The 143,434-nt window shown below is 34.2% G+C and overlaps 11 protein-coding genes, 2 non-coding genes and 1 pseudogene across 16 annotated transcripts; 5 read left to right on the top strand and 9 right to left on the bottom strand.

Annotated features, from left to right (window-relative positions):
* Nucleotides 1-29,327: 29,327 nt before the first annotated feature.
* Nucleotides 29,328-30,548, top strand: LOC131648496 (F-box protein CPR1-like). Its single transcript, XM_058918249.1, has one exon. The coding sequence runs from the start codon at nt 29,328-29,330 to the stop codon at nt 30,546-30,548; it is 1,221 nt and encodes a 406-aa protein (XP_058774232.1).
* Nucleotides 30,549-32,224: 1,676 nt separating this feature from the next.
* On the bottom strand, nt 32,225-42,027 carry LOC131648895 (phosphoglucan, water dikinase, chloroplastic-like). The gene is made up of 19 exons (XM_058918629.1): nt 41,763-42,027; nt 41,051-41,672; nt 40,514-40,597; nt 40,300-40,431; nt 39,798-39,923; nt 39,521-39,699; nt 38,869-38,953; nt 38,370-38,534; nt 38,215-38,267; nt 37,442-37,650; nt 37,218-37,336; nt 37,014-37,084; nt 36,723-36,840; nt 36,017-36,103; nt 35,848-35,934; nt 35,665-35,741; nt 35,333-35,483; nt 34,072-34,174; nt 32,225-33,379 (listed from the first exon to the last, which is right to left on the bottom strand). Exons 1-19 carry the CDS (start codon nt 41,936-41,938, stop codon nt 32,475-32,477), a joined length of 3,549 nt encoding a protein of 1,182 aa, XP_058774612.1. The 5' UTR covers nt 41,939-42,027; the 3' UTR covers nt 32,225-32,474.
* Nucleotides 42,028-43,422: 1,395 nt separating this feature from the next.
* Nucleotides 43,423-45,647, bottom strand: LOC131645794 (UPF0235 protein At5g63440). Its single transcript, XM_058916000.1, has 5 exons — nt 45,492-45,647; nt 45,050-45,415; nt 44,741-44,829; nt 44,440-44,508; nt 43,423-44,280 (listed from the first exon to the last, which is right to left on the bottom strand). Exons 1-5 carry the CDS (start codon nt 45,604-45,606, stop codon nt 44,221-44,223), a joined length of 699 nt encoding a protein of 232 aa, XP_058771983.1. The 5' UTR covers nt 45,607-45,647; the 3' UTR covers nt 43,423-44,220.
* Nucleotides 45,648-45,950: 303 nt separating this feature from the next.
* On the bottom strand, nt 45,951-47,168 carry LOC131648495 (protein LAZY 1-like). Its single transcript, XM_058918248.1, has 5 exons — nt 47,163-47,168; nt 47,002-47,068; nt 46,289-46,866; nt 46,080-46,197; nt 45,951-45,970 (listed from the first exon to the last, which is right to left on the bottom strand). The coding sequence occupies exons 1-5, from the start codon at nt 47,166-47,168 to the stop codon at nt 45,951-45,953; spliced, it is 789 nt and encodes a 262-aa protein (XP_058774231.1).
* Nucleotides 47,169-54,307: 7,139 nt separating this feature from the next.
* On the bottom strand, nt 54,308-55,630 carry LOC131648894 (photosynthetic NDH subunit of lumenal location 5, chloroplastic-like). Its single transcript, XM_058918628.1, has 3 exons — nt 55,478-55,630; nt 54,821-55,381; nt 54,308-54,729 (listed from the first exon to the last, which is right to left on the bottom strand). The coding sequence occupies exons 1-3, from the start codon at nt 55,526-55,528 to the stop codon at nt 54,577-54,579; spliced, it is 765 nt and encodes a 254-aa protein (XP_058774611.1). The 5' UTR covers nt 55,529-55,630; the 3' UTR covers nt 54,308-54,576.
* Nucleotides 55,631-57,177: 1,547 nt separating this feature from the next.
* On the bottom strand, nt 57,178-61,543 carry LOC131648892 (uncharacterized). Of its 2 annotated transcripts, XM_058918625.1 has the most exons (7): nt 60,428-61,535; nt 60,067-60,210; nt 59,756-59,912; nt 59,335-59,507; nt 58,091-58,146; nt 57,796-57,898; nt 57,178-57,679 (listed from the first exon to the last, which is right to left on the bottom strand). In XM_058918625.1, exons 1-7 carry the CDS (start codon nt 61,109-61,111, stop codon nt 57,590-57,592), a joined length of 1,407 nt encoding a protein of 468 aa, XP_058774608.1. In that variant the 5' UTR covers nt 61,112-61,535; the 3' UTR covers nt 57,178-57,589. The 2 variants fall into 2 exon arrangements, with proteins under 2 accessions (XP_058774608.1, XP_058774609.1); XM_058918626.1 differs by lacking the exons at nt 57,178-57,679; nt 57,796-57,898 and having other exon boundaries at nt 58,091-58,179; nt 60,428-61,543.
* A 970-nt stretch (nt 61,544-62,513) lies between these two features.
* On the bottom strand, nt 62,514-63,710 carry LOC131648893 (delta(3,5)-Delta(2,4)-dienoyl-CoA isomerase, peroxisomal-like). The gene is made up of 2 exons (XM_058918627.1): nt 62,938-63,710; nt 62,514-62,860 (listed from the first exon to the last, which is right to left on the bottom strand). The coding sequence occupies exons 1-2, from the start codon at nt 63,611-63,613 to the stop codon at nt 62,670-62,672; spliced, it is 867 nt and encodes a 288-aa protein (XP_058774610.1). The 5' UTR covers nt 63,614-63,710; the 3' UTR covers nt 62,514-62,669.
* TRNAQ-UUG (transfer RNA glutamine (anticodon UUG)) lies at nt 63,662-63,733 on the bottom strand. The gene has a single exon. It is a non-coding gene; the product is annotated as a tRNA-Gln (tRNA).
* Nucleotides 63,734-67,100: 3,367 nt separating this feature from the next.
* TRNAL-AAG (transfer RNA leucine (anticodon AAG)) lies at nt 67,101-67,181 on the bottom strand. The gene has a single exon. It is a non-coding gene; the product is annotated as a tRNA-Leu (tRNA).
* A 1,550-nt stretch (nt 67,182-68,731) lies between these two features.
* Nucleotides 68,732-75,830, top strand: LOC131648494 (uncharacterized). The gene is made up of 7 exons (XM_058918247.1): nt 68,732-69,025; nt 69,555-70,850; nt 70,972-71,090; nt 71,209-71,367; nt 73,518-73,752; nt 73,951-74,174; nt 75,690-75,830. The coding sequence occupies exons 4-7, from the start codon at nt 71,239-71,241 to the stop codon at nt 75,828-75,830; spliced, it is 729 nt and encodes a 242-aa protein (XP_058774230.1). The 5' UTR covers nt 68,732-69,025; nt 69,555-70,850; nt 70,972-71,090; nt 71,209-71,238.
* A 5,173-nt stretch (nt 75,831-81,003) lies between these two features.
* Nucleotides 81,004-84,822, bottom strand: LOC131648891 (serine/threonine-protein kinase PBS1-like). 3 transcript variants are annotated; one of them, XM_058918623.1, is made up of 5 exons: nt 84,528-84,822; nt 84,220-84,437; nt 83,939-84,128; nt 82,082-82,473; nt 81,004-81,977 (listed from the first exon to the last, which is right to left on the bottom strand). In XM_058918623.1, exons 1-5 carry the CDS (start codon nt 84,634-84,636, stop codon nt 81,510-81,512), a joined length of 1,377 nt encoding a protein of 458 aa, XP_058774606.1. In that variant the 5' UTR covers nt 84,637-84,822; the 3' UTR covers nt 81,004-81,509. The 3 variants fall into 3 exon arrangements, with proteins under 3 accessions (XP_058774606.1, XP_058774607.1, XP_058774605.1); XM_058918624.1 differs by having other exon boundaries at nt 81,006-81,977; nt 84,220-84,434; XM_058918622.1 differs by having other exon boundaries at nt 81,013-81,977; nt 84,220-84,440; nt 84,528-84,821.
* Nucleotides 84,823-89,526: 4,704 nt separating this feature from the next.
* Nucleotides 89,527-91,770, top strand: LOC131645793 (exocyst complex component EXO70C1-like). The gene has a single exon (XM_058915999.1). The coding sequence runs from the start codon at nt 89,624-89,626 to the stop codon at nt 91,643-91,645; it is 2,022 nt and encodes a 673-aa protein (XP_058771982.1). The 5' UTR covers nt 89,527-89,623; the 3' UTR covers nt 91,646-91,770.
* A 1,232-nt stretch (nt 91,771-93,002) lies between these two features.
* LOC131645792 (GDSL esterase/lipase At5g33370-like) lies at nt 93,003-93,558 on the top strand (annotated as a pseudogene).
* A 5,715-nt stretch (nt 93,559-99,273) lies between these two features.
* LOC131648889 (coiled-coil domain-containing protein SCD2-like) lies at nt 99,274-111,469 on the top strand. The gene is made up of 18 exons (XM_058918620.1): nt 99,274-99,292; nt 99,398-99,749; nt 99,840-99,976; nt 100,057-100,114; nt 100,236-100,277; nt 100,352-100,414; nt 104,852-104,901; nt 104,986-105,013; nt 107,299-107,373; nt 107,451-107,561; nt 107,652-107,712; nt 108,988-109,104; nt 109,246-109,367; nt 109,555-109,630; nt 110,067-110,108; nt 110,198-110,238; nt 110,503-110,629; nt 111,089-111,469. Exons 2-18 carry the CDS (start codon nt 99,402-99,404, stop codon nt 111,226-111,228), a joined length of 1,638 nt encoding a protein of 545 aa, XP_058774603.1. The 5' UTR covers nt 99,274-99,292; nt 99,398-99,401; the 3' UTR covers nt 111,229-111,469.
* Nucleotides 111,470-143,434: the final 31,965 nt, after the last annotated feature.

Below are 143,434 nucleotides of genomic sequence, written 5' to 3'. Positions count from 1 at the left end.
GCACAATTGGTAAGAATGAAAGGCTTGCAAACAAAAGTTGTTCATCAAGGAAGGTCCATGGGCCATCTTGACCTAATTTCAGTCTATAAATAGTGGCTCTCCACTCTCTCATTTTCATCAACAATTCTCATCTTCTCATGATCAACAGTAACCAACAATTTTCTAAACTTCCTCAACCATCAAACATTTTCTAATTTTTGACCGAGGATTTACATATGAGGCCGCCCTCTTATTCTTGATTTTAACCTTTTAATTTTCAACCAAATGTCTGATGGTTCCTCTTATTTTATGTTTTTTACTAACAATTTTCTAAACCTTTTTTAAAAACTAACTTTGGCCAATGATTTTTATATGAGGCCCCTTTGCCGCTTATCTTCGATTTTATTTTTACATTGTTCGTTATTTCAACCATATGATGCCAATTCTGATGGTTCTTGCTTTTTTTTTTAAACAATGTTTTTACACCGTTTATAAACTTTCCACCATCACAGATAAAAAAAAAAATTAATATAAAACAACATTTGTTTTAAAAAATTAAAAAAAGTAAATAAGTTTCTTACCATTTCTTTTTTACGTTGCAGGGACTAATATATCATCCTCAGATAATTTACCATCAGCATTAACTTGCAATTTCTTAAGCAAATCAATTCTAATAATCATATACAAAAATTTACAACCGAGTTACTAGTAACACAAATTTCATTAATACTAATGCTTGCACAAAGTTCATACTTTCAGGAAAACAAAGAAGATGAGAAGTGAAGCGTCGTTCACCCTCAGTTCACAGATTGCATCAACTCGTGACTGCCAGCAACTCCCACACCATCGAAGATCCGAACCGCGAGATCCTCGAAACCACTGCGCGAGTCTACAGCCTCACAACCGCCACCACAAGGCCTCATCACCGACGAAACTCCCTCTGATCCACTCATCAGTCAACCACGCCGCAAAATCGATGCTCTGACTCGGATCTCAGCCACAACCACCGCGATGCTCAGCCTCCCCAGCAGAACCGTGAATCTCCCGTCCATCACCGAGGTCCACCGCGAGAATGCCGCACCATCTCCGAACAAAGCCTCACGCGAACTCATCCACCGCGCACCGCACTGCCTTCCGACGAGCTTCAAGTCGCACAAAACCTGCAAACAGATTCAACATCACTTTCGGTAACCTCGGTAACCTTCTTTTATTGATTCACTTTGTTTTGTTATAATAGATCTTCTTCTTTGTTCAATACTTGACATTCTTGATGCTTGAACCGAGAGATTGGAGAACCGAGAGATAGGTTGTTGTTGTTATTACGTGAAACTGAGTGAGAGAGATGAAGAGAGCTTGAATTGGTCTGAAGAAGAAGAAGCAGAAGGACCAAATTGAGGCTAAGGGGCGGACAAACTTTGGATTTTAGGGTTGAGTTTATCTTTTGGGCCTTGTTCATTTCTGCTTGGCCCATCTCGTTTTTCTTCTTCACACCCCAGCCTCCATATAACACCCCCTGAGTGTTTTAACTTGAGTTTTTTTTAGTAGTTTAGTTTTATTTAAAATTCTAATTAGAGTTAATTTTTAAGTTTTGAGTATAATTATTATTAACAAATGAAAATTGGGTGATAATTAGAATTGGTTAACATTAGAATATGACTTCTTTTTCTTTTTATTTTCATCATTAATTTCAATTTTTTTATAATAAAAATACCAAAAATATTAATTCTCTCTTTAAGATTTTTACATGAATTGTTTAGACTTCTTCTATCGTGTCTTTTTTACATTTTCTCATTCATATTTTTTTCATTTTTATGTCACTAACATTTTATTTTGTATGCGAGGTACTACACTTGAGGCCTTCGGATTATTTTCATTAGCGTTTACAAGTTTTTTAACTTTACACACTTAATCGCTTTGTTTTTATCCGAGTTTGTAATAATTTTTCTATCCCCATTTTTTGGTTATGTAAACCCCTCCCCGAAGCCTTGTAATAGCTTAGGTTTACGTTTCCGCACTTTATATTTATGCAAAATTATATCTGTTTAGATGTATGCTTAGGATTGTATGGCAAGATTTAAAAGCAACGTTAGATCACTAACCACAAGATTAACATAATTGTAATTAACACACTCCTGTGCACACACTCACCTCTAAGGTACGCCCCTCTTGGTTGCCTTTCGAAATAAGGTCGTGTCCCTCGAAATGTAGAGGTACTCTTCAGCAAAAGTCCCTCGATTAAAAAATCATCGCAAAGATCATAAGTCCCTCGATGACCCACGATGTTGCCTACGATGATATGATCTAGTCCCTCGAATGGTTGCCTACGTAACGATGATTGTCCCTCCGAATATTGCTAAAGGTACCTCTACTTGTTGCCTTCAACGACCTCCGATGACCCTTTGATTGTCCCGCACGTCCAATATAAACAAGGACTACCTACTTCCATATAGTATGGATAGTCCTAGGAACTTTAAAAGGCATAGAAAAAGACCAACTATTCAGGGTAATTCTCTTAATATGCCTAGCTCTATTAAAAAACATCTTTTTAACACTTTTTCAAAGACTAAGGCTACGCATTTACGCTAAAGTCCTTATGTCCCTTTTCAATTCAAAACAAACAAAACAAACATGAGCTAAGTAAATTAAGAGCCCGTAGACAACTACGGATGAAAAGGGTGCTTACACCTTCCCTTTTCATAACTTAACCCCCGAGCCCGTTTTCTTTTCAAAAGGTCTTTTTCTGTGCTTTTTACCTTTCCTAAAATTGGACAAAATAAAAGTCGGTGGCGACTCATGCTTACCGCAACATTGTTGTGTATTAAAAATAAAAGTCAATTCACCGAGTTACAGAACTGGCGACTCTGCTGACTTGACCCCAAAATTTGCCCTCCAGATTCTTTTTAAGCGTGTGCTTTGCATATCATCTACAAATTAACTTGATTTTGCATTTTTTTTCGAAAATATGTATTACACGTACATCTTTGCGTATTTTGGTCGTTTTTACGATTTAACAATATTTTCGGTTCACTAACCCTTTTTAGGATTACAATTATATTTTTTAATTCAATTTAAATTTAAGTTGAATTTTAATTAAAATTAGTGAATCATTTTATTATATTTACATATCATTCTATTTTCTTTTTGGTTTTTAGGTGCAAATAGAAATAAAGTCCAAGCCCATGACTTTAAGAGAAATCTCTAATTCCACTTTTTTTTATGGATTTATTAATATTTATTTGAGTTTTTTATTCATTTAAAATATTAAATAAATCATAAAAATTATGGAATAATTGGATTAGATTATAAGTCAGATTCTGATTTTTTTTAGAAGCCAAAATTCTGAATTATTGGAATCATGGGAATTAATTTCTGATTTTTTGGAATCATGTAAGATTGGATTGAGTAGAATCTGATTGAAGACTAAAAAGGAAGGATTCAATATCTATTCAAAACCAAATTACAATCATCCAAAATATGAGGGATTTGATTCAAGTTCTTAAACCTAAAATCACTTGTATATATACTGAGAACAGAAATCAAAAAGAGGGGAGGATTTGGCCGTAAGGAGAAATGGCTGCAAGGAGACCTGGACAGAGATTAAAAAAAAACCGTGCACCAGAGCTGAAGCATAGACAAAGTTTCGTTTGGATTCAAGAGATTTCAAGCATCAAAACACGTTCCTCGCATCTTTCTGAATCCAGCCGCGCTCTTTCCATTGACGGAAGCACCGAAATCACGAGGGGCATCATTCACGGTTTGCATTTTTTTTTCCAAAATTCACTGAGAACGATTTATGCATCTTAAACATGATTTGATTGTGTATACGTGTTTATATTGAGGTTTAGAACGTTTCTGATCGGTTTAATTAGATGTTTGATGCGTACATGACATAACACCATTGTTAGGGCGTAGAGCTTTCAAATTAGGTTCTTTTGATTTAGGTAAAATCGAGCGAAACCGATAGCATAATCGTGTTTATAAGGCCAATTACGTTCGATCTCAGGTGTTATAACAAGTTTATAATGCGTTTTGATTGCTATAGAGATCTGCAGGTCTGGTGCCAAACGAACAAGATGATGAACAGTGGAGGCGCGGCTGTTAGTTTGAATTCATGTCTTTCTTTTTTTCTCATATATTATATAATGGTATTGTATCTATAACGAAGCGCGCGCTTGGTTGGAATGGTTAACGTAAGTGGATGTGTTCCCCTAGAGCCTGGGTTCGATCCCCAGGTTTTGCAGTATTTTTTCCAAAATATTTCTTGCTCAGCGGAATCCAACGCATCTGAAAAGGAGGTGTATACCATGGGGCCACGGAGCTACCACACGTGATCAAAAAAGCTAAGATTTTTATTGTTATTTTATTTTTTATTACACCATTCCTTTTTTTAATATATACACATATATTTTATTTAAATCTTTTCGATCCATATATACATAAATCTATTTATAAAAATTTCTTTTTAACATAAAATAAATAAATAGATACCTATTTATTTATCTTATTATTATTATTATTAAATAATTTTAATTATTTCCAATTGATTTTAATTTATATAAATTATTTGTATAAGTAAGTTGCTTTATAATTTGATTAAAATATATTAAGGTGATATATTTAATCGAAATCTTATTTTCACCGATTTAATTAATTAGGTTGAAAACCAATAATTAATTAATTCGATTTTATTTGTTCTATTAACCATGGCTAACTTGTACCCTCATTAGGGTTTACGATGAACATTCCAATACACTGAAATCTTTTCCTTCTCTGCCTTTTCAGGGTTAGCAATATGATTAATTCCGACTACGCGCCTGATTCAAAAACCCAAAGTTAAGTATTTTGTTTAATTTAATTAAAATTCTATTTGGTTTATTTTTAGAATTAGGGTTTGTTCCGCTTTCATCTTTTTCTGCCTTGTTTCATTTCAGGCTTAATCTTAAAAGCGCCCTATCAACCATATCAGATCAAATCAGAGCTAAGTACCCTTACCTATTTAATTATTTTTTTTTTTATATTTATTTATTCTTTATGTTAAGGTCAATCCTGTTCGCCTTTGAATTAGCCATACACTCACTATTTATTTATTGGTTTGCATTTTCAGGGTTGTTGATCGCCAAAGCTACGAGTTTGGTAACCCTAAACCCTAACCTTATATTTTCCTGCTTTATTATTACTTGTGTCAAACCCTGATTAAGGGATCCGCTGGTTTCATTGTCCCCTCCCCCGTATTAATGTTTCTTGCCTTATATTATCTGCGTGGCTAGTAATTTAGGGAGTGATAACCTCGAATTGAACCTAGAATGACTAATTACAAGATAAATAACTGAATCGAATCACGTGATTGGTGCACACACGCACGCTTTTGGGGTAACCTCTCTGTTGCCTTGTTGCCTGTTGCCTGTTGCCTTTGTGTTTTTTGCAGAATAAGCCATGTCCCTCGAATTTGAGGATACCTCAGCCATGCTGCCTCGGTAAATAAAGGTCATGCGACCCTAAATGATGCTGCCTTCGATACACAAATATGACCTCGACCCTCGGAAGTTGCCTACGAAAAAAGGCTGAGGTATCTTCTGGTTGCCTACGAAAAGGTTTATTCTGATCCTTCCCCTTAGACTACCTGCCCCTCTATGGCATGGGTCAGTCTTCGGGCGAACGATAACTCGACGACCCTTCAACCTCCAAACGAAAGGCTTCCTGCCCTCTTATGGCAAGGATAGACCCTTTCATTCTGAAAGGCTAAAAAGAGACCTATCATCTGAGTTTAAGGTAATTGCCCCTAATTGCCTTGCAATGCTCAAACTTTCATTATATTCTTTCTCATGATTTTTCAAAAGGGCTACGCTCATTTACGAGCTAAAGTCCCTATCTCTTTCATCTACATTTTCTAAACAAACGAGCAAGCAAAGCAATTAAGAGCCCATGGAAAACCATGGATGCAAAGGGTGCCTTACACCTTCCCTTTGCATAAATTACCCCCCGAACTTAGATTTTCTTTAAAAGGTTTTTTTCTGTTTCTTTTTGCCTTTCTGAATTTGTTTGGATAAAATAAAAGTCGGTGGCGACTCTTGCTTACCGCGACATTTCGATCGATAAAAATTCAGTTCACCGTATTACAATTATTATTAGGATTTTTTAGTCTTTTTATAACTTTTTAGTTAATTGGGCAATAGGCCCATTAGGTGTAGAAAACCCTAATGTTGACTAATATAAATAAAACATTTTTGGTGCATATGAGGGGAGGCCAATTTCTAACCAACTAACCCTTATTACGCTGCCGTACATGTAGATTACAGGAGCCAACCTAATTTCCTGATCTCTCGACACTCACATACACTACCACTCTAACAACTCTCACGTACAGTAGCCATTCACTAACTTTTGTTGTATAATTCTCCATCTCACATATTAACAGCACAATTTCTAACACCATGGAGACCTCCCATTCAAATACACATATTAACCATTAAAAAGAAATTTTCAATTCTTAGAACCTTTACGTTTCTAAAAAACCCTTCATTAGAACCTTGTTTCAATTCTATTATTCATCATCACCAGAACATGAAAAAACCATAGAACTTACCAACACAACATGATTAGATCCTATTAACATTTTTCTAAAACCTGTAACATATCGGTTATTAAAACCACATCAAGTAACAACAATATTTCACACTTTTATATAACCTCATACATAACATCACTATCACTATAGTTTGAGTGTTTCTTTTGCAGAAAAGTGGAAAGAACAAAAGAGGAAGATAGTAACCCAACTTGCTCCATCGCTGCAAAAGAGATGCGGTCAACTCCAGTCGCAAAATTAAGACTGCCGTAAATCAACCCACGCCGACACCAGCACCTCCAACGCCACCGCATCTCCCTCCATCCGCGACGTTAGCCACACAATCACTGTAGATCCACAAATCGCAACCGACAATGCCGCGGATCCGCCTCGAACAACAACGCCGACGCAACTCTCACGTCCTTCCCTCGCAATCAATTGTTCTGAATCCGCAATCTGCATCCACGCTGGACAAACCACCCAATAACCGCGACGTTCTCACATCCCGCTGCCAATCGCCGACGAGCACAGCCACTTCTCCCGAGCACCGCCATCTTCAGAGTCCACCAGAATCATTGGATCCCGATCGGATCCCCTCCGACATTTTGCTTTCCGATCCGCGGCTGCCACGTGTTAAAGTGTTGATTGGCTCTTGTGAATTAAATTCAGAATGATAGAAAATGTTGGTTGAAACATGGCCAAGGGATCCACCGCCCCAAATGGATTTTTGAAGGTTCTATATTCTATTTTTTTTTCTTATTATTATTCATTTATTAAATTATGTGTATTTCTATTTGGGTTTTAATTAACTAGCCCAATTTAGTTTTGCTATTCACACTACTCTATCCATATTCATACTCCCTTAGGATTTTATTTAGTTTATGTAAATTAGTACATGTAAGTTATTTGTTATAGTTCGTCTTGCTATATAAAATAATAAAAGAGAGCGTGAACATTTTCCTATTAGCTTTTGAAATAGCTATTCAAAAACGATTAAAATAATTAATATTAGGATTTTATTTATTATTCGTTTCGATCGAACTAATCGGTCGTGATGGTTAATAATCAATTACCTAATTAATATAATTCAAATAAGCTTATTTTGCTAAAAGGTTTTAACCATCTTATTGGTTACGATGATTAGCATTTAACCTTAAAAATTCGTTATTATTTTTAATCAAATCTATTGATTATGAGGGATAACGATAAAATTAAATAATTAAAATACATCCATTTGCTAAAAGTGATAATCGAATCAATCGATTAGAATTGCCAGCAATTCTCTATTAATCTATTAATTATGGTGATCAAACCTATTGATCATTGCGATTAATAATGCAAATTAAAACCAGGGTTGTACGCCCAAAACATTCAAAACACACTAAACCACGACACTACAGATTTTCAACACTGCGATGTTCACAACTACGATAAGGTAATTCAAAATACCTTCGAACTTCGCATTTCAAAACAATTTCAAATACATTTATATTCAATTCTAAGGCGTACAACCATGTTCCCGAACTACGTAGACTCTGATCCTCCATAAGGAGGTACGTAGGCACTTGGCAACAAGGCGAGTCCCCCTCCCTAAAATCTCAATATCTCAATTTTCCCCCTATTCAATTCCTTAGCCATAAACCTTTATCTTTGAAATGTTAGCCTTTAGGAAAGGGTTGAGGGTGCCTAACACCTTCCCTCGACCTGAATATAGTATCTTACCCCGATCTCTATACTGCGTAGAGTTTCCTATTCGCCCTTTAGAATAGGTGGCGACTCTAAAAGCTATAATTTTTAGGGCAGGTTGCTACAGCTGGCGACTCTGCTGGGGAGATACACTATAGGTGAATTATTATGCTCCTAAGGCTTTAGAGGGTTTAGGTTTGTGGTCAATGGTTTAGGTTTTTGCGAATTTTAGGGTTTGGCAAATTTTGCCATTTTTAGGGTTTCGAATTAGGGTTTATGGTTTATTGTAAATATTTAAATTTTATTTATTTATTTACTTGCAATTTCAATTATTTACTTGCAATTTCAATTATTTGCCGCAATTACATTTGTTTATAGCAATTTAAATTAAATATTTGATTATTCGAATATTTGTTATTTTTATTGCATTTTGGGTTGTATATAAATTGTTGTTGAAACCTAAGCGTGGGAATTATAATAACGACCAGAGGGGAATTACATCGCCTACGAGTCTTATTATAATTCCACTCAGAGTGGGTTGAATATCCGGAAAGGTCTGATACGAGGCTCGACCTTGTTGAGGGCTGGACTTGGTATTTGGCTGATCTCTCTGGGAACCTACCCCTAAAAATCGAACCTCATGGATAAAATGAGTTGTTCTAAAATCCAAAGAGACAAAAATTCTCGGCGGCTACGAACGACCCCATGAGACCTTCTAGAACATACCAATGGGAAGGGTAGGCACCCTAAGTCGTTACGTCGAACCTATGAACCTAGGGCTTATGTGCTTACGTGCTTATTATATATGCAATTTATATACTGCGAGTGCCTTGCATTCTAATTTTGCAGGTGCTCCTACACAGTCCCTAGCCTGTAGGGACTCTATTTCTAAAATCGCATCCTTCGTACGAAGGACATCCTCATTAACGCACGTCGATTGGCCTCTCGATGGCCATGCGATCTAGTGACTGTCTTGAACGGTCACCTCGTGCCTACATCTATGCATTCCCTAGCCTATAGGGATTCTAACTAAAAAAATGTGTCCTTCCCACAAAGGACATCTTCGTTAGCATACGTCGATTGGCCTCTCGATGGCCATGCGACTTAGTGACTGTCTCGAACGGTCACCCCGTGCTTACTCCTACGTACTCCCTAGCCTATAGGGATTTTCTTTTACATCCATGTGTTCCACAACGACGTGTCCTTCCCTGAAGGACAACTTCATTAGCATGCGTTCGATTGGCCTCTCGATGGCCATGAGATCCAGTGACTGTCCTGAACGGTCTCCTCGTGCTTATTCCCGCGTACCCCTAACTTGTAGGGTTTGGATTTCCGTTTATACATCTTTCATCCCTAGCCTGTAGGGATTTCTCTTCACCCGATATCGTCCTTAGATAGGATGCGTTCCACATAGAGAACCTTCCCACGAGGGACAGTTTCGTAAGTACACGTCGAACGACCTCTCGAAGGTCATGAGACTTGGTGACCGTCTTGAACGGTCATCAGCTGCTACTTCCCACGCACTTCCTAATCTATTCCCATTAACGTGTCATAATATCTAGCTCGCAAATGTTTCATTAGAGTCTAATGTCATCCCTAAATCCGCATAGGTTATCCTTAGGATTATATTTGTTGCACGTCCGCATTGCATTACATATAAGGATTCATAATATACAAAAAATAAAAGAGTCTTTTGCATACGCATGCATTTGCATTTTCATGCATTCATACATACACATTTGCATTTCCATCTTCACCCGCATCCATACTCACCGTGCTAGCCGGTTTCCTGAAACTCATGGAGAAAAATAAAAGGATCATAAACTATGGAGAAAGGAAGATAAGCTATCACTGTGCCAGCCGCATGTCCATGCCTTGTCGTAACAGTATCATAAATACATCAAAGGTTATCATCAAGGAAGGATTAATTCAACAAAGGAGTTCCCTCATAGATACACTTAAGAGGTATCTAGTCATAAAGGGGTTCATCTTAGAACATATCAAAGTTACAAGGACGCTCTACGATAACCTGGGGGCAAGGGTTAGTCCAACTGGGGCAACACCCTGAACGAAGATGCTTAACTACGATGGAGGGAAAGCGACATATGTTAACTCCCCACCAAGGGGAAAAAAGGTCATGTGTTTTCTATATCAATCTACAAACTCTGAAGATTGCAAATGGTGTGATACTATCCTTAGGAAAAAGCAAAAGAGGTTAGGTCAAAGGAAACTCGTGAAGTTCCGATACGACGAAAACCCACCGCTAACAATTCATTCCCGACAGATTCGACGTGCCCAAGGAGAATTCGAGATTACCCTTCACTCCTACAGTTCCAGGAACTAAGGAGTAGGATATGGTCAACAGACTTACAAAGGAGATTGCCCTCAGGATTAATAGGTCTATCCTTCAAGTTGTAACTCCTACGATCACAAAATGCTATTTGATGTAAAACGTTGTATCTTTCGAACAGTAATTCAATAAAATAATCATGCATGTTTGAAATCAATTCATTCGCTTCATTCGCTCACTACTACGATTTTCTACTCGCACCCCTCTATTCCATTTCAATTTCAACTTTCAATTATTAACAAACTTGAGGGAGAATGACGAATACAAATATTTAAGTCTCGCTAAACATATGCTTTCGAAGTAAGACCGAACCGAGGATGTACAGGCATTGTTTCAATTCCCAAACAGTGGAGACATAAGGATGTTAATCCCTCGTTACCCCCTCGAGCCAGGAGTTGGAGTTTGTTTCTACTTTTCAAATAAACCCTGATTTCAACCAGGGGCAGGGTAGATTTTGACTAATTCAATGGTGTATTTTGGTTGTCAAGAGAATCAATCAATCCAAACAAGATTTGAAGCAAAAGGTTCAAGCACATCTTCTTCCTTGCATTCATCCAAGATTGAGGAGGCAATGGAGAATAACAATATCTTCTTCCTCAACACATCAATTAAGATCGAGGACATATCAAAATTGAAGCTTACAAATCAAAGTCAACATAGCAGTCGCAATATTCAATATCCAAGGATCAAATCTCAAAAGGAGATTTCAAAAGAAAAACGCCCGCTAAGTCAAAATGGAGAATTTCAGAAAGAAAAAAAACAAAGATGACTTAGGCAAAAACTAGGGCATCCCGATGGATTAAACTCAAAGGAATTGGTTCATGCAAAAATAAGGGATAAAAACAAAGCAAAAGCAAAATACAAAATATCATCTTGTGACTGCTAAATCATCGAAGCTTCTCATAAATGCTTGGATCTCTACAACATTTTCATCAATACTTGCATCTATACTAAGGCTTCTGCTCAACATCAAAACTGAAACGATTCTCTTACAAACAAAGCACATTCATTGGATTAGTCGAATCTTTAGGACTTGGAGAACATCAAGGAGAAATGGGTGGGTTAAATAAATTTTGAGCCTTATATCCGTTGTTTCTTAAACCTGGAACCAAGCCAAGTTACAAACTTCAAAAGTCCTAATTGAGGCAAGGTTAACTACGAAAGCATATTAAGCAAGATTTTGTTATACTGACTCCTATGTTTGTTAAAACTATTTCTAATCACTACGCTTCTTCAAACATTCGTTTCTAATCATTCAGTCTTAATTCATGCCGGACCTCGATTTCAAAACTTGCATTCGCATTACATTAGAATTACCTTTCGAAGGATACAACGCCATTTACGAATATACACTTAGCACAAAGGCGATCATTTCTGATAAAGACTCTGGAATGGGGAAACCACGTCCAGAGGGTTTTCCTAAACAGGGGCATACAACCAAACATCCTACTAACTAGGGGCATTCTTCCTAAGGTCCAATCGACCTGGGTCACATCTCGAAGCAATTTCAATCAGGGGCATGTCAAACATGGGAAAAATTCAAATTCAAAAGGATAGAACACCATGAGTAACCCTCCATATCTGGGAAGTCAAGGGCATACCCTTCAATCTAAACGTCGAAGCATATGACAAGGTTATTTCCTGGGGCATTTCCCTCATAAGCATCTTCTTCCACTAAAATAATGGGGCAATGGATACTAAATCCATAAAGCGCACAACAAAAGACACTTTCATACTCTGCAGCTTCGAACAAATCTTCCTCCTAACTACGATCATCAAAATTCGAACAAAACAGGTATTGGGAAATCGCGCTAGCATCACACCCTACCTTATCCAACAACCTCACAACATTTCGCATACGCTTTGGTTATCAACAACATATCATTCGAGTACCATGCAAGTACATATAACTCATGCATTACATACAATGGCTGATACATTACACCACACCTTTTTAGGTAGTCTTCTTTAAGACAAATCCTATGATCATTTCCGATAACCTTTTTAGGTAGTCTTCTTTAAGACATTCTTTCCTAAGAACCTCTTCAGGTAGTCTTCTTTAAGACATTCCAAGAACCCTTTTTAGGCAGTCTTCTTTAAGACATTCTCTTTCTAAGAACCTTTTTAGGTAGCCTTCTTTAAGACAAAGCCTACGATCCTTTCTAGGAACCTTTTCAGGTAGTCTTTTCCAAGACATCTATCATCCTTTCAGGAACCTCTTCAGGTAGTCTTCTTTAAGACATTCTAAGAACATTTCTAGGTAGTCTTCTTTAAGACAATCATCGTCATATCCAATAACCTTTTCAGGTAGTCTTCTTCAAGATATTTCTTTTTCTAAGTACCTTTTCAGGTAGTCTTCTTCAAGATATTTCTTTTTCTAAGTACCTTTTCAGGTAGTCTTCTTCAAGACATTCCTTTCCTAAGTGCCTTTTCAGGTAGTCTTCTTCGAGACATTCTTGTTCTAAGTACCTTTTCAGGTAGTCTTTTTCAAACAATTTGGCATCCTTTTCAGGAATCCCTTCAGGTAGTCTTCTTTAAGACATTCTACGAACCTTCCTAAGTAGTCTTTTCTAAGACATCCATTATCCTTTCCAAAAACCTTTTTAGGTAGTCTTTTAAGACATTTCTTCCAGCCTTTTCAGGTAGTCACCCTCAAGACATTCCTCTTTCTCTGTTGAAAACCTTTTTAAGGTAGTCTTCTTTAAGACAAATATTCATGTCCATTCCAGAAACCTTTTCAGGTAGTCTTATAGAAGACATTATTTCGTTCCACTCATTACATCAATCAACATATGCATAAGCACTGTCCCATACATCAAAACATCCAATGCAAAAAACTCTGGTGCTAAGCTATACTATCCATCTGCTTCCCGGTAACCTTACCGATGCCAGTAACCTTACTGTTGGTTCATTTCCAATCACCTGATTGATGTATCCCGGTAACCCTACCGATGATAGCAACCTTGCCATCCATTTGACTCATAAACATACATACATACGCATTAGCATATACATATCATCTAGCACATTCACATACTGCATATCACAGAGGCCCAGCTTCATTAGCAGTCCAAAACATTTCAAAATCCAATTCTCGTTTGATAGTTAGTTCGCGTCTGACTGTTACTTCAAAGCCAGTTCCCGTCCAGTAGTCAGTTCTCGTCTGACTGTTACCTCTATTCCAATTCCCATTCCAATTCCAATTCCAAACTTCTATGTTTCTATCCTATCCCAATTCCCATTCCAATTCCAACTCCAAACTCCTATTTTTATTGCAAATCCCATTTCAATTCCAATTTCAAATGCTATTCCAATTTCAATTTCAATTCAAATCGTAACCCTCGTGTTACGTCTTATCACGGCAGTGATAATGGCACCCCCTATTTCAATCCAAATCGTAACCCTCGCGCTACGTCTTATCACGGCAGTGATAATGGCACCTCCTATTTCAAACCAAATCGTAACCCTCGCGTTACGTCTTATCACGGCAGTGATAATGGCAATTTCAAACCAAATCGTAACCTTCGCGTTACGTCTTATCACGGCAGTGATAATGGCAATTTCAATTTCAAACTAAATCGTAACCCTCGCGTTACGTCTTATCACGGCAGTGATAATTTCAATTTCAAACTAAATCGTAACCCTCGCGTTACGTCTTATCACGGCAGTGATAATGGCAATTTCAATTTCAAACTAAATCGTAACCCTCGCGTTACGTCTTATCACGGCAGTGATAATGGCAATTTCAAACTAAATCATAACCCTCGCGTTACGTCTTATCACGGCAGTGATAATGGCAATTTCAAACTAAATCGTAACCCTCGCGTTACGTCTTATCACGGCAGTGATAATGGAAATTTCAAACCAAATCGTAACCCTCGCGTTACGTCTTCTCACGTTAGTCCCTTGGCAGTGATAATGGCACCTTCAACTTCAATCCAAATCGTAACCCTCGCGTTACGTCTTATCATGGCAGTGATATGGCACCACGTTCTTCGGCAGTAGCCGGAACTCATTTCAATTTCAATTTAGATTCCAATCCCAAACACGCCCTACCACGTTAATCCCGTGGCCAGCAACGCATCTACTCCACATTCCGCAATATCAGCAAATTTCAGGGCATTCTCAGTGTTCAACAATCTTCCACCTTCAGGTCGCAACAGGCGAGCAGGCCTGTCCGCCTCTTCAGGTTTAAGAAGATTGAACAAGGGCAGCTGTCATACCCCAAAATTTTCCCCCCTTATGATTGTCTATGTCATTTTTCCAATGATTGATATGATGCAGTCAGTAAGAATTTAAGGATAAGAGTGTGAGTATCAAAAAATATGATTCCTTATGTTTTTAAGTATATTAATTGTAGTTTATAGTTGTATTTATTTGTAAATTAAATAGGAGTTCAACTATATATTGTTAAAATTATTAGTATTAATGTAAATATTATTATTATTAGGATTTTTTAGTCTTTTTATAACTTTTTAGTTAATTGGGCAATAGGCCCATTAGGTGTAGAAAACCCTAATGTTGACTAATATAAATAAAACATTTTTGGTGCATATGAGGGGAGGCCAATTTCTAACCAACTAACCCTTATTACACAGCCGTACATGTAGAGTACAGGAGCCAACCTAATTTCCTGATCTCTCGACACTCACATACACTACCACTCTAACAACTCTCACGTACAGTAGCCATTCACTAACTTTTGTTGTATAATTCTCCATCTCACATATTAACAGCACAATTTCTAACACCATGGAGACCTCCCATTCAAATACACATATTAACCATTAAAAAGAAATTTTCAATTCTCGGAACCTTTACGTTTCTAAAAAACCCTTTATTAGAACCTTGTTTCAATTCTATTATTCATCATCACCAGAACATGAAAAAACCATAGAACTTACCAACACAACATGATTAGATCCTATTAACATTTTTCTAAAACCTGTAACATATCGGTTATTAAAACCACATCAAGTAACAACAATATTTCACAATTTATATAACCTCATACATAACATCACTATCACTATAGTTTGAGTGTTTATTTTTGCAGAAAAGTGGAAAGAACAAAAGAGGAAGATAGTAACCAAACTTGCTCCAACGCTGCAAAAGAGATGCGGTCAACTCCAGTCGCAAAATCAAAACTGCCGTAAATCAACCCACGCCGACACCAGCACCTCCAACGCCACCGCATCTCCCTCCATCCGCGATGTTAGCCACACAATCACTGTAGATCCACAAATCGCAACCGACAATGCCGCGGATCCGCCTCGAACAACAACGCCGACGCAACTCTCACGTCCTTCCCTCGCAATGATTTGTTCTGAATCCGCAATGTGCATCCACGCTGGACAAACCACCCAACAACCGCGACGTTCTCACATCCCGCTGCCAATCGCCGACGAGCACAGCCACTTCTCCCGAGCACCGCCATCTTCAGAGTCCACCGGAATCCTTGGATCCCGATCGGATCCCCTCCGACATTTTGCTTTCCGATCCGCGGCTGCCACTTGTCAAAGTGTTGATTGGCTCTTGTGAATTAAATTCAGAATGATAGAAAATGTAGGTTGAAACATGGCCAAGGGATCCACCGCCCCAAATGGATTTTTGAAGGTTCTATGTTCTATTTTTTTTTCTTCTTATTATTCATTTATTAAATTATGTGTATTTCTATTTGGGTTTTAATTAACTAGCCCAATTTAGTTTTGCTACTCACACTACTCTATCCATATTCATACTCCCTTAGGATTTTATTTAGTTTATGTAAATTAGTACATGTAAGTTATTTGTTATAGTTCGTCTTGCTATATAAAATAATAAAAGAGAGCGTGAACATTTTCCTATTAGCTTTTGAAATAGCTATTCAAAAACGATTAAAATAATTAATATTAGGATTTTATTTATTATTCGTTTCGATCAAATTAATCGGTCGTGATGGTTAATAATCAATTACCTAATTAATATAATTCAAATAAGCTTATTTTGCTAAAAGGTTTTAACCATCTTATTGGTTACGATGATTAGTATTTAACCTTAAAAATTCGTTATTAGTTTTAATCAAATCTATTGATTATGAGGGATAACGATAAAATTAACTAATTAAAATACATCCATTTGCTAAAAGTGATAATCGAATCAATCGATTAGAATTGCCAGCAATTCTCTATTAATCTATTAATTATGGTGATCAAACCTATTGATCATTGCGATTAATAATGCAAATTAAAACCAGGGTTGTACGCCCAAAACATTCAAAACACACTAAACCACGACACTACAGATTTTCAACACTGCGATGTTCACAACTACGATAAGGTAATTCAAAATACCTTCGAACTTCACATTTCAAAACAATTTCAAATACATTTATATTCAATTCTAAGGCGTACAACCCTGTTCCCGAACTACGTAGACTCTGATCCTCCATAAGGAGGTACGTAGGCACTTGGCAACAAGGCGAGTCCTCCTCCCTAAAATCTCAATATCTCAATTTTCCCCCTATTTAATTCCTTAGCCATAATCCTTTTTCTTTGAAATGTTAGCCTTTAGGAAAGGGTTGAGGGTGCCTAACACCTTCCCTCGACCTGAATATAGTATCTTACCCCGATCTCTATACTGCGTAGGGTTTCCTATTCGCCCTTTAGAATAGGTGGCGACTCTAAAAGCTATAATTTTTAGGGCAGGTTGCTACACATGAGAAGAATTTTGAGAAGTTCTTAGAGATGTTCAAAAAACTCGAGCTGAATATTCCTTTCTTAGAGGCACTGAGCAAATGTCAACTTATGTGAAATTCATGAAGGACATCATTTCAAAGAAGCGGACCATCAAGAGTGATCCGATTATTCTAACTGAAACTTGTAGTGCTATTTTGCAGGGAATGAAGATTCCGGTTAAAAAGAAAGATAGAGGTTTAGTAACTATACCATGCACAATTGGTTATAGGTCTTTCAAGAAAGAGCTGATAGATTTGGGAGCAAGTGTGAGTCTTATGCCATTATCCATTTACAAAAGATTGGGAATAGGTAAAGTACGAGACACACGAATGACACTCCAGTTTGCTGACCAATCAATTAAAATACCTTACGGAGTGGTAGAAGACGTGTTGGTGAAAATCGACAAGTTCGTATTTCCGGTAGACTTTGTTATTTTAGAAATGCCCGAAGATGAAGAGATACCAATCATTTTGGAGAGACCATTTCTAGAGACCGGGAGGTGTTTGATCGACATAGAGGAAGGAACAATGACCTTGAAAGTCTATGATGAAGAATTGAAGATTGATGTGCGAAAAACTATGAAGTACAAGGATGATGTTGCCACAAGTCAACACATTGAGGTAATTGAGCGAATTTGTGATGAAGAAAACTCTTTGACAAAACAGAAGTTACCCTTGGAGAGAGTTTTGAGTTTATCAATCTTCGAAGAAGAGGAGGTAATGGATGAAAAAGATAGTGAAGTTTTAGCCATGATGGAAACATCATATGTCAAAGATTCTCTCCACAACCGATGGGAGGATCTAAGGCAACCGTTAGTGGAAGAAAGTAAAGATGAACCAAAGAAGGGGGCTGAACTAAAACAATTACCAGAGAACCTCAAATACGTCTTTTTAGACACTGAAAGTAAGTGTCTGGCTATCATAAGTTCTCATCTTGAATTCCTTCAGGAAGATAAGCTTGTCAAAGTCCTTAAAAAGCATAAAAGTGCCCTTGGATGGTCAATTGAAGACTTGAAAGGAGTAAGTCCAACACTTTGCATGCACAAAATCTTAATGGAAGATGATCACAAACCGGTTGTCCAACCTCAACGACGACTGAATCCATCAATGAAGGAGGTGGTTAGAAAGAAGGTGGTAAAACTTTTTTTGGACGTCGGGATGATCTACCCAATATCTGACAGTTCATGGGTGAGTCCAGTTCATGTGGTGCCAAAGAAAGGTGGAACTACCGTTGTTAAGAACGAAAAGAATGAGTTGATTCCCACAAGGACAGTTACAGGGTGGAGAGTCTGTATTGACTACCGAAGACTAAATCAGGCAGCAAGAAAAGATCACTTCCCGTTGCCTTTCATCGACCAGATGTTAGAAAGGTTGGCGGGTCATGACTACTATTGTTTCCTCGATGGTTACTCGGGGTATAATCAGATAGTTGTTGCACCAGAGGATCAAGAGAAGACCGCTTTTACATGCCCTTTTGGTATTTTTGCCTAGAGAAGAATGCCATTCGGGTTATGTAATGCACCGGCCACATTTCAACGATGCATGCAATCCATTTTTTCCGATATGCTTGAGAAGCATATGGAAGTGTTCATGGATGACTTCTCGGTTTTTGGTAAGTCTTTTGATAATTGCTTAACTAACCTTGATATTGTTTTAGATAGATGCCGACAGACCAACTTAATCCTAAATTGGGAGAAGTGTCACTTCATGGTGCGTGAAGGTATAGTCTTGGGCCACAAAATTTCTCATAAGGGAATAGAAGTTGATCAAGCCAAGATAGAAGTCATTGCAAAATTGCCTCCTCCCCTGAATGAAAAAGGTATCAGAAGTTTCTTAGGGCATGCGGGTTTTTACCGTAGGTTCATAAGAGATTTCTCAAAAATAGCAAAACCTTTAACTACACTTTTAGTTAAGGACAAAGCTTTTGATTTTGACAAAGAATGTGTCGTAGCATTTGATACACTAAAGCAAAAATTAGTGTCGGCACCAATTGTTGTAGCCCCGGATTGGTCTCTACCTTTTGAGATCATGTGTGATGCAAGTGATATTGCATTGGGGGCGGTGTTGGGACAGCGTAGAGAAAAATTGTTACATGTTATTTATTACGCTAGTCACGTGTTGAACCCTGCACAGATGAACTATGCAACTACTGAAAAGGAGTTGTTAGCAGTTGTTTATGCCTTTGATAAATTCAGGAAATATCTGTTGGGTTCTAGAGTCATTGTTTATACTGACCATGCTTCCTTGAAGTATCTTTTTGCGAAATAGGACTCTAAGCCAAGACTGCTAAGATGGATCCTACTCCTTCAAGAGTTTGATGTAGAAATTCGTGACAAGAAAGGATCTGAGAACATTGTGGCAGATCACTTGTCTCGAATGTCACCAATTGAAGAGACAGAAGCCACTCGCCCAATAAAGGATGAGTTCGCGGATGAACATATCCTCGCTGTTACTGGTGTACCTTGGTTCGCCGACTATGCGAACTATTTGGTAGGTGGTATTATCCCTGATGATTTTGACTATAACCGTAGAAAAAAGTTTTTACATGATTACAGGTTCTACTTGTGGGATGATCCTTACCTATACAAGAAAGGTCTCGATGGTTTGATTAGAAGATGTGTACCTGAAGAGGAACAACGAGATGTGCTGAAAGCATGCCATGACTCAGAATACGGAGGACATTTCAGTGGTGATAGAACAGCTGCAAAAGTCCTACAATCTGGTCTACATTGGCCCACATTATTCAAAGACGCTCAAAGCATTGTGAAAGAATGCGACAGGTGTCAGAGAACGGGGAATATCTCAAAAAGAAATAAGATGCCTCAGAAGGGTATTCTTGAAGTGGAGTTGTTTTATGTGTGGGGTATTGATTTCATGGGACCTTTTCCACCATCATATGGGAAGAACTACATCCTTGTAGCGGTGGACTACGTCTCTAAATGGGTTGAAGCAGTTGCTCTTCCTACAAATGATGCCAAGGTGGTGGTGAATTTCCTCAAGAACAACATATTCTCCATATTCGGTGTCCCCCGAACACTCATAAGCGATGAAGGTACTCATTTCTTGAATAAGTTGATGGAGACTCTGCTGAAAAAGTATAATGTGAAGCACAAGATTACAACAGCTTACCACCCTCAGACTAGTGGTCAAGTAGAGGTATCGAACAGGCAAATCAAGCAGATTCTCGAAAAGACTGTCAGCACCTCAAGAAAAGATTGGGCTGTGAAGCTTGACGATGCATTATGGACCTACAGGACGGCTTTCAAAACACCCATAGGCATGTCACCCTATCAGTTGGTTTATGGTAAAGCTTGCCATTTGCCACTCGAGCTTGAACACAAGGCATTTTGGGCTTCTAAATTCCTCAACTATGATATTGTAAAAGTCGGTGAGTCCCGTATCCTTCAACTACATGAGTTAGAGGAATTTCGAGATCAAGCTTATGAAAATGCTAAGATGTACAAAGAACAAACAAAGAAGTGGCACGATCAGAGGATCATCAAGAAGGATTTTTGGGAAGGACAACTCATGTTATTGTTTAACTCGAGGCTGAAGCTGTTTCCTGGAAAATTGAAGTCCAGATGGTCAGGGCCGTTTGTTGTACACAAAGTTTTCCCCCATGGTGCTATTGAAATTAAAAACCAAGCCACTGGGGATATATTCAAAGTAAATGGACAGAGGTTGAAGCCCTACTATGCTGGGCAGGAAGCTAGATCAATTGAACATGTGCGTCTCACTTAATGAGGGAGACGTTCGTCGAGCCATGCGACGTTAAACGAAGCGCTGAGTGAGAGGCAACCCACTATTTTTTTTATTTGACAGTTTGCTTTATTTATTGTTTTTGGTTTGTAGGTTGTTTTTGAAGCACGACTATCGAGGAGTGAAAAGAGCAGAAAACTCAAAACGGAGAAAATTTTTTGAACGCAGTGCCTAACACGGTCTGGCCGTGTTGGCAGACACGGCCGTGTCACCCTGATCCAGAATTTTGAAAAAAAAGAAGAAGAAAGTTGCTAGTCCAGACCCGGACACGGTCTGACCGTGTCACCTGACACGGCCGTGTCAGCGAGTCAGATTTGAAAATTTTTTAAATTTTTCTTGTGGGTCCCGCGCGCCCCACCTCTCTAAACCCTACCTTTCCCTTCTCTTTCTTAACTTTTTCTCTTTCTTCCTCTTTCTTTCTTCTTCTTCTCTAACAACAACTCCCCTCCTCCATTAACCCTCCATCAAAAACCTTCATCCACCTCTCCAAATTTTCATTTTTTCCCCACACCCATTTCACAAAAAGTGCTCCATTCACCGTTCTCCATCTACCTACGGTGGCCGTTTTCACTAATTCAACTTTTGAGTTTTTGTGAATTTTTCAGGTACCCAAAATGCCCCCGAAGAATGTTTTTAGACGAAGGCCAGCCGAGGATGGACCTTCAAGACCTCCAACTCGACCACGGATGAATGTGGAACAGGCGGATGAACCGAGCAACGAGAATGCTCATGGATTCACTTTCTCTCAACCCGCCCATGAAGTCCGGTATGCAAAACTTAAGGATAGACGGTTAATTCCGAACAGCACCGGTTAACTCTGGAGGAATTAGGTGCTATCCTTGGTATACCCGTTGATGGTCCCGGAAAATTGCCTAGTGATTTTAGACCAGGGGTGACAGTCAGGGCGTTATTTCGCAAACTGAACTTTTTTTATGTCCTCAATGATCTCGGAAATATCGGTTAATGTGGCTTCTTTTGTAGCTGCACATTTAAGTAAAGTGGGAAAAGCGGTTTCTGGTGACATTTGTGTTGGAGGCATCATCACTCAAATAGCTAAATTCCTCGGCTATGACCCAGTGGAGCAACAGCATGCACCCGTGACAGGTATGACTAAATTAGATATACTTGCTTTGATTAATCAACTTGTGATACAGATGAATGGTACCAATTACGAGTACAAAGTTGGGAAAACGGTGATCATGAACCTTCCAAACCCTGAACGAACCTCCACCCTTAACGAAGCAAACTGGAGGTATCGGGAAGTTTTTCGGAGCAGTTATCAGTTTCAGCGGAATGAAGAGAGTGAACACCTACAAGGAGAGACGGGTCAATCATCACAAGGAGGTAACCAATCTTCATCTTTCACAAGTGAAGAATGGAATTGGATTCACAGCGAATTCGCCGATCTCAGAGGTGAGCAAGCGCGCCAAAGTTTGGAGTTACACCGTCAAGGGGCTGAACAAACCCGTCAAGGCGAAATGATGACGGAGATGCACAGCATGATGCAACAATTGATGTTGCATTTTCCTCCTCCTCCTCCTCAGTAGGATGTCCGTAAGTCCTCTCCGGCAAGTACGACAACATTGGGGACAATGTTTAGTGCAAGTGGGGGAGGGATTTTATCAGTATTGTTTTCCTGCTTTAGTTCTTCTTTTTAATTTTTTTTTTAGTCGTATCAAAAAGTGTAACAGGATGAAGATTGGGGTCGAAGGCATGAAGTGATGAGTGATAAATGGAAGGACGACACAACCAAAAGCTAATATCTCAAGGCACCTTGGAAGTAGATGTAGCCAAAAAGAAAATGTCAGACGCAACGTGGTGAACGGAATTGAGCAGTTGAGGGACGAAATCAAGCCGGAAAGAGAAGTCACACGACATGGAGGGTGTGCGGAAGCTGCAAACTTAACCTACCTGGTGAGGATTATAAAAGGCCAAACACTTACAGAGATCACCATGAGAGTAAAATCAGGTATGTCTTTATCTCCCTAATTTTGCGTATGTTCTATCAACATAACACAATTGAGAAATCACACAAGAGGCAGTTGCTTGTTGTTATTTGTTTCATTATTTTGTCCTTGTTTTTCCACCATTGTTGTTTTGTCTAGTATGGTCATACCCCTCGTGTAACCCGTTGAGCCATTCTTCCTTGTTTTGTTTTGCCATATCTCCATCCTTTATTATTACCACTTTCGGGTAGCACTTATCGTTCTTCTCTTATATACAACCGTGTGAAAATTGTAAGTTTGGGGTGGACGATATGTGTGTATGAAAGTAAAGGGGCAAGGGTACAAAAGAATAAACAAAAGAGAAGTGGGCAAACCACACAAAAACAAAAGAAAAAAAACAGAGAAAAAAAAAAGAGGATCAAACACACTTGCCCAAAGAAAAGTGAAAGACTCGTGAAAACGGAGAAAATAAGGAGAACACCCCATACGTACAAGAAAAATGAGAAGAGTAACATAAGTGCAGAAAAACCATTTGTGTACCCGTTCACTGTTTATCCAACCTCCACCTCAGCCCCATTACAACCCATAAAGACCTCAAATTGTGTGATTCCTTTTTATTGTGTAGTGGAAGTAGGATACTCGCAAAGTCAAGGGTTGATATCGCATACTATGATCTGAGCGAAAAATACTTTAACCAAGAGAGAAATTGTGAGAAGTGTGACAAGTTTGCAGGTGAAACACATTTTGATATGAAGTGTGATGGACAACAAGGGGCGATGAGTTTCAAAAGCTGACTCAAGGAAGAGATTCAAGTTGCGAATGATATCGGCTATGTTGTGGTACAAAAGGAAAATTCAAGGTGACCTTTGTTTGTTCGCTTGCATCGCTTGAGGACAAGCAATGAGATAAGTTTGGGGTTGTGATCGGTCACCATTTTACACTCAATTTCATCATAAATTCGACACACGATCATCATGTTTGGTAACACTTTATGTTTATTTCCCAATGTTTTCTTTAATTTATCTAGTTTTAAGTTTATTTGTGTGAAGTTTGTTTTTGTGTCATTCTCATTGTAAATTAGGTGCTTTTGATCTCGTTTGGTAATGGTTTCAGGTTAGCTTCGGATTGATGGAAGGTCGCATGATCAAGAGGTGTGCAAAAAGGAAGCAAGAAGCAAAAAAGAGCAAGGAGGAAGAGTCGGACACGGTCTGACCGTGTCACCTGACACGGCCGTGTCAGACCTCCTGAAGAAACACACCCCTAAGACCAGAAGCTAACACGGTCTGCCCGTGTCAAATGACACGGCCGTGTCAGCTGTGCGGACAGAATTGCTGAATTTTGGTTTTTCCAATCTTTTTAAAGTCCAGGGGCAGTTTGGGTATTGCGGCTGAGATCTGAAAACCTAGGGAGATTAAAAGAGGATGGAGAGACAAGGAGAAGACACTTTTGATCGTACGAAAGAATTCCAGAAGAGAGAAAGATAGCGTTATCAAGGTTGTGGAAGACGAAGAGATTCAACGGTGGAAACCATTGAAGATCAGAGTTCTCCTAATCTTTTGTAAATGTCTAAACTTTCTGATTTTGGTTTCTTGAATATTATGAGAGGCTAAACCCCCCAATTCCAGGGGGTGTCCCTGATTTGCATTGTAATGACTCTGAATATCGTTGTTCTTTAATCAAGCATTCATATTTTGCAATTTAATTGTTTAATGTTTTTATTGCTTTCTTTGTCGGCAAAACAAGATTGATCCACGGTTAACAATCTGTAGGACTACGCTTGTTAAGGTTTTTAAACAATTAAATCTTATTGTTATCACCTAGGCCTAGGGATACCGTAAGGTTATTTGAAAAATTCTTGATTATTTACATCTTTGGTTCACAAACCTTTGTTTCTAAGGACTTAGGCATTAGGTTGCAAACCAAAAGGTTTTCACTAAGGACTTAGGAAAACACCCTTAAGAACAAATAGTTGCATCATATGAACTTGTTAAAGAGATCTTATTACATAGTCATTAGAAGGCTGATCATACACCTACCTTGGCATTACTCTAAATTTATACACAAAAGCTATTTTACTTTCAGCTTATTTAAATTTTATTATTCCAATATAAAAACCCCATATGCTCTTTTGTTTAATTGACTGTTTACAACAATTTATCTTTCCTGCGCAATCCTCGTGATCGATACTTGGGGTAAAACCCATTATAACTACACCGGTAAAAATAGTACACTTGCTATTTTTTCGATCAACAGTCATAGATTTCAATCCAAGGATGAACACAACAGCAAAATCAGAATACAGAAACTCATTGATCTAAACAACATCCCTAATCAATATTATCATTCATAGCATACAATAATAGAGATTAACTGGAGAGTCCCCTCTTACCTTAGTCAAGAGTTCTTGTTGGTCTCTCCATCCACAGTTCCTCTTTCACGTTCTTCGTGTTCCAAACCTTCAGTCTTTTATGTTCTTTCTCTTTTCCCAACTTCCTTATTATTTTATGAAAAATAATACTAAAATTAGTAAAAGTCTTCCTAACACCACACCTCCCTTCTTGCTAACATCATACTTTGGCCCAATACTTTAAACCCTTTATTCTTCTAATTTTATTTTCCATAAATCAACATAATTCTAATATTAATTCAATTTCTAAATTAAATTAAAATTAAAATTATACGGGTGTTACAACTCTCCCCCACTAAAAGAGTTTTTATCCTCGAAAATATACCTCAGGTAAAGAGTTCTGGATAATCATCCTTCATCTGGCTCTCTAGCTCCCAGGTATCATTTCCCTCAGCCGGTCCTCCCCAAGCTACTCTAACCAAAGATATTTCCTTGCCACGTAATTGCTTCAGCCTTCGATCTTCAATCCTCACAGGTAAAGTCTCAACCGTCAAGTTATCCTTCATATGTAAATCATCTACTTGGATCACATGGGACGGATCCGAAATGTATTTCCTCAACTGAGACACATGAAATACATCATGCAAATTTGTAAGCATCGGTGGTAAAGCAATACGATAGGCCACTTCCCCTGCTCTTTAGAAATTTGGAACGGACCGATGAAACGTGGTGTCAACTTCTTTGACTTCAACGCCCGACCAATACCTTTCATAGGAGTAACTCTCATAAACACATGGTCTCCCTCTTGAAACTCAAGTGTTTTCCTCCTCCTGTCATGATAACTCTTCTGTCGACTCTGAGAAGCCTTCATCTTCTCTTGTATCATCCTAATCTTTTCCGTAGTCTGTTGTACAATTTCTGGCCCGATCACAACACTCTCACCAGATTCATACCAACATAACAGCGTTCGACATCTTCTACCATGCAAAGCCTCAAATGGAGCCATACCAATACTCGAATGATGACTGTTGTTGTAGGTAAACTCGATCAAAGGCAGATAACTATCCCAAGCACCTCCTTTCTCTAACACACAAGCACGTAACAAATATTTTAATGACTGAATCGTTCTCTCAGTATTTCCATCCGTCTGCGGATGATAAGCAGAACTCAATCTCAGCTTCGTACCCAATGCCTTCTGCAAACCTTCTCAGAATTTAGACATAAATCTCGGATCTCTGTCTGACACGATACTTGAAGGAATACCATGTAGACTAACTATCTTCTCAATATATATCTGAGCCAGCTTCTCCATCGGATAATCCATTGGTTTTCTTTGGTGATGTTACACTATTTCGCTGTGGTAAACATGAGATTGATATTTGATGAATCGTTCCATGACAAATGAATTGCATTTGATTATAATTAATATTGTTTTTAATTGTGGCAGCCTTGTTTTTTATGTTTTACTCTGATTATTTTATTTATTAGCGCGGGGTTAAAAGGGTATTACAGCTACAGTGTATATAAGAATGAATTGACGCTGCGGTACTCATATCAGTAAACTCGAAACAAATTTTCAACTTAATAAATATGTGCCACTACAGTAAGAATCATCATCACACCAGCTGAAAGTGATTTATATTTATTGGTTCAATTTATATGATGCCTATTTCAATTATTCTAAACAAAATTTATCATTTGTTCCATATTCCTGTAGTAATAATATCATCATCAAAGTAACCTATATGCACTAGTGGTATGTTTTTCTCTTCTCAGAACCAAAAGTAAAATCTTGTTGCTATTAAGAACGCAGAAGGTATTATGAGCACCTTGCTTGCCAAAAGTTTTGTTTTAGGAAAAGATGCAATTGTAATTCTCAATATCCATAATCACACAACAACAATCCATCAATTCAAACATAATTAATCATCATATATCAAGAATTATCACCAAAACCTAGCAATTTCAAAACCATAAAAATTGAAGAACAAAATCTCTAAATCATGTTAATCTACCCATTGACCCAATCATACTAAACCATAATAATAAGGATTCTCCCCTTACCTCTTTGATTTCTTGAAACCCTAGCTTTTGTTCTTCTCCTCTCTTAGTCTCCTTTCTCCTCTTTCTCTTCTCTTGAGAATGAACAAATGAAATGATGTCTCTACTCTCTTCAAAATCTTACTATCTTATGTAATGGGCTTAATAAAATAGCACCCCCAATTTACTTCTACTTCTAATAATTAGGCCTAATAGATATAATTCTCTAATAACTCAATGTCTCGTATTTCCGGTCTAATCTTAATTACTCGGAAAATTCTCAAACGCTAAATATTAACTCATTAATATTTCTAATACTAAAAATATTAAAATTTTCAATTAAATATCGATCCGCTATCCCGAACTAATACCGACTAAATCGTCTAAAAACGCGAAAATTTCAATAAAATAATTAATTTTCCGGACGTTACACAACAAGCTTGAGAAGGATAGCTTTTCAACCCTATCCTTTACAAGCCTTAGTAATCCATTTAAGTTCTTCCTTCCACTTTTGAGGCTCATGCCGGATATGCAACCACGCCAAACTCTTACACCATATTTCTTTAAGCTTTTCACATTCATAGAATTGATGATTGATACTTTCTTCCTTTCCACACATACAACAATTATCCTTACCAATCAATCCTAACTTTTTCATTATATCCTTTGTGGCAAGTTTCCCGTGGCACGCAAGCCATAGTGTTATGGCAGTTCTAGGCCTTGCTGCATTCTGATACATCAAATCCTTTCATTCAACATGCAGGTTTTCATCCAACAACATCTCGTAGACCTTTCTCATGTGAAACTTGTGTTGTCCCTGCATTTTGGTCCAAACATTATTTATGCCACATAAAATTAGTTTTGCTACATCACGCATTATTCTACGTGGCATTTTCAAAAATGTCTCTCCACTTTTCAAAGGTTAAAAATTACAAAGAATTTATGTTTGAGGTCACGAGTTCGAATTCTGAAAAATATTAAAAAAAAATGTTAATTTAATAACTACTAACATAATGTTTGAATCCTGAAAAATGGAAAAAATATATTTAATAACTACTAACATAGTGTATAAAAAATTGTTTTAATTATTTTAATTATATAAAATATAAAAAATAGACTAAACACACTTGTGCATTGTGTGGGTCATATTCTAGTAATATTTATTTTTGAAAAAATAAAAGATACACCGAAGATGTAACCTAACTTCTCGCTAAATCTAAGAAACGACACACATCTCCCTAAATCATATTATTATTTTTTTAAAATGATTTGAAAAATTAATGATATTTTGTTGTAAGAATGAATAAAATTTCTTTACACATTAAAATTTTTATTTTTTTATTTAAATATTATTATTAATTTAAATATATTTGGTCTAGAGGATATATTGTTAACTTAAAAAATAATTTTTATAAGTCATATTCTTTGAATAGTTTTGACCAATATTCAATTAAATATATAATTATTATATTAAAATTTATTTAATGGAAATACATTGAACCGTTAATTTGACAATTTTCTTTAAGGATTGTGACGTATTAGCATGAGTCATATTCTGGTAATATTTATTTTTGAGAAAATAAAAGACACACTCAACATATAAACTAACTTTACACGGTCTAGTTCAACTAAGAAACGAGACACATCTCGCTAAATCATATTATTTTTTAAAATAATTTAAAAAATTAATGATTTTTTGTTGTAAGATTGAATAAAAAAATTTACACATTAAAATTTTTATTTTTATTTAAATATTATTATTAATTTAAATATCTTTAGTCTAGAAGATACTAGTATACGTTAACTTAAAAATAATTTTTGTAAATCATATTTTTTGAAACATTTCTTTAACCTAGCAGCAACAGTAGTAACAGTGAATTGAAGAAATTTCCTCTCTTTGGAAGCGAAATCTGCAGAAGCAATCACCACCGTTCAACTCGACCATGGATTATCTGCAGAAGCAATCTCCGGCGTTCAGCAAGTCTTCCGATTCAAAGGTTAGCCGGAAGTATATTCACAATGATGTTGCCTTCTACGTTCTTTCGAAACTTCCCATAAAATCATTGAAACGCTTTGGATGCGTACGCAAATCATGGTCCAGTTTATTTGATGACTCTCATTTCATGACCGTGTTTCGCAGCCATCTCATATCTCATAACTATTCTGATGATCATCATCATACATTTCTCCTCATATATCAACGTGACCATGCTGATCGTGAATACGCTGAATTTCATTTGCTCGATAGTAGAACCAAATTAAATTTGCCACCTCCGTTTTCAGAAAATGACCGTTTTCTTAGTATTTTGGGAAAAACAAGTATTAACGGTATTTTTTGTATTGGACAACATTTAATAGGGGGAAATAAGGTGAGATATGTATTGTGGAACCCAGCAACTGAGGAATTCGTCAATATTCCTCCAAGCCCCAATGAGGTTATGTCAAAACACCCTCTCCTTAGTGTATTTCATAAATTTCATGGATTTGGTTATGACCAACTAAGAGATGACTATAAGGTGATTCAATATGTATCATTTGATAGCTCAAGTTGTGTTGGCTATGACCTTGATTCTCCTCCACCTCAAGGTATAAGGTATGACTCCTTTTTTGAGATATATAGTCTAAGAAATAATTCTTGGAAGATACTCCACATCGACAATATGTCCATATCAATTGTTGGTAACGCATTTCATGGTGACGAATTGTACACGGATGGTGCATGTCATTGGTTGGTTAAGGGTAAATTACATGATACAATAGCTCTCATGTCATTTGACCTCAGTCATGAGGTGTTCTTTACAACACCCATCGATGAAAGATCTGAGTTGGATTATGGACAATTGGCGGTGTTAAATGGATCAATTGCTTTAATCATAAATCATGACAACAATAATATTTTTCACATATCTATTCTGGGTGAACTCGGTGTGAAAGAATCATGGATCAAACTATTTATTTTTGGCCCCGTGCCTTCTATTGACTGGTCCCTAATTGGATTTGGGAACAAGGGATACATTTTCTTTAGAAAAAAAGATGATGAGCTAGCCTATGTTGATTTGAGCACCCAAATAATTGAGGAGCTTGGTGTTAAAGGGGAGGATTGTTGTTGTAAGATCGGAATTTATAAGGAAAGCCTTCTCTCGATTCGAGGATCAAGTAACTAGTTTTTTTTTTTCTTATTGTTTTCACCTGGAGGTATATTGGCTATGGTTAGTAGGATTTTTACCTTGTATGCAAAGGATTTGTACACCATGTATTTGATAATTTAACAAGACATTTGGTGATATGGATCTTGTTTCTTTTCTATTTCATTTGTAAGGATGATATGTTTTCTTTAATGAATGTGTTCGAATTTTACTCATTATATTATATATCTATTTTTGAATTTCTTTTCAATATGCTTGAAATAGATAGATCAATCAATGTCTCTAATATTGCTCTTTAGATATTGTTTAACATCCAGCATATGGCTTAGTAGTAGTAAGCTTAAATGCAGTACCAAAGCATCCTCATTTGAAGATGATGCTGAGTTTGTATAGTTAAGAGTGTGAATGTGCTGAAATTAAATGAAGGTAGTGAAGTGAAGACCATTAGAAAAGAAAAAACTATATTCGTAATGCTTTAGAAGGTTGTATGTCTTTGTTTTATTCTTCTTTATTTGAAAATTATAGTGTGTGGTATGGTGCATGTTACACGAGCTTGTCTATAATTGCAGAGGTGAATGATTTTGTTGCTTCTCTGTCTATAGTTAATAGTATTTATTTTTAGGAGTGTTGTTGGTTTTGACATGTATGTTTGGAGTACAGTATTGTTCCACTAGTGCCTCAAAATGTTATATATTATTTTTGCCTGTACACAAACAAATTGCAGCCTTTGTTGCTGATTTTATCAGCAGGGTGTGAATGCATAGACTTATCTATGTTATATATAAGAATAGTTTAATCATTTCATTCAATGTTTAGGGGTGGAGTTGAGTTTGAGTGCCTTTGAGGTGCCAAAGGCATGTCTCTGTCCCTATCTCTCATTAGAAAGACAACGTTCAATGACAGGGATGTCAGATATAAATCTCACCAAAAAGAATTCATAATAGAATAAATAGAAATAAATATGATACTAGAGATAGATAATGATATCAACATGATATATTCATACACTACCATTTCATGATAAAAAAAACAAGATAACATATATTATAGGCCTCAATATTTTAATTTAGTGATTAGATGATTTTTTATTTTATTTTATGAAATTTCAATTTCAAACCATGACCACAATGATAAAATTGTTTGTGACACAATTATGTTTATATTTATTTTTTAAATTTAAGCTAACCTAAAATGAGAAAAATTACTTGTATAAGCTTAAAATCATGAAGAGTGTTATGAATACTCCCTTCAATCTAATTACTAATATTATTTACGGTTAAAAGAAAAATACTTTGTTTTCAAAACTCGATATTATGACCTCGAATTTTTTTTGCAAGAAGGATTAATATAGTGATATATTTGTAAAAGACACAGTTGCGGTCAGAGACAAATTAAAATAAGTTTATCCATGCACGACTCCCTTAAAAATAGAAATTTATAAAAATAGAAATTTATAGTGTACCATTGACTAAGTAGACAATTATCATTCTTTATAAATACCTCACCATCTTGAAAACCTTTATAAAACACAGAGCTCCTCACACATCTCTCACCACCGCAAACAAACCCTATCCACCATCAATTACCAAGACCTTTGACTATCTCTTACTCATAAAGATTCCACACATTCCTGTCCTTTTTGACTAGTACATGTAATAATATAATAATTATACACACAATAATAGAAACAAACATAAAAAAGATGTAAACTAAATAAAAACAACTCACAGCGAGGGCTGTTTAGTCTCTTCAATATTTATTGCATGAACAAGTCACAAATATTATTATATCTGAATACTAGTATTACGTTTTTGTGATTGTTTGCAAATGATTTATTTTTAAACAAGTATGATACACTAGTATACAGGCTTTGATATCTTATCTCAAGACATATTCAAAATTTTCTCCAACTTTCTTTCCTTGACATGACTTTGTTCCATGTTTCTACTGAGGTTGTGGCCTTGTCTGAACAATATAAATGTCTTTTCCAACAAGACATCCTTCCACATCCTGAGGGCTACCAAACTTTCTCTCCAGGAAAAACCCAACTGCACAAAGCCGTTGACCAAGCTGTAGACGGAAAACTGGATCAACTGTCAGTGGTTTCTTGCTGTAATCCACAGTCAAATGGATAACCTCCCCATCCGCAGGCCCTGCACTGCGTACAATCAATTCCTCACTGAAATTTGCAAAAGCCAGCGTTTGCACAAGCCCGTCAAATTTCCCACATGATATACGCCATGGTGTACCCCGGGTTCCAGAAGCCAGAGTTTCACCAAGGCCAGAAGCAATTTCGGCCTCCACAGAATTGTTATCCTGGTCTGTCGGGCTCATAGTATGTAGTACAAATGATAAATCTGGTGAAAGCATTTCTTGGATCAGAATTGCCATTGAAGCTTCCTTCTGAGGCACGCCAGCAGCTCTGCGGCTCAACACTGCCCTCCGTGTGTACAGTGAAGCCCATACTCTGCCAACCGCATCTGCAAAAGCTGTTGGATTGGAAGGACTCACGTTTGGTATTGAATCATAAAGTCCAGCTGCTGACATTCCAGCCAAATCTTCCACATTGGCGCTGGATCGAACAATCAAACGTGCATTGCTTGGAAACAATTTTCCAATGCTTTCAATGACGTCTTTTGATAGTTTCTGGGAAGAAATCAATTCCTGGAGTTGATTGCATAAACCGTCAAGTTCACCATCCTCCAGTTTTGCTGTTTCTATTTTATCCAGTAAGGACCTGAATATTTCAGTGGAGTTGCTCTTCTCTAGCTCCAATTCCATGGATCCAAATGGTAAAACTGCCCCAGAAGGAACTTTAAATGAAGCAGGCACTCCCTGATCGCTGTAAACTGTCATTCAAAAACTAGATTTTAGAAATGTAATTTGTAAGAATACATTATTCTCATTCAATATTAAAATTTACATCTATAACTCTGATCGATCATCAACAATCAACATAGCATGGGGTCTTCCAGCTTAATTGAAAGATCTCCAGATAAAATAGTATAATTTATGTTAACACTTCAGTCTATTCAAATACAAGAAAGTACACAAAGCAAGGCTCCATTGAAAGAGAGGAAGCATAGCTTGGCACAATGGTTGGAGTTGCTACCATGTGAAAAAAGGTCACAGGTTTGAGTTATGCAATCAACCTCTTGAAAATGTAAGATAAGACTAACTATAGTAGACCACCAAAGAATATTTTTAAGCAGAACCATGCAAATCCATATGCATGTACGTTTTCAACAATGATAGAACAGACAACATTCGAAAGGGTTTGAAATGTTATTTCCGCATAAACCCAATTATGAATAAAAAGATATCCGACATTATTTCAGTAAAGTTGTCTGAAGATAAAGTATTAAGAGGAATGATTTTAAAAAAGTTCTTCAGCTGGAATCTCTTTCCCTATGAGTGTTGTTAAACCAAAGTAACTAAAATAGTGTACTATTAGAAAGATTGTGATGAGGATACTCACTCTCAGTCTGTAAGATTGATACTATGTACGTCATAGGTATTCAACACATATTGCTTTTATTACCTTTATCAGAAGCTGAAGACAATGATGATAAGTGACCACATGCAGTAGCCTTTGCACCGGAAGTCTGTGTTTCAGCATCAGGAAGCAAGATAACTCCAGAGCCCTTTATACAAATTGAGTTATGTTCAGTTGAGGCCCTTAGTATAGATAATTTAAATAATAATATAATAATAAAAATAATTGATAAATAATGTGCATACAAAAACAATTACTCTGAACGTTATGAGATTAAATTTGAATATTTCTCATTAACTATGAAAAGGTTTAAGCCACTATTTATATACATTAGAGGCATAAAATCTAAATAGGAATGCAATCCTATCATAATCCCTACAGATACCAACAAATCTTATTAGAATAAATATTAATATCTAAACACTCCTAATGTTGACACCTGGGAACTAACAAACACTGGGAATGATTATTGGTGCACTTACGAGCACCTAGTAAATGAACACAGCAATAAAGAGACCCTGGAAGCTGTAATGCAGAGAGAAAATAAAAAACAATGCCTGGTATTCTAATGACAAAGCGCTTGAAAAGGAAAGTGGAATCCCACACTGGAAAGAAAATGAGCTGATCCATTCATGGCTGAAATCCGGTGAAAAAACGTCCGCTCGGAAGACCACTGAAAGAACACGCACGTGGCGGCACATGGGAAGGAGTACGAGGAATCGAGGATACACTATGGGGTTCAAACTGGTTTTAAACCAGATGGCATGGTTGCTGGAGCAAAAACTTTAGTGGAAGGCAGTCAAACTTACATGTACTAATTGTAAGATACTGAAGTGAACAGTGACACCCCAGAAAAGATCTGCAATAAAGGACTTTGAATCCACAATGAAGGCTGGAAGAAATAAGAAACTACAACTGTGACGGCAGCTAGGGTTTACGCAGAAGCAAGACCTCCAAAATCGGGAAAAACATTTCAAACTTATGCTAATAGTACAAGCATTAATTTGCTTAAATAATTACAAATAATTATAAGTGTTCAGATCAGAGCCGCCTTGCAGAAAGACATTTCCATTCTCCCTTAATTTATCTCTATCCTCATTGGTTTTCTTCTCATCACGGTAATAGAACATTTTATCTCTAGGTTCCACCCAGAAATCAAAATCATTAGAATTTAAATTTCTTGTCAAATTGTTTAATTCTAAATATCACCACTTTCAACAAACTAGAAGTTCATTTGTAAATACAAAAAAAAAAAAGTCAAAACATCGCTAAAAATATTGAAATGAATAATTCTGCCATTATCTACCTGACTATATTTGGAGATTCTACCGGCAGAGGAAGCAGGAACCTCAACTCCAGATAAATTACCCTCAAAAGCACTTTCAACAGAAAATTTGCCATCAGGGTCAACTGAAGAGGCCAACGTCAGATTAACACCAGCAGCGGATGCTTCCAATCTGAAAAGTTAGAAACTAGAAAAGGGTAAAATGGAATATATTATAGAAAAAGATCTGTTCACAATCAAAATAGTTTGAAGAAGGAAAAAACGAATATTATTATTTGACCCATATCCTAACATTATAGATTTTAATTTTAAATACAAACAGTCATGGATGGGAAAATTGTCTTGGAAATAACCTCACACGTGACCCAACAAGTCTTTGAATATCAGCAATTTTTTCATCATCTTCACATGTGACAAAGACGACCTTTTCCTGTAATAAGCAATAGCTGTATGAATGTCAATGACAATTTAATACTTTATAAGCACGAAACTCAAAATCTTTAGTTGGAATTTGCTTATTTAGAAATAAAACTTGCCTGCCGGGCCCTAACACCTAGATGAGATAAGTGAGGCAGCTCTTGCTTAAGGATAGCTCCCACTATGTTCTTCCCGGCAGCTGTTACCTGCCAGCGGAATCAAACTTATTAATATTGATATATTTAAGACTTCAGTATGCTCTCATCTCAAAGAAGTATAAATATATACCTCTTCATCGCCATCAGCTTTGTTAACAATGAGGATAATAGGACCTTCCACTGGTGATGGTAACAAGCCAGGAACAATTCTTTCAACCTAGGTAAAAGAATTTAAATTCATTTTTAATTATAATGAAGTGAGAAGGATTTTTTTGTCATTTGGATGAGTATAATTCCTCCCTAGCTAGTATCTTACTTATTTGGTTCTTACTTTTGACTTTAATTTATGATTGTGTAAAGAAGACTATAGACGTCCCTCTTTCCCAAACTTAATGACTTTTCTTTGATTATTATTAATAATAAAAAATTGCGACTTGTTCTAATTTGTGCTTGTCATTGTGTCTTAAACTACCCGTTTTCTTCCTATTAATATGAGACTTTTGTTTGAAAGTTAGTAATAAATTGGAGCAGTACATATTGATATTTGTAAGAAGTTAGGCATGATTAGCATTTATGCTCCATCTTGAAGCAGTCTTGGTAATATTAGTATGATGATGTATTTTAAGACACCAGCGCAAGGGGTTATTCACTTCATTAAACTCAATAATGAAGGTTTTTTTATAAAGAGCACTCTTACACACACGCACACACACGCATGCGCATGATTATCATATTATTTGTTACAAGACACCACACATGGCTTCTCTAAACATTGTGCACACAGGGTAACTATCCGAGTAGCATCGTACATGATTTCTGTAAACACAACTCAATACCTGAACCAATGTTCCTAAAACAGCTCCGGGAACAATAACATCCCAACCTTGAGAACCTAGCGTACTTCTCACAGCTTTTAGAAGAAGAGTACATAGTTTTGAAACCTGAAAAATTACACTAAAAATTTACAGTAGAGAAGTTAGAAAACATACTAGTTATGTTAAACGTAATGAAATTCACAGTGTAAGACTAAACAAGACAAGAAATCACAGATACTGTTGAAAACACTACATGTTATGATTCATGTAAATCTCCTCTCATTATAATTTAAGGATAATGCATTATCATACCCAGCACGAATCTCTGCTTCTGTAAATGTTTTGACACTGTTTTCAGGGATTCCTAGAGCTTTTCCTAGGATCTGTAACATTTAAAGTAACAACTTTGTTTTTTCAAAATATATATGTGCACAACATGAAGGAACAGGAACCTGGTTAAAAAACCAAACAGTAATAAATGTCAGGCTTCAACTTAGTAATAAATTACTATTTAACCTCCACTTTTTGAGGAAATATCTTAAGAAGTTCTTCAGTATATTCCTCAGTTAGCCTCTTGGATCTATCAAGAGTAGCTTTCAGTCTCAATGTCCAAATCTTTTTGCCATCTTCATTTCCTGAGAGAAAAAGGGTGTACAGTTAAAAATAAAAATAAATTAGTCAAGACTGTTTACAAGGTTTCAACAGACAGAACAATTCAATCAAAGACCTAAGAAAGTTACCTTCGCTTTCTGAAAGGCCTCTTGTACTCCAGGCAATAAGCTCATTTTCAATAGCACTACATTCTTCTGGTTTCCAGTTAGATAATTTCAGCTGGTGGACTCCAATAATAAGGGCTCCAAGTGGATCATTCCAAGAGTTGACATTTTTTGACTCCAAATTTGCAGCTAGCCAAGAAGCACCTCCCATAACTTCGAGCACATTGAGAAATCTATTTATATGAGTTCAGAAGTTAATGCTTTACCAAGAGGAAAATCTTGTTATTACAACTGGCATGAAGCTAGAGTAGTTTTATATTTCCAAATTCCATCATTAACAATTGTCCAAATTTGAATAAAATTATCATATATTACGCCGTTATAATGTATTCGATAATTGATAAGTTCAAATAATTCTTTAAGTAAATCCAACATGATCTAATAAACATCTATCTTCGTACAATTAGAGAAAATATGCATTATATTACAGTTATAATGTTGAAATATTTTAGTATTGACTATCATCAATACCTGTTGATTTTGTTTTATTTTATTCTACCTTAATTTTAGAATATTCCATATTAGTCTCTCCTATAAAAGGATTACCTTCTCATTACAATAAACATACAATTGAGTCTCTATAATATTTCTAGTTGTGCCTATCATCTAAGTGGCTAGCAAGAATTCCATGCCTATTGCAAAATCATGTGCCCCCCATATATTTTACAAAAGTTGTTCAACATCCAAATATCTGATGATTGCTAAAAGTGTAAATTAGGAGAAGGTAAGCCAAAAACCTGCTCAAAAGAACAAATGAATAATCCTCAAGCCCAATCTCACAGAGGCGCCACTGTTCCTCCAAAGAGACAAGAATCAATAGATGTTTCAACATTCTTTAAATTACTATCCATACTTAAGCTTTTGCTAAATAATTGAATAAAATTAGTCTCACCTTTTGACGCATGGCTATTGCAGAATCTGGAGCATCATTCCTGAGGCCACTTTCAAGACCCTTCACAATAATATCTCTCAAAGCATTCAAAGACTCCATGGTTTTAAATAAAAGTTTAATTCCTTCTTCTTTTGAACCTGTTGATTCTGCTGTAGCATCCATATTCTGGAGAAGTACAAAAAGTTTTCCTTTATCAGTAGATGCCATTATAAGAATGGCTTTTAGTACCAAAGTCAATAAGGATCAATATAACTTAACCATAAATTCATAATAGTGGAGTGATTTTTTAGCGTGCAATAGCTTAACAACCATAATAATTCAATTTCATGCTAAATATGATGAGCAGCAAACTATTTTCAGGACACAGAAGAGGTATTTAGACAAAGAAAAGGAGGGGAAGACAATCTGGTTGAGAGAATTTTGCATGATAGAGGATAGTAAGTTAGGATCCAAAACTAATCAATAAAAGATACAAGAGAATCAGAAAAAGCAAATGCACCTTTTTGCACTCAAAAAATGAATTAAGTGATGACATGCCATTTTCATCCAGAGATTCATAAATCGATTCTAGCTGTTCGGCAAGACTGCAATACAACAAATTGATAAGCGAGATCATTAATTTGTTTATCTCATAGGATTATATATGACTAGTTTTCATATTATTTAGTTATAGCAATAATTTGTTTCTTGATTTCCTTATTTCTTTAAGGTTAGGAGTCTTATATCCCAATAAATAGGAGTCAGTTTTTAGTCTTTAGTATCAAGTCATTATCAATTCTACTACACTATAATAATATTCAAAAGTATTTATTATTTCTCTTGTCCTTAATTTATCTAAAACCCATAACTTCAACACCTCCTAGATAAGAAAACAACTACATAGTACTCGGTCAGAGGACTTTATGACATGATTATTTCAAAGTTCAGGTTTTCCTATAAACAAATGGGGGAAATTTCATTATCACTCGATTGGTTTGCAGCCCAATTGTGCATTTTGAAAGTTTCCAAGATAAGCGAACAAAATCCTAAGATGGAATTAAAATAACATACATCATAACAAGAGAGAGTGAATTGAAGGAAAAATCAAAACAAATCTGCAATTCCATATGATTACAAACTATAATGAGTCAGCTTTGTGATTCACGTCAAACCTGCCAGCATTAAAGAAGTCTTTGAGTTCCCGATGAAATATCTTGAACTGCTCTACAAATGCTTCACTATATTCTCCAGGGTTCTTTGTGATTTTAGCAAGCATGGCTTCTGTAGCAACCAAGTCTTCAGGACCAGCATTACGGTGAAGCTTGTTTTGTATTGTATGTTTAATTTGTTGCTGAAAATATGTAAATATATGTATGTAAGACAGTTGACCTATCATTAACAATGAACTGCAATAAGATTCCTTAGTCCGCGTAGTTTAGGGAAAATAACCTTAAGGTCATGTGGAATGTCATTTCGATGAGCAATATCTCTAATTCGGGTCAGAGGAACAGATGCCGTGAATTCTGCCTTGAAAGATGGCAAACATGGATGAATCTTTCGAATAACTAGAACTTCCTGTATATCAATGAAATTATGGTAAATAAAGGAAGTTAGACATAAACTTGCTGAAATGAGACCAAAATAATGTCATTTTCCTAACTATCAAGCTATCCCCATATTAAAATTTATGGGTAGAAGAGAAAAGTAGGGGAAAAAAGAAAAGAGAACAAAACTTGTTAAAGCCATAACTCAATTTAGTGCTGCTGCATTAGCATATGTATATACAAACATGTATATACAGTTAAATCTAGGATAGAAATACACTCATGAGTAGTACTATGACATATGACTAATCCCAATTAGCTATTATTCACTTAGGACTAAGATAGAGAACCAAAAAGGATGGCCTTCAAGGTCAGCATGCCTAGTGTTGAAAATAACAATAAATCACCTGTGGAGATACATCCTTTTGACTTGTATGTCGCTCTAACTCCCGAAAGATAACCCTTGAAATCTCAGCATGCCTGTTGGGACGGTGGTGACCTCCATCTTCAAAACATGGTATTTGCCCTGTGTTTATCCACTGCATAATATTATTTTAGAAGGGCTCAGATGGTGCTATAAGAAGAACATAGATGAAGAAGGAGGAAAAGTCGTTGCAAGACCTTGAGATAGATAGAAGTGTATATGAGAGCCTCCAATTGATCTTCCCCGTGAACACTTTCAACTATATCACGTACAATCTCAAGCTTCAAATTGAATAGTCAAGATAACGTTAGTGATGCAGCTGAGATTCAAATTTAAAACTGCAGGAAAGAACCTTAGAAGTTTATTTCCAAAAATTGGAAATAGACAGTTTTACAGATTGAATATGAAATCTATATCAGTAAAAATATATTCTAAGAGTTTCTATGTCAGTTGAATAAATCAAAAATTGAATCGAGTCGAGTGGCTTAATTTTGTGATCTGTCATAGCTAGTGATCACAATATCATCAACATACACAAGTAACTAATCCTCTCATAGAATGATCGAGTTTATTGAGTGTGATGCCAAATAATTGAGCTAGGGTGTTGAATTAACTAAACCAAGCCGTAGAGATTGATTATATATGCAAGGATTTGTAAAGACGAAAAAGCATGCTAGCAAACAATGCAAAGAAGAAAGACAGTAATGTGATCATAATAGGTAAGATAAGAGTACCTTTCTCCACCAATTCCTTGCGGTTTGATCCCCTTGAACAAACTTGAGAGGCAAACCTTGAAGACCCGAGGTGTCCCAAGTCCTTTGTGCTTCATTGCTATGATGCTCGTTGGATTGCATGAAGGATATAGATTTACCTTGCCACTCTCCCACAAAAGGACTTGATCCTGCTTCGAAAGAAGAAGAAGAAGACGAAGCTTCCTTGTCAACATTTGACTGACTATTATCTCCTACATTCTCGCTATCGTGGTCGCGGTGTTGTTCTTGTTCATCCAAAGGAAGTAGGTCCATAGCCTGGTGTGTTGTGTTCCATTTGGCAACAGTGTGAAAATTGCCAGACTGAGGCAAGTTCAAGACTCTGTTGTCTCCAGATTCCCAAAGTAGAGTACCATGTTGGTTGACAATGATGAATTTGAATTCAAGGTTTTCGCCACCGTTGAAATGAAAGTCGCATACCCATCCATTTGGTGTCCAGTTGAATGGAACATTAGTCTTCCAGGAGCCAAACTGTTTGGATGATCCTAGAAGGGCAACATGTTCACCGAACTGAACTTGGTGATCTAATCGTAGATGTAGATGAACATTATCTTTGTTGGTAGTCTTGTTGCTTTTTCCACCTTTCCTGAGATGGACATGATAATGGAGGAGGTTAGAGTTAGACATGGAAATAAAATAACAAAATTGAAAAGTGAATTAGAAGAGAGTTGAAAACCTAGATTGTTTTTGGGGGGAGGAGACAGCAGATACAAGCAGCGGAAGAGTGCGGGGAGGAATGTGATGGCGGTGGATGGAAGAGGGGAGGAGGTATCGTAATCGGTTAAGATTGGAGGGAGTATGAATGATTGAGTGAGTACAGTACAAAGAACGACAGTGTAGAGAATAATTCATTGCCACTCAAACTCAAACTCGTCTGGGTTTGGGATTTTTGGAATGAGTAAATATAGAAGCTTTGTCTTCTATCGACACACGTGACGTGGATTATACTTGTACATTTTTACAAATATATGTGGTAATCGTGTCAACTGCCGGGGATGCTACGCTTCTTTCATACATGTCGGTACATACATTATTCATACCCTCTACAGCTATGTACTATGTTTTTTCTTTTTAAATCTTAGAATTCCATTTTACATACTACTCATTCAAGAAATCAATCTCATCGTCTATTAAGTAAGTTTCATTTAAAATTAGAACAAAATTTTATAGATATAATTTAAACAAGAATCATTTGTATTTAGTGAAATTTAAGCGTGACACTTTAAAGTTTGTTTGAGAATTTAGAAGGAAAAAAAGGCAATGAATGACTTCAAAAAATGATTTTTTTTTATTACAAAATAGAATTTTTTTTAACATTTAAAAAAAATTGTTTAAAATGATAAAAGAATAGTTATTATTTATGTTTTTTTTTTAAATTAATATAACAACATAAATTATATTTGATCAATCTGTCTAAATACTTCAAAATTCACGTTCAATACAATATTTTAGTTTACAAATTAAGAGATTTTTGCTTTATAAATAAAAATAATTTTTCCGAAACTCTTCCCACCTAAATTCTTTTATTCTTTCCACAAAATTATTCTCTTTTTCTCAAAGTCCTATTTTCCATTTCTCTCCAAACTCTCAAACTAAACCTAAGCGAAATCTTCACCATTAGGTTAATCCTTAGGGATTTACAACTATATATGTTATGTACTAACAAATTTGTATCGGCCTAATCTATATAGAGTTGTGCTCTAGTTTTAAACATTTAGGTTAATCCTTAGGGATTTACAACTATATATGTTATGTACTAACAAATTTGTATCGGCCTAATCTATATAGAGTTGTGCTCTAGTTTTAAACATTTCACTCGTTAGTGGGATTGATCCTCTTGTATTAAAGTTGTGCTATAATTTAAACGATCCTCCATTAGGAGACATTGAAATTGATTATCTTGAGTCCTTAAAAAGAATTTTAATATTGATATGTTAAAAAAATTAAGCTTTGGAGTGTTTCAATGGTTTAATTTTAACATTTTAAACTTTGAAAATATTTTACATCACCCAAATCTTCTTACAAGCAACACCGATCTCCGGTACCTATCTTATGGTCTAATTCACCTTTCAATGAAGGGCCACGACAGCCACAGATCAACATCATCGCAGTCAATCTTTAGAAGCCAAACCAAAGAATACAAAAAGTAATTATGTGAAACATCATCTATGACTGAGTTAAACAAAAACATTCCATTAATGACCCTTTATCACACCAAAGGGTACTCAATTTTATTTAAACCGAAGTATTTCCAATTCTTCTTGTTGCATATGAAATTAAAGCCAGAAATCATATCTATAGAGGTTCAAGGCATTAATTTATGAATATAAAGAAGATTATAATAAAAAGATTAGTTATTAACTATTGATGGAGCTTCCCAAGCAAGATTAAAGACCTATTTCCGTGTCTCCGGAGTCGGGATAACACTAAATAAATCTAGAGTTTTGAAAAAATGAAAATAAGATCAATACACTCCTTAATAATAAGACCAAAAGATGAAATATCACGCTTAAGGTGATTGATACTATTAGCTACTAAATTGCAATCAACCTCAAATATCATCATGGAAATCGAATTCCATAACCATTGGAGAGCTTCCGAAAGACCATTAACTTTAAAAATCTGCATCCACATTACACTTAAAAACCCTAAACCACATGCCTTTTCTCCTTATAAACAAACCTCTTCAACCATATTTATCATACACCGACACCATCAACTTTTGTTCCCCAGTCATTTTCCTTCCTCTACCAATGCCCCTTCCACTCCCCAACCCTAGTCCCCTCCTAGTCTCCTCCAATGAGCGGGACTCAGGACCAAGTGTGTACACCTCAATCCCTTCATCATTAACTCTCTTTGTCCACACCCACAAGAACAATCTGCCCACTCCTTTAACAGTCTTTCAAATTTCAATCACAATGTAGACTTTTATATGTTTTCACATTCAAAACATATCACGTTATGTTTCAATTCAACCCCACTCAGATGAGTTTTACTTTACATTTCCAACATCAATTCACTAATGGCTGTCTCTTACTAAAATTAAATAAATACAACTGAAGTTCAAAACCCAAACTTGTTTTTGTTGAAAAAAGAAATACAACACCTAGTATGAAATGTGCACAGAAACATCATCAAGGTTGTACAGCTTCCAAAAGTTTCTCATAAACTTGCCTAGCAGTCAAATCCTCCACCTGGTCAAAATGAATCAAATAACTTGTCTATTAGGAATCAATTGTGTCTGAGGATCAGTAATTCAGTATCACATATATGTGTTTCTTTGAGAAAGAAAATGCTCAAATGCAAGATATGCTTTACTTGAAGGTGATATAATTGATAGTAATGTAACTCACCACAAGAAGCTTTGACTTATTATTCCATCCTCTCTGAAGAGTCATTTGACTCAATCTTAAACCCAAAACCTATAAATACAAATTTAGTCATATGTTGTCAGTGGTAACCAACTATATTTTCCTAGAGAGAGCAGATTTGAGCAAAGAGACATAATGTATAGGCAACCGTGCTGTCATGAAGAAGAAAGAGGCTGTTTCCATAGCTCAATCTCATGACTACAAAGTTACAAGGCAACAAACAACCCTAATCTTGAGCAAAACCAAACGAGAATAAAAAGAGTAAAAGAGGATAGAGATATACTTTTCCCATAAACTCCAAAAGTTCATTGTTAGCTTCTCCACGTGCAGCGGGAGCAGCAACAGAGACTCGAACATCATCGGCATTTACTCCTAACACAGAAAATTTGATTATAAATATCCATAATGGTTTTAGTAAGAAGCATTTGCACTCCAAATAGATGTATCCAATCATGTGAACATGTTTTTGGATCATATAACTTTTTGATCTTGTTCATTAGGGGCTTGAAACAAAAACAGTGTTGTAACTAACATGACCAATTAGAAAAACAAGAAAGAAAAGATATTTGCATTAAGGTTGTTAGTTAGTTACTAGTGATAGCGGAGCGGTGAGCGCGATCCTCGACTTCAATAGCAAGTTGAACAAGTCCACCTTCAAGATTGGAAATACAAGGCGGAACAGGTGCATCCTGGGGGTTGGTTTCGGCAGCAACAGTACTGAGAGCTTTATCAAGTACATAAATAAAAGTGGAAGAATCCAAATCTTGTTGAGAACGATAGCAAACAAAGAGACCACAGCCAATACAATTCATACGGAACTGTTTCTCGACTTTGCCTTCCCCTCGCTTTAACAGAACGTTGCCAGCTTCGTGAATGTTGAATCTAGCAAGATGCTTGGTCTTGTCTAATACGTATGCTCTGTCAGTGTTTCTTCTAGGCATTTTCTGCAATTGAGTGTCTTTTGAGTTTCTAGGTTAGTTTTTTTTTTTGCAATAAAATAAATTGGATTGAAGAAGAAAAAGAAAGTGAGATACCAGTGATGAGAACATGGGAAGCGCAGTGTTTGCAGTAATAAACAAAGAGATCGGAGTTAGGGCCTTCAGGAGCCGCGTCCTCGCTTGAGTATGTATGCGTCGTCCTCTTCGGCATTTTCTCTTCTCTTCGCTTCTACCAATTTTCAATTCCAATTCCCTTTTTTATTGTTTATTTATTCATTCGCTTATTTTCCGTTTACACCCTATGTTTTTACTCATACACCACCTTTGTTTTTATTCAGTGTCGTCGTCGTCACTTTATTAGTTATAGTAATTCTTTTTATTCTGTTGCTTAATAAATAAATATGACAATACTGATTTTTAATTCATTCTTGTGGAACCATAAACAACAAAACAAGCTGATATTATATATTTATAGTTAAGCACCATACACAAAACAATCTAACTTTGAGATTACACATTAAAAATAAACCCAATTATTGCCTTCTCCTCTGCCTTTTAGAGCTCCAACACTAAATCTGCAATTTCATAAAAAGTTCCAAAATCAGTCGAGTGATGAGTTAACTAACACAAAAATTGAACTGTAATGCTAATGAATGACATGAATGTATGTATGCTATTGCTTACAATCGGCATCTGTTTTGATCCACTGCTCCTTATTCTCATATTCTGCCCAACTTTTCTTCTTCTTGATAGTTGCTCTTGGATTTACAGGATGAATTTTCTTATGGAACATTTGGAAAATCTACAATCCAAAAATTCATTCCCTTATCAACCGGACTAACTCAATAAATACCATAATTTATCAATTGAAAAATATAAAATGTGTGTGGCACCTTATAATGCAGTTTTCTGTCTGCTGAAGCTGAATCAAAAGCATGGATCATCCTTCTGTTCTTGACCTTTTTTTTCATGGCCTCCTCCTTGTTATTCTCGGTATCATCATCCTTTCCTCCAACCAGACTGTTCTCATCTTCTAGTTTGCTTCTTTGAAACAGCTCAGCAAGTGATGTTCTCTCACTCTGATGCTGATGCTCCTTATTCTTTGACACTGCTACCATACTTGTTGCTGATAATTCAAATGCAGATCCAAAGAGATATCCCTGAAGTGGACAAAAGGTGTTTGATTCTCCGCTGATGCTTCCATGACTACTTCTCCCTCCACTGCTGTTTCTGCCAGATGAATCATCATTGGTGTTGGTTAATGCAAAAACTTTCTCTAGCTCGTCATTGATCAACTTCAGCTCATTCTCAGTCACGTCATCATCCCTTTCAGTTATTATATCATCAACACAGATGGAAAATGTTGGAGTTGATGACGGATCCAATCCAAGAGTTCCAATTGCTAGGAAGCCCGGGAAAATACCATCCTTCCATGCCTCTTGCTCTTCTTCCTCATCAACTGCTGCTGCTGCTGCCAACAGATATATTATATATATGCATTTTACAAGACATCAGAGATCAAATTTCATGCATGTAATAGACATGCCTAGTTAAATATGGCATTAATTTATGGTGTACTGTTACCGGAATAGAAAAATATAGTTACCAATGAGCAGGTGTTTCGACGGTCGAGTGCTGTTCTGGCCAAGTCTTCTATGAATCCAATCAAGTAACTGCAGCAAATTGAAAGAAGCAACTTAGAAGATTGATTATAAGCAGGCAGACATTTATAAGATATCGAAATTAGCAATTAACCGTTTTAATTACCTTCATTCTTTCAAAGTGTGTTATGACTTTGTATGCTAAGAATAGTTTGGCATGTAAAGCTATAAATAAGAGTAATTTGTTAAGAGCGATGACATTCCAGAAATGTGCATACAGAGATAAAACATAGAGATAGTTACAAAGCATTGTTTGTTAATATATGTCAACATCCAAATATGGCTATTCGATCATGTGCAGCTGAACGAGTTTGATTAATTTGATCAACGTATCTCCCAGGTGTGCCATCCACATGTTGTAATGCATTAAAAGAATGTAAGACATATAACATTTTGTAATTTACACTCCAAACAACTTTGAAATACTTTATTACTAAAATATGAAGAGTCTATTACAAACATAATAACAAATCAATAAGGTTTGGTTAAAGAAAAGTAAAATTGTTTAAAGGGAAGAGCATGTGCAAAAGCAACCAGAGTAAACATGACTAGATTTTCTTGGAGGGGAGTAGAGAGTGATTCAAGAATATGACATTAGCAAAAATTCTCAACTAGTAGGGTCAGACTTTTTTTATCACAAATAACTCAATAAAATGTCTAATAAAACCCTATAAAATTACAATCTATTGGAAATTTTTAAATCACAATTTTTCATTGAATACCACTATATATATATATATGTACATATATATATATATGTACATATATATATATATATGTATATATATATATATATATGTATATATATATATATATATGTATATATATATATATATATATGTATATATATATATATATATATATATATATATATATATATATATATATATATATATATATATATATATGTACATATACATATATATGTACATATATATATATGTACATATATATATATATGTACATATATATATATATGTACATATATATATATATATGTATATATATATATATGTACATATATATATATGTATATATATATATATATATATATGTACATATATATATATGTATATATATATATATATACATGTACATATATATATATATATATGTACATATATATATATACATGTACATATATATATATATATATATATATGTACATATATATATATATATGTACATATATATATATATATACATGTACATATATATATATATATATATGTACATATATATATATATATATATATGTACATATATATATATATATATATATATATTTCAGCTTAAAAAAATTCAAATTGTTCGAATTAAAAATGTAAAGTTTGATTTAGATTACATTTATGATTGAAAATCTTTCTTGATCGGCCAAAGGTCAAAATAGTTGAAGTTTAACTCAACTCAAATTCACTACTTTTGACCCAAGATATAAAAGTCATTTCACACGGAAAGTAAGGTATACTCTCTGATCTCTACTTTTCATTATATTAATCTTGAATCTTGAATTGATTTAAGCTTTGGAGTAATAACCATGCAGGTCCACTCCCGCTCAACTTTATCGGAGATCGAAACCACCACTTTAGGATTCCGCATTCACCGATTACATCCAAATTTGATTCTGGAACAGAATAGTGGCAATGTTTGTGGGAAACCAGTTCTAATTTCGGTGTTTTCCACGATTTCACGTATTCTTGCAAAGAACATCAATCAGATAGCCCCCTCAATCTGGTCAGGAGGGACTGCAAACATTTATGGTAATATGTGTGTTTTTAGATGATTAGTCCATCCCTTTCACATTTGCTCAAATCAAGTATTTGTACAATCATCTTTCCTTTCATTATTTATGCTTACTAATTAGGTTTAATGACCATTAAGCAATGTAACATACTTCATTAACCATTTGTAATGGATTTTATTAACAATTTGTAACGAATTCATGATCGTTGACTGTCTATTTGGGTATCGTAACGAAAACACGCTATCAGATGCGGCTTCCTAGAGTCCGAGATGGGGAGCCCATCCTGACAAGGAATATATACACGGGTTATGACACTGTTATTGCGCCATTCATAAATTGGTGTGTGCAACCCGACCTTATCCGGGCTATGTATCAAAATTTTGGGATGTACATAAATCCGCAAAGTACAAAGCCTGTAAGGATGAAGTGTTTTGAGTTTATCCCATATCACATAAACTTGACATAAACGTATTTTAGTAAAATATTTTAATCTCAACCCTTTATTTAAATTCAATGGTGAATAACAAATATTTTTTTCATTCTCATATTTATCATAGTTCACTATAAAAACATTAAATATGTATGGTAGTTAACTCCCATATGAGATTTTGTGAGTTTGAGAGAGCATCGAAAATAACAAGGAACTCAATATGCAAAATCTGTAAGAGACCTAGACACCATATTTAAGTTAAAACTATGATACATTTGGTATATGTGTCCATCTATCTCACATATCCAATATCTCCTTCTTTCATACAAACTCTAACCATGATATTATTTATTGAAGAATTCAAAAGAAGAAATGGACTAAATCTTCAAGACCTCATCACACTAGATATCAACCAAATTCTTAAAATATTAAAAATATGAATCACCTCCTTTTAGATAGGTAACATTTTATTTATTTTTAGTTGATGTGAGATTGACTATTGATACTTAAATTTCAAAGTAAGAGTCATTCACCTCATTAGATTTATTTTAAACTAAAATCACACTTCTCCACCAAATGGAACCATTAATCTAATATCACTTGTTGAAAAAGCTATGCAAGCAATCACGAGCTAAACGTCAAATACTCCTTAAAAACCACTAACACCAAATTTTAATCCAAAATATGAAGACTTAAGTATTAATCAGCTCTGATTCATTCTCACCCATGTAAAAACTTCGTCAACATGACATTTAATTCCATTGAACAATTTGATGCGAGTACAAACATATATGCCTAATATAGCATTGCACTGTAGAGTAGAATAATTCCAAGACGAACATACAAAAAAGCCAGTGCTATCATCTTTTAAATCACAATAACGCCAATATTGAAAACTTAATAACTTGCACATTATAACCTATTTGTGGCCATGAATACAGTGGCGGAACTGGGGACGTGGGAAGGCCACGGCCACCCCTCAACTTTTATTTTTTTTTAATTTATATATATTAAATTATTAAAATATTTTTATATTAAATTAAAATTAATTTAAAATTTTTTTTTATTCACATTTAGGTTAAAATACATATAAGGTAAAAAGTTTCTACCTTTTCTTTCTTTCTTATATGTATTTGCTACCGACACCAGAATTGGAACAGATTAAAGTGATTGGCATATATCAAATAAAAAACTTTATTCATTCTTCTTTTATAAAAAGTAACAAATTAAAGTGAGTGCTTGATTTGTGTTTTTGTGATTTTTAGGGTTCTTCTTTCTTAATGTGTTAAATTAGATGAACAACACATTAAATCATTAATCAATAATATTTTATATGAGATTTATTAAGCCAATTCATAACACCGTAATTTACAAATATAGTTATACACTATAAAGGTTTATTTAATCATTGTTGCTGCTAATTTCTAATAGTGAAGTTACCGGTATTTGAAAACGGATTAAAGTTGATTATTTAAGTTTATTAATTTTTTTCTCTTTTAATTTCTATGTTCTCTAAATTGATTTTTGGATCTGATATGATCTGATATTATAGAGAAAGTAAAGATGAATAATAGAAAAATTGATTCTTTTTTCAAAAGGAAAGCATGTGAAATTGAAAGAGAAGAGAGAGATGAAGAAATTATAATCCCGACATCCGAATCTGAAACAGTTCTTGAGAATCCAACAATTGAAGAACATCATGGTTTTTTTTTAAAAATTCTTTTGAACACGATCTTGGAAAGCGTCATCCGGTTTGGCAATATCCACCAAATCAAGTGGATGCAATACGAAGAGCTTATCTAAAATGGGGTTCATATCAAATTCATTTAGAAAAATATCCTTGAAACGGGCTAGAATTCATTTAGAAAACTATCCTTGAAACGAGCTAGAGATACTCGTTGGGGATCACATTACGATTCTATTTCTAGCTTGATAAACATGTATGAAGCAACTTGTTCAATTTTAAAAAAAAAAAAATTGTAAAAGATAGAGGAAGTTATGCTACACACGTGGATGCAGATAGTTGTTACAATTACTTGAAGGCATTTGATTTTATATTTAGTTTGCATTTGATGAAAGAAATCATGAAAATAACATACATGTTTTGTTTTGTCAAGCTTTAAAAAAAATTAAGATGTAGTTAATGCTATCAACTTGGTTAAATAATCAGTAATTTGATGACAAGCATCCATATTTGGTTGTTTTTGCTAAGAATTAAAACATGTGGTTTAGTTCATTTTAGCCTTTATGATGTATCGAATAGTTTAAGTAAAGAGAAGAAAGAAATTCTCATAATAAAATATTTTTTTTTCTAATTTGTTTTTATATGAGATTAATTTGAAGAGTTTAAAATCACTTCACAATATCATCCAATTATACTACATCATTTTGACATACAAGCATGAAATTAAAATTAACAAATTATAATTTAATCATTTTAATAATGTTTCTCTTTTCTTATGTATCGAAATGATTAAAGCTATGTTTAGTATAGCTCCTTTGTATTTTGCCGTGATTTTCCACCGTGATTTTGAAGTTTTTGACGTCCATCCAAACATACTATAACTCTAATCAAAAGTGTATTGCAATTAGTCTCTTTCTAAATCATCCAACTAACCAGAAAAAAAATGTAACCTTTATTTTTTAAATATAAATATGTGGACATTTTGTAACACATTATTAAACTTTTTTTAACCATTAACTTAGTATGGTTCTGTTAAGAAATAAAATTGACTTTGAGAGAATAGATTTAATAAAAATTGACTTTAATATAAAGTGATTTATGTTTGGATATGGGCATGTTTGTTTCAGCTTTATAAAAATTGATTTTTTCTTTGTATTACAAATTTTTTTATATTCGTCTTTTTAAAAATGAAACACTAATTTTGACATTCTATAATATAAGCATACATTATGGAAGACTAAAACATAGTCAAATTTTCAATTTTTTCAAAAAGTTATTTCAAAAATGATTTTTATGAAAATTTAATTAAAATAATTTCAAAATTAAGTGATTTTTTGAAATTTTGTTATCCAATTTTTTTATAAATAGAAGAAATACTTAAAATCACATTTTAAGAATAATTATTCAAACCGAATTTTCATTTGAAGCTTGTATAAAAAAAAATTGTAAAAATTTTTTAACACAAAATTATGTAACACTATAAAAATTATTTTAAAAAAAAAGCCAAAAACAAACTGGCTCATATTCCCAGCAAAAGTGATTTGTATTAAAAATGTTGATTGAATATTTTTATCAAAATTACTTTTGAATGTCTAAATGATAAAAATGGCAACAAAAAAAATGATAAAAATGGCAACAAAAAAAAATGATGAGTTATTGATATTGTTCAATTTAAAGGAAAAAAAACAGATGGAAAAGGAGAATTGATTTTTAAAATTGATTTCAAAAGGAGAATTGATTTTTAAAATTGATTTCAAGAAGCTAGAAATTGTAGCTTCATAAAAATTCAATTCTAAATAAGAAAAACACGGTAGCGACAAACTGTTTGAAAATACCAAACATGTTGGAATTTATTTTGAAGGACCAGAATTAATTTTTTTGAAGATTTTTACCGAGTAACAATTTTTTTATTAAAAAAAAAGAACAGTAGAAGAGATAAAGAGAAATAGGTTAATTACTAGCAATAGTCTAATGGTTAGCTAAGTGGACATTTTATGCGGGTATTTGAGTTCAATTCCAAGTTTTCACCTTTTTCCTCTGTTTGGCCACTAAGACATTCATCTATAAACAAAAATAAATAAAAAATGGGTCAACTTAGTGTATTTTTAATGAAACAACATTTCAAACTAGTGTTTTGAATCTAATTTGCTAAGATCTCAATGTGATTGAATGAAATGACTATATCCGTTCATGAATCCTAAACAGAGAAAAAAAACTCCCAAAATACAAAATCATGTTCATTTGTAATATTAAAACAAAAGAGATGAAGGTGTAGCTAATGGGGAGAGGGAGAACATAACACTAACTTAAAAGACTGCATCAAAAGATGATCTTAGAGCAAATACCCAAATGAGGTGAATCACTGTTACTAAATTGTTACAGTTCTAAAAGCTTGGAAGATATGATTTTGCATGAACTTGAAAGATTGGATTATAAGATTCTAGGGCCAAAGTAGATCTCCCTGAGTCTGTTGTTATGAGCTGTGATCTGTGTTAATTTCTTCTCGTATTTGATTTTTGTTTTTTGAAGTTATAAGTTGAAACGCTACATGCATATAACTTATCTTTAAGCTTAAATGATAGTAACATAAATTACTTCTAAAACATTCATCAATTTTTTTGAATAAGTTCAATAAACATCTCTGGAACTCTTTCGATCCAAAATAAAACTCTGAATCTTTAACATGTACACATAGTGAAAATTTTTAGAGATATCAGATAGAAGATGGAATATTTCGTGACAGATCAGCATCCAGAACACCAATTTTCTTAGACATTGTACCATAAACAAATATCAAACTGAGAGATACGTGAAGTTCTAAGTTTTTCTTTGGCATCAAATGGAACAGTGCAAACAATAGGCAGGAAGAGGGGTGTACGAGACAGACAGCAACGAGCCAATGAGATAGATGAGCCCGGAACATCAACATCAGTAATCACATTCCAAACTTGCAGACTAAGACTAGTGACAATAAAACCAGACAAGATCCCTTAAAATATTTGAAGGTATTTGGAAAGAGCAAGAGGAATTTTATTTTTTGAAATCTTGATATCCGGCCTAGCGACCGACTAATCCAAGGGGACCAATCCCACCGTCCACTTGCGGGGACCTTGTTTAAAGTCAGAGCTTGCTCTGTATAGACTGGCCCAACACATGAATTGTTTGCCCCAGCGGAATTCGAAGCTGAGGCCTTGAGAGTAGCACACTCTCAAGACCCAAGCCTCAACCACTAGGCCAACCCATGGGGGTTAGAGCAAGAGGAAGTTACAACATTCTCAATGGATCAGGAAGAAAAAAAGTCATAGAATTGCTAACAGAATGTCTTAGACAAGTCAATCACAATAATATTAAATTTCACCCAACAGTTTGTAGAAAATTCCTAGAGTTCCATCATTATTTGATTCCAACTGAATATGCACTTTGGCTTATTTTAAGGATACTCTATTCAGAATCAGATAACATCCAAAATCCGCCGACCAATATGATATCAATTCCAACTATATTTCTACTAGAATACAAATAGCTGATAAGAGTTTGTAGGTCCTAGTATCAAAATAAGAAAGGCACTAACTGAACTCATTTAGAATTATAATAATAGTCAAACAAAAAATTCCAGAGAACAAGAGGTCCGTTTCTTGGTCAGCAGCCAAAAACAAAACATATCAAGCAATTGGAAGCTCACCACAGTCACTGATAACCACCTTCTTCCTTGGACGATCACCACGATCTGTCTCTTGCGATTCAATCAACCTAACAATGTCCATGCCTTCCAAAACTTGGCCAAATACAACATGTTTCTGATCAAGCCATTGCGTCTGCCAATTACGTTTATTATATCAAAACCAAGCATCATATATTGGTATCAATTGAAAGTAAAAGAGGTTGAAAATGAATGTTGTGGAGTACCTTGACAGTGCATATGAAAAACTGACTCCCATTGGTGTTGGGACCTGCATTTGCCATACTAACCGTTCCGGGTCCAGTATGAGAGAGTTTAAAATTCTCATCTTTGAAAGTGCGACCATATATACTCTTGCCACCAGTTCCATTTCCTTTGTCGAAATCACCTCCTTGAATCATGAATTCTTTGATGACGCGATGAAAGGTGGAATTCTTGTAGCCAAAGCCCTTCTCGCCGGTGCAAAGGGCGCGGAAGTTCTCGGTAGTTTGGGGGACATCGTCACCGAAGAGTCCGATGACAATCTTACCGACGAGTTTTCCAACTGGATTTCCAATACTGATGTCAAAGAATACTTTGTGAGTCACTTTTGATTGTACAATTACTTCTTCTGACTCTGAATTACCAGCAGCCGCCCTCACTTTGACTCTGGCAGCAGCAGCAGCAGCAGCCGCAGGAAGAATGCTAGTGGTACGTAATTTCAATCCCAGAGGTCGGTGAATGGGGATATTTCTAGGGTTAGGATTCAGTGCTGTGAGTGTTAGGGTTCTAGTATCTGCTACATTTGACTAAGCACCCAAAACAAAAACAATAAAATGAATTGAATATGAATTAAAGCAAAGCAAAGCAAAGCAAAGGCAAGTGAGAGACGAAGAAATAATTACCCGTGAGATTAGAGGCGGTGATATAACATTGAATGCAGCAGCAGCAGCCATCGGAAGGAACGGGGCGCGCGTGTTAAAACTTACCAAGGCTATCTATTAATCTATCTCAGTATCGGTTATTAAACGCAAACCCTGCATATGCCTCTCTATCCATCATGTGGATTTACGTCTAAATTACTATAATGTCCTCCTATAACCCGCAAAATCGATATGTTGTTCTAATTTTGTAATATGTGTCTTGAAATTTTAAGTGAGAAAAAAAAACATATTTTGATTCTAGTAATTATAATTAAGTGTTTCTCTTATTTTTTATAATATAAATTATAAAAACTGTATAAGTAGAAATTTTAATGAATGCCTTAGAAATATTTTGACAAATAACTGAGAGTAAAGGTGAGAAACATGCATGTCGGTCTCACTAAAAAAAATATGACAGATATATATAAAAAATTCACAATAAAAAATATACGGACGGGACGGTCACATTAAATGGTGTAGATCTAATCCCTTAACACGCCCCAAACTAAAACTAACGTGCGAATAAAACAGACATGTAACGGTTCGAACTTATTTTGTCATCCCCTAAATGGAAGAATATTCATGTAGTGATCATACCTCTGACATTTTAAAAATTCAAAAATGCACATCATATTATTCAGAGAATGAATTCGGACGTACCTATTTTACAATAAATTACTTTATCAAAGAGACATTTCCATTTTTGTCAAAAAATATTCAAATTTTAATATCTGAAATATCCTATTAAAATCTAGATTTCAACATCCGAATAAATCTATAGAACAATATTGCTTGCATTTCTTGCTGGTATGTTTTGTTCGAATTTTGAGAAAGCTAAATACTTGATTTTTAACCTACTCAAAGATCTATACATAATAATATCATGTTTCCTAAGACAATAATTTTATGAGGATTGATTTTATCATTCAAAAAGAAGTTGTGATGCAACTTATTGTCTATTTCCTGCTTCTTCTTCTTTTTTTTTATAATTTTAAATTTCAAATTAATATTATCCTTAAAAAAATGTTTAAACTTTATTAACAGTAGTTAATGGAACTTTGTATGTTGAAAGTAAGAGAAAAAAAATCCTCCCCAAACTTCATCCATTCTTTCTTTTTAAATACTTTTAGATTTTAAAATTCATGCAAATTGAAAAAGAAAAATCTCCATTAAATATCTGGATTTTAGAATCATAATTTTTAACTTTAATTTTACATATATTTGAGATTGTGTAAAGTTGTGGTGGGTTAGTGAGTCGCGTCTAAATTTCAAAATATTCGTTTCTTTTAAATATGAATCTATTTTATACTACTGATTTAACATGTTTCAAAGAGAATTTATTGTATATATGATGATAATGGATTTCAAAATCCAAATTTTAAAATATTTTGAGAATTTCTTCAAAAGTGAATAAGTAAGGCATGAAAAGTACTGAACCATCCTCCTATAAATTTACTCGTATGGAGAATTTGAAGTAAGAATTTTAACATTTATTTCTAACTTGGGCTTATATATTGATGGTGATTCAAACATTCTCATATGTTAAATGAAAAATTGTGAACCCCTAATATTTTAATTAACATGGATTACCTTGATGTCAAGAATGACTTTTAATTTAAGGATTAAAGTTTCATATTTTTCTTCATTATTCAAACATTTATATTTCAATTCTACAATGCATCTAGTGAGAATTCCATTCGCGGAAATAATCAATATTCTCACTCCAACACTTTTTTTGGTATTTAGATCCATTAAAATACAAATGTCACGCCTTTGAACCTATGAAATTTATTGGTTCAACTTTAAGGCATGGATGATCTACCATAAAATCTACAATGGCTTGTCTTTTGACAACTTCCAATAGGTCATATATTGTAATATGCTCATCATCCTCGAGCTGCCTTATGCTCATCAGCCCATCCAATGCGGAAAAACAATCACTCGCGTACGCTTGCAAAATGTCGTAGGCTCAAGCTCAAGCATCATAAAACAACAGCTGACGCCTCCGGTACAAGTTCAATAGATAAGGATATACATTGTTGCTTATATTATTACATATATTCCTTATCATAGACAATGTTTGTGAAACAACAATCAAATGAAGTTCATTCTAGTTGGTAATTTTATGCCTGCCCTTTTCAGAAGTTCAGCTGAAGCCTGTTTTGCTTTCAAAATAACTTCTTCCTGACATGGACAATCAAATTAAAGTCAAAATGAACACAGTGGGGAAAATATTGCTTAGTAAGATATATTCCTAAATTTAGGGTTTCACGCCTCTCCTAAGTAGTTCAATTAAATACCTCATCAACATTGATAATCTTTTTGTCCTTCATTATCCACAGACCATTGCACATGACAGAAACCACATTTTCGGTTCGCATGCAATAAACCATGTTGGAGATGCTGCGTGTTAATTAAAAAGTAAATATATCAGGTTTAAACAAATTTGGGATGACATGATGATGATAAAGAAGTTGTATTCAGCAAGTCAAGGTTTCAAGAGGTATAGAACTCCTGTCATCTAATTCAAAAATAGTTCACCAAATGTAAGTAATTTAAAAGGCTAATTATTTGACAAGGAGAGAGGGTTCTTACCAGTCATGAACAGGAACCATAGACCAAGTGGAAGGATTGACAACAACAATGTCAGCCTAACAAAGGACAAGGACAGACACTGTCAGCTTCTGTTGGTAGAAAAAAATGCTGAATATTATTAATAAAATCATGTACATGGTTCTTTTAAAATATTCTTTACAAAAAACACTCTGATGCCAAAGTCAATCTCATTATAATATGATAATAGGGTATGAGGGAGATCTAAAACAGGGTAAGGCCCCCTTATATATAAAGTGAGTAGGTCTATGTAACCGTCATGGGGCTTATGTCTTGGGCCATATGGGAAGTGAGGCCATGTATTCAAACTTCTTACCACTCGGTCAGTCAGCCGAAACATACTGCAGAGTTCCGGATACAGGTTGAAGCTTTAGCAACTCAGTTTGCAGTGCCAAGTTTTTGACATTTGAAGATAATGTAGCTGGAGTGCTGCATTTTTGTTATTTATATATGCTACACTAGTGTCTTTTCGTGTCTGCTTGTCACAAGCCAGTCAGTCATCTTGATGTGCATATATTTTGTGGAGCTTCTCTCCTCTTTCCACCTTATACATTATTCAGGTCTTTTGCATGTTTCAGTGATGTGCAGCGTAGTACACATGTTGGTATTAGAGTCTATCCAAGATAGTAGGGTCACCTGCTATCAGCCATCAGGCCACTGCTATCGAATCACTCAGGTCATGCTCTAGATGTGGTGAATGGGTCAGAGGGTGTTAAGAGTCTCACATTAGATGAGATAAGGCATGAACACGAGTTTATAAGTATTGAACTCTTTACTTTAATGGCTGGTTTTGAAGGGTTGAGTTAGGGCCAACCGAAATTCTAATAGCCAACTATCAAATTGAATGTTATAGGTTTTACAGAATAGTGAAGGTTGAACTTTTTCACCTTAGGTCCATATGATCTTGAAAACTTTCCCTATATACCTTCATTGTTTGTCAAAGTTCACAAAATTAATTATCTTAACAACCAACAGATATATGTTTTCCATGTTTCAATTGTACATTATTTGCACAATAAAATATAATGAAAATAAGAAAATGATTAACAATCCTGCTCCCCTCCCCCAAAGTTGTCTGCATTGAATTTAAACATCTGTAGTAGATGCTGTGTCCAACTAAAAGGTGTTCTAGCAGTTAGTTCTTGTTAAACGAGAAGGAGAAAACCATAATAATCATAATAACAACAATGAGAATAAAAACATATACAATTGGAACCAGTACCAACCTTTTTCCCAACCTCAAGAGAACCTAGTTCATCATCCCATTGTACTGACTTTGCACCATTGACTGTGACCATTTTAAGAATAGTTTCGGCAGACAGTGCTGTTGGATCTGTAGTTCCATTAGCAAAAACTTCCCGTCCTTTGTTAATTAGAGATGCTAGGTACATTTCATCCACTGCAAATGTGATGTATTAATGAAAGTTCCCATTCAGTAAACTGTACCTAGCATTTTCCATCCCATGCCTGAGAATCCTACTACTATATGCATGTTGGTTGTTTCCATGGTATATTTATAAGTGTAGTGAAAATAACAAATTATTCAGATTAAAATCCATATGTGTATACATGACACTAATGAGAAGAAGTAGGAAGGAAAAATAAAAAAATAAACAAAAATTGTAAAAGTATAAAGTTGAGAATAACCGATGCTCATGCGATTGTTTGATGGAGCCCCATCCGTCCCCAAGGAGACACATATGCCAGCAGCAAGCATCTCCCTTACAGGTGCAAATCCAAGCATTCTCATAGCAGCAGCTGGACAGTGAGACACTTTGACCCCTGCCCTTGAAAGAAGAGATATCTGAAAATTTTGCATTTTGAACTTGTCACATTTAAGAAGTGAATGAAAGGATTATTTCAAGTAAAGTCAGTTGTTGGATCCACAAAGTCCATAGCAGCAAATACTTGCAAACAATAGTGGATGTTTATCGAAAGACAAATGTGCAAAATTTGACCTCATTATCATCCACCCAAACAGAGTGAGCTGCTAACAGATTGTTTTGAAGGAAGTTTATCTTGTCCAAGTATGTAACAGTTCCATGATTAACTTTGTGAACATCCACAACTAGTTCATTCTCATACGGTATCTCTGCAACATGCTGACAATTATGCAAATTCTACTCAATATGTTTTAAATATAAAATTGAAAAATTACAAAAGCCAAAGATGAGTTGCCAAATACCTATGAAGCACAGATACCAGAAATACCATACTCAGACATACACATGTCTACACTGATAATAATTTGAAAAATAAATAAATGAACCAAAATAAATAAATGAACCGTAAGCACAATTGTGCTGCATAGATACATACCATGTGTATTCCGGTGTTGAGTTGTGCAGCAGCATCTCTTGTTTGAAGAAGCAAGTTGTCTGTAGAATTCATGATTTGTCTAATTCCAAACCAGATTCTAATGCGACCTTGAGCTGTATTATTGTACTTATGATAATTATCCTTTTGAGATTGAATACAATCCTGAGTAGTACGAGGAGCCCAAGAAGAAGGCAAACCATGACCAGAATCCATAGTTGACTGAGTCAAACAAGCTCGCAAACCAAGCAACTCAACAGCTTTAACCATTCCAGAAACATGTTGACCACCAGCTTCAGCAAAACAGGTAACACCGGAGTGAATGAGTTCGATACCACAGAGTAAAGTAGAGAGATAGGAATCGTTTTCGGTCATGGCGGATTCGTAAGGCCAAATGCGGTGGTGAAGCCATGTGACTAAGTCAACGTCATCGGCGATGCCTCTGGCGAGTTGTTGGGAAGTGTGGACGTGTGTGTTGATGAGTCCGGGGAGGATGATGTGGCCGGTGAGGTCGATGAGGTGGTCGGCGAGATGAGAGAAGTCGGAGAGAATCTGTTGGGAGTGTCCGATTGCTTTGATTCGATCGAGATGAATAACGATGGCACCGTCTTTGAAAACTCGTTGATCAGCATCCATGGTTACGATAACACAACCGTAAATTACAGTCATCACTTTCTCTTTCTCCATCTTCTTCCTCACTCCCTCCAGGCTCCTCCTGTTTCTGTCTAATTCTTTTTTAAATAAAAAACAAATACTAGTAGAGACCACTGACTGTTTTAGAATAAAAAAATAATTATGATGGAGGGACCATTAATGTAGTAGTAGTAGAAGATGGACTAGATTGTAACCCTTATATAGATGCACTGGATTCTAATCTTGATATAGATATGAGACTAGGTTTTAATATAATACTAGTACATGGGACAACAATGTAATGGTGATGCAAGTGAAGACAATATTTTAGAGGTTTGTTTTCAAGACCCGAGAGATGATTTTCATTTTGACTACAATTTTGTAGATCAAGAAGCAATGATAAGGGATAAAATAAAGGAAATGATGGGAAAAGAAAAGAAAATGTTTCGTTGGAAGACCATCTAAAAAACAAACTCCCGCCGAATGAACTACTCCAGTATTGCATAAGGATAAGTGACTCTAAATTATAATGCAAAAAAAAGCTTCTTGAGAACTTATTTTTGGTTGTTGGAGATATTTTGTGTGGGACCATTTGTTACCTTGCATTTAAACAACATTTAAGTAATTTAAATCAATTTTACTTATGCTCAGGTCCGATCTAAGAGGTAGGCTAACTAGGCATTGGCCTAGGCCTCAAAAAATTTCTTTTTATTAGCTATTATACTTGATATCTTGTTTAAAAATAATTAATAACATTCAATTTCCATTACTATTACTACTAATTTGTTCCTTTACATTGAAGTGAAATTAACAGCACTTTATTATGAACCCGACTATTAAGGTCATGTGAATATGGAGAAATTGTGTTGCTATTTACTTGTTTATTTACTCATATTATTATATTATTGATTAATTTGGATAAATTCTCACCATCAATTCATCATAAATATGTATGTGCCCCCAATTTTCTTTTGGATAGAAAGAAAAAAGCATAGCAGAAAAACAATTAAATTTTAGTTATTTGTATAATTTTCTCCAAAACGTGATTATTTGCATAATTTTTTTTAAAACATGGTTATTTTAAAAAAAAAAACGCAAACAACCATCTAATAATTTTTCTCTCATCTGAGAAATAAAATGATTGAATAATTTATAAGAAGATCAATCGTTAATTTTGAATATTAAAAAGATTAATAAATATTAGCAAAATAAGAAAATTGTATACGTGAGAGGGGGCAGGTGCCACAATTACCATTTACCAGTGCCTCCAATACCATGTCCACACCTCTAGTTCACCCTAAAATCCAAACACTGAATCACTACGAGCTAAAGTATATGGAAATTGTTAAGTAGGATTATGTGCAACTAGAACCAACACAAGAATGCGCGAGCGTGTCGTAACTGGAAATGTTTCGGTCTTGTTCAATAGAGTAAAACATTTCAATCGTATTCGGAGGCATGAATTTTGCTGCATTGAACACATGAAATTCATACAATACAATTGCAGGAGGTACCTTTGTCCTTCATTACATGACTTTTATTTCCTGGCATAGCCAAATGTCTTATTTCTATGTCATCTCACATTGATGATCATCATATACATATTGGGCGATTAGAGCTTAGAATAAACTGGCCTTCGTTTCTGCTTCACTGCCGCAACTGCTTCAATTAAATCACTGGAAAACAATCTTGCAGAATTTAAAGTTGCTACAAAATCCAACCCTTGATCCACAGTCAAGTCCCTACTTTTAACCAACACAGTCTTTGTTCCAACAACTGCCAGCGGTGACTTGCTAGCAATACCTGTGTAATGATATTGATAAGTCACGAGAATATTCAATTATCTAATTAACACTAATGAGTAAGAAAAAGAAACCAACCCTGAGCAAGTTCCCTAACACCTTCATCAAGTTCATGTTGCGAATGAAAAACTCGAGAAACCAGACCCAACTCTTTCGCCTCCAAGCCGGAGAATCTTCTAGCCGTCAAAGCCAACTCCATTGCGTTGCCGAAACCAACAATACCCGGCAGCCTTTGAAGTGATCCCAGATCAGCCGCCAAAGCCAAATCCACTTCTTTCACTGAGAAAAACGCATCCTCTGTACAAACCCTAATATCACAGGCGGTTATAATATCGATTCCACCACCGATGCAACCTCCGTGAATACTTGCAATCACAGGTTTACGGCATCGTTCCAGAGCTGTGATTGAATCTTGCATCGCCAGGATCTGTCGACGGAGACTCTCCCCGGACAATTCCCCGGCGGTAGAATTCAAAACGGAAAGATCGATGCCGGAGCAGAAGTGTTTGCCAGCGCCGGATAAAACGATAACGTTGACATCAGGGTTGTGGTCGAGTGCATAGAGGGCTTTGGGGAATTCAGAGAAGAAATCATGCGTGAGAGCGTTGCGCTGTGCGGGGCGATTAAGGTTAAGATAGAACACACCGGATTTAGGGATTTTCTCAACAATTTCTAGGGTTTTCAATTTCTCTTCCATCGTCGTTAATGAATAAAAGTTTTCAACGTTATCGAATTCACAATACATACATAACATTAAAAATAGAATGCAGATCCCAAAATCAATATAATTGAAACAAAAAGAAGGTCCTACCGGGAGTCGAACCCAGGTCGCAGGATTCAAAGTCCTGAGTGCTAACCACTACACCATAGAACCCTGTTGTGTACATGAATCTAAATTTTCATATTTCTATAATAAGATATCTTAATATTCTCTATTTGAAAACTTGTTTATAGTAACCAGATATCTTAATACTTGTTTAAATTAAATAATACTTTCGATCAACTACATAAATTTATTTTGATGGTTTCCTTACCGACATTTAATCCAAACTTAGTAAAGTTACGTTTTTTTTTAACCATTTCTAAAGTTTGAATAGTCTCAGACACATAAAAAATAATTAATATATTTTCTAATCTTAAAAGAATTAGCTAATATGTTCCGTTTACATGCTAAGAAATCTATAAAAAAAAAAGTTGTTAAAAGAATATATGTTTAAATTATTATAAAATTAAAAGTACGATTTTATAAACAATGTTTTTGTATTTAATTTTTTTAACATGTTATCTAATAGCACACATTAACACATTTCTTAAATATAATACTTTTTATGTATGAAACGTATGCTCAATCACCATAGCTAATGATTAAAGCCCTAATCATTTTTTTATGGTAACATATGAACTTACTTGTGAACACATTTGCTTTTGGTGAAGTGAAAAGTTGGTTGCCACTAACACCGTAGATATGTGGGTGTGTATGTTTTCGTGTGTGCGCCCATGCGTTCACATGTGCTAGTGTGTGTGAGAGAGAGTGTGTGTGTCTGCGATAGATCAAGCAAGTGTCTTGAGTTTGATGATATGTGAATAATTGATCATCTTTTAACCAAACTATTAAATTAGGTGTTTATAATAATTGATCCTTCAGAGAAGGAGAGTAAATCCTCTTTCTATTATTTCGGCTGTATGTGGTCAAACCTTGACCAAGTAGTGATAGTAGTTTATGATTCATCCTTTTTAATATGTGAGATATGGCTAGTCGGTCCTTGAGACTTAGGACTCTTTGGTTAAGAGGGGGAAAGTCTCACTAGTTGCTCAAAATGTGCCAAACACATCATCTCCTTTAAACTAGGGGACCAAAAAATATTGCTCACATGTCTACCATGTGACCTCACCAGACCTTTGATATTCATTTGGCTTAGATTATGAAATAACGATCCACAATCCCTTAAGCGTGAGTCTTGTAAGGATGAAGTGGTTTAGGCAACAAGACATTATAGTTCAGGTAACACATCTTAAAGTCTTGTGATGCCCTAAAGTGCATTATCTTCTTGTGTCTGCGAAAGAAAGTCAATCTAATGTGGTTCTAAATAACATTACATATATTGGCATTCCATAGATGACTATGAAGGTTAAAAAAAATTATCAATAAATATATCTAGGAGGACAGTCTACAAAATTTTGTAAACAATGAGGACAATGCTTTAGATAACAAAAATTCCAAACCTTGTTGTAGAAGGACCATTACATGAACCTTATATGAGGTCTATAAGTTTAGAATAGAGGCATGACTGAGGTGAACCAAAAAAGAGAAGTTTGTTTCCTTAACCCAAAGAAATAAAACTCATATTGGGAGGATTTGCAGGAACTCCAACAATGCCTAGAAAAGGAACTTTTGGGCCTCGAAATCCATTATGTCCCTTACATAGCTATGGAATACATTGCCTTCATTACAGTCTTTCAAAAATATTACAAATGCAACAAGTGATGCCAGAAAACCCCGTGGTTTCATCTGTAGTTGTGGTAAATTGCAATGTAAAGAGATGCCTAATTGACTGAGGTAGTTCAAGTGACATCGTATTCAAAGAAACAAACAGATAATTGGGTTACCTAACACAATTATTAATCCTTGTGGTAAAACACTTAAAAGATTCTCATGAGACATTGCTAAATTTATATTACTCATAGAAGTTATAATAAACTTTGTAGGAGACATTGACTCCAAGTCTCTACAGACCAAGTAGTTGGTTATAGAAGGAAATTGACTTACATCCTCCTTATCAAACGACTAATATTGAATGCACTTAGATCTATCATACAACCTACATATGAAAATTAAGTTCCCATTAGATAACATGAAGATCTCCACCATACGTGTATATAGGAAAATGGTGAAATAATGTTATGGCAATAACTTAAAGAAGCATCGTGAAAAACCCCAACCAAGACAACAAGTTCATTAGTATATAGGAATACAAGGAAGAGTGAAAATTCACATAGTTGGACTCAAAGGAATAAAAAGAATGAAAAATTATTCTTATGGAAAAATTGAAATAAGTTGAGATCGTAGGAATGGGAAAATCATCTAAATCAACCCCTAGTTTCATCTAAGGAGGAAGTTACCCTAGTATAGCCTATAAGGGACGACAACTCAGACTTGTTTGCATGGAGCCTAAGTGACTTACTTAACATCGATTAAATGCGGTTCCTCACCATATATCCATTAACCACTCCATTAGACTTATGGTACAAAAGAAAGGAAGTCGACACGAGAGAAGCGAAATATAGTTTAAGGATAAACATAGAATTTGGCTAACACGACTTTCATTTTCAATATTAGCTATCTAAATGGCTAACTAATGCAGTGATGGTCAAAAAGGAGAACATCAATTGGAGGATATTCCCATAATACTCATTTATGAATAAGGAGTTCCTTAAAGACCCCTCACACTGCTAAACATACAAATGCTAGTAGACGGTACTTCAGGTTGCAAGACACATTTTTGGGATGCCTACTCGGACTATAAACAAATAACGATGAACTTGATAGATTTCTCAAAAAAATATTCATGACTAATGTGCCAAAATATTATTATCAAGTTGCACCCTTCACACTCAAGGACATTCAAGCCACTAATCAAATACTCATCTAGAACGCCATTGAAATATATAAGGTTGATATGATGATCAATATATGGGGTGACGAGTCTCATTTAGAGGAACAAGGAAACATCTCTGAATAGTCCAAGAAGTAAAACATGAGGATGAACTTGGAAAATTTCTTATGAGGGTTAATCCATAAAGTTTCTTGGATTCACGATCATCCATACGAAGAATAAAACAAACTTAGAAAAGTGCAACGTAATGCTTAAGTTTTATAGAATGACATCCATCAAGGATGTACATTAATTAAAGGATGGATAACATCCATAGCCCAATTTCATTATGAATCGACTGATTTTTCCTTACCTTTCTACCAAGCCCTCAAGAGTATTGGACGCTTCCAATAGATTCCCTAGTGTGAACACGTCGTCAATCATTTAAAAAAATTATTTTCAACATCTTAGGTGGTAAATAAAACAACACCATATGCTAAGAAAAATTTATACTTATCTTCGCTATAAGGCAAAAGGATTTCATCTCTAGTAGAAAAACGAAAGGAACTTAGTACTGTGTATACTGAATAAATGCAATAGGATTAGTAGAAAATAAAAAAGAAGATTGGTAACGAATAAAAATTTATTTGTTGAGAGTGGGATTTGAACCCACGCCCTTTCGGGCCAGAACCTTAATCTGGCGCCTTAGACCAACTCGGCCATCTCAACTTTGATGATGGTTAAACTACAACTATGAATTATATATTCAATTAAATATTTGATAAAGCAAAGAGTTTTTTTTTTCATGTTTTATTATTGTTAAAATTATTGTTTCCTAAATTATTTTACTCTTTTGCATTATTTCTTAATTTATTCTTGAAAAATATATGTTTTATTGTTTGTTATTCTTTTAAAGACATTGAGTAATAAGTAATATATTTTGAGACTTAAAATGTAATTTAAGATGTTGTCCCTTTAAAACTAATAATAACATATTTTAAAATAATTATATATATTTTAAAATTTATCTTTATTATAATTTTTTTTAATGTGCAAATCTACAGAATGCATATTTAGTTTTGCATTGACAAAAATTAATTGAGTTGTTTAATTTTATTTTTATTAATTTAATATTCAAGAAAATCATCTTGATATTTTGCTAATACCAAGCTTTTAAAGCATGTTCAACTTGCAATATTTACAACATATTTTTAACAGAGGTTCAACTTGCAACCCTTATACCAAACTTTTAACTTGCAACCCTTAAACCAAACTTTTAACGTAAGTTCAACTTAAAATTTTTACACTTTTAAAATCCAACTATCATAGTTTACAATTAGATCACACAAAATAATAGTTACGAAGATTACACCTCATATGTGGATGAAACAAATCTAAAGGATACTATTAGCTATATAGTAGGAGCACTAAAAAATATAGGATTAAATAGGTTTTTATCCTTACAAAATTATCAATTTTTTATTTTAGTTCTTATAAAAAAAATCATATTTTAGTCCCTATAAAATTACTTATGCACAAGGACTAAAAGTCAAAACTTGAGAGAAAATGATCGTTAGAGATGATTTCACTAAAACTAATGTGTTTAGAAACAATCCTAAGAACTCTATATATAGTTGAGGTGGCATAATTACCCAATTAAATGGTCATTATGATTTTTATCCATAAAAGTGCCTATAATCAATTATTGGGTAGACATGATTAATTATTATTGGCTGACAAAGTTTTTCCCCTCAAAACAAACTTTTTAAAAAATGGCTTTTAAAAATAATTTATTTAAAGGGTGAGTCCATCAATTAAAGGTGACTATTTATTTAAAGGGTGAGTTACTCAGATGAAGCTAATTATTTATTCTTATGCGAACACCTCTGATCACTAGTGTAAAAACAACAATATAATTTTAAAATTTACACCCGATATACTAAAAACGGGTGTAAATAAAAAATATGATGGCAATTTTGTAAATATAGTATCATTTTAAGTAATAGCACGTGAGAATTTACACCCTATTTTAAAAATAACGGGTGTAAATTAAAAATATTATTATTATCAAATCCCAATTACTCCCGTTAAATTTAAAACGGGTGTAAATTTAAATTGATTAAAAAAATTATTTAATTTTATTACTCAAAATATTAATATTATTCTAAACACATTTACAACTCAAAATCTATTTTATTGACTCACTTTTTAACTATTTATTTTATATATTTACTCTTAAAACTATTGTTTTCTTCAAACTTGAATCTAAACCAGACAAAAGTGCTTATTTTCCAAAAGCTATTTTTTTCTCTCATCTTCCTCACATAACAACAACAATACACTCAAATTCTTCATCTAGTTTTTCAGAAAAAATTGATAAAACAAACAACCAACAATCAGATTCCGTTTTTGATTTGGAATTGTTTCAATTTCGGTTTCGCGGTTCTATTTGAGCTTCACGGCTATGTTTGGTATTCGCGAAGGTTTTTTGTTCAGAAACCAGTTCTGTTTTGCTTCGAGTTTGGAGGTTTCGACTCAGTGCGGAGTTTGGATTCGAGCAGAGCTTTTTCAAGGTTCATATTTTGCACTCGAGCCAATTTTTCTGTACTTGTTTGCTTCGATTTCAAATAGAGTTTTGTTTCAGAATTTAATTTACGTTTTCGACTCAATTATGGGTTCTACTACAGTTTGATTGTGATTCAATTTCGGTGCAGATTTTGGTTTAAATTAAAATTAAAGCTAGTATACCATTTCAAATGAAGAAAAATGCAGATTTTATCCTTTCTCGCAAGGTGTTCGATGAAATGTTCCACCCCGATTCTTTCTTCTTTTTTATTCAGTTTTGATTTTCTCTTTTTTATTTATTCTTGGCTAATGGAAAAATGTGTTAACTTTTAATTTCTTTTCAGTCAATTTTATAATTTTAGTAGAAGAGGATTGAGATTTGGTTAATTTAGAAAAAACCGTACAATAGTTCAATTGTACAAGGGGAAACCCTCTTAAGAGAGGATTCTCTTCTTCAGTTTTTCAATAAAATCATTTTGGCTGTTCTTTTTTCTGATCGTGGATTCCTAACAATGATGGTGCATTTTATAATTACAGGAAATTTGATGACATTTTTGACGTGGACCACTTCATTGTCCGTATTGTCCGCGATATCCCAGAATGGTTTACTGATAAAACAGAGCTATTTTCTAGTATAAGGTTTGATAGATTCTTGTCCCTTTGAGTAGTGTCTGTTGAAAATCTAAATCCCAAGTTGCTGCCAGTGATGAAGAACTATTTACATATGCACAAGGAATGTGTCATGTATCTAGTGAAAGGACTTCTTTATACGAAAGTGGAGGAGTAAATCTTAGCCATTCGCATAATTAAAAAGTTCAATTTTGTTTGTGGCATTAATATATATTTTTGGTTTTTAGGTTTTTGTTTCAGTGATTCAGCAGAAAATAGAACTTCTCGATTCGTATTTCGTATTTCGAATTTCATATTGAGAATTTGTATAGCAGACTTGGGATCTCATGGAAGCTGACAGGTATTCTTCAAAACCAGTTATATTTAGTGGAAAGTTGAATTTTCAGGTATTGTACTTTGTGGAAAGTGTTCTTTCTGCAATAGGTTAATGAAACTTGAGTGCTTCAACTTTAATGCAAGCAAATTAGTGCACAACTAGTGAGATAAGGCTGAGTTGTTGTTGTTGTATATGTATGTGTTCCTTTAAGAGTTTGTTTGAATTGACTTGTCTAAACAGGGCCTAAGTAATGAAAATGTCAACTTATTTCACCTACTTAGATTTTTTAGCTGCATATACGTATTATTTTTTAAGCTGCCAAGGGAGTAATATGTGTTTGTGTGTATAGAGAACAATTATTATTTTGTTTATCTTAGATAGGGTAGGAGGAACATAGAGATATGCTCCGAATAATTTGAGAATGGATCAATTAGATGCATGTAAAGTATTAAACATCAATATTGTATACCAGTCAACAATACCAAAATAGACACCGGGAACAAAATTGTGGTGAAGCTGGAGGTGAAAATGAAAATGAAAGTGATGGAAGTCCTCATAGATCATCGGATGACAGTGAAAATGTGTCTGAGAATGGTGAGGTTTCTGGTACTGAGTCTGCTGATGGTGAGGAATGTTCTCGAGAAGAACATGAAGAGAATGGGGATCATGAACATGATAATAAGGCTGAGAGTGAAGGTGAAGCTGAAGGAATGGCAGATGCCAATGATGTTGAAGGAGATGGAGCCTCGTTGCCATATTCAGAACGCTTTCTTCTCACAGTAAAGCCTCTGGTAAAACATGTTCGCCCGGTGTTGCACGGGAAAGGAAAGAATGTCCAAATTTTTTATGGAAATGATTCCTTTTATGTGCTGTTTAGACTTCATCAGGTACAAATGTGTCAGTTTATGTATTATATGCATTTATGGTTGCAGAATGCAGACTGACTAGAAGTTTCAGAGCTCATAATATGTTCCTCCTTACCTTACATTTTCTTTCCTAATTTGGCAGACATTGTATTTTTCAGAGCTGATAATTCAAAATTTGAAGATGACTGTCGTGCTATTATTGGAACTCAGTCACATGTCTTGTTCACGTTAGACAAGCTGATATATAAACTTGTTAAACAGGTAATGTGCATGGATTCCTTTTTGAAAATGTGTGAATTGGCACTTTTCCTTTTTCAACTGTCTTTGTTACCATTCCATCTTCTTTCTGAGCCTGAAATTATGCCCTCTTTTGTTTCAGCTTCAAGCTGTTGCCAGTGCTACTAATGAGATGGATAACAAACTTCTTCAACTATATGCATATGAGCAATCAAGAAAACCTGGAAGCTTTGTGGATATAGTTTATCATGAAAATGCTCGTGTTCTTCTTCATGATGAGAACATATATCGTATTGAATGTGTAAGTTTTTATTTGTTCCACTTCACTACTTGGATCAGCTTTTAATTTTATTTAATTTTTTGTTGAGCATTTGAATGGAATCTTAAATGGAACGCTTTATATACATAAAAGTGTACAGTGGAAGTGGATTGACATTCCAGACAAACATTACCTGCAATGTCAAAGGTTTGAATTCTGGAGTCACCACTCACTACTTCAGAAAGACTTTAACCTAACCACTGCCCTTGGCTTAAGAATTACTCTCACAGATATGCCTGTCATAAATTACGTTTGTATGATGTATAATTGTTTTATTTGAATACTCCTTGCAGTCGTCTACGCCGCCCCGATTGTCTATTCAGTTGATTGTCTATTCATATTGGATAAATTTTGGCCCGAAAATGCGTTTATAGATAGGAGACAGCCCCCTCTATAAGTCTTTCAGTTGATGTATAATTGTTTTGTTGAATTTGTATAGTGGAATTGGATTATGTGAATTTGATGAGAGGGTTTGTTGAATAAGATTTTTGTGATTGAAAGTGTGGGACTTTTATGGCAATGTTCACATGGAAGAACAAGTTTATTGGAATGGTGATAAAAGCTGGAAAATGTTAGCTTGCTGTAATAAAAAAATTTGGAGAGGTTTTTGTGTTTGAAAAATATGTTAAAGTGTAGAAGTTTTATACGTGAGTAAAAAAAAAATTTGTGAATGAAATTGTTAGTGGTGGAGATTTTCTTTTGTTTTTGTTAATTAGTGATAATGTGAGTTCTGGTTTTGTGATGCATTTGTGAAGTTTATGTCAACGCTGATGAAGGTTAAAGGTAATTATAATAATGGCGAAATTATGGTGAAGCAATTTCATGAGTTTATGGATGGTCATTTGGATTTGGATTGATAGTGTTTGTACATGAGTGATGTTAAGAATTTTTTGAATTTGTAAAAGTGGAGATGAAGAAGAAAGTCAATTACAAGAAGAAGAAAGAAATATTGAGTTTCTGTAAAGAAAATAAGGAGAACAAAAATAAAAAAGTGGAGTTGTTGGTATATTTTTTAATTTATTTTTCTTCTCTGGTGTTGAAGCAGGAACATTATGTTGGTCCAATGGCTTCAAGAGCCTTGCATGAGATTGAAGGGAATGGTTGAAGACTATTAGTGCTAGAAATAGAGTAAAATGTTGTAGCATGGAGTGAACTTTAGCCATTGAAAAGTAGAGAAGAAAGAGTAGAGAGAATGAATGAATGAACTTTGTATTAGATTTGTATGCTTGGTAGTTCAATTTATAGAAGATATATGATATGATTAGTTATGGGATCTTGGGGATATTTATAGTGTAGATTGTTGAGTGAGAATGAAAGTGCTCTAATATAATATTTTTAATACTAACTATGTCATTTGACTTAATGGGTGGAGAGTTATGATCTGCAAATTTGGACCGTTTATGTATAAAAATAGCTAATATTTTTTATTATAGTTATATTTAGACACCTCTTACTCCCCAACGCTCCTTTAATATCTAATTGTCTCTTTTTGAGCTTTTGTCATGCAAATTTATTTTTCTGTTACAAGTGTGGATGATGAAACCAATAAAACACATTTTTTCCTTTAATCTTACCTTAATGCATGCATGCATGTGTGAATAAATCATAGTTATTTTTGTTATTAATAGTGCAGCAGTGGTTAGTTTCCTTAATCTCATTACCTTAATATGAGTAGTTAGTGGTGGTGCCATAAAGAATATGTTTAAAAAAGTATCAGATACTGAATATGAGGGCATCATAAGGTAACTTCATCTAAACATGATTGTTTAATAACCATTAAGGATTTCTGAGTAATAGCTGGTACTTGATTAAGGCATCATGAGGTAATTTTCTAGCATGTTTATATCTTGTGTTAGTTTCTAGCATGTTTATATCATTCTGAATATTGCAATTCTTTTCTAATGAACCTACACAAGTTGTTTTTATCAATATAAGGATGGTGTTAGTGAGTCACAATTCAATCATGTCTTGAATATCAAACTTGATCAGATTGAGTATTAACTGTTGCGTTAAAAATTTTGAGGTGGAGAGTTCGGATCTGATTGCATATGGACTCATACCAGAGTTTATTGGACGATTCCCCATTGTTAATTGATCATTTCAAGATTTAAGTCATTTAACATTTGTTGCAGGCAGGAAGCTTTAGAGAGATAGAAGATGTTGCACCCTTGAAGGAGAAATTGGGAAGGCCATTATCAAAGCAAGAAAGAAGTGGGATAGGTGTGAGCAAACTTAGGTTGCTTCTGGAAGAAATACTACAAAAGAGCTTTGTGAAAAGTGAACCTGCTTTAGTTCCACAATGGTTGAGAAGTAATGGAAGTGTTACTAGTTCAGCCCACCATTTTGCATCTTCATCTAATCACACTGGTAATTTCTATGCCTGATTATTTTTTTTATCGTTTTATATATTCATCAATTCAGAATATTATGCATTTTTCTGATAGTAGAATTAGCATCTTATAATTATTACTTTTTTTGTTCTTTCCTTTTCTTTTTCCTTTTCTTATTTGTTTAAGAAATGTAGAATTTTGATAATAAATTAATGGGTTTAACATTGTTGTGTAGATACTCATAGTGTAGCTCACTCAAGGAATAGGTCTTCTAAGACAACTAGTGATTTTGATAGTCCTCGTTCTGTGTTTCTTGAACGGGCATTTTTGTCATATTCTCGGAGGGGCACTATCAACGGCTCGGTATGGTTACTATTGATATATGTGGCTCTTTCTTGTAATAATTTCTTGTGTCTTGTTTTTTTTGCATACAGAAAACAATTGCTTCTCCAGGACGTGGTATTTTGGCCATGGATGAATCCAATGCTACATGTGAAAAGCGGTTGGATTCAATTGGACTAGAGAACACCGAAGCTAACCGTCAAGCATGGCGTAAAATTATATATGAAGAAAGTGTTATGACTTAGTTAAAATATAATTTTTATGTGTATGATTTTATAATACTTGAAATATTATGACTGTACATGATTTTGTATACTTTTTGGTTAATATTAAAAATATTTTGACTTAGTTAAAATATGATTTTTATGTGTATGATTTTATAGTATTTACAATATTATGACTGAAAATAAAATATAATTAAATGGTGTTTATGAAATAGGGTGTAAATAGATATAATTGTTCATTCATAAATGGTGTATTTACACCCGATTTTTACTAAAATAGGGGGTAATTAAGAACATATTTACACCCGATTTTTATTAAAATAGGTTGTAATTAAAACATAATTAAGCCCAATTACACCCGATTTTTATTAAAATAGGGTGTAATTAAAACGTAATTAAGCTCATTTTCACCCGATTTTTATTAAAACAGGGTGTAATTAAAACGTAATTAAGCTCATTTACACCCGATTTTTATTAAAACAGGGTGTAATTAAAAAGTAATTACGCTCAATTACACCCGATTTTTATTAAAACAGGGTGTAATTAAAACGTAATTACGCTCAATTACACCCGATTTTTATTAAAACAGGGTGTAATTAAAAACGTAATTACGTCCAATTACACCCGATTTTTATTAAAATAGGGTGTAATTAAAAACGTAATTACGCCCAATTACATCCGATTTATGTTAAAACAGGGTGTAATTAAAAACGTAATTACGCCCAATTACACCCGATTTTTGTTAAAAATAACGGGTGTAAATTCGTTAGACATTTCTCACCCTGTGGATATACACCCGATTTTTATTAAAAATAATGGGTGTAAATTTAATAAAAAACGGATGTAAATTAACATTTTTGTACTAGTGGATATTACTAATGATATAAGGATATGCCCCATTTCTTTTGATTAAACTCTGAGATATCAAAACGTCAATCACTATTGAAAGCTTGAGTGTTTTAGTGGGAAACGAGTGTGGGTGCATTTAATGCAGTTCATGATGGAGTTATTATGGAATATAAGTTTACCCTCTTTTTCTTATGCGTGTCTTCTAGATGTAAAGACTTTCCTGCTTCTCGTGGCAGTTACTGTCATACCCCAAATTCTGACCCTAAGTTCATATATCATTTGCATATCAATCATCAATCAAGAGTTTCGACTTAGAACTCTGCTTGTGATGTTGTGCTCAATTCATCTGCAAGGGAATCATCGAGCACCAATGCTTTTTTAGTTTGTATATGTTTTACTAACCAAAATACCAAAAATATTGCCTTGTGCTTTTGTATGTTTGTGTTTTGTAGGTACCAAGTCAAAATATCCATCAAAAAGGACATTTTTTCAGCATTCTTCAACAAGCGATCGATTTGCATAAGAGTGCAATCGATTGCACCAACTTGATTTTCATCAGATTGGCATTCTCTTTCCTGTGCAATCGATTTGCATAAGAGTGCAATCGATTACACCAACTGTTTTTGCACTAAATCCAGGCAGTGCAATCGATTTGCATAATGGAGCAATCGATTGCGCTAGTGCAGAATTGGAAAAATGAAGGCAATTTTCAGCTTTTGAAGATGATGACATCATTTGCAAGTGTGGGAAGCATGACTTAGTTCTTATATTTGATTTCCTACATCATTTTATCATAAACCCTCATGTGATGACATCAAGACCATTGGATCATAATTTTGGCTCCAAATTCACTTACCAAACCTAAATCTACTTTCCAATCCTAACTCCAAGCCACTAATAATCCCAAGCCGAAATCCTATAAATAGAGGTTTTCCCCTCTTCATTTCTCAAGCTTTGAAAGCCAAAGAAACTCTTGCTCTTTCTCTCCTCATCCTTTCCAAACCCCTCACTCAAAGTTCATTTCCATAGAATTAGTAAGATTCACCTTGAATCCTACTAATTTTGAACTAAACCTTCATCATTTCACTCTTTTCTTTTGTTATTCATCGTCAATTGAGGAAGATCAAAGCATTTTTGGTTGTGTTCTTCAATTAGACTCAAAGTTTTGTGAAAGAAGTGGTAATCCTCTTGATCCATTCCATAATCAAAGATGTGACCCATGGTTGTTTGTGTGTGATGCACCTTTGGTGCTACATTGATGTTATTTGCTTGCTTATTTGATGTATTTTCGTGCTCAAGTTGATCCAAGACTACAAGGTGTTTGGTTTTATGTTTAAACAAGTTTTACTCCTTTTGATTGCTGTTTTTTTGAAAAAAAAATTGCCTAGTGCAATCGATTGCACAGTTGAAAAACTGCGCAGATTTTGAAAATTGAAGATGAAGCAATCGATTGCACTCCTGGAGCAATCGATTGCTTGTTGAGCAGAATGTGTTTTTTTGCCTTTTTTTAACTTTTTTTTTATTCTAACTCTTCTTCCACTCCATTCTCTTGATATTTTCTTTGAATCACAAATTAGAGGCTTAATTCCTCTTTAATTTCAATGGACTTAGGGTGTCGATAGGATGAAAAATCCAAATTCTCAAAATTAAGTGATTGAACTTAGAGATGGAAAGAGATTTTGAATGTGGTTCCATATTTTACTTCTTTTTATTTTGATCGATGAAAGTCTTTGATACTTTGAGAATTCTTATGGATTCTTGGTAAAGACGAGATCGCTACCTATTTTCTTTTCGTGCGGTATTGCTTTCGGAGAACGATCTACATATTGTTTTCTAGCATGCATTAGCACAAAGATGACCGGCCTCGTTGTAGGGTGATTTCTACATAAATCACTTGGTGATCTGCTTAACATAGCGCAACATTTCGTGTCCCGAATAAAAAGATCAAATATGGAAGAGAATTGTATGCGGTTGATTTAAGACTTATGGAAGTTTATTGTGTAGTCGCTATGATTTTATCAAGCTTCTGATAAATTTTCATTGAATTTAAATCTGAGAACATCCTTCACTCACCATCGATCTTAATTACTAACATTTTGATGATATACTTGACAAGTTTCAAGATGGTCATCTTTAACAATTGACAATTAACTTTAATTTCTACACTTTATTATATTGTTCTTTATATTTCTTGCTTTATGCTTTATTTTATCATTCATCATGTTTATGTTTCCGCTATTTTCTCTTTGTCCATTTGGACGCTTTGTTTATGTTTCCGCTATTTTCTCTTTGTCCATTTGGACATTTTATTTCCGCTATTTTCTCTTTGTCCACTTGGGCCATACTCTATTTTTGTGCTAAAACATTAATAAACAACTAAAAATCTAAAAAACGCATAAGGCCCTATGGACTATTGGTCACTATCCTGAGGATTTTGGAGACTTGGACTTTTGGACTTAGTACCTCTGGACCCTGTTATCTTGTTGTTATTCTGCTATTACTCTGTCTGTCTGGCATTGGATTGTTGTCTGTTTGTGTGTGCAGGTATTTCCTCGAAAGCCCTTAATGGTTAATTCCAAGGCGTCTTGTTAAGGATTTTACCCAAAAACAGTCGTTACTCTGCCCGATTTTCGTCAGAATTTTAATGTGTTTAATGCAAAGTGGTGCTAAAGACAATAAGTTCATCTGGATCCCCAAGTGGTAATGTGTTGGTTTAGTGTTGGTATTCCAAAGGATGGGAAATCTACCTTGACTCTTAATGTCAAGTGTTGGCTTCTTTTTGGTTAGATCGTTCTTTCCTTAGCTTTTATTTTAAGCACTAGGATAGCCTCTTCATCTCCTCCCCTTCTTAGATTTTCAAAATCTTCTCCCTTTTTCAAAAAATCTTCTTATGTCTGCAATCTTTTTTAAAATCTTTTCTTTAAAAATATCTTTTGCCCTTAGTGGCTTTTCTTTTAAAGTTTAGACACGATTAATTGTTGTAGTGAGTTGAGATACCCCGCGATTTTGAGATTGATTGATATAATGGGATCTTTTCCACGTGAGAGAGCTAGTGGCATATTCGTTGATTTTTATCCGACTTGGATCCCTTCTTTCATTTGTGATGCAAAGAATCCATTTGTTCTCATGATCAAGATCAATGGCTGAGTATTCTCTCCGACGATGATAAAATGTTTATTCTTTTTAAAAACTGTTTCCCTTTTAAGTGGAACTACATTAGATCTGACTTCTCCATTGCATCGAGGAGGTATGTAGGCACAAGGCTTAATGCCTTGCCGGGCTTATTTTAAAATTCAAACAAACATTTTTTCGCACACGATATCTTTTAATAAACACAGATTTTCAAAAAGGTTCCTGTGGAGTACCATAGATATGAGGGGTGCTTAAAACCATCCCCTTGTATAATCAACACCCGTACCTAAGATCTCTTTCTTGTTTTAAACTTTGAGTTTTCTTCGTTCTTTTCCCTTTTCGTTTGGAAAAAATAAAGCGTGGTGGCGACTTTCACTAAAATAATGAGTCGAGTCAATCCTATGGCTTCGTTCTCAGATTTCCCCCGCTATAGTTACCTCATTGGATGAATGTATGACTTGCGTTATTAGGTTTCCCATATATTGTTTATAGAGAACCCTTTCTTTTCTTCTTATGTTTTCCTATTTCTTTTTCTCCATAAAATATACCAGTTCAAGGTAACAGTGGGGAAAGTGAAGGGCTAACTCATTTTTTCAGTATGCAGACATCTAGTCTCCCATTTCTCTACCCCAAGTAACCATGGGAAAGAAAGCTAAACTTTTTCACGTTTGAGACATTGTGTCCTTATATTATATTATGGATACGATTAATAGGTTTAATCATAGTATTAAGTTTTCCATCACATAATGTGAGTAGGACATGATAATGGAGCCCTATTCATACGGAAAGAGGGTAGATACCTTTTGCGAGACGTCTGCTTCCTATTTATACATCCACCATCCAATTATTCACGAGTTTAGGGTTTTAATTTCATTCACTTTATTCAAAGTGGATTTTATGACGGCTATCAACTTCGTCCCTTCTCATATCACTTCGAACGTGGGGGGTATACTCAGGGCTTTCCAGACAATCTTTTGTAGCCTGGGGTATCTCGTGTTATAAGGGTGTTCCTTTTTTTCTTTAGGATAAACACTAGTACAAATAAGACATCTTACCTCATACGGGAAATGGATTTACCTCGGCTACACAGACGAGGTAACGAAGGGCTTCATAAAAAGTGTGCCACTTAACCTCTTGGTTAATGCTAAACTGACGCGAAATGGCTTTTACCTGGGTTACACATATTTGAATTGAAGTAAAAATTTGAATGGAAGAGGTGAATCTGAATTTTGAATGATCATTGTGTTATATACACCCTATAAAACATGTGGGATCAGTTGTACATGTTGGTAGATGTTTCATGAAAGTGTGCATTGGTTTATAATAGCAATGGTTGATGAAAGAATGCATTATGCAATTCTAAACGTTCAAAAAAATCAAATTTCCAGATTGTGTAACCGTTTACATAAATGGTGTAACCGGTTACACATTTATTAGTTTTAAAAAAACCAGTAAAAATTGAACCTATAACCGGTTACACTGATGTGAAATTTGAAAAATGAGTTTGAAAATAATTTGGTTTGTTAAGTACTAATGTATGGATGCTTTGGAAACTTTTAGGGATGAACAGAAATAAGTTTTTTTTAGCATCTAACAACACTACAAAGTGAATTGCGTTGTATACCTTTTAGCATCATGATCAAAGCATATTTCCAACATTGTCATCCAATAACTTAGTCTATATTTGATCCTTTTGAGATATCTATTGATATTTGATGTTGAGAAACCTTTTCATTCTTTTACATTTGAACTTTTGTCTTCATCAAAACTTAATACTTAGTGCATATTATCTTCACATTGGTGTTGTGTCAAATGAATCAGGACCTGTCAAAATAATTTGGACAAGTTTTTTGAGTTGTCCAATCGATTGGAACATATACCTAATCGATTGGATTAGGCAAATAGTGTCCATAATCGTTTGTGACAACGTCTTAATGAAGAGCATCAGCTATCTTTGAAAACCTTTTGAATTGGGCATTTATAATCGATTGTTTTTAGTCGTCCAATCGATTGGGACAACGAGTCAATCGAATGTGACATTAAATTAGCTCATGGGTTTTTTACTTTTTTATGCCAACCTCTAGCATATAAATAGAGGTATCTTCCTTCACATTTTCACATTCAGAATCGTGATCTATTTCACTCTCCTCGCACACTCTCTCTCTAAAATAATTTTTCTACTTACTCTCACTACATAACGCTTCAAACAAGTTCTTGCATTTAAGTGAGGTGTTTATTCTAGAAAGAGTGATATTGTAAATTCACTAAGAACTATTTTCTCTTGATTGAATGTTTATTCTTAAGAGAATGTTTATTTGGGGTTAAAGTTAAACTTATTAAAAACTTCTTTTGAAAATAGTATTAAGTTGACGGTTCGTTTCGCGAGTCCACCCCATATAAAATTTCAACTTGGTTTGAAATAAGCCTAATGTAAAATCTCAATTTGGTCCTTGACCATTCTGTGTAAAATCCTAGTGTGGTTTGAGATCAATCTAGTGCTATTAGTCAAATATTTTCTTAAAAATATGCTTGTTTTAAATTATCGATATTAAAAACCCCACATAGAATTTTATCAAATTTTTATAACAAAGATCAATTACGCACATCAAAAGTCAAGTTTGCGATCAAATTTAATACAAAAATTAAAGATTTCAATGAGAAAAACTTACTCTTGGGAAAAGTTAAGGACCAATTAAACTCTATATAGCACTACATTCCAACAAAAAAGTGAAGAGAGAGGTTTCTACAGCAATCGATCTCTATAAATAGAACATTTTTCACTCCACAATATAGGGATGCATATTTTGATTGGTGTTAAACTTGTAAAGCACCACGATGATGCTCTAAGAATATTGGAATCTTTCATTTTTGTTCGAGCAAAACTTACAAGTTAGAACAAGTACTTTATTCTTTGCATGTTTTTGCGCAGCATTTTTCTAAAATACCAGTTTTGTAACCTTGAACTCCTAGTGGCTAGTTCTGGCAAATAATGTACAACGTCAATATGCCCATGACGACCAGGTAAAATGAAATACATAAAGGAAAACAAAGTGCACAAAAGCCTGAAGTAACAGATTTTGGTACCAGGTTCATTATGTTATGTTGCAGCCACTGCAAACACATTAGAGCCCGGTCAACAACAAAATGGCCATTCAGACTTGTCCTAGACCAGCTCTAAGAAAGATGAGATCCCAAAAAATTTCACCTTGCATTGCATCGCCGCAATCAAGATATTACAGAATGTAAACTAGGCATTAGAAGCATCAAAACTGCCTTGCACACTCTGTCGTCTTTTATCTCTCAAGTTCTCTCCCCACATCTTGGCTTCAGCCACAGCACGTTCTCTATCAAGATCCCGGTTTAACATCTTAGCAGTTTCACGTGGGGAGTCATCTTTCTCAGATCCCTCCAAATCCCATCTACGCCCGGATCCTTCACCTTCATCATTTTTTAATATTCTTCCACCTTTATCATCTCTATTTCCAGTTCCCTTATTATTACCAATTCCAGGATTGTTAGTATCATATGCCTGGTTGGCTAGATAAGAAAGGGCTGTCACCACATCCCCAATCAGAGGACGTGCAGCTGCCTGTTCTTGGATGCACATCGATGCTACAGCTAGAGCTTGATAAAGACCCCGCATGGGATACCGTCCCTGCAACCGTGGATCTGCCAGCTTTGGAAACTTCCTACGGTCATTGAATAAAGGCCGTGCCTGCTCAAACATATGAAACCACCATTACCACTCCATTGTTATAGAGCCATAAGTTGATGCAAGCTAAATTAACATAAAATGACAAGAAAGTATCGGAGGACTACCCATGTGACGAGGTTTTGTTCTCCATGGGGCCGGGTGCTGTCTATGGCTTTACGGCCAGTAATCAGCTCCAAGAAGACTACCCCAAAACTATATACGTCAGATTTTACAGTCAGCTGTCCAGTCATAGCATACTCGGGAGCACAGTAACCATAAGTACCCATGACACGAGTGGAAACATGTGATTTGTCCCCAACAGGACCAAGCTTTGCCAGACCAAAGTCAGAAAGCTTTGGATGATAACCTTCCTCAAGTAAAATATTAGATGACTTGAAGTCCCTATAAATTACTGGAGGATTTGCCTTGTCATGTAGGTATTCCAATCCTTTTGCGGCACCAGCGGCTATTTTCATTCTAGTGTTCCAATCTAAAGGCTCCTTATCAGGGGGGAGATCTGCACGAGTCAACAAAAAATGAATAAACACAAGTTATTATCAAGTGACATGCATTATGTTTTAAGAATGCATTGATCATGTAACAAACACCAAATTTAGGAACACTTCCCAATCATTAGAAGACAGATACGGTAAAGGAAAAACCAAAACACCTCTAGCAAACAATACAATGGTTATCAAATGTATGGATTCCATTTCTGTAACTTGGAATCAACAAGGAATGTTATTCCACACGCTAAGTTGATCAGGCTTCTCAAGAAACTACATTGAAAGAAGCAGCGTGGAAAATATTCAACTAAGAGCACATAACATAATGAGCTTAGAAGCACAGCTGTTTCCTTAAAAGGAAAAAACCCACAAAAAATTATTTATCACCATCATAAGTTCAAGACAAAGTTGTGGAATAATCAAAAGCATCAAAAGGGAAATTTTGTTACCACATTTAAGTGGATATGCAAAAAACAAATAACATTGTAGAGAACAAATGCTAATCTACAAGAGCTTATCCATGGAAAGTTGGTCACCGGCCAAGAAAGAACAGACTATTCGCTAAACAGAAATGAGACTCTAAAAGAGAAAATCAAGTATGGCCTAGAATACACAGGCTACTATAGAATTTAAATTTATCACAGCTATTTAAAAAAGGAGGAGTGAAGGGGAGCCTTTCTCTTTGGCATGCTAGGCTAGGCCATCCTGGTGTTGATGTGCAAAAGCATGGTTTGAAACTCTAATATTCCCTTTACTAATGAAAGATTGTTTGATTCATGTTCATCCTGTTGTTTGGGCAAAACACATAGATTACCCCCACATTTTGTCTACCACTACTTACTCTAATCCTCTAGAGTTAGTGTATACTATAGAGATCTTTACGGACCAGCTCCAAAAGTTTCTAATACTGGTTTCTCCTATTGCATTTCATTTGTAAATGCCTTCGCTAGATTTGCTTGGATATTCTTACTTAAAACAAAATCCGAAGCTTAAACCATTTTTCAACAATTTAAAGTCATGGTAGAAAACCAATTTCCCTTTAAAATCAAAGCTGTCCAATCTGATTGGGAAGGGAAAATTCAGACCTGTTACTCAATTTTTGACTCAAAATGGCATTTCTCATCGTCTTATTTGTTCACATACTCCCCCCAAAATGGTGTTTTGAAAAGAAAACATAGACACGTAACTGAACTAGGTCTCACATTATTGGCTCAAGCATCTCATCCTAACAAATCTTGGGACTAAGCATTTCTAACTAATGTCTATCTTATAAACAGACTTCCTTCTGCTCTTTCAAATTTAGGTCTCAAAAATGTGCATTGGATATCACACTTCTCGCAAGGGTTACAGAAGTCTTGCCTCTGATGGTTGTATTTGTGTCTCTAAAGATCTCACCTCTAATGAACACAAATTCTCCTAAAATATGGTGATTACTACTGAAAATAGAGGAGTAAACAGCAAAGAAAAAAGAATTACCGTGAAGGTGATCTTCCAATGATCCGAGGGGCATAAATTCATAAACTAATAGGCGTTGGTCCCCATCGGCGCAATAACCAATGAGACTGACAAGGTTGGGGTGGTGTAGAAGACTGAGCATGAGAACTTCCACAAGGAACTCGCGATTACCCTGGAGACCATCTTTGTCTAACTGTTTAACAGCAACAGCCTGTAATTGAAGAAAGCAATGAGAGAAAGGGGTTTGGAATTGGTCCACAATGATGATGATGATAATAGATTAATAATAATAATAATAATACCTGAGAAGTGGATTCGAGTCGTCCCTTGTAGACCCTTCCGAAACCACCTTCCCCTAAAAAGGATTGAGGCCTGAAGTTTTTAGTTGCAAGGGCGAGTTCACGGAAAGTAAAGGTTTGAGCAGCAATTTGACCGGGTGGCCCGTCTTTGAGAAGAGAAGGAAAATCCCTTTTGGATGCTCCTCCTCCATTACTTGTTGACCGAACCTTCTCTGCTCCTCCTCCTGCAACACGGGATCTGATTTCTAAACAAACAAACAAAGAAATAAAGAATAATCGGATCGGATTGGATTGGATTGAAATGAACTAACCAGAGGCGGCAGAGGGGAGATTATGATCGTGATGATCGTTCTTGTGTGATGATTCTTGAGGATTCAGCTTCTCATCTTCCTTTGAATCGAAACACGAAAAACAACCCATTCAATCTATCTCAATCTTCAAGCCTTCAACATCCAATTCTTTAATTATTAATTAATCATATAAATAACGATGACTCTTTTGGGATTATTATTATGACAAGTTACAAGCAAGAAAGAAAGAAGGAGTATATCAGTCCTTACACAAGAACAAGAAAAGACTTGGATTAGACTCACTGGGAGGGAATCATCCAGCTTTTCATTTAATAAACTCCATTAACCCATTCTCCAAATTACCCTTCTAAATTTTTTTTTTATTTTTTATTATTTATACAATTCCTTTGCTTAACACCTCAAATTCTTTTCATTACACTTAGATTTTAATAAAAACAAATCGAGTAAAAACTTTAAATCTTAAATTAATCTCTCACAAATAAAAAAGAGAAACTCTGATTCCATCTTTTGGGTCTCTTATGCATTATATGTGTTGTAGTCAAAAATATTTTTATTTTAAATTTCATTTGTTTCGTACATACATCTACTGAAGTATTTGATCTTATATTCGCGTCAGATTCTTCTCCTCCCTCATTTTTCACTTTTCTTCTTCTTCACACTCTTAAACTCTCTCAACCTCAAAAACCAAAATTCACCAAAGTTGTTTTTCTCTCGAGTTCGGTGGTAAACGTGTGCATCAACGATCAACACATTCCAACAATTTCAAAACTCAAGTTAATCGGTAAGTTTTCGAGTTATTTTAGAGTATTTCACAAATAGAGTTTGAATACACTTTTAGATGTAGAAATTATTAGTTAGTTTTAGAAACATAGTTTAGAAACAATGTAGATATTTTTTATGTGTAAAACAGACGATCAAGCCACCAAAATGGGGTTTTATAGTGGCTGGAATAGTAACAAACGCCATTGTTGCGTCCTTGAAGTTTCGCAACCTTCCGTAGGTGCATCTACGGAACAAATGAAACGTTAGGTTGTTTCGCAGATGCACCTACGGAACAATCCCAGTTTTTTGAAATGTTGGGTGCTTCCGTAACTACATCTACGGGAGATTTCCTTATTTGCATCTACGGAGGTAAATTTATTTTTTCTTTTCTTTTTATAACTAAATTGTATATAACTTGATTTTATTTGTAATGCAATGCAGGCATTATGGCTGACCAGTCAAACAGACTAATACGTGGGAGGGTTGCACGACATGCCTTCGTGCGACGTGCACAGATGCAGGTAGTGTCACAGATGCAGGTAGTGTCATAGGTGACGAATGGATCTGTCGTTCTAACACGTGTACCTGATACATCTGTTCCAGTAGAGGTACTTGGTACATCCGTTCCAGAAGAGGGGCCTTTCACATCTACTACTTTATCCCGGAGGCCTCAGGATGATGGTGAGGGTTCCTTATAGACGCTCTCCGCCCGCAGACATCGCCGAGACACTTCTTTTACTCCTGTGCCACCTTCGACTGATGTTGGATCTTCCGTGCCACCTCTTAATGGCATTGACCCATTGCATGAGGAGGCTGGTGCGGCTAATGTAACATCCCAAATTTTATTAGTTATCTATTTAATTATTTTATTTGGTGTTTTATTAATTATTTATTTGTTTAATTGTTATGTGATATAATAATTATTTGATTATGTGTATATTTGTGCTATTTGGGTTAATAATGGGATATAACTAGTTGGGCCTAAATGATAGAAATAGAATACTAAGTGAGTTTGTGGGTTAACCCCAATTTGAGAGAACACTAATTGATAGGGTTTTAGAGTAGTAAGAGATTATACTATCATTGTGAGAAAAGAAAATAAAGGATAGCTCAAGAGAAAGAGTAGGAATTTGGGGAATCTAGAAGAAGAGGGACTTTAATATAGTCTCTTAGTCAAAAATATTTTTCTGTTTTCATAGATGCATCGTCAGAAGCACTTTTTTTTATTTTAAATTTCTTTTGTTTCGTACATACATCTACTGAAGTATTTGATCTTATATTCGCGTCAGATTCTTCTCCTCTCTCATTCTTCACTTTTCTTCTTCTTCACACTCTTAAACTCTCTCAACCTCAAAAACCAAAATTCACCAAAGTTGTTTTTCTCTCAAGTTCGGTGGTAAACGTGTGCATCAACGATCAACACATTCCAACAATTTCAAAACTCAAGTTAATCGGTAAGTTTTCGAGTATTTCACTAATAGAGTTTGAATACACTTTTAGATGTTGAAATTATTAGTTAGTTTTAGAAACATAGTTTAGAAACAATGTAGATATTTTTTATGTGTAAAACAGACGATCAAGCCACCAAAATGGGGTTTTATAGTGGCTGGAATAGTAACAAACGCCATTGTTGCGTCCTTGAAGTTTCGCAACCTTCCGTAGGTGCATCTACAGAACAAATGAAACGTTAGGTTGTTTCGCAGATGCACCTACGGAACAATCCCAGTTTTTTGAAATGTTGGGTGCTTCCGTAACTACATCTACGGGAGATTTCCTTATTTGCATCTACGGAGGTAAATTTGATTTTTCTTTTCTTTTTATAACTAAATTGTATATAACTTGATTTTATTTGTAATGCAATGCAGGCATTATGGCTGACCAGTCAAACAGACTAATACGTGGGAGGGTTGCACGACATGCCTTCTTGCGACGTGCACAGATGCAGGTAGTGTCACAGATGCAGGTAGTATCACAGGTGACGAATGGATCTGCCGTTCTAACACGTGTACTTGATACATCTGTTCCAGTAGAGGTACCTGGTACATCCGTTCCAGCAGAGGGGCCTTTCACATCTACTACTTTATCCCGAAGGCCTCGGGATGATGGTGAGGGTTCCTCATAGACGCCCTCCGCCCGCAGACGTCGCCGAGACACTTCTTTTACTCTTGTGCCACCTTCGACTGATGCTGGATCTTTCGTGCCACCTCTTGATGGTATTGACCCATTGCATGAGGAGGCTGATGCGGTTGATGTAACATCCCAAATTTTATTAGTTGTCTATTTAATTATTTTATTTGTTGTTTTATTAATTATTTATTTGTTTAATTGTTATGTGATATAATAATTATTTGATTATGTGTATATTTGTGCTATTTGGGTTAATAATGTGATATAATTAGTTGGGCCTAAATGATAAAAATAGAATACTAAGTGAGTTTGTGGGTTAACCCCAATGTGAGAGAACACTAATTGATAGGGTTTTAGAGTAGTAAGAGATTATACTATCATTGTGAGAAAAGAAAAGAAAGGATAGCTCAAGAGAAAGAGTAGGAATTTGGGGAATCTAGAAGAATAGGGACTTTAGTATAAGGTAAAGTGGAGAATCTTCATTATCTTGAATATATATGTATACAATGGGTAGTAGCGTGATAGGATATTCATCTCTCTATTTCATAGATTTTACATGTTAGGGTTTATATTGAATCCATGAGATTTTGTGAATTAATCATGTTTAATGATGTTTATATGTTAACTCATGGTTACAAACATGATTAGTAACCTTATATGTGTGTTAAATTGTTGTTTGGATGAGTTTTAATTGGTTGAAATTGCATTTGGGTTGGTATTGAAGGTGCTGAAAATGCACATATTTTTCTGCTTCTAGTGTGCTCCGCCGAGCAAAGGAATTGTGCCCTCGGGCGAGACAGCGGGGCTAGAGGGGGTTTTTCGTGACCAAATTTCTACCTTGAAGCGTCAGGCAAGTCATTCGTTCCGTCGGGCTAAAGTGTCTTGTTTTGCTAATTTTCTAAAGAGCATAACTTTCGATACGTAACTCCATTTTATGTGTCGTTTGAAGCATTAAAAAGCTAATGTGATTATTTATATGATAGGATTCGAATGGTTAGAAAGGGCTAAATATAGAATAAAAACATAGGGTTGCAAGTGTAAAACCTATTAGATAAGCTCTGGAATTCACCTGAAAGAAGAAAAAAAACTCTTGAATTTTATGGTGATCAAAGATAATCCTTACAATCATTCGTGTTTGAATACATGAAAAAGAAACTCTAATAAATTTTCAATCTAAAATAGAAATAAAACAGGAAAAATAAAATCTTAATGGCTTTAATTCAAATTTAAATGGCTTAGAAAGCCTTCCTACATAATTTTCTTTGAATCACGATTTTTCTAAAATTTAGCTTCATTGTGTATTTGGTTAAAAAAATTTAAATAGTTTAACTACCAAGCTTTAGCATACATATGTAATAACAATTGCAAATTTTTATTTAAAAAGTAATATTATTTATAAAAATACGGTGTAATGTAGATTTTCAAGCATTTTCTATGGCAATCTGACTTGTGCAAGGTACAATACCAATTATAAATTTTAATTGCATGGCACATTACATAACTTTTATTTGGGATGATGAAACCAACTAATTGCATTCAATTATTTCATTGTATAGTACAAAATTATTAATCTATGTTATAATTAAATACATTTTACGGTATACAATAATTGTGCAAGACACGGAGATTGTATTAGATCCAAACCCCTTTGATTTTATAATTCATCTTTAAATTTTTACAAAAATTTATAAACTTCTACTTCAGAGTATCTAACAGTAATTTATAATCAATTCAATAGACACTATCTTGTGGTTGAAATATATTAACAACAGCGAATATAAATTTTTATATATTATTTTAAATTTACTTATAGTAAGACACCGATAAGTCATATTTTTTAATTTTGTCATTGTTGTATATTATATTATTTTTAAAGCGTAAATTTATCTCGTATATTGGACATAGTCCTACACTAGTCTGAAACAAATAAATCATTTAATTTTTTGTTTTTATATTAAATTTGCTCTTCTAATTCTAAAAGTAAAAAACTTCCTTATTAAGATAATTAATTGGTGCAAAAAAATCGGGATGCCTTGAGTTACCGGTAAAAACACCTAAATAGGTGGAGAGTGAAATGTGAAGAAACTCATTGGAGAAAAATGAAAATGATTAAGGAACATTGTGATCCATAATAGAAATTGGATGAACAAACAAAATAGAAAACAATCAAATCTCCTTAATACACACATGGATGATCAAATTAATTAATGGAGAAATTGTGGAGCTTTTCCTCAAGATCCAATAGTAATATTGTTGGAACCGATAAGCTAGAATGGGAAGAAGAAGAAGAAGAAGAGAACAATCTACTTGAGCAGTTAGATGATAAAATCCATCTTTCACAAGTTTTAGAAGATGTGGATTATTTTCTCAATAGCGTAACAACTCCTAATTCTAGTTCTACAGATGAAGTTCCCAATTGTGTTGTCTTATTGCATAAATTATTGGAGTCTATGATAGATAAGTATAATAAACCATCAAGAGGAACAAGAATTAAATTTGGGCGAGATCCAGAGATTTATAAGTCTTTTTTAGATGCGGTGGAACGCATCTTCAAGCTCTCTATCACCTCGAGTTTGGGTGACCTCTATTTAGATAGAACAAGCTCTATCCTAGAAAAAGCCATGTTTATTTTAGAGAATGACATTTGTGCTCTGCTACAACGCCCCAAATCCAAAATATACCGATCAACACCAACACCAACAACTAAGAAATCTGCTTCCTTTGGTTCCCTTCAACTACATTTTCAACTTCAAGATGAGAGGGATTCCCTAAGGCTTAACAATCAAGATGATGATGATGACGACGACGATGGTGACTTATTGCCAAATTTCTCTTTACAAGAACTTTCCATTATGAATAATATTACCACTTCCATGATTGCTGCAGGATATCATTTAGAGTGTTGCATGGCCATTACCGCTTTCAGGAGAAATTCTTTCAAAAATGTGTTGCGAAAATTAGGATACACATTTCTAAGGATGGATGAGGTTTATAAAATGCAATGGGACTTATTGGAAGGAGAAATTGTGACATGGAACAAAGTGTTTCGGCATTGCACCAATGTACTCTTCAAAGCCGAACGAAAGTTATACGATTCAATATTCTCAAACCAACCCTCTTTATCTCGGACCATGTTTGGTGATCTTGTTCGACTTGTCATCATCCATTTTTTGAATTTTGCTCAAGCAGTGGTTTTAACCAAGCCATCACCAGAGAAATTATTCAAATTCCTAGACATGTATGAGACCTTGAGAGATGAATTAGATCCTATCATTGTACTCATGAATGATGATGGTTTAGAGCGATGTGCTAAGGATTTGACACACGAGGCATCTGAAACAAAACATGGGATCATAAAGGTTGTTGTGGAAATGTTCTATGATTTGGAAAACTCCATTAAGGGTGATAATCATAGGATTCCCGTCCCATATGGTGCCATTCATCCATTGACTCGTTATGTCATGAATTATCTTAAATATGCATGTGAATACAAAGTGACGTTGGAGCAGGTATTTTTCCAATATTCTACGGATCAATTTATTTCTACTACTGATCATTATCATTATGTTGATGATCATAATAAGGGTACATCCACGACCTCAAAAAATATTCCAGAATTGGACAAGACACTGGAGAAATCACCTTTTGTGGTTCAACTAATGAGAATAATGGACCTTTTAGATGAAAATACTGAAAACAAGTCCAAATTATATAAGGATATGGCTTTGCGTTGTGTATTTCTAATGAACAATGGGAGATACATAGTGCAAAAGATCAAAGGGTGTGCTGATCTTCACGAGTCCATGGTAGATGATTGGTGTAGGAGAAAGCAAACAAGTTTGAAGATGCACCATAAGAGTTATCAAAGAGAGACTTGGAGTAACGTGTTGCAATGCCTCAAGTTGGATGGGCTTCACCAACAAGGAAACAAGGTGTCTAAGCAGGTTTTGAGAGATAAGTTTAAGTGCTTTAATTCTTTGTTTGAAGAGATACACAAGACACAAAGCAGTTGGATGGTGAGTGATGAACAACTTCAATCCGAATTGAGGGTTTCAATATCTGCTTTGGTTATACCCGCATATCGCTCCTTTATGGGAAGATTTAAACATTATTTAGAATCTGGTAGACATGTTGATAAGTACATTAAATATCATCCTGACGACATAGAAATTTTGATTGATGATTTTTTTGTAGGAAATGCCACATCCATGCCTCGAAGGAAGATATGAATCACATAATTTTTTATGAGAATATGTCATCACACTTTATATAAGCCAAATATTTAACATTCGTCACATTGCAGTTTTTTCCTATTCTCTCATTTTCCGTCTTCGCTACACATCCATTTTTTTCACTAAGCACACCATATAAGACACAGGAAAAATAAACAATTAGTTAAAATATAATATAGTTTTTTAAACCTAAATTATAACTAAGATTTAATCAAGATTTTTCCACAATAAATTTCAATCTGTGGTTGTGAAAAAAAATTAAGATTAGACTTGAATGTTATCCATATGAAAAAGTATAAAAAGGATTGTATTCGAAGTTGAGGACTTTTGTGGCTGTGCATAAGTGTTAGTAAAAAACGAACAATTAAGGTTACGAATTAGAGGCATGTGTAGAGTATAAATTGAAGACTTAATATGTATCTCAAATATGAGTTTTTGTTTTATACATCAATAACAAATAGTATCACATACATATTTTGTATAGTAAATTACAATTAGTGTTTTTGTTATATCTTACACATTTTTATGATATTCAAGAGACGTGTTTATATATATATATATATATATATATATATATATATATATATATATATATATATATATATATATATATAAGTCATGATTTATAAAAATTAAGCATGGAAATTGGAATTTGAACTCCTAAAATATATGTCCAGTTTAGCATAAAAAATATAAAATATGTGCATACTGGCATGTTTGCGATGTTAGTTTCTAAGAATGTTATCAAAACTAAATTAAATACTAGTTACACTTGCTTATATTAAAGGGAAAAACTAACGTGTGCCTCAAGGGCACAAGATAATGAAATATTTATAGAAATATTTTCTTGGAACGCGTGCATTCAATGTATCGAAACTTTAAATATGACTTTATTGTATTTTATTACATTTAACTTTTTCTAATTATAGTATGCTTAACATGTGCCCTTAGGGCACATGTTAACATGACCCTATATAAAATATTGAATTTTATTTTGTATATAAACATGTATCTAAATATGTCATTCACAAACACATAAACCAATATTTTGAGGCAATTTCCAAATGCAACAAAGTAGCCATAAATATTGTCTCATTTATTTATGGGTTAAATAAGTTTTTAGTCTCTATAAATATTGCACTTTTCACTTTTAATCCTTACAAAAAAATTCGTCGAATTTTGGTCCCTCCTGCTAGATTGCTCTAACAGAGGCTTATGTGACATGCCACATGTTTCGCCATGTTAGGCAAAACAAAATTAAAGAAAAAGAGGCAGATTGCGGGGGTTTTAAACCCCCTTTAAATAACTGAAAAATAGCATATATCTAAAAAATAACCATGCATGTGCAGAAACTTTATGATTTGGGAGCTTGTAAGGTTCTCGTAACGGGTACGGGACCAATAGGCTGTGTGCCAGCTGAGTTAGCCTTGAGAAGCAGAAATGGCGACTGTGACGTGGAGCTCGAGCGAGCCGCGACTTTGTACAATCCACAGCTTGTTAAAATGATTAAAGGACTCAACAAAGAGATTAGTTTTGATGCTTTCATTGCTGCTAATGCACATCAAATGCACATGGGTTTTATTACCAACCCTCAAGCTTATGGTATGTGAAGTAAACATAGTTTATTTTTTCCAGTAGTTATTAAATTTTTATTGAACTTGACATTGAAAGTTGGATTATCAACAGGTTTTGTTGCATCAAAGATAGCATGTTGTGGACAAGGGCGATACAATGGGATTGGACTTTGTACACCACTTTCGAACTTGTGTCCGAATAGAGATATTTATGCGTTTTGGGATCCTTTTCATCCATATGAGAAAGCTAGCAGACTCATAGTTCAATAGATCTTAACTGGTTCCAATGAGTATATGCATCTCATGAATCTTAGTACTGTCTTGGCCATGGATTAGTTCTGTATGGTTTGATTCATACATTGATTACACTGTTTGATGAATCTAGATATCTTATAGTTTAAGTCCATAGTTTCTAGACTGTGTCTTATAAATTTCAATTACTAATGTTGCAGTAATAAAATGTTGCAGTATTCTTTTTGTTGCTATGTTGTAAGGTTCCTTTGGTGTTTGGAAATAATGGAGAAATTAATTGTGATTCTGTAGCTTTTTTATCCTCTTAATTTAATAATATTGCGATTTTTCAAATTAGTGCATGAGGAAATATTATTGTGTGGGGGTAATGGTGGATAGTCCATGTGCATGTGCATGCGAATTTTCTTTAGTTAGGTTTACATACCGTTGTAATAATGGATCTTTAACTCGAGCCCTCCTCTTGAACTGAGACACCACTAGCTGGGAGTCTATTTGTATTTGAAATATCAATAGCATATATATTTACAATTTTCTTTAAGTGTTGAGGAATAGAACCATCAAATTTATTTGAAGAAAGATCTAAGTGAGTTAAATTTGACAGCTTTACTATAGATAGGGAATAGATCCATGGAGTAAGTTTGAACCAATATTAAGGTACTTAAGATTTTCAAGTTGCCCTAACCAACCTGGAAGGTGATCGTTGATATCATTATTACTGAAATCCAGTTCTTCTAAATCATATCTAATGCATCCTAATAATTTATAGTGTTCCATTATTTCCCCTTGAAGCTTATTTTTCCATAAGTCTAATTCTTTCAGGGGACACATGTTTGTTATGATAGAAGATAAAAAACATTCGGTATGAGTGTTATAATGGAATTGAAATTAAATTATTTTTCAAAAAGGAAAAAGGACTCAATGGAAGTAAAGTTCCAAAAATTCCAGGGAATTAGACCACCAAGTTCACTGGTTGAAAGCTTTATTGTGAGATTTTTTTTTGTGAGAAATTATTATTTTTTCAGTTATTTAAAGGGGTTTAAAACCCCCATAATCTGCCTCTTTTTCTTTAGTTATACCTTTGTCTGACGTGGTGAGACATGTGGCATGCCACATAAGCTTCCGTTAGAACAATCTAACGGGAGGGACTAAAATTTATGACAGAAAATTTTGTGAGGATCAAAATTCCACGAAATTTTTTGTAAGGACTAAAAGTGAAAAATGTCATATTTATAGGGACTAAAAACTTATTTAACCCTTTTTTTTATTAGACATATAGATGACATTTAATATGGACAATGAGAAAACTTGTTCATCATAAAAAAAAATTAACTTTAAACTTGCCTTAAAGAGTTATACTAGTACAAATTTATCTTAATTTGTTTGCAATCTAAGTAAATGTAACGTTTAAGGTAGAAAAACATAAAAGTTTTTTACCATATTACTTTTAATTGTCGGTGTTGACCCGCTAAATTATTTATTTATTTATACGAAAATGCTAAACAGTTTCTTCAGGGCAATAATTAAGACTTTAAAATAATAAATTTATCTCAGTAATCTGCGTATTTAATGTCTTAAAAATTGAAATATTAAATTTTCTATAAAATATTTTTTTTTTTGGAATGCTTAACCATTGTCATGAGGGCATTGGTTAGCAAGACCCTTATTTATAATAAAAAACGATAAGAAACCTATAGGGTTTGATGGTGGCCACCTCCCACCTCCATGGTGGTTTTCTCCTTCCACTTTTATGATGGTTATTTTCCCTATGAAGGGTAGTATCTCTTTCATTCAACTTCACTCTCTTGCTTCTACCAAAACTAATTCACTCATCGGAGACCCTCTTCGTCCACCATGAACCACTACTAAGCCGCCTTTCTCTCTACCGATGCGACCTCCACCGGAGCCACCGCCGCCGGAGCCACCGCCACTAAGAAATGAAAATCTTGTTAATGTTGTTTTAAGAATCTCAAACTCAACAATGGTGGGTGTTTCTCTCTTCACCGGATCTGCTCTAAAACATTTGATGTTGACAACTTTTCGCCCTCCCCCAAAGCCGCCATGGATCTTTTACAGGTTGCAATCTATAACTCTATCAAATCTATCTTTTTCTGTTTTAGTGTGGGCTATTGTTTGTTTTTGTGTTTTGGGATATAAGTATGCACTCCAAGTGTTTGATAAAAAAGCTCCAAGGAGTTTTGTGTCTTGGAACAACATTATCTCCGGTCCCCAATTAACCTTTGAACATTCAATAAAAGTGGGCAATCTCGAGACCAAAGTTAGTCGAAATGTGCAAACACAAGTCCAAGAAATCATCCGTAATTGGATTTGAAAAAAGACAAGGAGTTTTTCATTTATATATTGTCACCATTGGTGTTCTTAAGAAAGTGGATGGATGGATGATATGTGATTGTTTCTGGATAGTTTGTGTTCTCTTAGCTTGTTATCAAACTATGTTTATTATATTTTATGTCTATGTAATTGTTACTTAATCCTTGTAATGTCTACTGGTTTTTCATATGGATAGGGTATGTCCTATATCATATGTCTCTTAATCCTTGTAATGTTTACTGGTTTTGCATCTAATGAAATGATGTTTACTATAAAAAAAAGTTTAGACCGAACTAAAACAATAAATGCCCCGAAATCTTAGCCTAGAATCGAACCAAGGACATTATACTTGCATGACAATATGTAGTATCACTGAGCCAATTCATCATTGATAATTTAATTTACATCAAATTTCATTATCAAGACCCGCTTCAGGAATTAAAGCATGTTAAGAATAATGCATATCAAATACGTAATGTCACATAGTATTTTCTCAATCAAACCTGCAATTAAAAACAAAACTCAGAAAAGTAAAAACTTACACCATTTACCATCATCGTGAACATATCCCCTTCTCCATCACATAACCTTTATCAATTTCAACAAACATTTTTCAATTTCCATCATAATTCAAAATACACAAATACTGTTCAGATTACCCAAACCTCCAACCTTCACCAATCTCACATGAATCACAGCAAAACAAACTTCCTATACACTATGCACATTCACTTGAATCCATAAACCAAATACAAACCAAAACCTTGAACCAAACTTTACAAACAACATCCATGACCTCACTTTCAAAACCATATCCAACACTCATCACCTGCAATTCAATCACAAACCAAACAATAATAACCCAAAAAATATGAAAAAAGAAATAGAGGAAGAAAATCGATAACATAAGAGAAATCCAAAATAAATGAAATTTAAAGCTCTATCGTGGAAATCGCAAACGCCACTATGAGGAAGTTTTCCTGCCGCCCATCGGTCCACTCCTACGAGCACCAAAATGCGACCATGTCGCAGCCATAAACCACCGTCACCATCACGCAAATCCTCTCTCTAGGACGAGCCTCCCCAGAGATGCACCAATCCCTCGTATTGCTATGCTAGGCTGCCGCTTCAACTCCTCCGTCGCCACCGTTGTTGGTTTCGCGAGTCATTATGTTTTCAAGCTTTAGTATTGTTTGTGCTTTTGAATCTTGAATGGATTTGTTATTTTGTGAACTAGAGTTTGCATTTGGGGATTTTGGATGTGTAATTTTATTGAAAATGCAAGAAGCATGAACTAGAGCTTGCATTTGGGGATTTTGATGACCTATATGCCACGTCAGCATCAACGAAGAATAAGGTAATGAAAAGGACAATCCACCTCAGTTGACACATCATTTCCTCTAATTCCGTTTGACAGTATTTGACAGAAAGGACGAATTTGATGCATAGAAAAAATCATAAAAATATATAGTATTATTTGTCTATTTATATTTGTATTTCTTTCAGAAAAATATGTATACGTTCATTTTGCGCATTGTGTTCGATTTTACGATTTAATACTATTTTCTGTTTATTTTACTAATCATTTTTAAATTTTAAATTTTAATTTTTAATTCAATTTAGATTAAGTTGAATTTTAAAGTAAAATTAACAAATCATCTTTTTCTTTTATCATATTATTTTGTTATTGTTTTTATTATTTTTTATTTTATGGTTAATAGGTGAAAATAGAAAGGAGTTATTTGGTCCAATTCATTTTCAAGACGCATTAAAATTGTGGCACTTGCAATACAGGTGTCAAGAGTGACGTCACACCACTAACACAATATAAAGAGAGATGTTATGACATCATCTCCTAACAAAAAACAATTGCTAAAATAGGAGATTGTGCAGAAGGTAAGTTGCAGAAAAATAAACAACACAATCCATTGTTAACCCAGTTCGGTGCAACACCACCTACTCTGAGGGCTACCAAGCCAAAAAGGAAATTCATTATGACAATATTAGTTAAAAGCCTAAACAATCCCAATTTACGACTTCTCACCTATTCACTACCTTGTGTAACTTCTACTTAGAAACCTATAGATATGAGATCCTCCTCACACTTCCTACCAATTATCTCAGTGATAAAAACTATCACAAACTAGTGATAATAATAAAAGATTATACTTCCAATAAATAATACTTAATTTTTCTTAAAAGTTTCGACTAAGAATAATACTCTACTCTTTGCTTAAAAGCTCATGAGTGAGAACAATGAACAATACTCAACTCTTTGCTTAAAAGCTCATGAGTGAGAATAATGAACAATACTCAACTCCGTGCTTAAAAGCTCATGAGTGAGAACAATCAGTCTACCTTAATGTATCAAAAAATACATGAGTGACATACACAGAAACACAAAGAACTTGAAGTACTTTAAAAACCTAAATCCTTATTTTTGACTATCAAAATTCTTCTATCAACCATGTTGAATGAGATATCTGGTAGAATTAAAATTTTCACCATGTAATATCACGACATTCTACTTGACATCATATTCCTTCAACACACGTTTAAAGAAATTTTATCTTGTTTCCCTAAGTTCAACTTTCAGCAGTACACCAATAAGCACATACTTACTTCTCATTGATCCAAAAAAACAGACTGTTCTTCAAGGCAAAACATCCATCAACATTTGATACTTTTTCATTGAATTCAGTGATGCCCCCTTCATTATGGTGTCTTGTAATCAATTTATTGGATTGTTATATTTGTTCTTCAATATAGAGAGATTTGCTGGATTGAGAATCCAATAATTCAGTGCTTATGAATTCACAAATTTTCTCCCCTAATGCTTCATCAGTTTGTACATAAGATGTTCCAACATTGTCTTTGACGTCCATCTTCTCTTCAATAACTAAATCATCAATTACCACACTAAAATTTTGACACTTGCAATACAAATGTCAAGACAAATGCTATGACGTAATATGACAGGATGTTCTGGTGTAGAATGTCACAACATTTGTCCACACACATAACAGCAAAACCTGTTATGACAGCAAAACATGATGTTTCAACATCTTGTTCAATATAAGTTAAGAACCATGATTTAGCAAAATTATGCCAATACAAAAATCATGGAACTAATAATATCCCCTTTGACAAAGTTTGGCTAAAACAACCAAAGTACAGTATAGTCTTGGAGATACTATGCCCACATAGAGTAAGAAGTTGATTTTAACTATACAATACTATGTTATTAACGCTTCGTAGATGCATCTAGAAAGCAGAGACAAAATTAAAAATTCGCGTGGTGATTAAGAGATTCAGGGTTGGTCTATTGAAAAATTGTCTATAAAAATAATTTAAAAAAAAGAAGTAGATATAGTTGTTAGTTATTTTGGAAAGATGATTGTTACGTATTAATGTGAATCCGTCTCTTGCTTTTGAGTGGCTGAATTACAGTTAAACACTAGCTAACCAAACCAGTGGGTACTCATTACTGGTAATGTACTTTAATGACCGACTAACTAAAGAGTACTCGTTACTGGTAATGTACTTTAATGACCGACTAACTAAAGAGTACTCGTTACTGCTAATTGTGACCTAGGAAGATGGAGCGGCAGTGGAGTAGTGAATCTGCTGGGAATGTGATGGAGCGGCAGTGGAGTAGTGAATCTGCTGGAAATGTGATGTCTTCGTCTTCCCCATCACACTCACGTAATGGAGGACATGCTCGCTCATCTTCCCTCACCGGAATTTCCACCATTAAAAGAACTCAGAATGTTGCTGCTAAAGCCGCTGCTCAACGCCTCGCCCAAGTCATGGCTTCTCACACTGCCGATGACGACGATGACGATGACGATGATCTAGGATTTCGCTACAGTGCTCCTCCTCCTCTCGCTCTCTCCAGGAAATCCGCCACCACCACTACTCATACTCATAGATCTCCATCTCATAAGGTGCCATTCTTTTCCTTCCACTTCACATTTCAACTTCACATTTATCATTAACCAACTAACTAACATTTGCTCTGCTGCCAACTTAATTAGTTAACTCAGAACCGTCTAGAAGAACGGCCAGCAGTAGCATCTAATAATAGTAATAGACCACCGCTGAACCTCAGGATTCCACCTCCTGATCTGCCAATACACCCTTCCATTAATAACACTAAGCCCAAAGATAAAAGGTCATCTATCTCTCTCTCTCTCATACTTCTCTTTTCTTACACTAATTATTGCCTTTACAACTTGGATGTAAATTTTACAGATTTCCCTTTCATAATGGACCCATTCAACCAAACGATGCCTCCGCTCTTCGTGATGAGGTTCGTTTCTTTCTTCTGCCAAATATTCTATTCATGTTTCTAGTACAATATTATATAGTATATAAGACAAGTGTTTTTTATATATAATTTCTATCTTCAAAATTAACCCTAAATTCTGCAGCTCGATGTGCTTAGGGAAGAGAATCAAAGTATTTTTGACAAGGTAATGCAATCTTCTATGTTAATGTTTGTGAATGAACTAAGTTATAAGTACTCACCTATTTCTAAAATGCACAGCTTAGACTTGAGGAACAGAGATGCAAGGAAGCAGAGGCCAGAGTTAAGGAGCTTGAGAAACAGGTGCTTCCTTCGTTTCTTTTGCGAATCAGAAATTGATTTGTCCCCTTAATTTCTCTTGTTAGTTTCTTCACATAATAGACGGCACAAATTAAAAGTTATGGCTTCATATCTTTCTCTTTGTTACTCTTTGTATATATAGAGGTTACAATCTATACAGGTACGTAGATAATTATAGTTATATGAGAGTCAATCATATTTGATTTGATTCTGATTAATATTGATTAGGAGGAGCCTTTCTAAAATTGTAAATGATTAGGAGGTGTATTAGTTATCTCCCTTCATACCTAGGAACATGGATAGCACCTCTATACCTAGGAATATTCAAGACTCTTTCCAACATGGATAGCACTTGAGATATTACTATTCTATTTCTACCAAAAGAGAAGAAACAAGTTGGATGTAAGTGGATATTCTCTATCAAATATGCTGTTGATTGCAACATAAACATATGGTGTGGATTATAAAGAAACGTTCACTTTTGTGGCTAAACTCAATTGAGTTTGAGTCATCTTGTCTTTGGATGCAGATTTGGATTGATCACCACATCAATTAAACATACAAAACGCATTCTTGAATGGTGAACTAGAAGAGGAAGTATATATGCAAATCTCGATACGATTGGAATCACCCGACACCATAAACAAGTGTCTAAGCTCCAAAAATCTTTATATGGCCTCAAAATATCTCTGAGAGCCTAGTTTCCTAGCTGGTCCTAGTTATAAAAAAGGGTTCACTTAATGACTAACAGACCACACTATATTTGTCAAACATTCACCGGAAGGCAAGATCGCACTGTTTATTGTGTATGTTGATAGCATTCTCATTACTAGGGATGGCAATAAGCAAATTGAACACCTACAGTGGTTCTTTGCCAGAAAATTTGAAGTTAAAGATTTAGGAAATCTCAAGTACTTTTTGGGAATGGAAGTAGCTCGAACAAGGGACGGAATCTACATGTCCTAAAGGAATTATACCTTGGATCTACTACAAGATACTTGGGGTGCAAAGCACCCAACACAACAATAGTGGTAACTAAAGGAAGCAAATCCAAAGAAGAGAGCATTTATATCTAGAAAGACAAGTATCAATGCTTAATGGAAAAACTCATCTATTTGACACCCTCAGTCACATATAGAATTTGCAGTAAGTTTAGCTAGCCGCCATATGTCTAATCCCACAGAGGAAAATATAGCAGCAGTAAGGATGATCCTGCAGTATCTTAAAGGAACTTAAGGAAAAAGGATCTTTACTTCAAAATAAGTCCAGACAAAGGTTTTACAGGCTACTTGGATTCAAATTGGGTAGGATGGGAGTTAGAGCAAAACCCACACCAGGCTACAATTCATTTATATGGGAAAGCATGGTCACGACTCAAGGAATCTTCTGTGAGAGAATGTGACTAAAGAGGATGCTTGATCGATCTGTGTGACAATAAGTCTACAATCAGCATGGCAACAAACCTAGTTCAACAAGATAAAACAAAACATGTGGAGGTTGATAGACACTTCATAAAGGAGAAGTTTGATCAAGGCATCATTGCGGTTCACTATGTGCATCATGCCACCAAACACCTAACATCTTACCAAATTTACTAGATTGACAGGGAGTGTAGATGATTATAATTAAATGAGAATCAGTTAGACTTGGATATGATTTTGATTAATATTGATGTACAACTCTTAATGATTAAGAAGTGTATTGGTTTTTTCCTTTATTAGCCATAGTCATAATGAGGACAATATTTCCTCCTGATCCTTGGTATAAGAATTAGATACATGATCATAATTTGTTCGATTTATTTTTCCCCTATGTACTATTCAAATTATTCAAGTGAAAGAATTCACTTTCCTCAAGGTTATTATAATAAATAATTATAATTTGACCAGAACAAATGGATTTCTTATTTGTTTCGTCTATTCTAGAAACAAACTAGTAAATGTAATTAAGGAGGCCGGTTAATTCCCAATTCACATTTAATCATTAGCCGTGGGAATAGATTATGACCATTTATAGAGGTTATGACTAGGGATGGTAATGGGTAGGGTCTAGACATGGTATTATAGTATCCGTCCTCATACCGCAGTTTAAAAAAATTCCTGTACTCGAGCCCATACCAGCGTAACACCAATATTTATACCCGTATCCATACCTGTACCTGTTTACCCACATTTTTAATTAAAATATCAATCAATTGTAATTTATTATGTCATATAAATTTTTTAATAATATTTAAAAAAAAATTCAAGAATGTTATTGTTGAATTAAGAAATAAACAAACATTTTTATTAAAATGCGCACAAATTTAAAAGTGATGTATTTTATAAAATTGATAAGCATACATGTGTATATAATAATAAAAATATAAAAATATAAATATATATTATGCGGGTATGCGACGGAGTGGGTACTGAGGTACCCACATCCGAGTCCATACCGGCTTATTTTTGTGGGTAATTATCCGTGTCCATGCCCGTATCCATTTTGCGAATTTTTATTCTACCCATTGTGAGTAATTGTTTAATGTACCCGCTGAAATTGAGTATAATTGTCATCCCTAGCTATGACCTAGTCTACACGATGCCCAGATTAGACCAATTTTTTTATGAAAAAAGCTAAAGTTTTTATAAATTTATTTAATTAAAATGGCAGACGTCAGACAAAGGTATACCTTTTTAGTCTAATAGACCAACATTTCAAATTAAATATAAACAATTTTTTCATTGCTGTTATTATTATATATATTTTTTTAGTTTGTGTTAAACCATAAATTAGTAATTAGTAACATATTCAGTAACTTTAAACATCCTCCCACACTTGTTTTTCACATTTTTAAAGATATTATTATAAAATAGAATTTAAATAGGATGCTATATAAACTCAATAATTTAAAAGATTATGTTATATCTCAAAAATAGAACTTAATACAATTGACCCTTTAATTTGTTAATGTATTTATTTAAACATAAGTCAAATTATTTATATTAAAAAGAAAGATAAAATGATGTTTTGATTTTATTCCTCAGCTCTAGGCTGGTTTATATACTAAAAATATAATAATTATAATTAATTTTCTCTTTAATGGAGAATAAACGAAAACAATAAAATAAAAAAATAAAATATTTTCCAACATCCCCTCAAGTTAGTGCATAGATATTTATCTTGCCCAACTTTTCTATCAAATGCTCAGTCTTGCCAAACATTTGGTCAGGATATCCGCAGTTTGCTGACTTGAGGTTACAAAAGGGAGACATATGATTCCAGCATCTAATTTCTCCTTTATGAAGTGTCGATTAATCTCAATATGCTTGGTTCTGTCATGTTGAATTGGGTTTTGAGCTATGCTAATGGTAGCTTTAGTGTCAGAGTATAATTTCAATGGAAGCTCAATTTTCATCTTAAGTTCTTCTAGGACTCCAAGGATCTATAATCCTTCAAAATACCTTGAGACATAGCTCTAAACTCGGCTTCTGCACTACTTCTTGCTACAACTCCTTGTTTCTTGCTCCTCCATGTCACAAGATTACCCCAAACATATGTACAATATCCATAGTTTGATCTTCTATCTGTGATTGAACTTGCCCAATCAGCATCGACGAAGATAGGCACATTTCTTTCACTCGTTTTCTTAAAATGTAAGCCTTTTCCAGGATTTTCCTTCAAATATCTCAGTATCATATAGAATGCATCAAGATGTTCCTCGTAAGGAGAATGCATAAACTGACTTACTACACTAACTGAGAAAGCAATATAAGGTCGGATGTGTGACAAATAAATCAATTTCCCAACCAATCTTTGATATCTTCCAGTGTCAACAACAACATTGCCTTCTCCTCAAAGTTTAGCATTAAGAAATAAATTAGCCTGGTCTATCATATTTCCACCCCTATTTATCAGGTTTCAATATTGTTGTTTTGCAATATTTACCTGGATAGACTGGATTGTATCTTGGCTCTGTTCAGCTATTCTAATATAAAATCCTATGCTTCGAGAATGTGGCATCTGGCTCAATGTCACTGTTTCTGCCATTGGGATAGGAGTTTGGGTCTTGCTCCATTGTCCCTTATCTAACCAGGAAAAATAAAGAATAATGAAGGGTTTAAGACATTAAATTTGATTACATTATTTTTTAAACTTTTTTAATTAAAGGTTAAATATTACATTATATCTTATTTGAATTTTTTTGTAATGAAATAAATCGCTCAATTTATATCTTTTAACAATAATATTAATCTTAGTATTTTATATGATTAAAATAAATAAATATATATGCAGCAGTGTTGGTGTCTTCAATTTTTTACATTAGTAGTGTTGACGTGTCCGTATTGTATCAATGTGTCTATATCGGAGTCTGTGCTTCATAGCTTGAGTTAGACACTTGTATTTAGATATATGTTTTGCACTGGTGTGGTGAACTTCTGTTGCATATGCTGTTTTTAGGTCGCTTCCCTTGGAGAAGGAGTATCTTTGGAAGCTAAACTCTTGAGCAGGTGAGAAAATTAAAGTTAAACATGTTGCAAATGGTTGTTCCTTCCCTTGGCAGTATTTATGAACTCAATCTTATTACATTACAGAAAGGAAGCAGCATTACGTCAAAGAGAGGTAACATGGAAATTATCTTTTCCCTTTCTGCCAGCATTTATCACAGTAGATAATACCCTTATAACTGTAGCCGGCCAAAGAGATGTTTCGAAGAGAATACTATATTATATTATGAATAAGGGGTTCTTTTTATAGGAGAAAATGCTATCAGTGAACTCCTTAATTTCAAGAGAGATGTAAGAAAAATAAAATAAACATAAAGTTAAAATAATAAGAAAAAGAAATAATATATCATATTTCAACATGTTCAAATAAGCCCATTTATAATCCTACAAAATATTTTTCATATTCCCAAATTGTCGACCAGTCTAATTTTCGTACAAAAATTCACAAAAGACCTAGTATGTAATATTTTTTTATGACAATGCTTGTGTTTTCTAGGACAAGAATCCAGGGAGGACGATTGAAAATGGTAGATAATGAAATGACCTTTATTTTTTAGGATAACCAGAGTATTCCTCCATATCTACTAAACAACAACAACTCATTTTTTCTGAATCAGTGGACCAACCAAGAGAAGTTCCTTCTGCAATGCTGTTGCCTTGGTCATCCTTCATTTAGAGTCATAAAACAATTATTTTCTTCATTTTTTTAAAACTTTAGATATTGCGAGTCTTCGTTGTGAGGTGTGTCAGTTTGTTAAACATAGTTGTTTCTTTTTTCCGGTTAATAATGAAGTGAGTACTTTTTTGTTTTATTTAATTCATATTGATGTGTGAGGTCCATTGAATGTCCCAAGTATATCAGGTGCCTGGAGATTTGTAACTTTTATTGATCATTGCATTTGGGTCTCGGATCTACTTGTTAGAACAAAAATCCTAAGTTAGTTATGTGTTTTTCCACCTCTTCCCCATGGTAGTTTGATGTGAGTATTAAAAGAATTAGGTTCAATTATGTTAAAGATTACTTTAATCACCATCTTAATTCTTTCTGTCAAAAAAAAGGTATCATTCATGAGTCTTTTCCATGTTAAAACACCATAACAAAATTGAATTTCTTAGAGAAAAAACAGACACTTGTTAGACCAAATATGTGCTATGATATTCTAAAATAAGGTTCTTAAGAAATATTGGGGCTAGGCGGTTTTAACTGCGTCGTATCTTATAAATAGTTTACCTTTTAATTGTCCTTGTCTCCAAAACTCCTTTGAAAGTCTTACCTTTGGAAAAATTGAAATACTTTTTGAGAGTAACCACTTACTAGACACTTGTTAGGCAACCACTTAACCAATGAATTTGAGAGTAAGATCGTAGAAAAATTGAAATACTTTTTGGGAATTGAAGTTGTCCACTCTAAGAAAGGAATCTTCATATCTCAATTTGCTGATCTTCTACAAGAGGCTGACAAGACAACATGAAAGTTTGCAAATACACCAATGGATCCAATTGTAAAGTTGGAAAACACAAAAGAAAATATTGCGGTTGAAAAACTTATATACCTATCACATACTTTCATGGCTTCCAATCTTCTCATCCATGGTTTCTTCTTTATGTTTACTTATTTATTTATTTATTACCAGATGCTCCTAGGATCAGAGCTCTGTTACCAATATAGTTCTAGAATTTACGAGTAAGTGAGGAATAATATATCCTGAATACAACTTATATTATAATTAACAACACTCTAGTATGGCATTCTTTAGAGTTGGTTATGAGAACAAGGAGAGACCAATAACCCAACCTCTAAGAATTTGAGAGCCTAGTCTTTCCTTACCAACCAAACATTAAACAATCGAATGACTCCCTTTTCCCTTTCAGCCCATAGTAATTATTCTAACATCCTATAGGAGTTAAACGTGAGTAACCGTAATTACTGGACACAATGTTTAATAATAATACAGTAAATTGCCTACTAATTAATATTGCATAACTTCTGCTCCAATGCTAGTTTGATTTCTATGCTTCTTTCTGTCATAAGTTCTAGTGATAGATAGGAAGGCCTACTACTAACTACTGGAGTATCTTAAGCTAAGGGTAGTATAAGCCTCAAGACTGACATCTGTCAGCTTGAGTGTAATGTCAAACATGATATAGTAGGTCACCTGGTTACAACTATAAGTAACACAGGTGTATCAATTGTAACTAACTTTCCACAATTAATGAAAATCAGTTTTAACAGAAATATGAAAAACCTAACTAACTCTCCTCACAAATCTAACACTAACATTATGGTGTGGTTAAAATATGCTATCCAGTGAATGGAGATGGAACTATTTTTCAACAAAATAGATGGATGTGCTACTATTTCTTATTTTTCTCTTATTATGACAGTTTTATATTTCATAGGCCGCACTGAAAAATTCCAGAGAGTCAAAGGATGGGGTTGATAAGGAAATCACATCTCTACAGACAGAAGTTGAGGTGATTACATCAATTTTTAAAAATATTCTCAATACAAGCTAGTACCATTTATGTTTTAACCATCTCCTCTCAAATAGCATGCAAAAGTAGAGACTGAAGCCACAGTGAAACAGCTGAACGGAACTGAATCCGAAGTGAAAACTCTCCGATCAATGACGCAAAGAATGGTATTAACTCAGAAAGAAATGGTAGGTACTTCAGCAGTTAATGGAATCCAATGGTATTTGTAAGTTGTTTGTACTTCTCCTTATTATAAGCTATCTTCTTCTTCTTCTTAGGAGGAAGTTGTTCTTAAGAGGTGTTGGCTAGCTCGTTATTGGGGTTTAGCCACAAAATATGGTAAGCAACTGTCTGATTTAGCCCCATTCTTCTTCTTTAATGGCATCTCTTCCTGATATTACAGACAAGTCATTTTTATATCAATTGGTTCCATATTGTTAAGATATTGCCTTGATTTAGTTTCCTTTATTTCCATTATGTAGATATTTTGTTTCCAATTTTATGATATTAGCTCTTATTCTTATCCCTATAATTCAGGGATCTTGATTGTAAACTTTTGATTATAAATACACGAGGTGGGAGGGTTTAGTCTCTCAAGCAATTCAGTCATTTAATTCAAGACATGTGTTAATATCTTTTATTAGAACCTTAAACTTATTGTTGTGCATAGAAAAATAGAAAAGTAGGGATGACAATTGGACCCAAATCCAACAGGTACCTGCAAAAATAGAAAAGTAGAGATGACTGCCGCTTTGTTTTAGAATTTGGGTTGTGCCTAACTCCATCCCTTCAAAATCGGCTTGTAAGGTAAAAACTACCTTATAAACAAATATTTAGGCCATATCTCATATGATGTGGAACCTTTAACAAACGGAAATGGTCAAAAAGAGGTGGGGGATCATGTCTTCCATCAAGACTACCACAGGCACTTGACTAAATACAGATAAGGAAGGAAACCTTAATTTCCCTTAGGCTCATGCAATGACGCCACAATACCTTGTAGCATTACTAGCTGCACACTATCAGGGAGATACAATTCCAAAGCATGACACTTTACTGTGCCAAACGAGATATTTACATAGACTTAATTAAAACTAATTAAAATAAAATGCTTCCTTCCACACTTAAGATCAACTTAGACTTAGTAAATTCAAGCTTAAAAAGATTAGACAATTCTTATTTCTAAGAGTTACCATCATTAACATTGTAAAACTAATGAGTGTGGCTTGGTTGCATATTGGGATTTAGCTGTCAATAAACTAAGCTACAGTTGGTAGTTATTTATCTTCCTTTTTATTCTTGTGGTGGTTTGACTAAAGGTATCTGTTGGCAATATCGGAATACATTATCAAAGCTTTTAAGTATCAGTTTGCCTTAAAATCAAATGTATTATTGCATGCATATATATATATATATATATATATATATATATATATATATATATATATATATATATATATATATATATATATATATATATATATATATATATATATATATATATATATTGGTTGTATATCTAGTTTGAATTTGGCGGAGTTGCACAAGTGGAATAAATTCTAAGTTCACTTCCAGCTATCTTATATCTTGTGTAATATTTACCTTGGTTTACAGGTATCTGTGCAGATGTTGCAGTTTCAAAGTATGAACTTTGGTCATCCTTAGCTCCTCTTCCATTTGAGATTGTTGTTTCTGCAGGACAAAAGGCCAAGGAGGAATCCTGGGAAAAAGGCATGAACTAAAGATTTGGACTCTACAGTTCATTGTAGTTTGCCTGCACAGTAGAATATATCTCCGTTGTGTTATACTTTTATTATTCTATTACACAGGCCTGTGAGTTTTCAGTAGATAATTGTTATGACTTTTAAGCAGGCGATGATGCGACAGAGAAGAGGAGCAATCTTGTTCCAGACTTGAATGATCTTACTGGAGAAGGAAATATTGAAAGTATGCTTTCGGTTGAAATGGGACTAAAGGAGCTTGCTTCTTTAAAGGTGTTGTTCAAAGGCATTGTTGATTTTGTTTTTCTTCATGTTCATTTATAGCAAAAAATTTAGCCATAAGTTTTGTGTGATCTTGTTTAGATTTCATTGAATTTGCTATATACTTTTTCAGGATAGCAGAGTTGCCATACATAGGAAAAGCTAATCTCTATATATTATTTTTTATTTGTTTTCTAAGGTTGAGGATGCTATTGTGCAAGCATTAGCCCAACAACGGCGTCCAAGTCCAAATTCTGCTCGACAACTAGTATTAGGTATGCGCTCATGCTATGTCACTATTTTCTTTTTATTTTTGTTCTTCAAGCGTATATTAAACACAATTCATGCACATCACATAATACTAGATACCTGTCTCTTTATTCTGTTGAGGATTTATAACTTATAAGAGGGGTTTTATAAAATTTAAATCCTTTTACCGGAACAATTTCAATAAACAGATTTTAATTGAATAACTAAATACAAAAGACACACATCAGGTCGAACACTTTTGAAAATCTAGAAATATCTCTTAAAGCACGCTCTTCTATTTATCGAGAAAGAGATAAGCCACAGATCCTAAGAGTTATATTTTGGTTTCTATATGCTTTTTTATAAGCATTTTCTTCTACATGCTTTAAAACATGTTAGACTAAAATATATTTTATATGTACTAGTAACATTCTGATTCAGTACACTTTTGGATGTTACCAGATATTAAATCACCAGGGGATCCTAAGTTTATGGAAGCATTTGGTATGTTCTCCCCCACCTATTAGTTGCCCAAGTATCTGAGCAGTGTTCCTTTGTGCAAATAATGTTTTAATATTATTGTGTTTTTGTAGAGCTGAGTCCAGAGGAATCTGAGGATGTTCTTTTCAAGGAGGTATTTAGTTCTATTTCACTAATCATTCCATGCTCTTTATCAGTGTCAGCCTCTTTGAATGTCTGTATCTACCGTAGTTCACTTTTCTTTTGTAAGGCATGCTTTCCTCGATTCTAGATCACATGGTTTTTTGTTAATCATTTACCCCACTCTTCTATCCACTTAACCTGTTCATTGATATCTGTAAAGTCGATGGTCGCTCTCATTGAGAAGTATATTTGTATTACTGAAACATGTTTTCTATGTGGATTTACTCTCTGTCAGGCCTGGCTGACTTATTTTTGGAGAAGAGCCAAGGCTCATGGTATAGAGGAGGACGTCGCCAAAGAACGCCTTCTGTTTTGGATTGGTCGAAGTAGGCATTCACCTACGTCGCACGACGCCGTTGATGGTACTGTGTAATATTTTTATTTTAAACAATTACTCTGTGATTTATCAGCCCTATATTATGCTAATTAGTTGAGAAGAAAATGTTCAACTTAGGTGTTTCCATTAACATAAGAAAGAATAGGAGTTGAAGGAATGTTATTGAATCAAATGGAATAGTTTGTTACGAAGTGCGATAGACGATTACTTATTGCCTAAGCAAATCTTAAAAACTTACTAACCATCATAACTACCTCACATAAAAACTAAACTAACTTCTAACCAACAAAACAATAACTTGTTGCACAAGCAATTGACTTAAACCATGAGTTACTCACATACAACACCTAACTCATAGTTTTTAATGATTCCATTCCTAACAAAACCTTCAACTTACCAAACCTAGATTGCTTCAGAGGTTTAGCAAGGATATTTGCAAGATGTGTTTTCCATCCAGTTAACTATATGGGTTTTCAAATTTCAGTGGAGCAAGGGCTTTTGGAGTTGCGGAAATTGGGGATTGAACATAGACTTTGGGAAGGATCCAGAAAAGAAGTTGACGAGGAGGACTTGAGTATTGCACCGAAGATTGTGGTTGAGACATTTTCCATGTCCACAGTATGAATTGTGAATTTCATTTTTCCTTGTGGAAACCATTACACTGTTCAAGTGAGGTTAATCACACAGACTGCAACTCTTGGTAACTGTTCTAATAGCTGAATTGATTTTAGAAAGTGATGAAATGCTAGCTCTTTGGAGAATGTTTTTCCTCTTGGAATAGCACAAATAATAGTAGTTGATAAACCTATTAAAATAATTGTTCATCAAAAGGGAAAAGTTTTGCTGTTAGTTGGAAAAGCGCAAGTTTGTTTTTAAAATAATGTAGGATGCACTTAATCTTCATATAATTTTTTTCAATACACCTCAGAGGTTTCCTTCCATCTTGCATCAGCTGGAAACCTCTAAAGCAAATTTCACTTTTATAAAATTATAACTTCACTTTTCACTTTTTTATATGTGTGATTTGAATAGTTATAATTTTATTATTTTCAAAAATTTTAAAGTTTAAATAATTTTCAAGTTTAAAACACATATTTTATCAAGAAAAAAGTGATTTGTTAAATTACATTTTATTATAAGATTTAACTTAGGATTGATAAAGTATATATATAATATACTTATGATAAATATACTCATTGCATCTGGAAGGATAAATATACTTATGATGTAAGTTGGTAGCCTCGAACACATATTTGATCATAACCTCTTTTCTAGCTCTACATAACAAACGACCTCTCCAAGAGTTGATTCTCTTCCATATTACCAATGTATGCAAATTTAACGAACATCGTGTATTTTATGTTGTATAACACATGAAAATCTTCTAAAATACCAATGTATGCAAGTTTAACGAACTTCGTGACATTTATGCAGTATAGCACAAGAAAATCTTCATAAATACGAAAGTTTACAAGTTTAACGAAATTCGTGACTTTTATGTAATATAGCATAAGAAAATCTTCAAAAAGAATTTTTTTTTGTAAGTTTAAATAACTTCGTGACTTTTATATAGAATAACACATGAAAAACTTTCAAAATACCAATGTATGCAAGTTTAACAAACTTCGTGTATGTTTTGAAGTATTTCTCACGAAAATCTTCCAAATACTAAAGTTTGTAAGTTTAACGAACTTCATGACATTTATGTTCTATAGCAACGAAAATCTTCCAAAAGACCAAATTTTGCAAGTAACAAACTTCGTGACTTTTATGTAGCATAGCACACAAAATCTTCCAAAATACCAATGTATGCAAGTTTAACGAACTTCGTGACTTTAATGTTGTATTACACACAAAAATCTTCCAAAATACCAAAATTTACAAGTTTAACGAACTTCGTGACTTTTATGTAGTATAGCTCACGGAAATCTTCAAAAGGATCAAATTATGAAATTTTAACGAACTTCGTGACTTTTACATAGTATAGTACACAAAAATATTCCAAAAGACTAACTTTTGCAAATTTAACAAACTTCGTGACTTTTATGTAGTATAGCACACGAAAATCAACCAAAATACCAATGTATGCAAGTTCAACGAACTTCTTGACTTTTATGTAGTATAGCACACGAAAATCTTCCAAAATACCAACGTATACATGTTTAACGAATTTCGTGACTTTTATTTAGCATAGCACACGAAAATCTTAAAAAATACAAAAATTTACAAGTTTAACGAACTTCGTGACTTTTATGTAGTATAGCACACGAAAATCTTCCAAAATACCAAAATTTGTAAGTTTAACAAACTTCACGACTTTTATGTAGTGTAGCAGTAGAAAATCTTCCAAAATACCAATGTATGCAAGTTTAACGAACTTTGTGACTTTAATATAGCATAGCACACGAGAATCTTCCAAATTACAAAAATTTGCAAGTTTAACGAACTTTGTGACTATTATGAAGTATAGCTCACGAAATCTTCCAAAATACCAAAATTTGCAAGTTTAAAAAGCTTCGTGACTTTTATGTAGTGTAGCACACAAAAATCTTCCAAAGACCAAAATTTTGCAAGTTTAACAAACTTCGTGATTTTTATGTAATATATAGCACATAGAAATCTTCTAAAATACCATTGTATGCAAGTTTAATGAACTTTGTGACTTAAATGTAGTATAGCAGACGAAAATCTTCCAAAATACCAATGTATGAAAGTATAATGAACTTCATGACTTTTATGTAGTATAGCACACAAAAATATTTCAAAATACCAAAGTTTGCAAGTTTAACGAACTACGACATGAAAATCTTCATAAATACCAAAGATTTCAAATTTAACGAGTTTCGTGACTTTTATGTAGTATAACACACGAAAATCTTTCAAAATTCCAAATTTTGCAAGTTTAATGAACTTCGCAACTTTTATGTAGTAGCACACGAAAATCTTCCATAAACCAAATTTTGCAAGTTTAACGAACTTCGTGACTTTTATGTAGTAAAGCACACAAAAATCTTCCAAAAGACCAAACTTTGCAAGTTTAACAAACTTCGTGACTTTTAAGTAGTATAGCACAAGAAAATCTTCCAAAATACCTATGTATACAAGTTTAACGAACTTCGTGACTTTTATGTAGCATAGCACACGAAAATCTCCAAAATTACAAAATTTTGCAAGTTTAACGAATTTTGTGACTTTTATGTAGAACTCAAAAACTTTGCACAAAAATATCTTCCAAAAGACCAAAATTTGAAAGTTTACCAAACTTTGTGAATTTTATGTAGTATAGCACACAAAAATCTTTCAAAATACCAATTTATACATGTTTAACGAATTTTGTGACTTTTATGTAGCGTAGAACTCAAAAATCTTAAAAAATACAAAAATTTGCAAGTTTAACGAACTTCGTGACTTTTATGTAGTATAGCACACAAAAATCTTCCAAAATACCGATGTATGCAAGTTTAATGAACTTTGTGTCTTTAATGTAGCATAGCACACGAGAATCTCCCACATTACACAAATTTGCAAGTTTAACGAACTTGCAAAACTATTATGAAGTATAGCTCACGGAATCTTTCAAAATACAAAAATTTACAAGTTTAACAAACTTCGTGACTTTTATGTAGTGTAGCACACAAAAATCTTCCAAAGACCAAATTTAGCAAGTTTAACAAACTTTGTGGATTTTACGTAGTATATAGCACACATAAATCTTCTAAAATACCATTGTATGCAAGTTTAACGATCTTTGTGACTTAAATGTAGTATAGCACCCGGAAATTTGAAAAATTACCAATGTATATAAGTTTAATGAACTTCGTGACTTTTATGTAGTATAGCACACAAAAATATTTCAAAATACCAAAGTCTGCAAGTTTAATGAACTTCGTGACATTTATGTAGTATAGCACACAAAAATATTTCAAAATACCAAAGTCTGCAAGTTTAATGAACTTCGTGACATTTATGTAGTATAGCACATGAAAATCTTCATAAATACCAAAGATTTCAAATTTAACGAAGTTCGTGACTTTTATGTAGTATAGCACAAGGAAATCTTCCAAAATATTAAAATTTGCAAGTTTAACGAATTTCGTGACTTTTATGTAGTATAGCACACAAAAATCTTCCAAAAGACAAAACTTTGCAAGTTTAACAAACTTCGTGACTTTTATGTAGTATAGCACAAGAAAATCTGCCAAAATACCTATGTATACAAGTTTAACGAACTTCGTGACTATTATGTAGCATAGCACACAAATATCTCCCAAATTACAAAATTTTGTAAGTTTAACGAATTTTGTGACTATTATGAACTATAACTCACGAAATCTTCCAAAATACCAAAATTTGCATGTTTCACAAACTTCGTGACTTTTATGTAACACACGGAAATGATCCAAAATACCAATGTATGCAAGTTTAACGAACTTCTTGACTTTTATGTAGTATAGCACACCCAAATCTTTCAAAAGACCCAATTTAACAAATTTCGTAACTTTTTTGTAGTATATAGCATACAAAAATCTTCGAAAAGACTAAATTTTGCAAGTTTAACAAACTTTGTGACATTTATGTAGTATAGCACACGAAAATCTTCCAAAATACCAATGTATGCTAGTTAAAGAACTTCGTGACTTTTATGTAGTATAGCACACAAAAATCTTCCAAAAGACCAAACTTTACAAGTTTAACAAACTTCGTGACTTTTATGTAGTATAGCACACGAAAGTCTTCCAAAATGCCAATTTATACATGTTTAACGAATTTCGTGACTTTTATATAGCATAGCACACGAAAATTTGAAAAAATACAAAAATTTGCAAGTTTAACGAACTTCGTGACTTTTATGTAGTATAGCACACGAAAATCTTCCAAAATACCAAAATTTGCAAGTTTAGCAAACTTTGTGAATTTTATGTAGTGTAGCATAAGAAAATCTTCAAAAATACTAATGTATGCAAGTTTAACGAACTTTGTGACTATTATGAAGTATAGCTCACGAAATCTTCCAAAATACCAAAATTTGCAAGTTTAACAAACTTCGTGACTTTTATGTAGTGTAACACACAGAAATCTTCCAAAGACTAAATTTTGCAAGTTTAACAAACTTCGTGACTTTTACATATTATATAGCACACATAAATCTTCTAAAATACCATTGTATACAAGTTTAACAAACTTTGTGACTTAAATGTAGTATAGCACACGAAAGTCTTCTAAAATACCAATGTATGCAAGTTTAATGAACTTCGCGACTTTTATGTAGTATAGCACACAAAAATATTCCAAAATACCAAAGTTTGCAAGTTTAACGAACTTCGTGACATTTATGTAGTATAGCACATGAAAGTCTTCATAAATACCAAAGATTTCAAATTTAACGAATTTCGTGACTTTATTTAGTATATCACACGAAAATCTTCCAAAATTCCAAAATTTGCAAGTTTAATGAACTTCGCGTTATTTATGTAGTAGCACATGAAAATCTTCCAAAATACCAAAATTTGACTGTTATACGAACTTCATGACTTTTATGTGGTATAGCTACGAAAATTTTCCAAAATACCAATGTATTCAAGTTTCGTGTGTTTTATGTACTATAGCACACAAAAATCTTCCAAAATACCAATGTATGCAAGTTTACTAAACTTCGTGACTTTAATGTAGTATAACACACAAACATTTCCAAAATACTAAAATTTGCAAGTTTAAATTCGTGACATTTGTGAAGTATAGCACATGAAAATCTTCAAAAATACTAAAGATTGCAAATTTAACGAATTTCTTGACTTATATGTAGTATAGCACATGAAAATCTTCCAAAATACCAGATTTTGCATGTTAAACGAACTTTGTGACTTTTATGTAGTATAACACACGTAAATCTTCAAAAGGACCAAATTTTGAAGGTTTAACGAACTTCATGACTTTTATGTAGTATAACATACAAAGAACTTCCAAAAACCAAAATTTGCAAGTTTAACAAACTTCGTGACTTTTAAGTAGTATAGCACACAAAAATCTTCAAAAAAACCAGTTTTTGAATGTTCAACGAACTTCGTGTCTTTTAGTTAGTTTAGCATACAAAAATTTTCCAAAATACAAAAATTTTAAAGTTAAACGAACTTCGTAACTTTTAAGTAGTATAGCATACCAAAATCTTCAAAAGGACCAAACTTGTAAAGTTTAACGAACTTCGTGACTATTATATAATATAACACACGAAAATATTCCAAAAACCTAATTTTGCATGTTTAACAAACTTCGTGACTTTTAAGTAGTATAGCACAAGAAAATTTTCCATAAAACCAATTTTTGAAAGTTTAACGAACTTCATGACTTTTAGGTAGTATAGCACACGAAAATCTTCAAAATATTAAAATTGCAAGTTTAACGAACTCTGTGACTTTTATGTAGCAGCACATGAAAATCTTCAAAAAGACCAAATTTTGCCAATTTAACAAATTTCGTAACTTTTTTGTAGTATATAGCACACAAAAATCTTCGAAAAGACAAAATTTTGCAAGTATAACAAACTTCGTGATATTTATGTAGTATAGCACACGAAAATCTTCCAAAATACCAATGTATGCTAGTTTAAAGAACTTCGTGACTTTTATGTAGTATAGCACACGAAAATCATCAAAAATATTAAAATTTGCAAGTTTAACGAACTTCGTGACTTTTATGTAGTATAGCACACAAAAATCTTCCAAAAGACCAAACTTTGCAAGTTTAACAAACTTCGTGACTTTTATGTAGTATAGCACAAGAAAATCTTCCAAAATACCTATGTATACAAGTTTAACGAACTTCATGACTTTTATGTAGCATAGCACACGAATATCTCTCAAATTAAAATTTTTTGCAAGTTTGACGAATTTTGTGACTATTATGAACTATAGCTTACGAAATCTTCCAAAATACCAAAATTTGTAAGTTTAACAAACTTCGTGACTTTTATGTAGTATAGCACACAAAAATCTTCCAAAGACCAAAATTTGCAAGTTTAACGAACTTCGTGACTTTTACGTAGTATATAGCATATGAAAATCTTCCAAAAGACCAAAATTTGAAAGTTTACCAAACTTCATGACTTTTATGTAGTATAGCACACGAAAATCTTCCAAAATACCAATTTATACATGTTTAACAAATTTCGGTACTTTTATGTAGCATCGCACACGGAAATCTTAAAAAATACAAAAATTTGCAAGTTTAACGAACTTTGTGACTCTTGTGTAGTATAGCACACGAAAATCTTTTAAAATACCAAAAATTGCAAGTTTAACAAACTTCGTGACTTTTAAGTACCGTAGCATAATAAAATCTTCCAAAATACCAATGTATGCAATTTTAACGAACTTTGTGACTTTAATGTAGCATAGCACACGAAAATCTCCTAAATTACAAAAATTTGCAAGTTTAAAGAGCTTTGTGACTATTTTGAAGTATAGCTCACGAAATCTTCCAAAATACACAAATTTTCAAGTTTAACAAAATTCGTGACTTTTATGTAGTGTAGCACACAGATATTTTCCAAAAACTAAATTTTGCAAGTTTAACAAAGTTCTTGACTTTTAAATAGTATATAGCACACATAAATCTTCTGAAATACTATTGTATGCAAGTTTAACGAACTTTATGACTTAAATGTAGTATAGCACACGAAAATGTTACAAAATACCAATGTATGCAAGTTTAATGAACTTCGTGTCTTTTATGTAGTATAGCATTGTTTACGGTGATTTCTGGTAAACAACCGCTAGTCCTCCAAACTATAAAATATACTTTGGTTACTCGCAGGATCGACTAGATTGATCCTAGGACATAGTCAAACAATTGTCTTTCGATCTGATTTGATTCATGCTTGTTTGTTCTGACTTCAAGAAAACTTGTGTGTGATTTTATATTCAATATTCACTTAATCAAAATAACACTTGTTATACACGTGAGTATGACTTTCGACAAAGAAGTATAAATAAAGCGTATAAACTGCAGAAATGTAAAGTGCAAGAATGTAACGTGCAAGAATGTAAAGTGCGTCGAGATAAAAGTTGAACGAAATAAAAGAAGTGCAGGAATGTAAATAACAGAAAGTAAACGAAAGCAGTAATAATGAAAAGATACTTGAATAAAGAAAGATACAAATGTATTAAAATGGTGTTGGTGTCATACGTACATTTCTCAGCGATCTCGTTCTCTAAACACTTGATACTTGAGTGGTTTGTGAGTGATTTGTACAAAATGAACACACGGAATCCTAACATTAAGACCCTTATTTATACTAATTTCGACCCTAACGGTCCTACACTAATCTGATGCCACGTTGCCCACAAGAATCCTTGGGATGCCATCTGTCTTTGTGCAGTTACACAAACTACTTCGAAATTCAAATCCTCCCGCCTGAATCCTCTTTCGACGCGTGGCAACATGATCAAAACCGAGAATGCCACGAAAACACGTTCAGCCTCAGTACCTTACGTATTTCGCAAAAGGTTTAAGTCTTCAAAGATAATCCTCTTCGAATTAGCTCCAAGTCTAACCATCTTTACTCCAACTCAAACAAACATTCTCGAAACATGGCCATCAGTAGCCATCTTTAATCTCAGAAATGGTCATCAGTAACCATCTTCCTTCGAATTCTAACTCTTCAAAGGATATTCTTTCTAAACGAAATCTTCAGCTAACAAATTGCCCCCAATAAATGCCTGTTTCGAAAAACAAGAGAAATAGGCGTTTCTTGTCATGATGAGATTTCGTTTTACTCACTTCTTAGAGTTCAAAGACAACTGACTAACGTCATAATCATTTATGACTCCACTTTCAAAACGTCTTGTCATTTTCAAAGATGTCTTTTCAGAACTTACATTCCCACGTTCTGGCATTACTTCATGATCATTACTCCTATATACTAGGAATAAGGCTAATAATTATTCGACCGCCGTTGGATTAAATTAACGCCTGCCGCGTGTCTTTTGACTTTTACCCAAAATATTTGAAAGAGTTTCCGTTAAACCTTTAAATACTTGAACTTCTACCCTCGCATAACTTCCACTTCTATTTTCTTTACCCTCAACACAGAAAAGAAAAATTCTCTTTGGCCTCGCTTAACCTATTTCTCAAATCAAATTTACTCATGGCGTCTTCTTCAAATGCTCTTCAACCCATTTAGAAACTTCAAAATCCTACACAGATAAAGAATCAAGCACATATTCCAGACCCAAATGATGTAGAGGCGCACGCTATCTACGCTTCTCAGGTAATCATCCCTTTTGAACTTTCTGGAAAAACTCATGCTTTCATGGGTCCTTTACCAGGAGGAAACAACCCCTTTTTGAGTAAATTCTTCCCTGCTTATTATAAGACTAGACCTTTAGTTAGCAAGAATAAGATAGATGAAGAAGGTCATCCAGTCTTAGCTGATCCTGATAACACAACAGAAACCTCAACTGAAACTTCTTTGGTTTTAGAGAAAATTAGGTTAAACTATGTAACCAATTTTGTGAAAGTCTTTAGGTCAATCCCTTTAGCAAAATATCCTGAACTGTATCACTCTTGGTTAGCAAAGGTGTAAAAACAAAAGGCTTCTTTCTGGAAACAATTAGGGATTTATGACCTAATCCAGTTATCCAAAACAAGCCTAGAATATAACCAAACCATGTTAGTAGCGTCAGTTTATTTCTGGGATACTTCTCATAATACTTTCCACCTTCCATGTGGAATGGTTACCCCTACCCTTTTCGATGTAGCTGCCATAACAGGGCTTCGACCAACTGGGAAAACCTTCGACCCCAATTTCATGGATACTGACACCATCAATTTTAATGAAGCAACAGTCACCTATACTGCCTTCATTCAACAATACCACAACGAAACGAACCCAGACGTCTCAGATGAAGAACATATAGCATTTCTAGCACTCTGGCTTTCGAGATGCGTCTTTTGCTCTAGGTCCATACAACTAGCAAAGAGATACCTTTGCATGGCTAACCAGCTAAATGCTGGGAAAAAGTTAAACCTAAGCCAGTTAATTCTAGGATTTCTCTACGAGAATCTTGGTGAAGCAACAGACCTTGTTAAGAACTACAAAACAGGATCTCTTCTTTTTGCTGGTCCTTTCTGGTTGTTGCAACTATGGCTTAATGCCACTTTCGAGGCTCACCTCCCATATAAAAGTGTTGTGGATGAAGAAAGTGCAGCTATAAAGAATCAAACAGTAGAAGGAACTAGATTAGCTTACCTAACTCCAAAGGAAGAAACTGGCAAACTTCGTGAAACCTTCTTGGCATACATAATGATGTTTGCCAAACGTTATCAATTCACTCCCTCGATGGCTCCATTCGTACAACGTAAGGTGGGTCCCGAATGGTTTACTCGAGAATTTCCAGCAACTTCTGTTGATCATCAAGCTGAATCCATGGCTATCTGGGAAGCCTTCCTCACCCCAAAGTTGTTATATCACCGACTTCGATCTTCGAAAAGTCACTGCTGCCTCCTTTGTTATCAACCAAATCTAGTTTCGAGACAATTTGGGTTGATTCAACTGAAACCAAAGTGCTTGTATGACAAAAGGAATCACATGTGTCTACTCACTTCGCATCTGGTAGAAGATGAATATGAGTCAAAAATCTCCAAATATGTTGGCATCACCACTTTGTTTCCAGTTTCTTTCGAACCTGCTTTTTACTCTACCATAGATTTTCATCAATGGTGGACAGAATATTATTCTACGCAAATCTTCGATGCCGAAAGCCTTACTCGGGAACTAACTGAAGCTTTTGCTGATGTGCAGGAGAACCAAATCTTCATAAACCAAATTTTGCAAGTTTAACGAACTTCATGACTTTTAGGTAGTAGCACACGAAAATCTTCCAAAATACAAAAATTTGACTATTATACGAACTTCTTGACTTTTATGTGGTATTGCAGACGAAAATCTTCCAAAATACTAATGTATGCATGTTTAACGAACTTCGTGACTTTTATGTACTATAGCACACAAAAATCTTCCAAAATACCAATGTATGCAAGTTTAACGAACTTCGTGACTTTTATGTAGTATAGCACACAAAAATCTTCCAAAAGACCAAACTTTGCAAGTTTAACAAACTTCGTGACTTTTATGTAGTATAGCACACAAAAATCTTCCAAAAGACCAAACTTTGAAAGTTTAACAAAGTTCGTGACTTTTATGTAGTATAGCACAAGAAAATCTTCCAAAAGACCAAACTTTGCAAGTTTAACAAACTTCGTGACTTTTATGTAGTATAGCACAAGAAAATCTTCCAAAAAACCAGTTTTTGAAAGTTTAACAAACTTCGGGACTTTTAGTTAGTTTAGCACACGAAAATCTTCCAAGATACCAAAATTTGAAAGCTAAACGAACTTCGTGACTTTTAAGTAGTATAGCATACGAAAATCTTCAAAAAAAGGACCAAACTTGTAAAGTTTAACGAACTTCGTGACTTTTATATAATATAGCACACGAAATTATTCCAAAAACCAAATTTTGCATGTTTAACAAACTTCGTGACTTTTAAGTAGTATAACACAAGAAAATATTCCAAAAACCAATTTTTGGAAGTTTTACGAACTTCATGACTTTTATGTAGTATAGCATACGGAAATCTTACAAAATAATAAAAATTTCAAGTTTAACGAACTCTGTGACTTTTATGTAGTAGCACATGAAAATCTTCAAAAAGACCAAATTTTGCCAATTTAACAAATTTCATAACTTTTTTGTAGTATATAGAACACAAAAATCTTCGAAAAGACTAAATTTTGCAAGTTTAACAAACTTTGTGACATTTATGTAGTTTAGCACACTATAATCTTCCAAAATACCAATGTATGCGAGTTTAAAGAACTTCACGACTTTCATGTAGTATAGCACACGAAAATCATCAAAAATATTAAAATTTGCAAGTTTAACGAACTTCGTGACTATTATGTAGTATAGCACACAAAAATCTTCCAAAAGACCAAACTTTGCAAGTTTAACAAACTTCGTGACTTTTATGTAGTATAGCACAAGAAAATCTTCCAAAATACCTATGTATACAAGTTTAACGAACTTCGTGACTTTTTTGTAGCATAGCACACGAATATCTCCCAAATTACAAAATTTTTGCAAGTTTAACGAATTTTGTGACTATTATGAACTATAGCTTACGAAATCTACCAAAATACCAAATTTTGTAAGTTTAACAAACTTTGTGACTTTTATGTAGTATAGCACACGAAAATCTTCCAAAGACCAAATTTTGCAAGTTTAACGAACTTCGTGACTTTTACGTAGTATATAGCATACGAAAATCATCCAAAAGACCAAAATTTGAAAGTTTACAAAATTTCATGACTTTTATATAGTATAGCACACGAAAATCTTCCAAAATACCAATTTATACATGTTTAACGAATTTCGTTACTTTTATGTAGCATAGCACATAGAAATCTTAAAAAATACAAAAATTTGCAAGTTTAACGAACTTTGTGACTCTTATGTAGTATAGCACACGAAAATCTTCCAAAATACCAAAATTTGCAAGTTTAACAAACTTCGTGACTTTTATGTACTGTAGCATAAGAAAATCTTCCAAAATACCAATTTATGCAAGTTTAACGAACTTTGTAACTTTAATGTAGCATAGCACACGGGAATCTCCTAAATTACAAAAATTTGCAAGTTTAACGAACTTTGTGACTATTATGAAGTATAGCTCACGAAATCTTCCAAAATACACAAATTTTCAAGTTTAACAAACTTCGTGACTTTTATGTAGTGTAGCACACAAATATCTTCCAAAGACTAAATTTTGCAAGTTTAACAAACTTCTTGACTTTTACATAGTATATAACACACATAAATCTTCTAAAATACTATTGTATGCAAGTTTAACGAACTTTGTGACTTAAATGTAGTACAGCACACGAAAATGTTACAAAATACCAATTTATTTAAGTTTAATGAACTTCGTGACTTTTATGTAGTATAGCACACAAAAATAATCCAAAAATCCAAAGTTTGCAAGTTTAACGAACTTCGTGACATTTATGTAGTGTAACACATGAAATCTTCATAAATACCAAAGATATCAAATTTAACAAATTTCGTGACTTTTATGTAGTATAGCACACGAAAATCTTCCAAAATTCCAAAATTTTGCAAGTTTAACGAACTTCATGACTTTTAGGCAGTAGCACACGAAAATCTTCCAAAATACAAAAATTTGACTATTATACGAACTTCTTGACTTTTATGTGGTATTGCAGACGAAAATCTTCCAAAATACCAATGTATGCAAGTTTAACGAACTTCGTGACTTTTATGTACTATAGCACACAAAAATCTTACAAAATACTATTGTATGCAAGTTTAATGAACTTCGTGATTTTAATGTAGTATAGCACACGAAAATCATCAAAAATATTAAAATTTGCAAGTTTAAATTCGTGACATTTGTGTAGTATAGCACATGAAACTCTTCAAAAATACCAAAGATTGCAAATTTAACGAATTTCGTGACTTATATGTAGTATAGCACATGAAAATCTTCCAAAAATACCAGATTTTGCAAGTTAAACGAACTTTGTGACTTTTATGTAGTATAACACATGTACATTTTCAAAAGGACCAAATTTTGAAAGTTTAACGATCTTCGTGACTTTTATGTAGTATAGCACACAAAGAACTTCCAAAAACCAAATTTTGCAAGTTTAACAAACTTCGCGACTTTTAAGTAGTATAGCATACGAAAATCTTCAAAAAAAGGACCAAACTTGTAAAGTTTAACGAACTTCGTGACTTTTATATAATATAGCACACGAAAATATTCCAAAAACCAAAATTTGCATGTTTAACCAACTTCGTGACTTTTAAGTAGTATAGCACAAGAAAATCTTCCAAAAAACCAATTTTTGAAAGTTTTACGAACTTCATGACTTTTATGTAGTATAGCACACGGAAATCTTCCAAAATAATCAAAATTGCAAGTTTAACGAACTCTGTGACTTTTATGTAGTAGCACATGAAAATCTTCAAAAAGACCAAATTTTGCCAATTTATCAGATTTCGTAACTTTTTTGTAGTATATAGCACACAAAAATCTTCGAAAAGACTAAATTTTGCAAGTTTATCAAACTTCGTGACATTTATGTAGTTTAGCACACTATAATCTTCCAAAATACCAATGTATGCTAGTTTAAAGAACTTCGTGATTTTTATGTAGTATAGCACACGAAAATCATCAAAAATATTAAAATTTGCAAGTTCAACTCTTATGATCACTAAACACTTCGAATCTTGAGCCATACAATTAACCTGCACGACCATGACAACATTCATAACTCGTGGTTTTAATCCAAATTCCATGACATCTTTCGTGCCCAATTATCATTCCACTCAACATCTCAACAAAGTCTTCCTCACATTCAATAGGTGTCAGAAATCCTCTAAAATTCTTCTTTTATACTTATTGTTACTTTGCCATCACAAATACTATTCCAAGAGTTCTAAAGTTTATTCCATCTTTGCTACTAATTCAATCCTCACTAAAATCCATCGGTACTCAAATCGTCTTTATTACCGAATATCTCATCGACTTATTCATCAACAACATGTCTTACTCAACTTCGTTTCGAATAATCACGGTAGTAGGCATTCTTATTCAACAAGTTTCACACTTCCATAACCGACTTCAGAACCTCTCCGCATAGGGTCACCTCTACTGTATTTATAACTCTCCCATAATGTAGAACATAATATCTCCTCTTCATAGGTTCAAACGGCACATTAATCCGACGCTCGAAACTCAAGATATGAATTTTCCAATCATTGCCCGAAAAATGCAACACTGACATCATGCAGCGATACTCTATACGATACATCCAAAACTCCTCAATTGGTAAATTCAATTCTTAAAATTATTCCTCAACAAACCTTCTAATTATTCCTTCGATCCATTCAACACTGACACTGACATCCCTTGCAGTACCAATAAACAAGTCTAGTTATAAGAACAAGAATAACCGTAACTTCGCCTCCTTCCGACGTCATCCTGTCACAATTAATTATGTTACAGCTGCTGCAACCATTTTTATAACAAAGTTCATCTCGTTAGCTTTCCGACGCTTCAAACGGAACTCAATTCGGATGTCCAGAACTCCAGTTATGAATTTTCGAAGTTCCGCAGCTATTCAGCAATTTTCCTGCGTTTTGCTTACGAAAATCTCTCTCCAAAACTCATTCTCTTCAACTCTATCACATTCCAAACAGCCCCTTATCGTATCTCTTCACTTCCAAACATTCTTATGACTTGAGCAACACATCCTATCGCCGAAGTGCGATTTCTGGAACATTACGACAGCAATCCTCTTTGCAAACTTGCAGCTGAATCTCTTCCGAGACGTAAAGCTACTCAACTGACATCTTCGCAGTACACCAGCAGAGCTGACACATCGCAACCTTCCAATTTCCTTCTCTTACAATAACTGTCAATTACCTCTAATCATCTTCCTTCAAGATGTTCCAACTCAATTCCCAGTGAAGTCTTAATTCCAAGTCACCTTCAATTCGGGAAACAACAAACTCCAACAACGCTCGCACTGTTGCCAACAACAGCCTACTGAATCAATCTTCTTACAACTGAAACATAACCGAGAAACGAAGCTTCTCCCCCACTTGTTTCAATCCAACACCTGCAACAAACAACCAAGTACCGAAAGTGATTCACTCACATGTCGCGTACCAAGGAATAAAATGCCGACAATATACAACTGTCGCGCAACTCAACTGACTCAACAATTGGCCGGATGGACCGACCTGCTCTGATACCACTATTGTAACACCCTTCTAAACCCCGCGGAAATTAATAAAATAATTCAGAGTAAAACATGAAAACAAGGGTGCCACAATTCAATTTAAAACAAATTATCATAAATCAATTGTCATGCTTCACTTAGGGGCAAATCATCCATTTAACAAAATCATGTTTCTATACAGCGGAACATTAATCAACAGATAAGCATAACATCATCTATGCAATATCTCACAAATTACTCCAATAACAACAAAATAGAGTATCATCATAACTCTAAACTAGCGTTCCCCCAGTGTTACAATATCAGAGCATGACACCGACACTATACTAAACGAACTGGCTCATGAGCTAATCCTCACCGAGCCAAAAGCCGCTACTCGCCAATCTGAAATCATCAAAGTAAGGGTGAGTCTCATTCACAATTAACAAATGTTATCGAATCATAAACAATAACACGTCATAGTCACATTATTCATCCAATTTCATTATATTCAGATTGTCAGGAAGTACTCATCAACACACAACAACAAATAGAATACACTACCAAGAGACAACACCATAATCCATCCAAATAAATCATAACCATTACACAATCATCGCATATTATAACATTGGACAATCTTCCATTCATGTTATAATAACACAAGTAGCCTAATGCAAATGCAACTATATGCATGTGGTACCAAAATCTGGGATAACCCAACTCACCGATCCACCATCGTCAAGGATACGGCAACACCCACTCACTAATTCCACACAATGGGAATTAGCTACCACTGATCCACCATCGTCAAGGATCAGCCACATAATGATTATGAATGCATGTATCAACCATAACATGCTTATCACCCACATAAATCAACCAAATGTCATAATCATCAACCACCACAATAATCAATAGCCATACACAGTTATGCTATTTCTCAACCACAATAAAATACATATTTTACATCAACAATATATGTATAACAAACACCAATTACAACCACAACATCATAACAGGTAAATCATTCATTATACAGTGCAACAACAATAACACCCCTCACAATCGTGCACCAAGTGCAACAAAGCAACTCATCAACGACAGAGTATTTACCTCATCATTCCTCAAGACACATGATAACCATATTTACCATGAACAACACCCATTTGCACAAATTAACAGAAGCAACCACATTATCACAACATACATCATTGCACATATTCAATTATGCACACAACAACCATTGCACCTCATCAGCTATGCAAAACCAGAATAAACCACATTTGAAGAAAATGATACTTTTTAAAATAAAATCAAGTTGTTATTGTTTTATTCATTTCATATGGTAGAACATTCAATTTAAGGAACAACGTCCAAAACGGCGTCTAAAACGGACTTACGGTTTGAAAGTTACACATCTTTAACTTTTTACAAGAAAACAATTATCGCTACAGCACGCGGCGCAACCAAAGTTCGCGGCGCGACCTGAAGCACACAAACACGTTCGCGGCGCCAACCTATGCACGCGGCGCGATGCGAGAAAACAAGTACGCCTTCGCGGCGCGCACCTACCTTCGCGGCGCGAACTGGCAAAAGTCAGAGCTTTCATCGCATTTGACAGCATTACGGGATTTACCCCAAAATCCCCAAAACCAAACCAAGTTATGTTATGAACCTCAAATACCACCATATCAGCCACATACATGTTATAACACAAATATAACACACAAAGAGGATCATTTAATCATCATAACAATCATATAATCATACAATTCATCAAATCATACAATTCCCCTCAAAATCATCCCAAAACCCCAATCCATCATATAACCAATTGACACAAACAATGCATCTAAATCAGTCCTATTATCTATAATACGATAAAAGATGTTAACCGGAAGAGTCCCCCCTTACCTTAGCCAAAGATCTTGATTAGCCCTCTTCCTCTTCTGTTCCTCTTTCACGTATCAGCACTTCTACTCTTCTGCTCCTCTTCCACATCTATTTTCCTTTTTTCCTCAATTCCTTATTTTTATGAAAAATAGATTTTAATTAGTAAAGGGCTTTACTAACATAGCACCCCCTCTTTACTAACACCACACTTGGCCCAATAGCTCATCTCATAATTCTTTCTAAATAATTCCACCAAAATACCGAATAATTCCAAATAATAATTTAATTTCCGATTAAATTAAAATTAGAAAATATGGGGTGTTACAACTCTCCTCCACTAAAAGAGTTTTCGTCCTCGAAAACATACCTCAAGTAACCAGCTCGTATAAGAGTCCTCCACCTGACTCTCCAGCTCCCAATTAACATTACCATCATTCAATCCCCAAAAATCCATCTGACATAACCAACAGGAAACATGTTTCATACATTCAAATTCCAGTTCTTACGTCGCACTTGACTATCCAAAAGTATACCACTCGCTATAGCTCCAAAAAGGTTAACAACAACAGAACATTGAGGTACAACCTACACAATACGCTCATCCACTGAGTAATACAATTACACAATCTATAGTATGATCACACTGATCAACACTGCAGTAATGCATACCATCTACCAACATACCAACCTTAGACATACTCCTCCATCTGAGCGATAAAATAATACTTACACTTTTCACCAACCGCTTCCTCCAAGAACTCAATACTCATATTCCTATACCATTGAATTCCAATTATCTGACTCCCCTTAATTCAAGCCATCGATTATCCAACACTTTACATTCCGTTTTTTTTTTCCGCACTACTCTGACTACTCATCACAATCATCTATACCAAATAGATTTTTTGAGTTTTACCCGATTCCGACTCTCTTTACTCATTCGTCCAAGAATCATCCTCCATCATTCATGGTACCAATTTACCACTCAATAATACTTACTCGCACTCAAAACAAATTCCTGAGTTATTACATCTATTAAACATTCTCACCATCGGAACGAGTACGCACAAGTAGTTATAATCACACTCATCAGCCTCGATATACCATTGCTTACATAATAGCTCAAACTGAATCCCACTCTTCTTTAAGAATTAAATCCACTTCGTCCTTCATAGAGTGTAATTACTCATTATATCTGGAATTTACAATATCACCTTAATAACAACACAAAATTATTACAGCATATAGCATCAACTCTTCGTTTTAATTTCGCCGAATACATACTCGTTAACTACGTACAACCGTAATAACATTTCATCATCTCGGCAATTATTCAAAAGAGTTATAATTCTTCGACACGACATCCTTACATCCACTGGATTCTAAATCCAACATATAGATCAATACATATTCTCTATGTAGGCTTCCGACATATTAATTCCTTACTTCCCGCGAGTAGTACTCATAACACTACTCCACATCACACTTTCGCTGCGCGACTCTGATTACCCGTCTTAAGTCATCATCCACCATGTTGCACTCTTTCATATTCACTTCTTCATAAGTTCACACAACATAGTGAGTGATTATTCTCACGGCTTAGTATTCATCACATCTTAAACCATTAAGGTAACAAAACAAGCTTATCTCTTCTATATGATTCCATCTACTACCAACAAGGGATTTAGGGTGATCAAGTCCTAAATTTGTCAATATTAGTTGAAAATCATATTTAAGCATAAACCGTCGTTACTACATAATAGTGTCCATTTCCGAGTTTGCACCCAAACTCATTAACATCGTCATAGTTCAATAATCCACTACAGTGTCCGTCTTCTAGAATATTCTTCCGAAGTTCAAAACATCAGAAACACAAATCCAACCACTCAACCCCATTAAATTGTTTTCGTCGATCCTAAATTCACCGTCTTTACTCTGGTAATTCAAAGTCAACCTATCGATCAACTCAACATCATCTTTCTGACCTTCTCTAATCTCGTTAAGAATACCACTAGTCATCTTCTAGCACACTCAACCTAACACTATTAGGAGTGCCTTCACATACTAACTCAAGTCTCTAAATTGTCCAATTAAATCCAACTCATTCATCATTAGCACCGACATTTTAAAGACTTCTTACGCAACACAAAAGCACAACATTTTCCTTATTAGGATGGTAATTCAAACCAAAATCCTAATCCTAAGAAAAATATACTCTAATCATCTCTACTGCCTCATATTAAGCCCTTTCTGATTAAAGAGGTACTTCAACTCTTATGATCACTAAACACTTCGAATCTTGAGCCATACAATTAACCTGCACGACCAAGACAACATTCATAACTCGTGGTTTTAATCCAAATTCCATGACATCTTTCGTGCCCAATTATCATTCCACTCAACATCTCAACAAAGTCTTCCTCACATTCAATAGGTGTCAGAAATCCTCTAAAATTCTTCTTTTATACTTATTGTTACTTTGCCATCACAAATACTATTCCAAGAGTTCTAAAGTTTATTCCATCTTTGCTACTAATTCAATCCTCACTAAAATCCATCGGTACTCAAATCGTCTTTATTACCGAATATCTCATCGACTTATTCATCAACAACATGTCTTACTCAACTTCGTTTCGAATAATCACGGTAGTAGGCATTCTTATTCAACAAGTTTCACACTTCCATAACCGACTTCAGAACCTCTCCGCATAGGGTCACCTCTACTGTATTTATAACTCTCCCATAATGTAGAACATAATATCTCCTCTTCATAGGTTCAAACGGCACATTAATCCGACGCTCGAAACTCAAGATATGAATTTTCCAATCATTGCCCGAAAAATGCAACACTGACATCATGCAGCGATACTCTATACGATACATCCAAAACTCCTCAATTGGTAAATTCAATTCTTAAAATTATTCCTCAACAAACCTTCTAATTATTCCTTCGATCCATTCAACACTGACACTGACATCCCTTGCAGTACCAATAAACAAGTCTAGTTATAAGAACAAGAATAACCGTAACTTCGCCTCCTTCCGACGTCATCCTGTCACAATTAATTATGTTACAGCTGCTGCAACCATTTTTATAACAAAGTTCATCTCGTTAGCTTTCCGACGCTTCAAACGGAACTCAATTCGGATGTCCAGAACTCCAGTTATGAATTTTCGAAGTTCCGCAGCTATTCAGCAATTTTCCTGCGTTTTGCTTACGAAAATCTCTCTCCAAAACTCATTCTCTTCAACTCTATCACATTCCAAACAGCCCCTTATCGTATCTCTTCACTTCCAAACATTCTTATGACTTGAGCAACATATCCTATCGCCGAAGTGCGATTTCTGGAACATTACGACAGCAATCCTCTTTGCAAACTTGCAGCTGAATCTCTTCCGAGACGTAAAGCTACTCAACTGACATCTTCGCAGTACACCAGCAGAGCTGACACATCGCAACCTTCCAATTTCCTTCTCTTACAATAACTGTCAATTACCTCTAATCATCTTCCTTCAAGATGTTCCAACTCAATTCCCAGTGAAGTCTTAATTCCAAGTCACCTTCAATTCGGGAAACAACAAACTCCAACAACGCTCGCACTGTTGCCAACAACAGCCTACTGAATCAATCTTCTTACAACTGAAACATAACCGAGAAACGAAGCTTCTCCCCCACTTGTTTCAATCCAACACCTGCAACAAACAACCAAGTACCGAAAGTGATTCACTCACATGTCGCGTACCAAGGAATAAAATGCCGACAATATACAACTGTCGCGCAACTCAACTGACTCAACAATTGGCCGGATGGACCGACCTGCTCTGATACCACTATTGTAACACCCTTCTAAACCCCGCGGAAATTAATAAAATAATTCAGAGTAAAACATGAAAACAAGGGTGCCACAATTCAATTTAAAACAAATTATCATAAATCAATTGTCATGCTTCACTTAGGGGCAAATCATCCATTTAACAAAATCATGTTTCTATACAGCGGAACATTAATCAACAGATAAGCATAACATCATCTATGCAATATCTCACAAATTACTCCAATAACAACAAAATAGAGTATCATCATAACTCTAAACTAGCGTTCCCCCAGTGTTACAATATCAGAGCATGACACCGACACTATACTAAACGAACTGGCTCATGAGCTAATCCTCACCGAGCCAAAAGCCGCTACTCGCCAATCTGAAATCATCAAAGTAAGGGTGAGTCTCATTCACAATTAACAAATGTTATCGAATCATAAACAATAACACGTCATAGTCACATTATTCATCCAATTTCATTATATTCAGATTGTCAGGAAGTACTCATCAACACACAACAACAAATAGAATACACTACCAAGAGACAACACCATAATCCATCCAAATAAATCATAACCATTACACAATCATCGCATATTATAACATTGGACAATCTTCCATTCATGTTATAATAACACAAGTAGCCTAATGCAAATGCAACTATATGCATGTGGTACCAAAATCTGGGATAACCCAACTCACCGATCCACCATCGTCAAGGATACGGCAACACCCACTCACTAATTCCACACAATGGGAATTAGCTACCACTGATCCACCATCGTCAAGGATCAGCCACATAATGATTATGAATGCATGTATCAACCATAACATGCTTATCACCCACATAAATCAACCAAATGTCATAATCATCAACCACCACAATAATCAATAGCCATACACAGTTATGCTATTTCTCAACCACAATAAAATACATATTTTACATCAACAATATATGTATAACAAACACCAATTACAACCACAACATCATAACAGGTAAATCATTCATTATACAGTGCAACAACAATAACACCCCTCACAATCGTGCACCAAGTGCAACAAAGCAACTCATCAACGACAGAGTATTTACCTCATCATTCCTCAAGACACATGATAACCATATTTACCATGAACAACACCCATTTGCACAAATTAACAGAAGCAACCACATTATCACAACATACATCATTGCACATATTCAATTATGCACACAACAACCATTGCACCTCATCAGCTATGCAAAACCAGAATAAACCACATTTGAAGAAAATGATACTTTTTAAAATAAAATCAAGTTGTTATTGTTTTATTCATTTCATATGGTAGAACATTCAATTTAAGGAACAACGTCCAAAACGGCGTCTAAAACGGACTTACGGTTTGAAAGTTACACATCTTTAACTTTTTACAAGAAAACAATTATCGCTACAGCACGCGGCGCAACCAAAGTTCGCGGCGCGACCTGAAGCACACAAACACGTTCGCGGCGCCAACCTATGCACACGGCGCGATGCGAGAAAACAAGTACGCCTTCGCGGCGCGCACCTACCTTCGCGGCGCGAACTGGCAAAAGTCAGAGCTTTCATCGCATTTGACAGCATTACGGGATTTACCCCAAAATCCCCAAAACCAAACCAAGTTATGTTATGAACCTCAAATACCACCATATCAGCCACATACATGTTATAACACAAATATAACACACAAAGAGGATCATTTAATCATCATAACAATCATATAATCATACAATTCATCAAATCATACAATTCCCCTCAAAATCATCCCAAAACCCCAATCCATCATATAACCAATTGACACAAACAATGCATCTAAATCAGTCCTATTATCTATAATACGATAAAAGATGTTAACCGGAAGAGTCCCCCCTTACCTTAGCCAAAGATCTTGATTAGCCCTCTTGCTCTTCTGTTCCTCTTTCACGTATCAGCACTTCTACTCTTCTGCTCCTCTTCCACATCTATTTTCCTTTTTTCCTCAATTCCTTATTTTTATGAAAAATAGATTTTAATTAGTAAAGGGCTTTACTAACATAGCACCCCCTCTTTACTAACACCACACTTGGCCCAATAGCTCATCTCATAATTCTTTCTAAATAATTCCACCAAAATACCGAATAATTCCAAATAATAATTTAATTTCCGATTAAATTAAAATTAGAAAATATGGGGTGTTACATATAGCATACGGAAATCTTCAAAAAAAGGACCAAACTTGTAAAGTTTAACGAACTTCGTGACTTTTATATAATATAGCACACGAAAATATTCCAAAAACCAAATTTTGCATGTTTAACATGTAACACCCTTCTAAACCCCACGGAAATTTATAAAATAATTTTCAGAGTAAAACATGAAAACAAGGGTGCCACAATTCAATTTAAAACAAATTATCATAAATTCATTGTCATGCTTTCACTAAGGAACAATCTGTCATAATACATAAACATCTCATGTTTACACAGCGGAAAATTCATCATACGGATAAGCATAACCTCATCTATGCAATATCCCACATAATTTAATACAATAACAACACGATAGAGTATCATCATAAACTCTAATCTAACGTTCCCCCAGTGTTACAATATCAGAGCATGACACCTGACGCTACACTAATACACTGACTTATGAGCTAATCCTCACCAAGTCGAAAGCAGCTATCCCCAATCTGAAAATGTCAACAGTAAGGGTGAGTCTCATCACAGTTAACAAATGTTATTGCATCTTAAATAACAACACATCATAGCTATATCATTCACCCAATTTCATCATATTCAGATTATCAGGAACATCTATCGTTTACACAAACATCAACAGAACACATCTTTCAAACAGACAATCATACTCAACATTAATTCAACAAAACACACAACCAACACATCATCAATATTTATAACACTGGAATACATCCAATCATGTTATAAAAGTATGCACATGTATGAACTGACACTATGCATGTGGTACCAACCTCATCAAATGGGAATAACCCATGACCGATCCAACATCATCAAGATACGGCCCTGCCAGCACAGATTCCACACAATGGGAATCATGCCCTTCACTGATCCAACACACCCTTATGGATACAGTATCATCAATGAACATGAATGAATGCAACATATACAACATACTATACCATCGTCAAGTCTAATGAGTAACATCATCAAATACCCATTTCATCATCATCATCATCATCATCATCATCAAAGTATGTTTATATACATTAGCATCATTCAAATATAATCAATCATCATCATCATCATCATTAAAGAACATACAAGTGTCCACATCAATCATCATCATCAAAAATAAGGACACACATGTATTCACATCATTTCAAAACAATCAGTCATCATCATACGACTCTAAACAAATCATCACATCATAATGTTTTTCAAAACAACATCTCATATTGTCACATTTCATCATATATGTCAACAATACATCATCCCATTTAAACACATCGTCACATGATTAATATTTCAACATATCATGTATTTAACACATCTCATCACATATATGTACAATACATCATACACCATGAAATAAAATCATATTTAAAAATAATTGGATTCACACCTTATTTCATCATTTAAAACATAGGCTATCTCATAAGATTCATCATGCTCGAAACGGCACTAAAAACAGACCTATGGTTCGAAAGTTACACATCATTTAACTTTCCCAAGAGATAACTATCGCTACAGCACGCGGCGCACCCAAAGTTCGCGGCGCGACCTGAACCACACCAACACGTTCGCGGCGCCAACCTATGCACGCGGCGCGAAACGAGAAAACAAGTACGCCTTCGCGGCGCCAACACAGGTACGCGGCGCGACCTGTGCGTATCACAATTTCCTGGCATTCTGCCCACCTGTTCGCGGCGCCAACCTTGTGCACGCGGCGCGAACCGGCGATTTCAGAAACCCCAACCTGCAGAAAACAGCATTCTATGCATTCCAAACACACCCAATTCATACCAGTACGAACCTAGGAAATCGAATGCACAAACAACACGAAGAACACCTCCTAATACCTCAATCACGCATCAATTGGGACCAAAACAACATAGGTATCATGGATTCGAACATAGGGATCAAACATCATACAATTCGACTAAATCCCTAAATCTATCATATAATCCAATTGACTCAACAACATCCCTAATCAATATTATTATCTAAGAACACGATAATAGATGATAACCGGAGAGTCCCCCCTTACCTTAGCCAAGAGTTCTTGATCTTTGGTCCTCTTCCTCTTTGGTTCCTCTTTGCGTTCCTCATCTCTTCTCTTCCACTTCTCATTTTTCACGTTCTGACTCCTTTCCTCATTTCCCAATTTTTCTTATTTTATGAAACATAACATTTTAATTAGTAAAGGCTTTACTAACATAGTACCCCCTCTTTACTAACACCACACTTGGCCCAATAGCCTATCTCATATTTCTTTCCAAATAATTCCACAAAATACTGAATAATTCCAAATAATAATTTAATTTCCAATTAAATTAAATTTAGAAAAATATGGGGTGTTACATAACAAACTTCGTGAATTTTAAGTAGTATAGCACAAGAAAATCTTCCAAAAAACCAATTTTTGAAAGTTTTACGAACTTCATGACTTTTATGTAGTATAGCACACGGAAATCTTCCAAAATAATAAAAATTGCAAGTTTAACGAACTCTGTGACTTTTATGTAGTAGCACATGAAAATCATCAAAAATACCAAATTTTGCCAATTTAACAAATTTCGTAACTTTTTTGTAGTATATAGCACACAAAAATCTTCGAAAAGACTAAATTTTGCAAGTTTAACAAACTTCGTGACATTTATGTAGTTTAGCACACTATAATCTTCCAAAATACCAATGTATGCTAGTTTAAAGAACTTCGTGACTTTTATGTAGTATAGCACACGAAAATCATCAAAAATATTAAAATTTGCAAGTTTAACGAACTTCGTGACTTTTATGTAGTATAGCACACAAAAATTTCCAAAAGACCAAACTTTGCAAGTTTAACAAACTTTGTGACTTTTAAGTAGTATAGCACAAGAAAATCTTCCAAAATACCTATGTATACAAGTTTAACGAACTGCGTGACGTTTTTGTAGCATAGCACACGAATATCTCCCAAATTACAAAATTTTGCAAGTTTAACGAATTTTGTGACTATTATGAACTATAGGTTACGAAATCTACCAAAATACCAAAATTTGTAAGTTTAACAAACTTCGTGACTTTTATTTAGTATAGCACACGAAAATCTTCCAAAGACCAAATTTTCCAAGTTTAACGAACTTCGTGACTTTTACGTAGTATATAGCATACGAAAATCTTCCAAAAGACCAAAATTTGAAAGTTTACCAAACTTCATGACTTTTATGTAGTATAGCACACGAAAATCTTCCAAAATACCAATTTATACATGTTTAACGAGTTTCGTTACTTTTATGTAGCATAGCACACGAAAATCTTAAAAAATACAAAAATTTGCAAGTTTAACGAACTTTGTGACTCTTATGCAGTCTAGCACACGAAAATCTTCCAAAATACCAAAATTTGCAAGTTTAACAAACTTCGTGACTTTTATGTACTGTAGCATAAGAAAATCTTCCAAAATACCAATTTATGCAAGTTTAACGAACTTTGTGACTTTAATGTAGCATAGCACGCGAGAATCTCCTAATTTACAAAAAATTGCAAGTTTAACGAACTTTGTGACTATTATGAAGTATAGCTCACGAAATCTTCCAAAATACACAAATTTTCAAGTTTAACAAACTTCGTGACTTTTATGTAGTGTAGCACACAGATATCTTCCAAAGACTAAATTTGGCAAGTTTAACAAACTTCTTGACTTTTACATAGTATATAATACACACAAATCTTCTAAAATACTATTGTATGCAAGTTTAACGAACTTTGTAACTTAAATGTAGTATAGCACACGAAAATATTACAAAATACCAATGTATGCAAGTTTAACGAACTTCGTGACTTTTATGTAGTATATCACACAAAAATAATCCAAAATACCAAAGTTTGCAATTTTAACGAACTTCGTGACATTTATGTAGTAAAACACATGAAATCTTCATAAATACCAAAGATTTCAAATTTAACAAATTTCGTAACTTTTATGTAGTATAGCACACGAAAATCTTCCAAAATTCTAAAATTTTGCAAGTTTAACGAACTTCATGACTTTTAGGTAGTAGCACACGAAAATCTTCCAAAATACAAAAAATTGACTATTATACGAACTTCTTGACATTTATGTGGTATTGCAGACGAAAATCTTCCAAAATACCAATGTATGCAAGTTTAACGAACTTCGTGACTTTTATGTACTATAGCACACAAAAATCTTCCAAAATACCAATGTATGCAAGTTTAATGAACTTCGTGATTTTAATGTAGTATAGCACACGAAAATCATCAAAAATATTAAGATTTGCAAGTTTAAATTCGTGACATTTGTGTAGTATAGCACATGAAAATCTTCAAAAATACCAAAGATTGCAAATTTAACGAATTTCGTGACTTATATGTAGTATAGCACATGAAAATCTTCCAAAAATACCAGATTTGGCAAGTTAAACGAACTTTGTGACTTTTATGTAGTATAACACATGTACATCTTCAAAAGGACCAAATTTTGAAAGTTTAACGATCTTCGTGACTTTTATGTAGTATAGCACACAAAGAACTTCCAAAAACCCAATTTTGCAAGTTTAACAAACTTCGTGACTTTTAAGTAGTATAGCATACGAAAATCTTCAAAAAAAGGACCAAACTTGTAAAGTTTAACGAACTTCGTGACTTTTATATAATATAGCACACGAAAATATTCCAAAAACCAAAATTTGCATGTTTAACAAACTTCGTGACTTTTAAGTAGTATAGCACAAGAAAATCTTCCAAAAAACCAATTTTTGAAAGTTTTACGAACTTCATGACTTTTATGTAGTATAGCACACGGAAATCTTCCAAAATAATCAAAATTGCAAGTTTAACGAACTCTATGACTTTTATGTAGTAGCACATGAAAATCTTCAAAAAGACCAAATTTTGCCAATTTAACAAATTTCGTAACTTTTTTGTAGTATATAGCACTCAAAAATCTTCGAAAAGACTAAATTTTGCAAGTTTAACAAACTTTGTGACATTTATGTAGTTTAGCACACTATAATCTTCCAAAATACCAATGTATGCTAGTTTAAAGAACTTCGTGATTTTTATGTAGTATAGCACACGAAAATCATCAAAAATATTAAAATTTGCAAGTTTAACAAACTTCGTGACTTTTATGTAGTATAACACACAAAAATCTTCCAAAAGACCAAACTTTGCAAGTTTAACAAACTTCGTGACTTTTATGTAGTATAGCACAAGAAAATCTTCCAAAAGACCAAACTTTGCAAGTTTAACAAACTTCATGACTTTTATGTAGTATAGCACAAGAAAATCTTCCAAAAAACCAGTTTTTCAAAGTATAACAAACTTCGTGACTTTTAGTTAGTTTAGCACACGAAAATCTTCCAAAATACCAAAATTTGAAAGTTAAACGAACTTCGTGACTTTTAAGTAGTATAGCAAACGAAAATCTTCAAAAAAAGGACCAAACTTGTAAAGTTTAACGAACTTCGTGACATTTATATAATATAGCACACGAAAATATTCCAAAAACCAAATTTTGCATGTTTAACAAACTTCGTGAATTTTAAGTAGTATAGCACAAGAAAATCTTCCAAAAAACCAATTTTTGAAAGTTTTACGAACTTCATGACTTTTATGTAGTATAACACACGGAAATCTTCCAAAATAATCAAAATTGCAAGTTTAACGAACTCTGTGACTTTTATGTAGTAGCACATGAAAATCTTCAAAAAGACCAAATTTTGCCAATTTAACAAATTTCGTAACTTTTTTGTAGTATATAGCACACAAAAATCTTCGAAAAGACTAAATTTTGCAAGTTTAACAAACTTCGTGACATTTATGTAGTTTAGCACACTATGATCTTCCAAAATACCAATGTATGCTAGTTTAAAGAACTTCGTGACTTTTATGTAGTATAGCACACGAAAATCATCAAAAATATTAAAATTTGCAAGTTTAACGAACTTCGTAAATTTTATGTAGTATAGCACACAAAAATTTTCCAAAAGACCAAACTTTGCAAGTTTAACAAACTTCGTGACTTTTAAGTAGTATAGCACAAGAAAATCTTCCTAAATACCTATGTATACAAGTTTAAAGAACTTCGTGACGTTTTTGTAACATAGCACACGAATATCTCCCAAATTACAAAATTTTGCAAGTTTAACGAATTTTGTGACTATTATGAACTATAGCTTACGAAATCTACCAAAATACCAAAATTTGTAAGTTTAACAAACTTCGTGACTTTTATGTAGTATAGCACACGAAAATCTTCCAAAGACCAAATTTTGCAAGTTTAACAAACTTCGTGACTTTTACGTAGTATATAGCATAAGAAAATCTTCCAAAAGACCAAAATTTGAAAGTTTACCAAACTTCATGACTTTTATGTAGTATAGCACACGAAAATCTTCCAAAATACCAATTTATACATGTTTAACGAATTTCGTTACTTTTATGTAGCATAGCACACGGAAATCTTAAAAAATACAAAAATTTGCAAGTTTAACGAACTTTGTGACTCTTATGCAGTTTAGCACACGAAAATCTTCCAAAATACCAAAATTTGCAAGTTTAACAAACTTCGTGACTTTTATGTACTGTAGCATAAGAAAATCTTCCAAAATACCAATTTATGCAAGTTTAACGAACTTTGTGACTTTAATGTAGCATAGCACACGAGAATCTCCTAAATTACAAAAATTTGCAAGTTTAAAGAACTTTGTGACTATTATGAAGTATAGCTCACAAAATATTCCAAAATACACAAATTTTCAAGTTTAACAAACTTCGTGACTTTTATGTAGTGTAGCACACAGATATCTTCCAAAGACTAAATTTTGCAAGTTTAACAAACTTCTTGACTTTTACATAGTATATAACACACATAAATCTTCTAAAATACTATTGTATGCAAGTTTAACGAACTTTGGGACTTAAAAGTAGTATAGCACACGAAAATGTTACAAAATACCAATGTATGTAAGTTTAATGAACTTCGTGACTTTTATGTAGTATAGCACACAAAAATAATCCAAAATACCAAAGTTTGCAAGTTTAACGAACTTCGTGACATTTATGTAGTATAACACATGAAATCTTCATAAATACCAAAGATTTCAAATTTAACAAATTTCGTGACTTTTATGTAGTATAGCACACGAAAATCTTCAAAAATTCCAAAATTTTGCAAGTTTAACGAACTTCATGACTTTTAGGTAGCAGCACACGAAAATCTTCCAAAATACAAAAATTTGACTATTATACGAACTTCTTGACTTTTATGTGGTATTGAAGACGAAAATCTTCCAAAATACCAATGTATGCAAGTTTAACGAACTTCGTGACTTTTATGTACTATAGCACACAAAAATCTTCCAAAATAATATTGTATGCAAGTATAATGAACTTCGTGATTTTAATGTAGTATAGCACACGAAAATCATCAAAAATATTAAAATTTGCAAGTTTAAATTCGTGACATTTGTGTAGTATTGCACATGAAAATCTTCAAAAATACCAAAGATTGCAAATTTAACGAATTTCGTGACTTATATGTAGTATAGCACATGAAAATCTTCCAAAAATACCAGATTTGGCAAGTTAAACGAACTTTGTGACTTTTATGTAGTATAACACATGTACATCTTCAAAAGGACCAAATTTTGAAAGTTTAACAATCTTCGTGACTTTTATGTAGTATAGCACACAAAGAACTTCCAAAAACCCAATTTTGCAAGTTTAACAAACTTCGTGACTTTTAAGTAGTATAGCATACGAAAATCTTCAAAAAAAGGACCAAACTTGTAAAGTTTAACGAACTTCGTGACTTTTATATAATATAGCACACGAAAATATTCCAAAAACCAAAATTTGCATGTTTAACAAACTTCGTGACTTTTAAGTAGTATAGCACAAGAAAATCTTCCAAAAAACCAATTTTTGAAAGTTTTACGAACTTCATGACTTTTATGTAGTATAGCACACGGAAATCTTCCAAAATAATCAAAATTGCAAGTTTAACGAACTCTGTGACTTTTATGTAGTAGCACATGAAAATCTTCAAAAAGACCAAATTTTGCCAATTTAACAAATTTCGTAACTTTTTTGTAGTATATAGCACACAAAAATCTTCGAAAAGACTAAATTTTGCAAGTTTAACAAACTTCGTGACATTTATGTAGTTTAGCACACTATAATCTTCCAAAATACCAATGTATGCTAGTTTAAAGAACTTCGTGATTTTTATGTAGTATAGCACACGAAAATCATCAAAAATATTAAAATTTGCAATGTTAACGAACTTCGTGACTTTTATGTAGTATAACACACAAAAATCTTCCAAAAGACCAAACTTTGCAAGTTTAACAAACTTCGTGACTTTTATGTAGTATAGCACAAGAAAATCTTCCAAAAGACCAAACTTTGCAAGTTTAACAAACTTCGTGACTTTTATGTAGTATAGCACTAGAAAATCTTCCAAAAAACCAGTTTTTGAAAGTTTAACAAACTTCGTGACTTTTAGTTAGTTTAGCACACGAAAATCTTCCAAAATACCAAAATTTGAAAGTTAAACGAACTTCGTGACTTTTAAGTAGTATAGCATACGAAAATCTTCAAAAAAAGGACCAAACTTGTACAGTTTAACGAACTTCGTGACTTTTATATAATATAGCACACGAAAATATTCCAAAAACCAAATTTTGCATGTTTAACAAACTTCGTGAATTTTAAGTAGTATCGCACAAGAAAATCTTCCAAAAAACCAAATTTTGAAAGTTTTACGAACTTCATGACTTTTATGTAGTATAGCACACGGAAATCTTCCAAAATAATAAAAATTGCAAGTTTAACGAACTCTGTGACTTTTATGTAGTAGCACATGAAAATCTTGAAAAAGACCAAATTTTGCCAATTTAACAAATTTCGTAACTTTTTTGTAGTATATAGCACACAAAAATCTTCGAAAAGACTAAATTTTGCAAGTATAACAAACTTCGTGACATTTATGTAGTTTAGCACACTATGATCTTCCAAAATACCAATGTATGCTAGTTTAAAGAACTTCGTGACTTTTATGTAGTATAGCACACGAAAATCATCAAAAATATTAAAA

Source organism: Vicia villosa, linkage group LG2 (assembly GCF_029867415.1).
Source record: "Vicia villosa cultivar HV-30 ecotype Madison, WI linkage group LG2, Vvil1.0, whole genome shotgun sequence".
In the NCBI taxonomy this organism is placed as follows: domain Eukaryota; kingdom Viridiplantae; phylum Streptophyta; class Magnoliopsida; order Fabales; family Fabaceae; genus Vicia; species Vicia villosa.
This window is presented reverse-complemented; position numbering and strand designations above follow the sequence as displayed.

Bases quoted from the DNA above. Each gene is read 5' to 3' on its own strand.
- LOC131648892 (XM_058918625.1), bottom strand. From the start codon at position 61,111: ATGGAGAAAGAGAAAGTGATGACTGTAATTTACGGTTGTGTTATCGTA. The intron at 59,913-60,066 runs GTCAAATTTTGC...CAAAATTTTCAG, and splicing joins TTTGGGTGGATGATAATGAG to ATATCTCTTCTTTCAAGGGC. The intron at 58,147-59,334 runs GTTGGTACTGGT...GTCCTTTGTTAG, and splicing joins CTCTTGAGGTTGGGAAAAAG to GCTGACATTGTTGTTGTCAA.
- LOC131648893 (XM_058918627.1), bottom strand. From the start codon at position 63,613: ATGTTATGTATGTATTGTGAATTCGATAACGTTGAAAACTTTTATTCA. The intron at 62,861-62,937 runs GTTGGTTTCTTT...ATCATTACACAG, and splicing joins TGTTAGGGAACTTGCTCAGG to GTATTGCTAGCAAGTCACCG.
- LOC131648895 (XM_058918629.1), bottom strand. From the start codon at position 41,938: ATGAATTATTCTCTACACTGTCGTTCTTTGTACTGTACTCACTCAATC. The intron at 38,954-39,520 runs GTTTGACGTGAA...GTTGTATTGCAG, and splicing joins GACTTCTTTAATGCTGGCAG to TCTTGCCGAACAGCTAGAAT. The intron at 34,175-35,332 runs GTAGATAATGGC...ATTTGTATAAAG, and splicing joins GAATCTCCAAATATAGTCAG to GGCTCTGGAGTTATCTTGCT.
- LOC131648496 (XM_058918249.1), top strand. From the start codon at position 29,328: ATGGATTATCTGCAGAAGCAATCTCCGGCGTTCAGCAAGTCTTCCGAT.
- LOC131648494 (XM_058918247.1), top strand. From the start codon at position 71,239: ATGGATAACAAACTTCTTCAACTATATGCATATGAGCAATCAAGAAAA. The intron at 71,368-73,517 runs GTAAGTTTTTAT...CATTTGTTGCAG, and splicing joins ACATATATCGTATTGAATGT to GCAGGAAGCTTTAGAGAGAT. The intron at 73,753-73,950 runs GTAATTTCTATG...ATTGTTGTGTAG, and splicing joins ATCTTCATCTAATCACACTG to ATACTCATAGTGTAGCTCAC.
- LOC131648889 (XM_058918620.1), top strand. From the start codon at position 99,402: ATGGAGCGGCAGTGGAGTAGTGAATCTGCTGGGAATGTGATGGAGCGG. The intron at 104,902-104,985 runs GTGAGAAAATTA...ATTACATTACAG, and splicing joins GAAGCTAAACTCTTGAGCAG to AAAGGAAGCAGCATTACGTC. The intron at 109,105-109,245 runs GCATGAACTAAA...ACTTTTAAGCAG, and splicing joins GGAGGAATCCTGGGAAAAAG to GCGATGATGCGACAGAGAAG.
- LOC131645793 (XM_058915999.1), top strand. From the start codon at position 89,624: ATGGAGAAATTGTGGAGCTTTTCCTCAAGATCCAATAGTAATATTGTT.
- LOC131648894 (XM_058918628.1), bottom strand. From the start codon at position 55,528: ATGGCTGCTGCTGCTGCATTCAATGTTATATCACCGCCTCTAATCTCA. The intron at 55,382-55,477 runs GTAATTATTTCT...TTGGGTGCTTAG, and splicing joins CACCGCCTCTAATCTCACGG to TCAAATGTAGCAGATACTAG. The intron at 54,730-54,820 runs GTACTCCACAAC...CGTAATTGGCAG, and splicing joins TTTTCATATGCACTGTCAAG to ACGCAATGGCTTGATCAGAA.
- LOC131648495 (XM_058918248.1), bottom strand. The intron at 46,867-47,001 runs GTAACTATATTT...ATCTGTTGGCAG, and splicing joins GTCGAAACACCTGCTCATTG to CAGCAGCAGCAGTTGATGAG. The intron at 46,198-46,288 runs GTGCCACACACA...TTTGGATTGTAG, and splicing joins ACAGAAAACTGCATTATAAG to ATTTTCCAAATGTTCCATAA.
- LOC131645794 (XM_058916000.1), bottom strand. From the start codon at position 45,606: ATGCCGAAGAGGACGACGCATACATACTCAAGCGAGGACGCGGCTCCT. The intron at 44,830-45,049 runs GTAACTAACTAA...TTTCTGTGTTAG, and splicing joins TCACCGCTCCGCTATCACTA to GAGTAAATGCCGATGATGTT. The intron at 44,281-44,439 runs GTGAGTTACATT...CATTTTGACCAG, and splicing joins ATAAGTCAAAGCTTCTTGTG to GTGGAGGATTTGACTGCTAG.
- LOC131648891 (XM_058918622.1), bottom strand. From the start codon at position 84,636: ATGGGTTGTTTTTCGTGTTTCGATTCAAAGGAAGATGAGAAGCTGAAT. The intron at 84,129-84,219 runs GTATTATTATTA...CTTCAATTACAG, and splicing joins GACTCGAATCCACTTCTCAG to GCTGTTGCTGTTAAACAGTT. The intron at 82,474-83,938 runs GTAATTCTTTTT...TGACTCGTGCAG, and splicing joins ATTGGAAGATCACCTTCACG to ATCTCCCCCCTGATAAGGAG.